We start from the raw sequence: 122773 nt of genomic DNA, 5'->3' as shown, positions 1-122773 counted from the left end.
TGTTTGAATGATGCATGCGTCGTGGCGCAAGCTACTTATAGGGGGTGAATTCCCTGACGCTGACGTCAAGATCACCAGCCAATCAGGATTGGCGTAATGAGATTGATGCTTCTGTTTGCTCCGCGATGAGGCGCATCCCATAGTGAGACATCGAACGGAGTGTTATGAATGAGAACAAGTATTTCCAAGGCACACCTTTATATGATCATTATAGTTATATAAAATAAGAGAATAACAGAATAACAGGTATGAAATCATTCCAACTCATACTACAGTTTAAAAAGGGAGTGATTTGTAAAATATGCATAAAGAAAAAGTAAATCTGTTCAGTTCTGTTTCACATGGGTGTTGTTGAGATGTATCTATAGATTTAGTCCCTAATGTTGCTCTCAAAGTGCACCAGATTGATGCTTTTAACTTCAACATTTAAAACAAAATCTTCCCGGGGGAGCATGCCCCCGGACCCCCCCTAGAGGAGGTTAGGTATCCCCCGCCCGCCCATACCCCTCGTCAAATTGTCCCACCCACATTGAGGATACTTCCTACACCCATGCCTGAGACACAGTTTCGTGACTATTGTTGTGTTTTGCCCCCACGGGCAGGGGCATGGGGTTTAACAGGTTTTAAAGTATCCAATGTGTTAGTGATTTTTGATGTATTTTCCTTTAGAATGGCAGGAAATTAGTATTCAAATTTGTATTGAATTTTTGGTCCCCCCCAATGTTGACCCCATGAATACGGCCCTGGATTCACGCATGCGCAATGCGTACGTGCTACTTGGCCGTCGGCTGAAGTCTTTGCGCTGTGTTCCAGTGCGACTGTTTAGCCAAGACGCAGGAGACGTGAGGCGACACAACAGTCGGGTCTGTCGGGACGTGTTCTTTGGTGTCAGTTTGGTGTGTAGCGGCCTTAACAGACAGAGAATCAGCACTTTTGAAACAGGGCTGAAACAGAGGGGATGCTACAATGCATGATCTGTTTGGTATTTTGAGCCAAACACTTCAGAGACATGTTTTGTATATATCTGATACCTATAATATATTGATGTAAAACAGTATAATAGGGGACCTTTAAAGCCATCAGAAGAAAGTAGGTATCTGTTCCATCTGCAGTTTATTATGTGACTGATGTAGTATATGAGTTACAATTACGAACGACACATATCCACTGGTTAAATGTTGTGCAACAATTTGCTGCTAAAATAACCATAACAGACTAACATGTTAACAGCTCACACAGTCCCTTTAAAAGTTGTGGGTCAAATAATACCTGAAGGCTACCATCCATTCACACCAACCTTCACCGGTGTCATGCATCCAAAGCACCAGGTAACCACGGCAACGGCTGAGTGCGTCATCTTTTTTGAATGTCCGACCAAAGTTCTGCCTGGAGATCTGCAGCTTTAAATACAATACAGGTAGAAATGTGTCAGTGAAGAACAACAGGATGTCATAGAGAGTGTTCAGGTTCAGCTGCAATTAACACTATATATTGTGGAGGAAAGATGATGAACACAGGCTCTGCGCAAAGACACTACTCTCAGCTGCTGATTCTGAGATCAGACAGGACAGACAACTCTACAGTATCTGAAACATTACCCATCATTTATTAACCTTTAACTGTTTACCGTGCTCTTATATTATTCCCACTTAAGTTGTTTATTATTAGCAATGGCCCCAATGGCATTGACCGGTTCACGCAGTCTTCAAAGTAACCAAGCAACCTAAATTAATTTGTAATTTGTCTGTCCAATGACCTTGCTCCCTTTCATGTCATGTGATACCCTTGCGTGACGAGCGAACCGTTTAATCAACCTGTACTGTACTGTACTGTAGCTAGCAGCAGCAAGTTTGGTAGCATTATAAAAAATGTAATAGCTTGCATTTATAATGTACAGCAGGGGTGCCCAACCTTTTTTTAACCGAGAGCTACTTTTAAAGTTGCCAGTCTGCCGAGATCTACCAGTCCAAATAGAGAGGCGTAGTTACTGACAGCCTACTACCAGGTGAATACACACTTCTACTTGTATAAAACTGACCTTTGTACGATGAATACTTCATAAAATACTGCAGATCCTTTATCTTACCTCTTTCTAATCTACACACATACAAGTATTTTAACTGAAGTTACACAACAGTGATGTTGATACGGAGTTGGAGTTTATTCACACGTCACATACTACAGTGGGTAATGTTTTCAAGAAACATTGAACAGTGCTGCCACATATGACACAGGGAAAAAAGAAAAGACTCTGAACCCTTTCATTGCTATTATATAAAAATAGTGTTGCTACAAAAGTATAAATTAGGCTTACTAATAAGACAACTCAGATCTGAAGCTACACAGGAATCTGTTGCCAAAGTGCAATAAAAAAGACAAAATTAATAGAATCAAACCCTTTTTTTGTTGCATTTTAGTAGAGTATAAAAATAAATGCCTTTTAAAATAGGATGCAAGCAACACTAGTTTCTTAACCTGAATTGATAATAGACTATAATCAATTTAAACAGAACAGATCTTAATGTTTGCATTCTTATACCATTTTGTACAATAATTGTAATGAATAAGTTCAAACAAACAACAACTTACAGCTGATTAATAACGGTATCTAACTTGAGTTTTGATTATATCAAAAACCTGTTGAAATGCTACTGTTATTTTTACTGTCCCCCAAAAGCGCGTCGGCAGCCTCCAGGAAAGCTTCTTTCACAACTTCGCCGTCTTTGAAAGACTTCATGTGTTTCGCAAGAACGTGCCTGACTCGATAAGATGCTCTGGTAGCAGCCTTGCTCTTGTTGTTGGGCCTGGTGAAAATGGACTGCTGTGCATTTAGCTGTCCTTTCAGGTCCCTCCCCTTTTGGGAGCGTAGGGCAGAATTAGGAGGGAATTCCGTCTCTTAGCGTTTGTGCACTGTTTTGAAATGCCGCTCCTAAATTACCCTTCTTCGATAAAGCCACGCTCGCATTGCAGATGAGACAGATGGACTTTGAATTGGAATAGATACACAAATAATCATCCTCCCACTCGGAGTGAAAATTATATATTTTGGGGTTTTTTGCTTCTGCCATAATTGCGGTCTTGTGTGTGTGCGGACTGTCACTCCTGTTGATACGGACAACGTCAGCGAAATAGTGCCCACTGCTCACCAGCCACGCCCCGACACACGCTGGCCAATCACAAAGCTTTGATGCGTTCAAGTGCATTATTCTGGCACGGGAAGATTATGTTATAGGACATTAACGATAAAACAGAATGTTGTTGTTCTATTTTTAGACACATCTCGCGATCGACTGGGAATCTCCCCGCGATCGACCGGTCGATCGCGATCGACTGGTTGGGCACCCCTGATGTACAGCAAACCAAAGCACAAGAGCAGCGCTCAAAAGAGAAAGGACAAGAGAGAACAAGGATATGTAACAGCTAAACTGACAAAATTAGACCGTTTTTTTTTTCATACATCGTCCTCGAAATAGAGCGCTAACGTTAGCAATGTTGACGTGCAGCGGCAGCCGGAGCCGGAGGCTATCGATAGCTCACCTGCCTCACCACCATCATTGCCATCTAGTTCCACAAGTGAAGCTGTATCCGTGGCCGTGGCTGTGCAACCTTCTTCTCCAGCCAGCCAGGAGGAGAGGCTGGATTTGGCTGTGCCCGGCGGTGGTCCAACAGTTCCCCCAAGGGCCGTTGTCAGGCTGTGGTGGTCTGAGGCCAGGGCAGGCTGTTGTTTGATTCTTCTGAGTGGTTGTGTATGTCCGTGCGTGTGTGAGCGCATCAGCGTGCACTTATGTTTGGGGCGATTGGGGGGGGGGGGGCAAACAATATTTGCACCGGGGCCAATCACAACCTTGTTACGCCACTGACTGGGCCCCGAATGCAGTAAACCAATTCGTACTTGAAATGGTATTATCTTAATTACCAACTCTATTCCACAGAAACAACTTGCATTTAAATTAATTTACGGTTAAAAGGCTCTAATTAGAAGATAATAGCCCCAGATAACTCAAAGCAGAGACAGCTAATGCTGGTTTTATGTGTGTTTTCTACTTCACGTCACAACATGCCTAGCCAAAAACCAGGGGCGGCGCCAGGGGGGAGCTAGGGGGTGCTGAAGCACCCCGCAGGATTGCCAAAGCACCCCCTAAGCACCCCCAAGAAATATGTGTTTTTTTTTTTTTCCAAAAATTATTATTATTATTTTTATTAAATTAAATTTGAAATATTATTGATTACATCAATGCATATGTGAAACAAACACATTTTTGACCAAAAACATAAAGCCAACACAGGTGATATGATTAGGCCAATGGCCAGCACCCATTCGATTTTTGACCTACCCATAGACTAAATTACTTTGTGACACTTGGGTGACTTCCTGTTAGCTAGAGCGCCAAATGATTTGCTAACAGCAAAGTGAAACATTGATCGTTTTTAATCCTTAAACGTCCACGTGTGGACACTCAATCAAAACCAACTGAAAGCGAGAGGGATTCTGCACATAATAGGCCTCGTGAGTACAAGTAGCTTACTTCTGGGTCTCTGTGTTTCATTCAAGCCCTGCTCTGTGTGTGTGTGTGTGTGGCACGAGCCATTTTGTGTGCGTGCGTGCGCGAGCGAGCGAGAGAGCTCGCCTCGCGCACCAGTGGGTATCTACCGGAGATCGTTGTGGTTGTCACTACCCGATCTGCAGCTCTGCCCGATCTGCAGTGCGCATGTGCGAGATAGTCCGCCATATTGGACAACTCCGGACGGCAACTCAAATAGGACAACATTGACACAGTGGCTTTTGGCAAAGCTAAAAAGGAAAACTCGAGAGGGATGAGTTATTGTTATTACAACGTGACTTCACTATTATTTAACAACTATTTTTATTGGGTTTGTTTATTTGGGGTTAAGTACATTGTCAGAATAAGTGAGAAATGGATTTAACTTCTGTTAGACAGCTATCATACTGAATACATATTTACTGTGAATGTGTGCAAAAACGTATGGCATATAGCTGTCTAACAGAAGTTAAATTCATTTCTCACTTATTCTGACAATGTACTTAACCCCAAATAAAAGAACCCCATAAAAAGAGTTGTTAAATAATAGTGAAGTCACGTTGTAATAACAATAACTCATCTCTCTCTCGTTTTATTTTTGAGCTTTGCTAAAAGCCACTGTGTCAAGTGTCCATCTTGGGTTGCCGTCCGGAGTTGTCCAATATGGTGGACCATCTCGCACATGCGCACTGCAGATCGGGCAGAGCTGCAGATCGGGTAGTGACAGTGGTTAGCATCTGGTGCTAGCTAGCCAAGCTAACGGATATAAGGAGCTTTTTCAACAACAAGGTGGAGGGAGAACTCTCTCCTGTCAGACGGAGAGTCTCAGGTAACCTCAGCTCAGGTGAAGTAAAGGACTCTCTCAGTGTTTAGATGGTTAACTTTAGTCTAGTTATCTCAGTGGGTCTCAAACGGTTTGTTTTAAAAGGGGAGTGATTTGTAAAATATCTATAAAGAAAAAGTAAATCTGTTGACAGTTCTGTTTCGTATGGGTATTGAGAGATGTATCCATAGATCTCTTAATGTTGCTCTCAAAGTGCACCAGATTGATGCTTTTAACTTCAATATTTTAAAACAAATCTTCCCAGGGGAGCATGCCCCCGGACCCCCCTAGAGGAAGTGAGGACCCTCCTAGAGGAGGTGAGGTCCGCTCTCCACTTGTAAAAATAGCACTTTACCCCTGCCTATATGCCGTGAGCTGATTATCGAGCCTTCATTGTAACAGTCGCGGGTGCACTGTGTGTGTGTGTGTGTGTGTGTGTGTGTGTGTGTGTGTGTGTGTGTGTGTGTGTGTGTGTGTATGTGTATGTGCGTGGTGTGTGTGTGTGTGTGTGCGTGTGTGTGTGTGTGTGTGTGTGTGTGTGTGTGTGTGTGTGTGTGTGTGTGTGTGTGTGTGTGTGTGTGTGTGTGTGTGTGTGTGTGTGTGTGTGTGTGTGTGTGTGTGTGTGTGTGTGTGTGTGTGGGGAGTGTTGCAGTAGACAATTCAACTGTAGCGCTGGTGCATTAATGGGAAACCCTAAATGTTTGAGCACCCTCTATGAAACGTCAAGCTACCCCACAGCACCCCCTAGAGGAAATCTCTGGCGCCGCCACTGCCAAAAACATCAACAAACTGTTACAATGTTGAAATGGGTTGTAGGGCATACGACTTGTTTAAGATTGTTTGGGATACGGTTGCTCGAATAACAATAAGTCTAATAAAATGTGTATTTGTTTATTTATTTAAACGTTGTGTTTTACCAGCATAAAGCGCGCAGCAGGCAGCTTCTCACTGGAGGGTTTTATTTTGGAAAATCGTCCCGGCAGTCTTTTTCTCCGGCTGTTTTCTGTGCTCATAATGGAGCAGATTGGATTGCTGGCAGATGAGGGCGCTTCACCGCCATTTGAAACACACACACACACACACACACTGGCTCTGTCTGAGCTACGTAGCGCGCGTGCACCGAAAGTAGGCAGAGGATGAACTGAGCGGCAGATAAGACCTATTTTCAAACCGAAAAAGGACACAGATCCGCTTATTTAATGATTGGGTGATGTGAAAATCTCGATCGGAGGGATCTTACTCGGTCGAGCAGGCTGCAGTGAAGAAGCAGGACTTTCCGTGCCTGTTGGTGTTCACGCTGGCCATCAAATGACCAAGTTGTGAAAAGTCGATCTGCGCTGTCTTTGCAGTTCTTCAGCTTGAGACTTCGAAATAAGTAAGTGCGTTTGTGTTTTAAAGCGTGTTGTGCATATTTTTTTTTGCGTTTATCCATGTCTCCAAAACCCCATGTGTGGCTGCTTCTACGACGACTCGGGAAAACTTTGGTGAAATTGCATTACATTTGTTTACATTTCACTGTTGCGCATTGCAGAATCTTTTTTGAAACAATCAAAATCAGATTTTGTGTGTTTGGCTCATTGTTTGATGTAGTGACAGAAACTACGAGACCTTATACAATTCCGCTGCAACTTTTCATGAAGTAATAAATACGGGTTTAAACGGCATGGACTACTGAGAAATATCACATTCTAATGGAGAAATAGGAATATCTGATTGGTTAACATTTCAATATGAAATGGGCTCATGGGAAAAGTGATCAATACAAGAAATGATGAAGTGTAAACTGAACCCAAAAACATTGTTTAGCCAGATGTTTCCTCATTGTTGACACAGCCTGATATTGATCCATCACACAGCGTCGAAATCAGTCTGGCACATACTCGCTTCAGTGACTAGGATATGCATGTATTACTGAATATGCATGTAAGAGCAGTGCAACTATGGGAGATAATACGTTTTTATTATTTTTACATGTGGCTATAAATTCTTAAATTACGACATGTTGAAGATAAGTTGCCAGAGTTCATGATGCCTTTCAATTGTTATATGTTTTTATCAGCTGTCATAAACCGTAAGGAATTTAATCTACAATGTCCAAACAAACATGTATAACAGATGTCTTTTATCATTTGTTTTATTTTGAAGGAATTGGAGGATGGTTAGATTTAATGACTTAAAAAATACATGATACAAATATATAATGCCAAACAACATGACAACATTCACAATACTTATTCAGTGTATGCCAACCAGTAGCAGTATTTGCACAGGTTAGCTTTCTTTTTTCTTTTTCAATCTGTGTTTTCTTGTCACGTCATCATCATTTATCAATCTTTAAAGCTTTTCATTCCAGCTTCTTCTCAGTGTGTTTGCTTTTTTTTTTCTATGATTGGCTGACTGTTGTACTGACTACAGGAGAACACCTCTGCTCTTATAATGAGAAAGCACACCTCACTGTGAGGAGATGCAATGTGCAAACTTAGCCACTACAGAAGGCCTACATGAGAAAACAACACACTCTCACTCCATAATCGTCCAGGAGCGACGTTTGGTCAGGGTCCCGTGGCGTGCAGTTGTGACGCTCCTAGGCTCCTTCAGCTTCATAAAGGGACGCAAATAGCTTTCAACTGATTGCAATGTATTCCCATCTGCGGCGGGATTTGACGCTCATGGAAGCACGACATTCGTTTGTGTCGGCTGCCCTTAAAGGCAATGTGAGCGTCCATTCCCATTGGATAACGGAGAATTGTACACCCGGAAGTAAGTATTCCCCTTACTGTCGATTGATTTTACAGTGATATCTGCACTACTCATCGACTAAAAAAACCAACAGATTATCCTTGTTAATTACACAACATTGATTGGTTTAAATTGTGTGCAATGCTTTTGTATTTTTCCCCTTCGATTCGGAGAAACAAATATTTTTTCGGAGTAAAGGATGGCAGAAGACACTACACGAATCCCCAGCTATCGTTTAGGACTACACCATGTGCTCTGTTTGACAAACCCCGTGATTAGTTCTCAAGCTCTGTGATTGGTTGACCTCCAACTGCATTCCATCTGAAAAAAAACGTTTCGTAAAAGATAAAATCATACTTTATTCAGCAGTGCTTGCTTTACTCTTTTAAAGTCATCACATGAATGCATTGTAATAAATGGTTCGGCTGCATTAAATATATTACACATCTGTCGTAGTTCTTTATTTTTATTTATCTACAGAGATCGGGCTCAGAATAGACCGGAAACTATTCTTTTACCGTTCAGTTTGAATTTCAATATATAAATAAAGTTAGTAATATTTTGTTTTGATATTATTGTTTTTTATTAACTACTAGACCGCTGGGTCATGTTAAGACCATCTTTTATGTGTTGCTGTGGGTTTTTTCCATCGCTTTTGTGTTACAAATATCAAAACAATAACTAAATATATCCGTCGTAAACTAAACCAGAAACAGCAGTATATTTTATTTTGTAAACTTTACAGCTTTTTAACCCAAACCACCTACTGGTTAAAGCACGTTATTACACGTTTAGAGTAATGCAATGCAGGTAGATTGTGTTGCTTTTTAATGACTGTTTAAAATGCCTTTTTCTTAATGTATTTTATTATTATTAACTACTTGTTACTTGTTGCTAGGGACGCTGCTATCGATATTATTTCTGTTATGTTGTGTAACTGTTTAATGGTGTTATCTTTATTGCTTCCCCGTCAATGTATAGTGTTGGTCCACAGCGCAAACGTATTAGTTTAACAAAATCCGCATCTGAAATTGTGGAATAGATAGCCTACATTATTTTCCCCTGTGCAATTCTCCATTTACTCAACAATAACACATAATTATCCTTGTGTTTATTTATTTGTTTGATTAATAAACACAAGTTGGAGTCCGTCAGGACCGATGGTCGGAGCAGCTCATTTGCTTTAGAGAATATTACACCGGGAAGTAAGTATTCTCTCTGCTTCGCTTGACAAACCCTGTGATAGTCCTCAAGCTCTGTGATTGGAGAGTGTGCTCCGAGGGTTACGCCGAGTGTCGAACAGCACTTGAAATGGGATGGAACCACGGCAGACTGTCCAAAACTGGATTTGAACGGGTCCACCGCGTCCCCCCCCACCCCGTCCCCAGAACTACACATGCTGGCTATTGTGTTTCGCAACATGTTCTCTATATGGCACGTCTCTACTGGGAGTTGTAGTTTTAAAAGACGTTTTCGTATTTCCCATAATAAGAAGTTGCCAGTATTAAACTGTACATCCCTGGAGGTTTAGGGGATAGGAAACACTCAAATTTAAAACATATAATTAATAAATGGGTGAAAATTACCTGTGCCCATAATGGGCAGCATTAATATATATATACCCACATGCCAGCTAAGGTCAGAAGAGCTTTATTTAACAGCTGGTCTTATGTCTGTGACCCCTCCTGTTGTTCATTGAAAACATTACATTACATTACATTAATTGATAAGCCTGAAACATGCACTTGTCAAGGTTCAGAGGCAAATGTTGCAATTATAGCAGTAGCCATCGATCAGCTTAAGATAAGATATACTTTATTGATCCCAAGTTGGAAACATTTGCGTTACATCAGCATGTGTAACAGTTGTAAATATGCAGTGGTGTTTATTTGTAAATCATTTAGTATTATCACACAAATTCTGTGTTTTATATTTAACAATTCTGTGTTCTTTATTTATTGATTGTTCAATACCTGACAAGGCCGGAGATGAAATATCTACATACATCTTATAAGAGTATAATACATATGTATAATATCAGTTAAAATAAGTGCTTCAACATAGTTAACATTGCTGGAGGTATGCACAAATATTGATAGATGTCTTGTAATGCACTATTGAGGAACCTGCGACCCAAGTTTTTCATTCAATGCATAACTACACCGTTTGTGAATATGATATGTCAATAAACCTTAGAAAATCTTGAAAGGGATGTGCAAAATAGTCATTATATACAGTCTTTAATTAACTATTAGTAGAGAATAACGAGTAATGAATATACTTTATAGGGATCCTATTAATATCTAATAATAAAAATAATGAAATTCAATAACATGCTTTAACCACTAGGTGTCCCTTTATATCAGCTGTGCACCTTTATGGTGTAAATACAGCCTATCTACCAATTGGATCAAATATAAAAGTCAGCCGAATTAGTGTTGATACTGCAAGGAGACGTATTGTGTGAAAATAAATGTAAGATGTTGTTTAATTGCTGATATATTTATGATCCACGTCACGTTTTCAGTGTTGGCGGCAGTTCCTCATGTTTGTCTAGAAGTCTTCTCATCAGGGCTCTATAAATAGAGAACTACGGCAGATATGTAATATTTAATGCAGCCGAACCGTGTATTACAATGCCGTTATGTGATAACTTTCAAAGAGAAAAGCAAGCACACTCGGAATAAAGTATTATTATTATTTTTTTAAATGTTTTTGGTCTGTTTCCGGTATTTGTTAATGACGATGTGCTGTGAGATGTGAGACTGGAATTGCACGGGGGAAAATAACGTATCTTTAGATGCGGATTTTGTTAAACTAATACGTTTGCGCTGTGGACCAACACTATACATTGACGGAGAAGGGGGTAGCAATAAAGATAACACCATTAAACAGTTACACAACATAACAGAAATAATATCGATAGCAGCGTCCCTAGCAACCACCTTGGTAACAATGAAAACGTTCTATGGACGCAATTTCCTGAAGTAATCTTCGTAATCTAAAGATCATGTACATCCACTGTACACATTATCTGAAATAACAACTCATATTTCTCGCATCAAATGACATCAAAACGCATTTTAATGGCCAAACTAACTTTAAAATAGGCATTTTCCACCGAGAATAAAACGAAGTTCGGCCATTTTTTTTTTCTGCAGGGAGAAATGTAAAGATCACGTGACATAGACGCCAGCCATTAGAATGAATGGTGAACAAAAACGGGGTTTGTCAACAGAGCACATGAGGCGCATTCACACTGCGGTACTTTTCCCACAAAGGTTCGTGTGAACTTAGTTCATGTGAACTCTTTTATCGCGTTCACACCAAAAAGAGCCGGTATTAAAATTAGTTCATGTGAACCTTTTTACCCCCTCGAAAGTCATTAGGCGCATTCACACTGCGGTACTTTTCCCACAAAGGTTCATGTGAACTTAGTTCATGTGAACTCTTTTATCGCGTTCACACCAAAAGAGCCGGTACTAAAATGAGTTCATGTGAACCTTTTTACCCCCTCGAAAGTCCCTGCTAGAGAGCAGGGACTTTCGAGCGGCTCTTTTGTGAGAAAAGAGCTATATTTCTGATTGGCTGGAAGGATTGCAAACCACGCCCCGTAAAACTCCCAAAAAGTTTTGTGAAGCCGCCATTTTATTATCCTCGCATTAGCATTATTAGCATTAGCATTACCCCAGCGCAGAAACGCAGAGAGACTAACTTATGGCAACACAAAATAAAACATGGGAGCGGTGGAGATGAGGAGGTGTCGGCGTTCTGGCGATTTACTCGGAAGGCTTCAGTAGAAGCTGCTGGGAGTCCCAGCAGCTTCTACTGAAGCCAGTCCCTAACTCCGGGGACTTCCGGCCGGGGACTTTGGGCAGCAGTTTACGCCGTGAAGTGGTGTGCGGCCTGCCAGTAAACCCAAAGCAGAAGAAGAACAAGTGACGTCAGCGGCTTCATTTGCCTAATCCACCCAAGCCCCCAGGAAGTGCGCCGGACTCAGATGAAAATATTCGTGCTGGCCAAACGGCGGTACTACACTTCCGTTTGGTTGCCAGGCCCGGAAACACTTTTTCCCATTGACTTACATGGGGAAAGAGTGGTCTGTAAATCGTTGGATAATTTTTTTTAAACTAAATAAACTACCCAGTATGAACACTTGTATAGCCCTTATTAAAAACATTCGTTCCTCAAGTTGTAATAATGTCCTAATAACGTTATTCTGAGAGTTATTTCCCTCTGCATTATGAACGCGCATCTAACCCACGGGACCGCGCCGCCCGGCACGTTCATGTTACGTGGCTCGACCAATCAGAGCACAATGTGCTCATAGGAAGGGTGCTGGAGCCAGGCTCTGGCTGGAGCTATTGGAGCTACAACGTTAAAGCCGTTAAAGGCAGAGAGTGAAATTCAGTGAATACAATACACGTAGTTTACAGAGATGCTGTTTGAAAAACCAATGTGAGTTGCGTTTATCTTTACCCATGGATGCACAATAAGAACGGACCCATATCGTCTTACTGCCATCCCACGGAGCTGTAATAATGGATATATTGCACATGTTTGCTATAATTCATTATTATACTACTTGGGCTGTATGATTAAATCGTGTACCATAAATGTTGTATTAAATAAAGTTAATATTACTTATTATAATATATATATATATACAGTGCAATAATAATTTCATGCTAAATGAAGCTCTGTTGCTTGGATATCACTAGATCCTGTTACAGCGTAATATAAGTACATAACGATTGATGTACATTAGCATAATGACTAGCTAGCCGCTAGCTGCTAACTGCCGCCTCGTTAATATCAAATCCATCTTAATAACAAATCATTACCATGCTGTCATGAACGCGCGGTGCTGTTACGTGTACGCAAATTGACGTGCTTGACGTGAACGAGCATTTTGGTTAAAGTTGCGCATGCGCTATGAGCGCACATACGGGTACTTCTCAGGCATGCCGGGTAATCTGTGACGTTTCGCTCTCTCAAAAGTTGTGCCATTTTATCATCATGCGCTAATGAGCAACTCTCATAGGAATGAAAGAGGCCCCGCCTCCCACGCTGTATCCAGTTCTTATTATACATCCATGAATCCACCCCCAGGGACTTTTTCCAGTGTGAACGCGATCTGTATTTAGTTCATGCGAACTAAAGAGTTCACATGAACTAAGTTCACATGAACCTTTGTGGGAAAAGTACCGCAGTGTGAATGCGCCTATGGTGTAGTCCTAAACGATAGCTGGGGATTCTGGGTAGTGTAGTGTCTTCTGCCATCCTTTACTCCGAAAAAATATTTGTTTCTCCGAATCGAAGGGGAAAAATACAAAAGCATTGCACACAATTTAAACCAATCAATGTTGTGTAATTAACAAGGATAATCTGGTGTTTTTTAGTCGATGAGTAGTGCAGATATCACTGTAAAATCAATCGACAGTAAGGGGAATACTTACTTCCGGGTGTACAATTCTCCGTTATCCAATGGGAATGGACGCTCACATTGCCTTTAAGGGCAGCCGACACAAACGAATGCCGTGCTTCCATGAGCGTCAAATCCCGCCGCAGATGGGAATACATTGCAATCAGTTGAAAGCTATTTGCGTCCCTTTATGTAGCTGAAGGAGCCTAGGAGCGTCACAACTGCACGCCACGGGACCCTGACCAAATGTCGCTCCTGGACGATTATGGAGTGAGAGTGTGTTGGAGAAAACGTATATTCCTCCATTAAGGCTCTCTGCAATTTAAGCAAATCAGATTTTGTTAAAAATGTTGTGTTTTTTTCTAGTTCAATTTCCAGTTCAGTTTTCCAGAAAGGTAGTTAAATCCTTTTAAAAAATATTTCTTTGCACAAAATCATGTATCTTAACGCTGTATATTTAGTACGTCCACTCTGTATGGGGTTAGTTTAGAGGCCAATTCTAAAAAGAACAACCTCTGACACTGTCACATTTCTGCATATTAAAAACCCTTTTTCTTCAAGATCACAAAGTTTAATAATTTTCACATGGATAAAGCTGAGCCATTAATAATGTGATTTATTATTGCAACTGTTGGAAAGTATGTAATTATGCAGAGAAACAGCATGATGAGAGAGCCATTAAAGTGTCCACCAGGTAGCTGAGGTACGAGATGTGTTAATAGATGAGGCGAGGAGTTTTAAGAGACGTTAGTTCCATCAATTTCTGTCTCAGTCATCGCTGCACTCCCACATACAACATTAAGTACTGCTGTTATGTTCTTTATCCTTTGACAGCCCAGCAGCACTCTGGAAACCATTCGATTTTACACACATCCATGTTTCTTCAGTAAAGTGCATGGTTGTCAGGATGTGTGTGTGTATCTGACATGAGGAACAACCAGATTTGGTGAATATTAAAGATGTACATGCTGCACGTTTATACTTAGTCCTCGTCCAAAGCAACAAGTGGGTTGATGGAAACTTTTCATTATTCTTTTACATAGGATTGAACTTCAAACCCTGCAATGAATGTAAGCTCTTTTATTAAAACCAAACCCAGATTAGTTCACTCCAGACTGTCAATTCGGATTATTAGTATGAATGAATTATCTACAAAATGAGCAACAATGGTAACCAGTTCTTTACTAATATATATCATGCAGCAGCAACAGATGAAAAAGCCAGATATGGGGGCAAAATTGTACATGACAGCTATTACTTTGAATGTCCAGGACCTAGACAAACCAATGCATGCCCATGCATGCACACACAGCAAGGAATGCTACAAAGGAGACATTTTCCACACAACATTTTTTGAATCTGTGCAGCACAAATCTTTTTCTGTTTCTGCTGGACTGAAACTCTGTGCATGCACTTCTTTTCACTTCATCGCCCTGACACACACACACACACACACACACACACACACACACACACACACACACACACACACACACACACACACACACACACACACACACACACACACACACACACACACACACACACACACACACACACACACACCAACAGTGTAGTATTAGGGTATGCAGATGTGTGTCCTGATCTGCTTCCAGCACAGACTCTCTTCATGCCAGTGTGCTGACTCTGAGTTTTCCACTCTCTCTTATGAAATAAGAGTAGGAGACATTAGAGCCATCGAGTTGCCAGATCTGAATGCCTGAGAGCTCACACAGACACGCATGCACACAGGTTAAACATGCAGCCTCCTGTTGCTGTACCTGTATACCCTCTCTACAAACACATTTAAACAGACTCTACTGGATTTATGTTTACTTTTAAGTGTGTTTGTTTCAAAGAAAAAGATTTGTGGTGATTAAGTAAAGCAGAAAATCTATTTGCATGATTGTTGTGTAATTATGGAGTAGTGGACCTTGAACAACTGTGTGTACTCACAAACATGATTTTTTTGAAATCATGATGATGTAGCAGTGTCATTATTTTGTTCACAATATTATTTAAAACATGTATAGTGGTTGTAATACAGCCCTGAAGTATACCCTTACATTATAGACTGTCTTTTATGTTTTGCACACATTTTGCCCAAAGTGCTTGTTCCCCTCTGCAGTTTTCAAGCTATTAAAGATGTGTTGTGTAGGATCACACTTGCGCTTTATTTATGGGCTTTACTCCATGATTGCATTTTGACTTTAGATTGCCTTGGCTGTATTTTGGCTGGCTTCCCTTGAGAAATCAGACCCATCAAAAGAAAAAAAGGAGTTGACAGTGAGAGAGCGGAAGATCATGATAGGACTTGTTACATTCACAATAATGCACACAAAGAATACAGAAGACCGCATAATCTTTATTCAAAACATTTGATTAACGGTTCATGTTAGTGCACACAACCTTTTCCCTACACCCATATTATCAAAAATGTTTTATATTCACCTACAATTTAAAACAAATAGGTTTTTATGTATTTAATCAAACTTATAAAGAACTTACCAGCCTACCAATATGCATCTTTAGTATGCACATGTCTCCCTCCTTTTACATTTACATGAAATAATTTGAATCATAAATGTTTACATGTTGTCTTTGCTTTCTAATGTTTTGTCGATATGTCCCGTAGTGCATTGTTCTGCAGTGAGGATATCATTGCAACGTTTCTTTTACGTTGGAGAACTTTAATCTTTGAAGTCACGCAGTTTATAGGACTAGACTAGGACTAGGACTAGATGCCAATTGCAATGTCTTTGTTAGAATTGTATTTTAAGTGTCTGCTTCTTCCTGAAACAAAAAAAAGTCTTGTTCTTACCTACAGTGACATGTCACTACTCACCTCTGCCAGCTCTGTGTGTGTGTGTGTGTGTGTGTGTGTGTGTGTGTGTGTGTGTGTGTGTGTGTGTGTGTGTGTGTGTGTGTGTGTGTGTGTGTGTGTGTGTGTGTGTGTGTGTGTGTGTGTGTGTGTGTGTGTGTGTGTGTGTGTGTGTGTGTGTGTGTGTGTGTGTGTGTGTGTGTGTGTGTGGTGTGTGTGTGTGTGTGTGTGTGTGTGGTGTGTGTGTGTGTGTGTGTGTGTGTGTGTGTGTGTGTGTGTGTGTGTGTGTGTGTGTGTGTGTGTGTGTGTGTGTGTAGTGTGTGTGTGTGTGTGTGGTGTGTGTGTGTGTGTGTGTGTGTGTGTGTGTGTGTGGTGTGTGTGTGTGTGGTGTGTGTGTGTGTGTTGTGTGTGTGTGTGTGTGTGTGTGTGTGTGTGTGTGTGTGTGTGTGTGTGTGTGTGTGTGTGTGTGTGTGTGTGTGTGTGTGTGTGTGTGTCACAGGCATGGGCTCATCCCATTTAGGATGCGACCTCATTGTTCTCTGTGCATTTATGTTTGTGCACGGATGTATGTATTGGTATAATCCTGTTAATGAATGTATGATGTCATTGTTTCCATGCCTACTAACCAAGAACGCTGTGACACTCTTCAATACTCCTCGTACATCTTCCAACAGTATCCCAGACAAGAATATCCAAACGTTTGTGTACTTCAGTATTGAAACTGTACTTAAAGGTTGGGTAGGTAATTTTGGAGAAACCAGCTCGAGTGCGCTAGAATTTGAAAATACACAGCTGGAAAAAATCTGCCACTTCCTTACAGAGCCCCTCCTCCAACACACACGAACGCGCACATGACCAATGAGGGCACGAGATAAGTTTGTGCACAGATGCAAGGCTGACAGGCAGGTAAGCCATCCAGTTATTTTAGCCGGGCCGGCTAAAATGATTGGTCGTGCTTTTTACAGTACTACGGCTTCCACAGATGACATTTTGTTATGGATTTTTTGTCAAAGCACTTAAGATATTCATTGCTGTCGGGATGTTAAGAGCATTCCATGGAATATAACAAAAAGTGTATCTCGAGCCGGTTTCTCAAACTTACCTACCCCACCTTTAAGAAATATGTCCTTCATTTTTGTCCATGGACATACTGTATTTTAGAGTGGATTTTATCACACAGTCCAATAACAAATTTAGAAATGTAATTATTTGGCTACAAATCTGTATTGCCTTACATGCATCAGAGCACACTTGTTTCTGATTATGTCTTCATAAATTTGATTTATTTTAAAGGTGGGGTAGGTAAGTTTGAGAAACCGGCTCGAGATACACTTTTTGTTATTCCATGGAATGCTCTTAACATCCTGATAGCAATGAATATCTTTCTAATGATATCTTAAGTGCTTTGACAAAAAATCCATAAAAAAATGTCATCTGTGGAAGCCGTAGTACTATAAAAAGCACGACCAATCATTTTAGCCGGCTCGGCTAAAGTAACTGGATGGCCTACCTGCCTGTCAGCCTTCCATCTGTGCACAAACTTATCTCGTGCCCTCATTGGTCATGTGCGCGTTCGTGTGCGTTGGAGGAGGGGCTCTGTAAGGAAGTGGCAGATTTTTTCCGGCTGTGTATTTTCAAATTCTAGCGCACTCGAGCTGGTTTCTCCAAAATGATCCTACCCCACCTTTAACATAACCAGCTCTTCACATTTTTCAAACTGCCATGTCCTGCAATGAACCCGGCCCCCAGAGAACTGCTGCCTTAGCAAACTAGATAAAAGAAAGTCTGTTTCTAAAAACCTCACCCCTTTCCACACTGAACTTTTACCTACATCGCCCCATCTATATAGAAAATAAGTAAATGTTTACTATACGAGTAGTGCCCACTAGGTGCCTTGCAGAAAGACTGTGAATGTGTGACAAATACAGAATAAATACACAGCTTTCTGCTTTTTCTTTGGAGGATACTCAAACTTTCTAAACTTGGGCTTGCAACATAGCTATGTGTGTTTGCTTTTCTTCTTTTGCTATAATAGACAAACACAGACATCGTGTGACCTATTGCCCCATAACCTTTCATTTCCCTTGGCTTTACCCTCACACCATCACCCCATGTACTCCTAACCTCCTCCTAACATCCTTTTCCTCCTGCTCTTCGTCGTCCTTTTTGAACAAACACAGATGATCAATAGAGATTTAAGGGAACATGGGAGAGGCATGGTGCTGGCAGTGCGGTGCCAAGCCGTGTGTGTGTGTGTGTGTGTGTTTTAGGGCAGAGGTAGTGGGAGGAAGGTTGACTACAACGGCCTTAAATGTTTACCAAGGGACCCCAGGAGGCCTGCTGAGCCTCCCTATTTTCTGATTGGCTTAGTCGGCCTTCCCCGCAAGTCTAAGAGCCTGTAATTGGCTGGAATGGGGGAGAAACGTGCACGAGATGGAGATGAAGCACCAGCCATGCCAGGTCTTTCACAGACGCTTTCACATGAGAGGGGGGAGACTAATGTTAGGATTACCATGAGGCCACATGTTGTAGAAGAGCGACTTTTAAATGACTTACTGGACTGATTAAAGAATGTTACTCTTTGAATGTTACTTTATCCTGGTTTTAGAATGAAGAATTATCTAACCCAAAGGCAGAGGGAGGGTTTGAGATGATATGAAGACAAACTTAGGCAATATGTGGAAAATTAGACGACATTGATTTTAAATGGAGCATTTTGAAACGCACATGCACACACACAGACACATTGACTGAACATTTATATTTGTATGTAGATGATATATAGAATATTGTATAGATTTTGATGTACTGACTGAAACTACGGGAAACAATCCTGCATTTCGCTTATATTCAGATAGATGTATTTTATGTTTTTTTTGTAGTTTCATTTAATTCAGATTTATCTGCATAACGCATAACTTATCTGCAATAAATCTAATCCAGAGTATATCTAATGATGCTGTTCCTACTATAAATAAGTGCCAGTGTTTGCACTCTATCCCAGTTTGTCAGTGTTGAAGATTTGCCTGGAGTGGCTAAAAAGTAAATTGTATTTCGAAGTTCTATATATTGTTTTCCCGTAAGTAAAACCTAGAAGAATTTGATATGTTGTAGTTATATGGCTTTACGATTCTCTGTCAACAGACTACACCAGAACTGGGGGGAATTCTGGCAGCGTTGCCCTGAGAAACATAGCCTCCACGTTTAGAGTTGCTGTCTGCCCAGCGAAGTTGTGGAGACGCAGCTCTAAATAGCCAAGGGTGCGGACAGAAAGTTTGGCCTATTTTTAGGGGTTGGACATGACTGGTAGAACTTGTCCGCCAACACCAACTTATTGACAAGGAAGAGTTTTTCACAGTTTTCTGTATAGGCCATATACTAAGAAAATACTTGAAACCTTATTTGATTAAAGTATGACAGCTTGGATGAAAAATGCAGTTTCAACATTTCTATGTAAAAGGTTTTGTTGGGAAGTTCAAGTCAGGTTTAAAGAGGGGGAGTACATTGCAGGGTAAATGTTTCTGTGTTGGTGTGTTACAAACAAGTAGTCTGATGGTGGGAAACCAAAAGTCACACCAACGACTTCTTATTTAATGCATAATTTAGGTTGTTATGGATTTCAAAAGCTTAAAGCTGCTATAATCTAAAACAAATATACAATGGATCAAATGAATCTGTGTTAAGTTGTTGCTTGTGGTGATGACACAGTTGGTTATTACATGACTGTAGTTTCCTTCAGGGATCATTTAGCAGCTAAAGATGTCAATATTTCCCTCAGGAAGCAGTAAAGACCAAATGAAATTGAATATTGGACTTATCGTGTGTTAGGGAACATGACTCCAAATGAATGTTAATGTTGCCTCATATCTGCTGGCTGCGTGCACAACAAATTGTTTGCTAACAATTTCCCCATATCAAATCATGGGTTATGTGTCAGTCTGCGTTTGATGCTTGTTTCTGCTGTCCCAACGTTGCCATAAAAACAATGCAGGTTTAATATTAACACGTTTGAATGTAATCGTATGCAGTTTGATTAATCCCTGTTGGTAAGGGTGTGTAATAGAAATGTTGTGTAAGAACATTCTGGCAAAAGCTTCCGGGAGTAGCAGTCAGGATGATTAATGGTTTAAGTACCCTAGTATTTGTTGGTATTAGTTGGTGTCATGAGTGCTTACATAACTTCTTCTCAAATTGTAAGTGATGTGTGCTGCAGTTGTTTGTAAATCTGCGTTAGATCTACTGTAAGTCTGTATAAAATCATGGCACATTTTAAGAAATCATTTCCAATGTGTTTAACAGAGAGGAGGAATGTTTTATAAAAATGTAAAATAAGCAGTGACTTTTTATCAATGAGATTACTCAAACAGACAAGCATCACATAAACAGAAACATACTCAATGCTTTCAACTTAAAAATGCTGTGCAGTGACAACCTGGCATAGTAATTAATGATGCCCTATCCCGTGTAAGGTTTCACAAACACCAGCTGAAAATAAATGGCATCCACGATTTGTGCAGGGAGAAAGAAAGGAAGGCAGAGTAGTGAGGGAAGGAGGGTTCTTCACATGGGCATGTCATAATGGAGTTCAACTGATAATTATAATAACTGTGTCTCTGTCTCTCTCCAGCATCATGGCGTTCTCTTCCTACTCCTCCAATCTCCTGCTTATTCTCCTAATGTCCTCCCTTGGTTGGCTATCCAGTCCAGGATCTGCATTTCTCACTGACCGGGAACGTCTGACATCATCAGGTAGGTTGCTAGTGTTTCTGTCAGGACTAAAAAACATAAACATATCACTTTTCCGTTTGTTAACCAACTCGTTAAACATTAACAAATGTAATTCAGGTTTTGCAAGCACCACTCTGTTGACACTTGTTATCATGTCTTATGTCAGACATCAAATGCTTTATGCTGTGTTTGCTCAGATATACGTGGAAAGGTTCAGTGTTGAGGAAACGCCGCACTTTCCTGGTTTGGCTTGTCAAACAGGCTTATGATCAATAGAGCCAGGGTAAATATAAGGTTGGCACTTCATTGTCAAAGTCCAGGGACGGGACGACGCAGGATAATCTGAAATAATAAGTTGAAAGAATGATGTGGCTGACAAAGGCCAAACTTAAATTCCACCACAGAAATATAGGTGGCCAAGATGGCAGTCTTTTACCTCAATTGATGATCATAAAGTAGCCTCTAATGGTTGAGGTGAATGTAGCTTGGGTAAAAATGTGCAGACCTGCAAGCCAAGAAGAGTCCTTGTTTATTTTAAGTCTACCTATGCTAGAACATCACATGTTTACAGAATTCATCACAGCAAAGATACAGCAACTCCCAAGAATGGATCAATCCTGCTGTTGACTTTGTCAAAACATGTCTCTCAACCTTTTTGAAAAGATTATGTTGCTGTCTGGCTGCTTGCTTCTGCATTCCTGGGAGTGATAACACTTTGAGTTGAAAACCAACTATATTCTCGTTCTATAGTTCTTTCTTTCCAACTCAAACGCTACAAAATTAAGTTTTGGATTTGTTTCTCTTTCTGTGAAGTTGAGACATTGTACAATATGGCTTACCCCGTGCCCTTGTGACCTTGATTCAGAATCATACATACAATAGTGATAAAACTATACATTTTATTGTCATGTCTACATTATTATCTGTAAAAGTAATGATACATGTGCATTCTGTTCATGGTACTGCAAACATTTGGCAACACAATGAAAGTAGTCCTTGACTGTAGATGTTGGCAAGTTGCTGGTGCATCTGCTCATTGCCAAAGTGAGCCAGAAAACATTAGACAGTGACCTGAGAATGTTCATCTCTGCCTGTCTGGCCTCTGCAGCACCTGTTGACAGAATGTAAAGCTTGCATGTTACCTGGAGACACACTGGGGGAGTTCTGGCTCGGATGGAGGCCCTATATCCACTTGGATTTACTGGTTACCTTCTCATGTACTCGGCACATGTAAATTATTTCTCTGTACCCTCCATTTGTTTTTGTGCTGCATGCGTTTATGTTCTTAAAACATAAAATATGTTTGCATATTTAGTTTTAAGGTAGTATCATTCAATGAGATTAGACAATTTATCTACCTTTTTTTTATGCAGCATAAACAAAATTCTTAATGGACTTGACCTTTTTTAAATTTAGCATTTCAGGTTTAGGGAATATATACACAGGATTATACAAATTGACTGTTGATATCAGAATGTGAAAAGAGACCCATCTTTACTGGTGATGACTGACGAGTAGTAGCGTGGAGCAAGTTGTCATTTTGCTATTTGTTTTCATATTTTCACTGCAGGACAATAAACCCCTTTGTCAGACAAATAGCTTGGCCCTTCATTAGGTCTGTTTTTATTTTTCAATGTGGATTTAGTGAAATCCAGCTGGAAATATTACCACCGGCATCCACTGCAATGCCATCTCATCATCATCTCTTCTCTTGCCAAGTGAAGACCAAGTCCACACGCTTCTGGTTCTCTGTTTATTGGTTGGAGAAAATGCTGACATAATTGTCAGCTATGTGTTGTACCATGGACTCAGATTTAATGCATTTTTTTCTGGTGCCTATCCACAGTTTTTGTAAATGCATTGATCTGGGATTTACCAATTATCATTTGCTGTGAACATATTGTTCTTTCTGCTCTGCTGCTTTTCCAAAGTACAAATAATACTTGTGCCAGTGCTGGTACCAAAGCAGCCAAAAGAAAAATCAATAGTCATGATTAAGGCCATGTTGGTATTCTGACTGCAGAGTAATGACTCTAATTGTTTTTTGGACGTGTATTTTACATTCTTGGTTATTTCTTACAGGTTTGGTTTTGAAAAACAGGCAGAGGAGTAAGGAAAGGTTTTTTTTTGGTGTAGCTGTGTGAGCTAAAACCATCGGAACCAGATTGTCCTGATAAGATACTCCCATCCACATGTAATGACATGGAAAACTAGAGCATCAAGTACATGATTTGTGTAAAAAAAAAGGCACCCACTTATAGCGATATATTATAGAAATATTTTGACAATATTTACACACAAAAGGCTGATTTGAACAGCTACTCCATTACATTTCATGCACTGATGAAAAACAAATGGGTTTGTCTGAACTCTACTGTAAATTCACAAGTAATATCTCACAAAGTTGTGAGCTCCTCCTCTTTGCCCCTGGGTATTTTGACTTTGTATTTGTTCAGTCTGTAGCAAATGTCTTTATCTCTGTGCGTTGACATTACCTTTTATGATAAGCTTTCAGACAGCTGATAGCCAGGTGAGGTTTTGTCTGGTCCCCCTCCTTTCGATCGTTAAAACGATGTCTTCCTCAACAACCGTTAAAACATCTGTACACACAAAGCAGCCCCTGATAGCATGAGCAAACACACACAGCCTGTTCTTTTCTCAAGTTTACCGCTGCATTAACTCCAGTCCTGACACCTTCTTTCTACACTTGAAAACGGTCTATATTTGACCTTTAACTCACTGCTCTTTCTCTTGGAGACGTCTAGTAGGTTGCAGTAATGATACTGTTGAGTAGGTGAGTGACCCTCATCTTCATTGTGCTTTTCTGTTTTTTAAAACCATTTTTTTATTTCACTTGAGGCCCTTATCGAACCTTCTTAATAGGCTGAGGGTTATAGTGTTTCTTCAGCAATTGTATGTCTCTGTTGTAGAGCCAGCCACATAACAAGCCAAGAGAAGACGTTTGGAGATGCTCTCTGTATTTAAAGGCTTACCAAAGTGATTATAGCCAGTGGAAGTTGTTCATCTCTATCTGTCCTCATTCACTCATTTTCTTTTCTTCCCCACAACCTTTCCATAAGGACTTCCTTCTGAGGCCCATAGCTTGATCATGTTAGGCGAGGCTGTGTTCTTGGCCACAGAGGCTGTAACTAACCAGTGGTTAAAGTGCACTTTAACTGGCTTGGACACACAATATACAGTTTCATCTATCTGCTTCAAAGAAAAGCAGTGGGGGTTTTACTCCAAGAAGTGAAGTCGAGGCCTAGTTTTGAATTTGACACACTTTTTAAAAATAGACACATTTAACTAATTCAGCAGGACCGCAATGAGTGATGGAAGTGAGTGGAGCAGAGGCTAACTTATGATCTTATCTTGCAGCTTAACTTCTGATGTCAGTTTCGCCACTCTAACTTGTAAAAAATGGTTACCGGGCATGTTACTCATTTGTGTAGCATGTCTCTACCACCTCAATGTGATGCCACACAGTTGCTGGTTGAATTTAACATGTTGCTTTGTTGAATGTGAAAACTTCCGACACCCGGCTAAAGTGCAGAGGTTAGCAGGGTGCAATATATATATATATATGTATGTATATGATATATACATCTCTCTCTCTCTCTCTCTCTCTCTCTCTCTCTCTCTCTCTCTCTCTCTCTCTCTCTCTCTCTCTCTCTCTCTCTCTCTCTATTTATATATATCTATTTATATATATATATCTATTCATATATATATATATTCATATATATATATATATGTATATATTCATATATATTCATATATATGAATATATATATATATATATATTCATATATATATATATATATTCATATATATGAATATGAATATATATGAATATATATATGAATATATGAATATATATGAATATATGAATATCTAATATATATATCTATATGCCTATCTCCTCCTATATGTCTCTTCTGCTCTATCTATGCTCTCTCTTCTCTATTCTCTGTCTCTCTCTGCATATATCTATATCTATCTGTCTCTATATCATCTGTCTGTCTCTCTCTATATCTCTCTCTCTATCTGTCTCCTCTCTGCCTCGCTCTCTCTCTCTGTCTCTATCTCCTCTCTCTATCTCCGCCTCTCTCTCTCTGTCTCTCTCTCTCTCTCTCCCTCTCTCTCTCTCTGTCTCTCTCTCTCTCTCTCTCTCTGCCTCTGTCTCTCTCTCTGTGTCTCTCTCTCCCTCTGTCTCTCTCTCTCTCTCTCTGTCTCTCTCTCTCTCTCTCTCTCTGCCTCTGTCTCTCTCTGTCTGTGTCTCTCTCTCTATTGTCTGTATCTCTCTCTCTCTCCTCGCCTATGTCTGCTGTTGTGTGTCTCTCCCTCTCCTCTGCTCTGTCTCTCTGTCCCTGTGTGTCCTCTCTCTCTCTCTGTCTGTCTCTCTCTCTCTCTCTCTCTGTATCGTCTCTCTATACTGTATCTATCTCATATGTACTATATCTTATCTATATATATAATATCTCTGAATATGTCTACTCTATATATTCTATCTATTCAATATCATATATGTAGAGAGAGAGAGAGAGAGAACACGAACCTGCTCATTTTATATTACTCTCACTTGGATGTAATATGACATCAAGCCAATACTGTGGGCTATAATGGCATTACAGGAGATTAACATCATTAGTTCAGGCTATTAAATCGCTGGGATAAGAAAAAGCTGGCTGGGTCACTGCGTGGTTAAACCCTTCAGATTATTTTTGTTAGACTTCAAAGTCATGAACACTGGTGGGAATCATGAGGATCAGGTGGAGCAAAAAGTTGTCACTCTGTAGTCCAAATCATTAAGAGGGCAGAAAAAAGCCATATGTTCTGTTGTGCAACTGAGAGGAAAGGCCAAGCTTATTCAAGGAATAGGACAATGGAACTTTGATATTCTTTGTCGGATTTTCTTTTGAAGTAAGATGTCAAGTAAGTTCAGTTTGTGTGGAACTGTGTGTGCATGTTAGCAGTTATTTATATAGCCTGTTTACATTCCCTTGTTTGTATCCTGTTGCAGCCTCTCACCTTTCTCCCCCTCTCTTCTGGCCCACTTCTCGCCCTGCTCTCTCGAGTGCCACATGGCCTTGACTCAACATTTAACCTCTACTCTTAAGTTCAGTTGGAGGGTTACATTTGTTTTTAAGTATTGGTGCATTATGGAATAATTCCATGGAATAGACAAACACCGCTGTCTTCTGCGGACCAATTAACATAATCGTCTTGTGTGTGTTGCAGAATAGTCCATGTGGGTATGTAGATGGGCTGTGGTGCATCAGTGCAGGGAGCAGACTGAAAGACACTTTTACTGTTAGTTTGGCCTGCCAATGTCTCCATCTGGTTAACAGAAATACACAGACAGAATGTGGTTCATCTGGCCCAATGGGCAGAAGTCGCTGCTGTACCAATCAGTATTACCAAATAAGTTTACTTGACTGTTAAAAGTTATTGCCTCTTGCCTACTATTGACTTAATAAATGCCATCTCTGAAAACATTATATTTGTGCCAAAAAACAAAACATTTGCACTTTGTCGTTTAATCTATTAAAAAGCACTTTCTGTTAGGGTTGAATTTAAACTTTGAGACAGCAATTCTGCTTTGAGTGTAATTGTGTTTACACTGTCAGTCAAGAGCAGAGTACAAGCTGTTTGTCGAGCGAGGACAACAGGTTCTACTGTTCAGCAGCCATGTGTTTGTTCTCTTCAAGCAAGCAATTTAGACAACGATATGGTAATCCCACCATTAAGAGGCACTCAAGGTCCACGTATGTCTAGTGGTTTTGTGTTCCATTTTTTGTTTTGTGCGCTTTAAAACATTTTTTATTAAACAGATAAAAACAATACCTAAAAGCGACTCCCTAACTGTTCATACAGTCCCAATATATTAGATCATGTCTTCTGTTTGTTAAATGCTTTGAAAATCAATTTGTAACAAAGTGCTTTACAAATAGGGATACCAACCATACATTTAGCTGCATTTTGCACAAATTGTAGGAAAGGTTGTTACAAAAGTTACACAATGTATCGAGTTGCTGTTGTTAGATCAAGAATTTCCTACCAAAGGAGGTTGGGCTGGCCTTATTGTAGATGCTATAAAATGTTAACAAAAAACTTTATGTCTTTTATAATTGAATGTTAATTACCTGCCATGCCTCGGCTGGTAATTTGGTTTCAGGGCCTAACTCCCCTTATAACCAGTTATCACACCCAGATTCCCAGTGTGTAGTCAAATGTTGCGCTGCAGTGTAGAAATGTTTTGATACATATTGGTAAAGAATATGTATTTTAAGTATAATTTCCATAGCAGTTTTCAATGATTTTGCTGCTGTTTGTGGCATTTATCAATATTACGTTACCATTGACTGTTAGCAGGCTCAATGTCGAGTCAAGGCAACATAATAAAGGAGACGGTAGCCGAAGTAATCAAAAAAAGAATTTAATTAATAATTACCACCATGGTTGAACAAAGGAAATATAAAGTAATGACAGACAAGAACACATACTGCACAGACAGGATCAGCACCAGACAAAGGGGAAGGCAGAATACTTATACATGAGGTAATGACGAGACAAGACACACCTGGGTTAATTACAAATGGGTACACCTGGAGGGGAAACGATAAGGACTACAAAACCATAACAGGAAACTACAGCTAGACATGACACATCACACTAGGAGCCCCTGATCAGGGCACAAACACATAACAATCAATATAATTGTAAGGGACCAAAAATTGAGCCCTGAGGGACGCCAAACACAATTATAGCTGCAACAGATAATAAATCACCTACAGAGACTGTATAATTTCTCTAGCAGAACCAGTTTAAGACAGACTGCCTTGTATCAATCCGGAGTACCCTACAACCAAAACAATTGATGTGCATGGTTATGTATAAAGCTGATCATCTTTAATTGACTTTATGCTCAGACTGTAAAAACATTATGTTTTCATCAAAGGAAATGTATCATTGCCATATTCCTCTCTGTTCCTCCTGCTTACGCCACGTCTCATTTTCCTCTCAGCAGCCTTCTGAAGCGTTACTAACCTCAACACTGGTTTAAATTGGCAAATGAGCTGGAAAGGGTTGTAATTCAAAGCATCATAGCCTCATTTTCCACCCACTCCTCATGAAAGTTGGGAATTTCACAAAGCCGGAACACCTTTCACAAAGGCTTTTTAGTGCTGCTTGCTTGCTGGCCCAAGGGCTGGGAGAGAGTGCTTTATTTAGGCTTTTAGTGGATTTTAAACCTTAATGGCTAAAGCTTGCATTGAGCTGGATAAGTGGTTTCCTAGCTCCTCTGTATGGACTAAGAAAAACAGGACATGAAGCTAAAAGCTGTTTATCAGTCTCAGCTGTACACAGCCCACAAGGATCGACAGCCAGGATGAGCACACACAAAATTAGGCTTCTTCTTCTAGCCAAAGGCTTTTAACTGCTGATTGTCATACTGATATTCTGTACAAACTGTGAAGACCACTGAGACAAATGTAACATTTGTGATATTGGGCTATATAAATAAACATTGATTGATTGATTGATCATTTAATGGCAGCTGGCAGGTAAAGGCAATATTTAGCTTCCAATGACTGAAACTGGTTATAAGGGGAGTTAGGCCCTGAAACCAAATTACCAGCCGAGGCATGGCAGGTAATTCACAATAATCTTCCAAGACATTGCCCTGTGGCTTGTGAGCCAGTTACAACTTGAACAGTTCCACTTTATTTGTAATTTTACAGTAATGTCTTAATAAGGCTTAGCATATCAGTGGAGAAAAGTAAGAGAAGTAGTAGGTAAAGTAAGCTAATAAGAGTGTGAGAGAGAGACACTGTGAGTATGTTGGGAATTGTAGTCTCTACTGGTGTTGCTACTCAAGCTTTCACCTCTACCACTCTTCAGACTAGTCTACAATCCACAGCCATGTTGAAAAACGCGAGCAACTTTTACTTTTTTTAAAAATGACTTTACCTCCTGACCTTTTCCAGCAGGGCCCACATTCTTTATCCAGAGTTTAACTTGCTTTCAGGTCTTTTCCAGCCAGAATAGAACAGCAGCTGTGAGGTGACATCAAAGCGTTTCTTATTGTTTAAAACAATTCAAATAGTTACATTTGCAATTGGAAATTGTTAGATTTAAATAACCAAATGATGAAAGCATCAATATTGATGAATAACACTGTATATGACTAATTAATTCATATTAGAAATGTCAGATTGTGATTGACATTATGCCTGACCTTGAGACATATTTGAAGTTTGATTTTACTTTTTATGTTATCTCTCCTGCTGTCGTTTTAAGCTCTCCTTGCATTCAGAAAGCTCTTTGATGCTAGTAGCTGGAATTTGTTGGATGGGGGAGGGTGGCCAAGTTGAAATAGCAAAGCTCTGGTAACCACGACAGTGTGCAAAAGATGAAGGGAGGGAAGCAATGTGGAGAGCTGAAGGCATAACGCCGTAGTAATTTTGTGAATTATGATGTGACACTCGTCAATGAGAAAGAAAATAAATTCTTTGTTAATAAATTATGCAGTCTGGCTTGCCTGGGGTTGTGCTTGTAAGGGTGTTGTTGTGGTGTCTGCGGATAATAACACAACTGACCAGTAGTGTAGTATTTCATCTTTTTTTTTAAGATGTGGAGATTTTTCTTCTTTTAATTAACTGGAGAAACTATAACATTGCCCCTCTGCATTTGCTCCAGTCTGTCTTTAATTCCTTGCCTTGTGTTGTGAAGCATGTTTATGGTCTGAGCCTGGTCTGTGATTTATGCTGCAGCCAGTGCTGGAAGAGAGGGAGTAGAGCAGAAATCAATGATACCTTCAGTTTCTTATTTATGGTTGCACCAAACCCTGGGACTCTCAGCTGAATGAGAAACTGGCCTCTGGTGGGAGAGGGAGGTAGCTGTGGCTCAGTGATGAGGAGTGACAGGGTGCCGAGTGAAAGGTGGAAAGGGCCGAGTCAGGGCCTCGGGGTGCGGCAGAGGGGAAATTATATAAATTGTGCGTGAATAGATCTAAGGGGTTGTGAAGGAGCAGTGCATTTAATTTAATGTAATGTGTATTATACCCCTTTCAACACCTTTGGTTTACCACTCACATATTTAAAGATAGCAGAAATGTTTTTAGAGGATATAGGATGCAGACTACAAGTATGGCTCAACCCCCTCCAGCAGAAAGTGTCATTCCCTCTGCACATTGCGTGGCTTTTATCAGGGTTGGGTTTTTTTCCTCATTGGTGACTCGCTGCTACAAATGGGACAAAACCTCTGTCAATGAAATATGTAATGCATTGTAACTGACAAACACTCAGAACAAGGTTTGGCACAATGTCTGTAGAACTCAACCTGAACGTTGTATTGACCATCTGTCAGTCCTTCAAGGGTGGGAGGTAAACTTGAGGTGTTATTTTAGGGTTGTCATTTTTCATTTCAGTGTTTCCTCACTCTTATGTTAAGGTTGGGATTGAATTGCAGCTAACTAGGGGGGATAAAGGGTGTTTTGTTTGTATTCATTCTAGTTTGAGTGATGTCAATTAAGGTGCTTTATCAGCCTCATGCAATCTGTGTGTTCCCTCTCTTTACTTTTCTTTGTCCTTGTCTTTCAGCTATCGTTGAACCTTATATCACAGAGTGCATATCGAGTAACCAAGAGACATTCAGATGTTGGTGGAGTCAAGGCGATTTCCACAATCTCTCCTCCCCTGGAGCACTTAAAATCTTCTACCATAAGAAAGCGTGAGTTTGATGGCCAGAGTACCATAGTTAACAGAAGAACAATTAAATAGTAATTTTTAATGTGGCTAACTTTATGTATCTTTGTATGCATATGTGAGACCTATTTATAAAAAAAATTTATTTTCAAAAGAGTTCAGAAAATTAATTTCTTCCTTTGACTTTTCTCTTTTTCCCTCAGATTTGGACCTCATTGGAAAGAGTGTCCAGAGTACATTTATCCTAACAGGGAGTGTTTCTTCGATAGAAACCACACATCCATTTGGACCCTCTACTGCGTGCAGCTGCGCAGCCAAAACAACATCACCTATTTCAATGAGTGTTTTAATGTGGAGAATATCGGTTAGTAACAGACATTTGTACATACATCAAGATTTTTGCAATTTATCAAATTAATTATGGGCATTTTGCATTGCACTCATTGTGGTATATGGTCAAGCTTAATTTAGTTCCTCAACATATAGGGGAAGCTGTTCTGAAAACAGTACAGATTGCTGTGTTGTTGGATAGCCGAAATGTGGTGTTTCTAAGATGAAAGACTTTACACAATGCTTCAAAGAAATGGCACGTGCTGCTGCATATCACCTAATCCAGCAAATGTCACATGCTTGTCAAGTGACAGATAAACATTATTTACACAACATATGGTTTGATGTCTGACCGGGACTGTGAAAGATACTGCAGGATGATGTACTATCAAATGGCACATGTCCGTGAAAAATTTTGTTTATTACCTTTCCCAATGTGCGGAAATTATCAGCATGTTTTAATCGATAACATTTAGATGTTGTCTTCCACTGAAGCAAAGCTGCAATTGATGGTTGGCCTGTCCTTTCACACAGCACTGTGTGTGTGTGTCCACAATCACTTATTTCAACAGCTACCATTTTGAGTGCTATATATATATTTGCTGCATATATATATAGATATATATATATATATATATATATATATATATATAGCAGAAGGTCATTCTGAATCTTTTTGGTAAACCCTCAGACAAAAATGTCTCGTTTGACCTAGTTATCGCTTTGTATTGGGCAACTTTCCATTGAATTTACTAATAATAAAAAAATAAAAAATCTTGTTCTCAATCGTCATGAAATTTAGGTTGGATCCTTTTAATTTGAATTACTTTGTGGCTTTACCTCTAGTTCCATATACGAGACCGTCTTGAGTTTTTAATCCCGACAACTGCTAAGGCAAAAAAGATCATAGATGTTCATCTTTTTATCTTATTGAACACTGCAGTACTGTGGAGTATAAAAAAAGGTATTGTTTTCATTTGAACAATTCATTCATGAATGTTAAACCATTGAGAACCAGTTAGTTTGTTTGTTGCAATTTTAACTTGCATTGACTCTGCTAGCACATAAACATATATATATATATATATATATAGACAGTGTAGGTGACCTCTACTATAAACTGTATATTTTTAAATCAATTTCTATAAATCACATCTTTTTTATTCTGAACTTTTGCTCTTTTCCTGGCAGTACGCCCTGACCCGCCAATTTCTCTAAACTGGACCCTGCTGAATGTAAGTCCCTCGGGGCTTAGTTATGATGTCATGGTCAACTGGGAATCCCCACCCTCTGCAGACATCAAGACGGGCTGGATGCGCATTGAGTACGAGATTCAGTACAGAGAGAAAAATAGCACCGAATGGGAAGCAGTAAGTATTTTCTTTACTCTTAAATTCTCTCTCTTCTATTTCTTAGAAACACACAGACAAAATTGCATGTTTAGAGACATGTAAACACATATTCAAAATAAAAAAAAGACCTGCATGCACATGCATAAGCTGAAACAAATGCAAACACTCATGCACCCTCTTTAAATTAGATTGTAGGTAGGCTAGTGTCCTGTTTCCTTTCCCCTCCCCCATGAACACTTCTAAAATGTAGTGGAAGCCAGAGCAAGGCCCTCTGGGAAAACACAGCCTCTCTGTAGGAAGTGAAGGGAGGGATCTGTAGGTCAGAGGCCATGGGACCATGTACAGGCACATATTCATTAACGCCCTGCCAGTCCAGCAAATGTAGACTTGGAAACCGTTTTTAAGCCCTCTATCATAACAGTATGTCCTCGTTCTAATGTGTCGAAAATGTCAACAATTGCCCCTTTGGAGAGGGCTCTATTACATTGACAAAAAATAAACATTGCCCTCTTGTCTATGAAAGAGAGTTAAATCCTTTTTCTCATAAATTAAGTATCACTTAATTTTTCACTTTTAATTAATTATTTGTATATATATATTCTCTCTCTCTCCTTTTCCCATATTCCAGTTGGAGATGCAGCCGCACACCAAGCAGACAATCTTCGGTCTGCACATAGGAAAAGAATACCAAGTGCACATCCGCTGCAGGATGCTTGCCTTCATTAGGTTTGGGGAGTTCAGCGACTCCATCTTCATTCAAGTGACTGAGATTTCCACCAAAGGTTAGATCAGCTATCAATAATTTGGTTTATTGTGATAAAATAAATATGGCCAGGTACTTCGTTCAGTTTGGACGGAAAGGGTGCATATCCTCAAATCACAAGGAACATGGTAGCTGTGGTGGTGATGACAATGATGAAAAGGGCTCCTGTTAATGTTGTCTTGTAGATTCTACTTTCCCGCTCACACTGGTTCTTGTTTTCGGCGTTGTGGGCGTCCTCATCCTCATCATGCTAATTGTCGTCTCTCAGCAGCACAGGTAGGAATATACTCTCTCACTCTTTCATTCATGTACAACAATAGTGTCCAACATATACAACACCAACTGAGATTGTGGGACACACACAAACACACACACTAAGACTGACGTGTGAACAGATTATTTTCATTATGTGTTCCTTCGCTGACTGCCTTTACAGATTTATGATGATTCTGTTGCCCCCTGTTCCTGCACCCAAAATTAAAGGCATCGATCCAGAGCTGTTAAAGGTACATTTATGTCTTTTGTTGTTATTCTTCCATGCCTCTGATGAAAAATGTACGCTGATATGTACGTAAAATTGCAGAACTTGAGATGCCAAAGATGCTGTAATTCAAAACAGTGTCACCATTTCATAGTTTATCCACCAGAGAGAGCAGAGAGCATGGCCAAGATTACATTTGAACTTCAAAACATCCTATTTTGTACATATCTTCTATCAGATTCATGTTATGTATTTATTTTACAAACCAAATATCAACATATAACTCTCCTATATAAGGTCCTATGTCATGGCCAATTGTTATTGATTATAATTCCATTGTTGAGGTCCATTTGGGTATGGTCACGTCACTGTACCCAGGAAGAAAAAGAGAAATCTCCAACGAGGCGTTCTGGGGCAGCATAGACAGGTATTTTCTGTGTTAGAGTTTTACTCGCTACAGGGTGTACTTTGAGGGTTTGTGACCAGTACTCAAGTTGTAAAAAAAAATCAGGGGGGATGGTGGATTTTATCATATGGGGACATAATTTGTGCTGATAACCCGCCGAGGGTAACCTACCAGCATAAAGATAATTACTCCTAAAACAACATACATGTTATGGATGTTCAGATACTCCTTTCATTGCTCTTGACCAAGTCACCTCAGAATTAGAGTAGAATAACATTTAGGGTCAAATGCAGAGGACAATTAGGGCAAAATATTTTTTTCACTTTAATTTAAAGGGGGGGAAGGGAATACAAAAATGTGGTTATAATGAAGTATATGGTACAAATCTTGTAGGTTAACAGTCCCTCATTTATTATTCAGATGGATCAACTGATTATACTAATAATAAAGTCAAAATAGTTTTTAGAATATTGAATTATAGTGTATTTTTTCAAAAAAGCAGTTACTGGTACGATCAAAACTGGTATCTAAAGGGTTACATTTGTATCGTAATTAATTAAATCATTATGTAAATTCTTCATGACATTTTTTAGGAACAGGGCATTAAGTGCAAATTGAATTTGTTTACGAAATATGAAAATATATTAAAAGATTATACAGATAATACAAAATAGGACCAATGTTGTCAATGGCTGCCTACTCCACTCTCCCCCATCTCATAGAAGTTTCCAAAGATTTTCATAATCATGTTTTTTGGTCTCAATTGTTCTGGCTCTTGCTTTCGGATTGTTAGCTAAGCAATGGCTTTGAAGCCAAGTCTTGACGTATACCTCAGGTCTGAACTTGTTCAGTGGAGGGCCAACACACTTGATGAAAAGCAACCTGACATGCTTTTTACCTCTAGGGAGCTTCTAGTTGTGGTTAAAATGTGCATCTGACTAAATCCATGTTCACACTCAGCTGTGGAGATGACCAGAGTGTTCACTGCTTGAAGGAGGGGTTTCAGCTCTTCTGGTGCTGGTGGTATCATTTCATCAACAGTTTTGAGTCTTACCAGCTAGCTAACACGAGAGAAAAACGTAGCTAAACTCCAAACTAAGTTGTTATTGCTGCTTATGTCCATAGTTTCCACCTTTGGTGACTAAAGTAGTGAGTAATGACTAAGATTACTGACACTTGACTTAACGGAAATGTTATTTTTAGTATTTTTAAATATGAAGTCCCTCAGATCGCGTTGTCCTCCTGGTTGCTTGGCCATTGTGATGACCGTTACCTGCACTTCTGGCATCGATCAAACAGGCGCATCACGGCGCTCTGGCGCCCTCTAGGGCACTCGCATAGTATAGCGTCAGTGACTCGGTAAAAATGTAATTGCGTGTGTGCGTGCTCCCTCGCTCACAGTATTTTACTCAAAATGCGCACAATTAATGTTGAAATAGCAGTAATACCAGTGCCACGTTAATTGATAAAATTACATAAGGGATGGAAAGGGGGGATGGCAGTTTTTGAAGGGGGATGATTTTGACCGTTTTTATTTCAGGGGGGATGCCATCCCCCCTCAACTCGAGTACTGTTTGTGACTCTGCAGACCGTTTACATGCAGAAAAACCTTCATAACACACAAGGGGACGGGTAATAACCGGAAAAGCATGACATGGGACCTTTAAATCCAATACCTGTCAGGCCCTAATACATATATTATACATGCTATTGTACTACTGTATCGTACAAAAAATGAAGTGCTAACAAAAGATTAACCATCAATAATTCACGGTAGCCAAGATGTAAACAATTTTTAAATTACATTTCAATTGTTATTTTGATTAAAAACAGAAACTCTTGGGCGTTCATTTGGCTATGGCATGTTAAGCCTCGTAATCATCACACCACCCACTGTCCCTCTCCAAATCACTGCATGTTTAACATCTTTGTCCGCGATTAAATGAAAGTAGAAATATCCATAAGCAAACAGGCACCCTTGTTTTGTGTACGTAAACACAGGCACCACAGAGGGATAATACAATGTGAAGAGGGTCTTGGTTCAGCATTTTGTTGTGGGTGTATTATTGTCAGATGATGTGGGATGCCTTTAACAGGCAGCCTGTGTGCTCTTTACAAAACAACCTTGCCCCCAGACCACAGAAAAAAAAGTCCTGATGGGAATAAACACAGTTATAATGCTGCTATTTCATGCTCAGATAAAGATGAAACACAAAGCATGTTGTGTTTGCAGATGATACTTTAACACAGTAACATGTCATAATATCACAGTGCTGTGCATAGAACCGGAATAGGTAGGACTTCTACCAAAACATGACTTTCTGCATCCAAACACTAACAAACAAATGTGTGCACAAGCAGAAAGGGAAGCTGGACGAGCTGAATTTCATCCTGAGTGGTGGAGGTATGGGTGGCCTGCCCACTTATGCACAAGATTTCTACCAAGATGAGCCATGGGTGGAGTTCATTGAGGTGGATGCTGAGGATGCAGATACTGGAGAGAAGGAGGAGAACCAGGGCTCAGACACCCAGAGGCTCCTGGGCCTGTGTCACCCTGCCAGCCACCACATGCACACAGGCTGCTCCAATGGCGTCAGGTACTGCACACACTCTGCTGTAAATGCTGTGTTTACATGCTTTCAGATGGCTTTACAAATGTACATCTTATCTCCGTTTCCACCTTTTCCCCTTGCCTCTAGCTTCCCTGATGATGACTCAGGCCGGGCCAGCTGTTATGACCCAGATCTACCTGAACAAGACCCCCTAATGTTGATGGCCACCCTTCTGTCAGGCCAAACCGAGGACGAAGAAACCTCATTCAATGTTGTAGAAAGAGCCCCAGCCCCGGAGAGAGGCGAAAGGCCCCTTGTCCAAACCCAAACTGGAGGGCCCCAGACTTGGGTCAACACAGACTTTTATGCGCAAGTCAGTAATGTAATGCCCTCCGGGGGTGTGGTACTGTCTCCTGGCCAGCAACTCAGAATCCAGGAGAGCACATCAGCCACAGAGGAGGAAACGCAGAAGAAGGGGAAAAGCAGCGAGGACACTGAGGACAAAAGGCAGAAGGAGCTGCAGTTTCAGATGCTGATGGTGGATCCTGAAGGCAGTGGCTACACCACAGAGAGCATCGCAAGACAAATAAGCACTCCCCCCGCCCCCCCCATGCCTGGCGAGGGTTATCAAACCATACAGCCTCAGCCGGTGGAGACCAAACCTGCAGCCATGGCAGAGGATAATCAATCGCCTTACATTCTTCCTGACTCTTCCCAATCCCAGTTCTTTGCCCCTGTTGCAGACTACACAGTGGTACAGGAGGTGGACAATCAACACAGTCTCCTCCTCAAACCCCCCGCCCGCCAGTCTCCCCCTCCCTGCATGCCACAGCACCCCCTCAAGGCCCTACCTGCCATGCCCATGGGGTACATCACCCCAGACCTTCTAGGAAACCTGGCACCATGATATGTCAATGCCATTGGGCCTTTTAAGAGTAAGGTTGATCGAGCAGTCAAAAAAGCGGGTTTCTACCTAATTCTGTCTGGAAACCAAATATTTCACTGCACACATTGTGAGAGAGAGTGTACAGGTTTTTGTTTTTTAAAGGTTGCTTAAAGGGAGACATGGAAAGCTACCAAGCTGTAATCTTGACTCTTATACATCTGCTACATCATTTAATTTGATGCAGAGATAAGTTAACACGACAAACCGAATTGACAGCTTGTTCTATTTGTAGAGATCCATGCCTAAGACATACACAGATAATAGGCTGAGACTGATTGTAATGAGTCACAAAGCATTAGCTTACTGCTCAACTACCTGGGATCACATCACATCGCTGGCTAATCGCGTTGAGAGCAATGCCGTCAGTTTATGATTTATCGGAGGAAGACAAGCACATTCTAGGCATGTATTTTCACACTACACCAACGAGAAAGAGGCCTCTTGCTGGCAGAGATATAATGCTGCTAAATGCGGCTTTTTTGTATTCATAAATACTTACTTTCTTATCTCATCACGTCATCTTATTATGAGGAAAATCATCCCTAAAAACAGTCCAAAACACTACTATGCAGTTACCTTGCATTCCTAACATGTATTTAAAAGTATGCTTTTCATATATTTCAAATAATACTTGGCCAAACATAGATGATATGATGTCAGGTATGTTTCTCTATTTTTCTAAAGCCACAATAGAGTTTAATATAAGAAATACTTTAAAAATATATATATACAGTACATGTGTGCCAACACAAGTTACAAGTTGTTGTGATAAACAATTGTATCTCTATTTGTTTGTTGGGGATAATGAAAGGCAATCTGGCAATGAAGGAAACCATTAATTGATGTAGAAGTAGTGGTGACAAATAAAGGGAATACAACATTTTATTCATTCCCAGACTGAATGTCAAAGTCCCAGCGTGGAATAGTTTATTCAATTTTATCTGGACATGGATACTCGGAACAGGACACCAACAGCGCTGAACAGAATCGTTTTTAAGCAGGAGGAAGGATTTATTCAAAATTATTAAACGCTGTAAACAATGCTGTAGTAAATTGAGCACCACCAAGTGCCTTGCTCAAGGGCACTTTGAAATACAGGGGAGGGTTCACACTCAGACAGCCGTTCTGAGAAACATGATATTGCATTTCATTCTGCGGCAGCCAAGTCTCACCTTTTGAACCAGCACTCACTCATTATTACCTTAACTAAAACGTTAATGAGCAAGCTTCCTACTTGGGAGTTGTATTCTTCTCATGTTGCATTGTTATTGCAGAGACAGCAACTGGGACTAGTTGAGAGGCTGTGGAAGTATGTAATAGCCGTAATCAGCTAATATCGTATACATATTACCTGCCAAGCTGTGCCTGTTATTGGCTTGCCATTTCTGTGCTTAGCAGTGCATAAGTAGTTTGGATGTGTGCATTCATGTGTTGCATGGCAAGTGCTGTTATGTATAGGTGAATTGGTATAAATCCACTCTGTGCACAAATTCACCAATAAAAAACGACACATGCATGAACACAGTAACGTGCATGCATACACACTATATCAATACTTTTGCCTTAATCGTTATGTAATGTTGCCTTCCTGACATACTCATATACATAAAAATGACGAGCTGAAAATGGTCGGTTAAAATTATTTTCTGAGGCCACTAAAACCGTAATTTGCACATGTCCAATTATTCTCAATTTCCAAACCAAAAATGATGATCAGGGCTATAATTCTGCAAGACTAAGAGTTCCAATTTCTGGTTGGAAAAAGTGAGAATTATAGATGTAAATATTTCTCGGGGGAACGTGAATCATTTGTTTGTGATTCCTAGTCATGTTGCCTCGTACTTTTTGTCAGAAAAAACAAATGTAGGTCAAAAACAAGGGCATCTATTGCTAAATCATGTATTAAGTAACATTAGCTTGTAGTGTAAACTGGCCCTTTAATCTATTGAAAATGTGAACTTTTTATAATGGCCTGTGTCTGTGAGAGGGTAGTAGAGGAAACCTATTGTCAAAGTTGTATGCTCCTCATATATGTTCATCCTATAACTTCTTTCAAAAAGATTGACAATATACCTATGACAAACACAGCAGCATAGCATAATGTATACAATAAGCTTTCTAATAGAGGTTCTCTATGGCAACACAATGAATGTTCATTACAGCGAGTCTATTGTTATTGTATAGCATCAGGGCAGCCTCCAAATGAGCACATCACAACAGAACATACTTCAGCGTGCAAAGGAAACACATCCTGCCTTTGAGTGACATTATTTTCGGAATCATCCTTGAGATAAGCAGGCAAAGCAGTCTGAATAGGTATTTTGTATCAGACAATCTCATAATGAAGAGAAAGAAAAGCAAGAGCCATCCAATTACATATTTTTGTCTCAACTGTGAATATTATCGACATTTGTCTTTCGTTCCCTCTGTCGGTCTCTCGGAGCTCGGTGTTCTGCTGTTGCTGCCTTTAGTGCTGATGATACCAGCAAGTCATTGCTGTTGCAAAAATGTCTTAATATATTTACTAGTGCTGTAAATTTACAAGTATATCTTTTTTATGTCATTGATGTTACTAATCATAATATATTGCAGCTCGGTACATGTATTTTTCCTGCTTTTAGCCTTACGTTGGTTGGGAAGGGATTATTCAAGAGAGCAACGATGTCTGTACTGTGTGAATGTTTGGTGAGAAAGACAGAGGATGATACTGAAACCGGTCTCTTGTTTGGGAGCAACGGGAAGATAGTATTTGCTTTAGTTAATTGTTCAGTTAACAGCAGTAACGCTATATCAGTTTTGCCCCAAGTAAATATGTTATACAGTCACTAATGATGCTCATCTAACTTTGACAGTGTTCACACAGCCATCCAAAGATCCCCTTAATGCCCTCTGTGTATATGAAGGAAGAACGGTTAAAGGGAAAAGCACTGTTTTAGTTTTACCGTGGTGATGTGTGCAAACTGGAATGCAATTACGATATCAAGGAAAATCTGTAAAAACAAAATGTTTGATCACCGAGTGTTTTTTAAAGGTTACAGTGAGGAAGATGAATCTGCAGGTGCTTTATATGTTCAGGCTTACTGTACTGGTGTTTACCACATTGTGTCTGCAATATCTTTCTTTTCTTTTTTTGCCAGTTCACAATAAGCTTATTCTTAATGTAGTGTAAAGGTTTGCAACTCTCATTTCAAGCTTATAAATGTTAAAGACACTTTACAGCAAGCACTTTGTACACACACACACATATATAAATATATATATATATCCTGTTTAAAATAGTACTCAGATGTTTGTATTTTGGACTAAATCAAGTATATGAATAGCCTTTTATTTTAAAATAGCATTATTATTTTTATTTAGCACAATGATCAGACAATTTTAATATTGTTAAGCTTCAGTTTTGTCCTACAGATTTGATGTTTATGGGACATATTTTACACTACCAGATTCATGGAATGATGTACTGTAATGGAGTATTTAATGTTTCCGATTGGATTATGGATACATAAAGCAGATAGATGTAGTATTTTATGAAGTCGTATACAAATATAGGCAACGTGAAATGGTTCAACTGTAACTCTTACAGTTCTCTTACTATGTGATTTGAGTGATTTCATCATTAAAAAGTCAATTTGAAGGTGCTACAATGTTTTATAATGATGTGTTTTGATATCCATCTTTTTTGCTTTGCACAGGCTCAAGGTTGGCTTTTGTCGATCTGTTAAGCCTGTAAGTAATCTTGAGCTGGAATTTGTGCTGGTTGTATCTTCTTCTTTTTTTTTTTATCACAGAGCGTCTCGCTTGACATTTTTCAGATTGTTGGGAAAATAGTTTAATTCTTGACCTAAGTAAAGCATCAGACTTTATTCAGTGGCTCCACTCGATATTACTTTCCATGTGTTATTTATCTATCTGCGAGACCTTAGATCCTCCCACCACCTAATCTGACCACGGTGGAGGGGCAGCATGAGTAATGTGTGCACTGTTATTCTCTGACATGTGTCACGACTTGTCAAACTGGAGATATTCGAACTATTCTACTTGTCAGAATCAGAAACAGCTGCATTGCAGATGCATTTCATAGCATATGTAGAAAACTGAACACCATGATTCGTCATTTTACTTTAGCTTCATAATCGATAGGACTTTGCCCCCCCCGTCCATCCAACCCCCGACTTTGGAGCCACTGTCTTTATCTGTAAGCTGCTGTTTTACTGAAGGCCAAAATGTGTTGATCTTGATGAGCCTTTCTGGTGTTGTATGTGTGATCGATGAGCCTTCAAAAATATACACAATAAATGTATAGACAGCCTCTAAATCAAATTGTGCATGTTTTTTTTTTTTGTAATAAGTTGTCCAAAGAAATAAAATAAAGCATTTCAATGTTACGTTTTACATTTCTAATTATGCATTCAAAATATTTTTGAATGTGTTTTTGAAAACACCCCTTAAAATGTCCCCGGTATTATATTTGGCCAATCATTAATTATCAGTGTTGGTAAAGCAAAAGTAAATGAAACAAATTAGATTTTCTCTTAGATTCCAAAATCATGTTACTGGTTGTAATTTACAACATAATGTTATCAAGGATTCAATTTAAAATGTTACACTCCAAACTCTATTTAAAAAAACCTCCTTAACTCAATGCCAACTGTGTCATTAAAAGTACACGAGCAGCATGCACAGCAAAGGTCAGCTCAGATCAGCACTCAGTGGAGGAAGAGGATGTTAATGAAGAAAATATACAGACCAATGTGGATGGCAAATTATATTTGTGTGTCTGTGAGAGAAGAATAAGCGTTTTATGCATGCATGTGTGGTGATGGTAGGGTGGACAATGTGTACTTGTTTGTGAGCAACACAGGGCCACTGTGTGAGTGAGTCCATAAGTGTGATTCTCTCTCTCTCTGCCTCTGCCTCTGCCTCTGCCTCTGCCTCTCTCTCTCTCTCTGCCTCTCTCTCTCTCTCTCTCTGCCTCTCTCTGCCTGCTGCTGGAGTAAGTGGAGAGGAAATGGCTGCAGAAACAGTTGTGCATCGGAGGAAAGCATATTGGACAATTAAGACAGAGGCTGAGTATTGCCCTGCTCTGTGTGGGGCTGATTGAATCAGAGACAGACACTCACAGCTCTTCGTCTCAGGACATTGCAGGTAATTACCCATAAGTCACTGTTCCCCTGTATTGGATCTTCAGCCCAATTACGCCCACACAGTTAGTCCACCTCGGCTTCATTTATTACCTCTGGATGCTTGTTGACCTTTTCAGACACACAGTCAGACAGGCAATTCAGATACATTACACAGAGGACAGGGTGTTTCACCTTAAGACCTGAAGACATGTTCACAGGCTGCAAGCTGTATGCTGATACCATTATATAAGTGTTGCAAAATGAGGTTAAGATGCTTCTCTTGTTGGTGGCACATTAGAAAAAAAACACAAACAAATAATACCACAACAACAAACCAATTGGACCATTTCATTTGAAAAGAAAAAGATCTTGTGTTTTCCACTGCTACATACTTTGGATGATATCATCAAAACTAAAAATGCATCAGCAATCTACAATTAGTGTATGCATATATGTCACATACAAGATATACAGTTAAGGAACTAAAGATAAGACCACATCTGGCAAACTGGATTTTGTCTTTCATTTTCCATTTGAAATGACTTCCACTTAACTGAAATCATTTTCTGAAATGATGAGCCCACTCTCTTACCCTGTGGACTACTTGTGCTGCACCAGACATGTGACATAAGCGTGCATGCACAAATCAGGATACCTTGAACCACCAGAAAGTCAATAGCATTTGTTTGCACATGTTTACAGAGGAAAATGGAGACATAAAGCCAATATTAAAAATCTAGAACAGTCAATTAAAATTGATGTAACTTAAGTAAATGCTTTAAACTCAAAGTATACTTGTGTTAAAAACCTTCTTGGTGGAGTGTTCAAAGAAGTTGGTAAACCCACAGTATATGAGCCCATTTGCTCTTTAAACTCAGCTGGTTTATTGTGCAGACCTTCATCGCCATCTGCTGACAAATACTATAAAAGACAGTTTAAAAGCAATCTTTATGTAAATCTTAAAAATGTATTCATGAAGACAATTAATCTAGTTAAAAACAATAAGGGGGGCAAAGACTTAAGATCTGTTCATTAGTCTTAAATGGCATGCTCTTACTGTAGATCATGATTCTGCAAGTATTGCAGGTAATAGATCCCTCTGCTTTGTTGAAGTCACATGTGTCCATGCTCCTCAGACATGTGCAGGATAGTTGTCAAATACCACCCAGAGGCACTCCCCCCAGACCTTATGTCTTACACAGCAAATGTTAAAGTCTGTCTGTTAAATGTATACCTTCACTGCTGACTATTATGTTTATCTTTGACAAGAACAGACACACACGCTCTAACAGTAACTCAACAATCTTTATTCAGCGCTCAGTTTCCATGCTTGACAGTCTTAACATAATACAGTTCTCCGTGCAAGCATCAAGTTTTCAAGGTTACTGTTATCTTCCCAAAAAAACCATCATTAAGTACAGAGTGTATTCCAACAGTCATGGCTTCACTCTCATTTTCCCTCTACCCTTTTCTAAACAATAGTCTTGTTTTTTTGTTTTTTAATGTGCGCTATTTGCAACTTACAGTAGCCTACTTAGCAAGTCTAGAAAATGCGAGGAAACTCAGGAATGCCATCTAAAAAATTGTTGCATTTTGTGGTAAAAAGCCACAGCTGATATATAGTGTAAGGCTTGCATACAAAAAGAAAAGCATTCATGGTAATTACTGCTGATGTATTTGCTCAAGAACAATGATTAATAGTTGACTTTTTAGACTTGGTTCAAAATGTTTTTTAAGGATTAATGTGGCGTAAACTATAATCTTTTTACTGATTCTTGGTGATTACCTAATTTGCAGAATGTGATGTCAATTGTCATTTTTAGAATTTGCAGATTGTATCAATTTCTTCTGGGTTGTTAAACACATTTTGATTCTGAACTTTAAAATGTTCAAAGGGTTTATCATGTCCCTGAACTACCTTCTCCTCCCTCTCCTGCCTGACTTCATACAGACACCACTAGAGCATAGTTTCTGCGCCTGGTTTCATAACGGAAGGAGAGAGCAAAATGGAGAAGGTCGTTTATAAACATGAAAAACACACTATCCTGGAAAAGGACGAGAGCAACCCACCTACAGACATGCAGTGGCAGGTGAAACATGGCATATATGCTTAATGCAAAATCAAATGATTTGCATATTTATTGCCAATTGTAATTTATATTATCTTTTTTAAGTGTGATGTTGGACTCATGTTTATCTATCCCAAATGCATTCTATGAGGGATTGCTCGTTCCTCTCCCAGGGTAATACTTGTTGGTAAAGAGAGCGCTTGGCCCCGGTGTTTCTAGCTAGTTTTAAAATGAGGCTGATTTCTGAGGCAGCCTACAGCTGCTCTCATCCTCAGATCACACCTGGGGGTCAGGCTCATTGGGTTGGCTGAGGCTGCTGTCAGTCAGCAGGAGGCGGGCGTCACTGTCAGGTCTCCCTAACATTATTGACTGCATCGCCTATCAGTCCGTGTCACTGTCAGGAGGCGGGCAACGCCTCGTCACAGTGTCACAGACTGACTGGCTGCTCACTTCCTGCTTCACCAAACAGCCTGCGTCAGTGTCAGCATCAGCTGGCCTTAGGAGAGGCTTCATTGTCAGAGCCTGCTGTCGACTGTCAGCTGTGCTTTGACTTTCACCTAGCATTCTCTGCTACTCAGGGCCTGACAAAGGCCACATGTGCCTGCTGTGCCATCTGCTGCTCATTCACTGCTTGCTGGCCTAAATCTAAACGATCTTGCCTTTGTGAATCCCCACCAAGTTGCTCATGCCCCTGTTGTCTAACACCTTGCTGATCAGCTCCATCATGGTGTTGACCATGGCTGTGAGCATGGCCATGGTGATGTCCATGATGGTGAGCATGCCCAGTGTCTCCCTCTACGGCTGGGGCAGTGTCAGGCTGTGTGTCTGCATTCCCCTTGCACTTCTCTGCTGTCTCAGTGCTCTGTGGAGAGGTAGGGAGAAGAGAAAATAGATCCAAAGGGATTTCAGTAAATGTTCTTATCTTTGATTGAATGTGTTCCAACATGCTTATTGAGGACTTGTATAATGTATTGTTTGTTTTATTGTATTCTTGCACTTATGTTTGGTTAATACCTCATATCTGCAGTCGCCACATATGCGTTTGCAGTAGGTGTCTTTGATCGCACTATCAACATGTCCTTGTCCGATGATGGAGTATGGAAGAGAAATGTGGTGGGTGAGACGGCCACACCTGATGGATAAGGGATAGAAAAAGACATGGTAAGAAAGAATTGATTTCCTTTGTGGATTGTGAATGAACTAACCACTACAGGTAACAAACCTGTCATAAATGAGAAAGTCGTCCTTCTCCCCGCCCAGTGCCTGCCAGACACCAGGCTGTTGCTCGTCCTGCTTGTAGAGTGTGATGTTCTCTGACAGTCTCTGCTCCAGCATGGTGTGCAGGCGCTGTGCTTGCTCCCCCTGTTGGTTAACCACCATGTACACAACGTCCTTCAGACCCTGACTCTCCAGCTTCTGGCGCAGGCCGTCCATTCTGCTCAGATGAGATAAATCATAGTTTAGAATGAATGTGTTAATCAAGCTCACCTGGATACTTTGCTTAACAAACAAGCATGAACATGATACACTTCTTTGACAGTTATCTTTTTCACAGTTGCATAAGAAAGTCTGGGCCAGCTGTACCTTGCTGCCAACTTGGCAAGCTTTTCAAAATGAGCCATAACATTTAATTGTGGCTGTTAAATATCTAATAACATTAAAGAAACACTTAATGAATAACCACATAGTGTGTGAATGTCATGCTTTGTCACATTTAGGGCTCTAGTTGCGATGAAATGTAAACTGGGTTTTTTCTTGAAAGACAGAAGTGCATAACAACAGGTTGAGGTGCAAATTGGTTAACACACAGTGGGTGCATACCTGGAAGCCTGCACCAAGCAGAATAATCAGCTGGCCTGTAAAAGAGCCACCACCGTCACATGGCCCATCGCCCCCTGCATTGGCTCCTGCTCCCCTATCTTCCAGGCTGGAGGCAGCTGACAGCGAGGCCCTCCCCCATCGCTCTCTGCTCCGCCCCCATGGAGCAGGCAGAGAGTGATGAGCAGGCTGAGGCACACCCTCATCCCTGTGGTGCCTCCCAAATCTGCTGAGCACAGAGAAAGGGGATAGTTGTGAGGAGATGGAGGGAGGAGTTAGGGAAATAGTGAAATAAGGGAAAAGGGGGGGTGGGACATCAGATATTGGTCAATCTTTGTTTGTGATAGGATTGTACAAAAGTTCACTAAAGGTTATCTATTGTACATTCTCCAAATCCTCCAACGATAATTCTAAAATGACTGTATATAACTAAATAACTATAGCAGAGTTTGTATGGAAAAATAGAACGAACCAGCACACAAGCAGGAATAATGCTTGAGTGTTGAAAGCATAAAGCTTAACATTTCTGCAATGTATTATCTGCGATGTATTACAACATGCATAACATGAAATATAACATACAGTAGGATATGGTTCAAACTGCATTCAAAATAAGAACATTTATAAACGATATTTTTAGCAATAATAATAGGTCCTGTCTCATATAACCATTTAATAATCACAGCTGTAAATGAAATGTAATGACTTTGGTCACTTACCCTTAGTTTAAAAAGTTCCCTTCTCTCTGCTCGATTCTGCGTTGCTGCAACTCCCTGAACAAAACAAGTCTCTTCCTCCACTTCTCCCCCCTTTTATACCCTGCCTGTTGTTTTCCTATCTGGGGGTAGGACAAAGTTCAGCCCCAGCTGCCTGCTGATGCAAACACTTTTCTTGAGTTAAAAAAGTCACAGTGCATACAAATCCTTTTTGACAGTGTACAAAGAGTTATTCAGTGTAGAATATTTTACAATAACTGGCAGTTTGACAAATTCCTTCAAGAGGATAGTATTTCGAGAAGAGTTGCCTCTCATACTGCTGGTTAAGATATGGCAGCCGTGTAGATAGTGCATGTATTTGCATTGTGAATGAACTGGTTTTACATTGTGTTATTTATATTAAAAAGTTTAGGAGTCTTCATGAACATAGAAGAACATTGTGCAATTCTGTTTTTCACTAACAGCACAGAGAGGGGGAAGTGAAAAAGGACAGGGGGTGGGACTCTAGTCAGTTGTGGGAAGGGTCCACAAGAAACACAGCCAGACAATATACACAAGTGCGTGATTAAAGCATTCTGGAGTAAAGTATCCTTCAGTTTGGTACACGGACAGTAGAAGCAGGACAATATTAGTATGTATTGAGTGTACTGAAAATGGGAGCTCATGTATACAAATAATATAGTTTAGGGTAAAATAAAAAGTATTATATATAGAAAAAAAGAATTAAGCTGAGCAAGCAAGTAGGGAAAATATGTGTATGAACATCATACATCAGGGATTTGGGAGGGCCAAAGAATGACAAAAGACAGCAGCTTCCTTAAAAAAAAGTATTCAAATGTTTCCTAATGCATAGCTTCAGTTGCTCTACCAAAATATTCTGGAGACACATTTTATTCCTGTTAAAATGTATTAACAAGTTATTGGTTAGGAAGAAATTATTGCATAATACCACTGCATTAAAGGGACAGTTCATCTGCAGAACAGTATATAAAATAGCTGTAAACAGCCAGTCCAATCTTGCAGGTCAGTTGTCTCTCTGCAGATAAAGGTCATGCTGTTATAAGATTGCTAAGGTCAGTTTTAAACTAGGCCAACAAATGTAATGTTAAACAATAAATAAAATGTTTTTAAACATGTTTTAATGCAAGCCATTGTGGTGAACAGTACAGGGAATGGACAACATTAAAAGTGCAAGCTGCACAATAGGACAGAAGTAAATAAAATAACCCTGTAATATGTGCTACATTGCAGCTTGTTGTTAGGGTGTATACAATTGTTGGTTTTTCTTCATGATGTTCTTTTGGGATGTATGCATGCAGTGTTGTTGGGGTTCAGGGTCATAGTTCCATCACCCTCTACAAGGTTCTCTAATTCTTCCATTTAAATATAAGAGATAGCGATATACATGAATAGAATAGTTAATTTTCTGCTGCTTGTGCTGATTTCAGAAGTTCTGCCAGAATCATGTGAGTCAAACCCTGTATCAAACAATGTTAGTAGTATTCCTTTAACATTTGGGGCTGCAATTTGCAGCCGGAATACACAAAAAGCATTACATACAACATGGGGGACGCACAACAGAAATCCCTGAGGTAGAAGTTAAATTTGAAGATCTACAAGGTCACAAAACAGATATGAACGAAGGTCAAATTTGGTGCAGCAGAACACAGAAAATTATGGTATCAGTGTCTTATGCCAGGAGTGAGGTCTAGCATCCATCAGCCAACCTCATTTACAGTGTCTGGCACTGTGACACTTTTTCTTGAACAGGTCACACTGACCTGCATATCAGTAAGTTTCAAGAGATCTGAATGGATAGTAATGATGCACACAAACTTAAGATAACACATGTGTTATCTAGTGTGACGCCCCCGTGGGGACATCATCGAGTCTCTCTGCCATTGCAATCTGGTGAGGCTCTCTAACCTCTGCCTCTCACCTGCAGGTCCTCAGCTAACCAAATTCAGCTCATAGGCTGGTGTGCTGAGGTATTTAAATGCTGGCCGTCTCCATAGCCAGACTTTGGTTTGGTTGGTTTATCTCTTGCTTTGTTTGCACTTTACAACCAGTGGCGGCGCCAGAGATTTTCTCTAGGGGGTGCTGTGGGGTAGCTTGACGTTTCATAGAGGGTGCTCAGGGTTTCCCATTAATGCACCAGCGCTACAGTTGAATTTTCTACTGCAACACTCCCCACACACACACACACACACACACACACAGTGTACCCGCGACTGTTACAATGAAGGCTCGGTAATCAGCTCACGGCATATAGGTGTGGGTTAAAGTGCTATTTTTACAAGTGGGGAGTGGACCTCACCTCCTCTAGGAGGGTCCTCACCTCCTCTAGTGGGGCTCCCCCGGGAAGATTTTTTTTTAAAATATTGAAGTTAAAAGCATCAATCTGGTGCACTTTGAGAGCCAAAATGAAGAGATCTATGGATATACAGTATCTCTCAACATACATATGAAACATAACTGTAAACAGATTTTCTATTTCTTTATAGATATTTTACAAATCACTCCCCTTTTAAAACAAACCGTTTGAGACCCACTGAGATAACTAGACTAAAGTTAACTAAACACTGAGAGTCCTTTACTTCACCTGAGCTGAGGTTATCTGAGACTCTCAATCTGACAGGAGAGAGTTCTCCCTCCACCTTGTTGTTGAAAAAGCTCCTTATATGCGTTAGCTTGGCTAGCTAGCACCATATGCTAACCACAACGATCTCCGGTAGATACCCACCGGTGCGCGAGCTCTCTCTCTCGCTCGCTTGCGCACGCACACAAAATGGCTCGTGCCACACACACACACACACACACACACACACACACACACACACACACACACACACACACACACACACACACACACACACACACACACACACACACACACACACACACACACAGAGCAGAGCTTGAATGAAACAGACCCAGAAGTAAGCTACTTGTACTCACGAGGCCTATTATGTGCAGAATCCCTCTCGCTTTTAGGTGGTTTTGATTGAGTGTCCACACGTGGACGTTTAAGGACTAAAAAACGATCAATGTGTCACTTTGCTGTTAGCAAATCATTTGGGGCTCCAGCTAACAGGAAGTCAATCAAGTGTCACAAAGTAATTTAGCCGATAGGTAGGTCAAAAATCGAATGGGTGCTGGCCATTGGCCTAATCATATCACCTGTGTTGGCTTTATGTTTTTGGTCAAACATTTATTTGTTTCACATTTGCATTGATGTAATCAATAATTTTTCTAATTTAATAAAAATAATAATAATTTTCGAAAAAAAAACATATTTCTTGGGGGTGCTTAGGGGGTGCTTTGGCAATCCTGGGGGGTGCTTCAGCACCCCCTAGCTCCCCCCTGGTGCCGTCCCTGTTTACAACACTCACTCACACTCACACCTTCTTCAAACATGCGCTGCACACACCACTGACTCTATTGTTTATCACACTTCATTGGTACATTATTAATTTGGTTATTTAATTTGGTTAATAAAGTATTGTTTTAAACGCAAATTGTGTTGTCTCCCTTTTTGTTGTGACTGCCTGAGCCAGGTCATGACAAATGGGGTGTCAAACTCAAGGCCCCGGGGGCCAAATCCGGCCCGTGACTTCATTTGCTGTGGCCCACAAGAGCTTGCAAATAATATTATATGTTTATTATACGGTTACATGCCGATTTACAGAAGCACGTTGCCCATAAACTACATGTCCCACAATGCATCTCAAATTTGCCTTTTTTTCTCAGAATTTTAATATTTTTCTTCAAAATATTCATTTTTTTCTTAGAATTTGCCTTTTTCTCAGAATGTTTTTTCAAAATGTCTCATTTATCTTATTTAAATTTTATTTTGACTTTTTTTCCGGAATTTGGCTTTTCTTTTTAAAACATTTTGTCAAATGCTCACTGAAGAGACTTGCAATTATTTGCTCTAGACCTCTGCTTTCAGACGTAGTTAATTATGAAGTTATTAGCCTATCCGATAATAATCCAATTCAGAGGCAATAATGTAATACATTATTTTTATATGAAATATTTATATATGTATTTTTATATAGTCTTATATATAAAACTGGCCCTTTGAGTGCAACCATGCTAATGTGGCCCGAGATGAAATTGAGTTTGACACCCCTGATTTAAGCTACGTAAGTATTAGATTGTTTGGTTATTTTTTAGTGTTTCAATAAGCGGGTCCAACTAGTTGTTGGATGTGACTGTGCTTTGTAGAATATGTATATTCAATGTTGATAAGTAAATTGTTTGCACAAGCTTCAGTGGTAATTTATCAGAACTTAGCTTTAGTCTGAGTGCTGACCCTGTCCATAACATTTTGATGGCAAATGAGAACAGGAAATAGGAACATGCCTCTTCTTTAGTTATATTTTAAGCAAGACCTTTTTTATTTTCTTTTTTTCTTATAACATGGTTTGGTCTCAAGTAACCATCTCAATGCAGATTTGACCCTGCTTATACAGCACTGATACATAAACTGTGTCATACATTGCAATATACATTAACCTAGTAGCCTACAACATAAGCATACTTAATAATAGTAACTTTATGTAACAACAGGCTCTAACATTTAAGGTCATTGTGGGGTTATTTTGAAGCATTGTCATTCTTCTTAATATTGAATCAGTAGATGATACATGTGCCATTTAATACACCTGAATACACTTGCATTATTTGGTAGTTAGTTTGCTAAAAGTTGATAAAGAAGCTAGAAAAGCTAGTCGTCACTCACCGCCGTCACTAGGCAACGCTTTTCCGCGTCCTTGAATTCGCAATGGCTTCTGGGAATCCGAGGCTCTACGGTTGAAGAACGACCGCCCTTTTTGGAGCAACGAGAGAAGAACAGTGCTACATGAGTCGAGGGAAATATTATCGCAAAACAACTTTCTGAAGCAGCGTAACCATACTGCAGGTATGCATATCGCTGGTTTGTAGGGTGCATTTTGTTCCACGGAGGTTATAATTAAGAAATCTGTCCGGGAAAAGTGTATTTTAATGCGCGGTTTGATGACGTAATGTTGATTGTCAAACGCGAAATGGCGAGCGTGCTAAGAGGCCCGTTACCTGCGACACTCTGGGCTTGTACCATGTTTATATCCTTCATGTTCCGGTATCTAAACGAGTACACGGGGCTATCCAGGCCTGGAGTGCTGGGCTTTGGTTGTCTATGCCTCGAGTTTGGTAAATTCTTTGTGTTGTGCTTCTGTGGGATAGGAGTGTATGTTAGCAAGTTAAGCTAATGTCGAGCTGAACTAGCAAAGTTGTTAGCCAAATGAACACCCATGTGTGGGGTTATTGGTTGAAATATGTGCCCGTCTTCTTGTGTGACAGGAAAGGGTTAGCTCTTAAAATTAGACAGGGGTTACTTGTTTTATTTCACAAGGTGATTATCAGTTATCGGCTGGCGTAACGTTATACCAGCTTGTGATGTGGTTCTAATGGGCCCATACTTTGACTTCCTCTGTGCAATGTTGTTGCCATGTAGAGCCTTTATTAAGATTTGAACCTCAGATGATTTCCCCTCTGTCTGCTGCGCTCTAAAACAGACAATTCAGCGATGCTTTGACCAAAATGTTAAATGCGTTCATTTTACATGTTATGTTATCTTTTTCTTTTTTTTCGAAATGTTGGCAAACTTGCAGAGCTTTTAACACATGTGCGTCACTGACTGCTCACAAGCTTCTGCTCAAATCCCTGTGTTTTTGTGTTGTCTCCTTCAGTGTTTAATAGTATTCACACTTACACAACTCGTGACTTTGTTATTATTCTAAAATGACCTGTAAAGAGACATGTCAGGTCGATTCCTTGTTGCCTGCAATGTAAGATAGACACAAACTGAGTAAGATAAGAGATGTGGGGTTGTGCAAGTGCAATGTGGGAATATGAATGAAGGGGCAGCACTTTTCTAACTGTGTTTATATTTGAACAATGTGGGGTTCAATTGACTGCAGTGCAGTGGTTAATCAGAGGTTACACACTCAGATCTCATGTCATGTCAGTGAGGTCATGACACACTATTTTATTTACTATTTATTGGAGGTTTGATCATGATGTAAAACCCATGAATGAAAACTAATTTATGGAGCCAGAAAATACAGCCCTAAATATTAAATACAATTTATTTTTATTTTAGGGTTTGTTTATCATCATTTAATTACACCAAATGTGATCTTATGCGTTTTAAAATGCTTGAATCTCTTGTCTTTTGTCCTTAGAAGAATTGAAAACAATTATTAAAAATTGATCTAGGAAGCCAGGTCAATCAAAGTACATTGTAAGGTGTGTGTGTGAGATGTTCGGTTTAGCTAATAGCTGTGTTAATAATTGTATGTCCATCTTCCTCCATTCTGCATAGAAAAGGATAAGGTCAATAATGGCGGCTGAGGTGGAGGTGGAGCTGGAGGGCGATGAGTACCCAGCACATTACAAAGTCATGATGGACAAACTTAATGAACAACGGCAGCTAGACCAGTTCACGGACATTACCTTGATTGTGGATGGTAAGTAGGCATATATACAGTATATACTGTATTACATTACATTACATTGCATTTAGCTGACACTTTTATCCAAAGCGACTTACAATAAGTGCGTTCGACCAACAAAATACAAACTTGAAGAAAACAGAATCATATAAGTACATCAGGTTTCATAGAGCCAAACATTTCAAGTGCTACTCAACTGGCTTTAGATAAGCCAGTCCTTTATTAGTATATAAGTGCTTCGTTAATAATTCTATCGCTCGAAGTGGAGTCGAAAGAGATGAGTTTTCAGTTTGCGCCGGAAGATGTGCAAGCTATCTGCCGTCCTGATGTCAATGGGGAGCTCATTCCACCATCTTGGAGCCAGGATAGCAAACCCACGTGTTTTCGCCGATGGGAACTTGGGTCCCCCTCGCAGCGAGGGTGCAGCGAGTCGTTTGGCTGATGCAGAGCGTAGTGCACGCGCTGGGGTGTACGGTTTAACCATGTCCTGGATGTAGGAAGGGCCAGATCCATTCGCAGCATGGTAAGCAAGTACCAGTGTCTTGAAGTGGATTCTAGCAGTTACCGGAAGCCAGTGAAGGGAGCGGAGGAGCGGAGTGGTGTGGGAGAATTGTAGGAAGGTTGAAGACCAGACGAGCCGCTGCATTCTGGATGAGCTGCAGAGGTCGGATGGCACATGCAGGTAGACCAGCCAGGAGGGAGTTGCAGTAGTCTAGGCGTGAGATGACGAGAGCCTGGACCAGAACCTGAGTCGCTTTCTGGGTCAGCTGGGGACGTATCTTCCTGATGTTGTAAAGCGTGTATCTGCAGCAACGGGTTGTAGCAGCGATGTTTGCAGTGAAGGACAGGTTGTTATCTAGGGTCACACCCAGATTCCTTGCAGTCTGAGTCTGTATATAATAGTTCATCTTTATGATTAAATCCTGAGCAATGTATTATATATGCATGTCTCTTGTCTTTTACAGGACATCATTTCAGAGCCCACAAAGCAGTGTTGGCAGCATGCAGTCAGTTTTTCCATAAATTCTTTCAGGATTTTACCCAAGAGCCACTGGTGGAGATAGAAGGTATTATGTGTTTTAATCAAATACAAGTAGTCCAATATATGTTACTGTGTTTGTTAGTATGTTATAAATAACAGCTTTAACTCACGAGTGCTGCTGTGTCTTACTCTGACAGGAGTGAGTAACACAGCCTTTCGCCAACTGATGGAGTTCACTTACACAGCAACATTAGTTGTAGTTGGAGAGGAGGATGCCTTTGACGTCTGGAAGGCTGCAGAATACCTCCAGATGCAGGAGGCCATCAAAGCGCTCAACAATAAGTGAGTCCCACATGCAAACATTTTACTTATCACTACAGATAAGGCTTGCATTATTGTCACTATTAGAATTCAAAATATTGAATTCACAAATTCAGTGGTGAAAGATTTGAGGAGCTAGAAAATAATCGTTCTCTGGCCTTCTTTGTATAAACATTGTTACCTCTCACCAAGAGCTTCTCTGCTTCTGTAGGATACATGAAAATCCATCGCTGACGGCAAAGAGCAAAGGCAAAAAGAGGAAAATAGCTGAGACATCCAATGTGATTACAGAAACCCTCCCTTCAGTGGAAGGGGAACAGGTCAGTAACTTTGTGCTGGTCACACTCATGGAGATGTCATTCCTTGCAAAGCAGTGGACAATAGGATCAGCTGAAATATCAGTGCAATTTTCCACCACTAAGATTTGTTCTTGTTGGTACATCTATTTATTGTATGAAGTAAACACAAGTGGTCCTTACTGTGTCCATGCATTGGACTGTAATGACTGAATGCTGTCTGTTCTCCAGGTGGAGATTGAGGTAATAGGGGAAGGGGCCATCGAAGTGGAGGAGACTGGACTGGAGGAGGTGGTGGATGCAGCGAGGAATGCTCAGGCGTCAGATGACTCTGCTTTGGCCCTTCTGGCTGACATAACCAGCAAGTATCAACAAGGGGAACCTGCGCTACATATCATTAGGAAGGGAGGAATAGAGGAGGTTTGTTGATTTTTAATTGTACAGAGCTTAATATAAGCTGAGTTTCATGTTCTTATGGTACATTAACTGGTAAACTATGTAAAGATGGCATTAGATTTGAAAGGATGAACCCTACCTTCTCTATGTTTGTGCTTGGCAGGAGGTTGTGTATCAGGAGGAAACAGTGACTGCCTCAAAAGTGTTGGAGAATGTCGAGGTCGTAGAAGTCCAGATTTCCCAAGTGGACAACATGTTTCGCTGCAACAAGTGTGATCGAAGCTTCAAGTTATACTACCACCTGAAACAGCACTTGAAAACACACCTGGGCTCGCTGGAAAAAACCCACGTGTGCGACCACTGCGGGAAAGCCTACACGCGAGAAGGCGCCTTGAAGCAGCACATCAACACGTTTCATTTTGATGCAGAAGAGCTGTCTCAAAACCAGAAACCCCAGAAGAAAGTACATGTTTGTGAATACTGTAAAAAGCACTTTGACCACTTCGGCCACTTTAAGGAGCACTTGCGGAAGCACACTGGTAAGAATGGAAATAAAGCTGGTTATGTTCAGTTCAAATTTAAATGAGTACAATCTATAATAATGCATTGTTAATGTTTTATACATCAAGCATTGACATACATGTTTGGCTTTATATGTCCTATCTGTAGGTGAAAAACCTTACGAGTGTCCAGCTTGCCATGAGCGATTTGCAAGGAACAGCACACTGAAGTGCCATATGGCAGCCTGTCAGGATGGGGCCGGAGCCAAGAAGGGACGCAAGAAACTCTACGAATGCCAGGTACAATTTGTTCAGTATCAAGGCCATCAAGTGCTGACCTGCCAGTGCGGCGTCTATAGTAGGAAACAAAAATGTCCCGCTTCTTTAACATTGTATGTATTTATTTATTTACTTAATAATAGTTTGTAACCCGGATGTGAGAGGACGCTGGCGTCGGTTGCTCGCCGCTTCTCTGTCTGGATTTTTTCTACTCTTTCCTCAACATTTCTTAGCAGCTTTTTGGCTGACCAGTCCGGTTAAGATATATGTCAATCTTCCACTGCCTGGATCACTGAGATGTGTGAAAGTGTCCGTGTTTTCCTACCTGAAAACACCGGCTCCGTTTCGCCGCTCCACCTGCTCTCCTTCTGATCCTCCCGGCTTCACCTGCCTAGCTCCTCCAACGCTGCCTCCACCCCATTCCCGGACTTTTCAAAACGTGTCCTGCCTTTGGCTGGCCTGGACCCCTCTTCTGTGGACTACCTGGAGCTAGCTGCCTGCATCTCTGCAGTCATCAAGCTGCAGGATACCCGCTAGCTGCTAATGCTAGCGGCTGCCCGGCTCACCTGTACACTCAACGCTCCGTCTCTCCTGCCTGGCATGGCATTGAGGTACTCCGCTGCGAGACTTCTACAACTCAACAGCCATTCCACACCGTTATGCATCTCTGCCATCAAAAACCACAAACTTTTAAAACGAACCAGATACATCCATAGAGGCTCCGGTGGCAAGTTTGTTTACTTTCACACAGGTCACTCCATCCCCGTACTCTGGTCAGCTGAGCGCACACCCACCTTTCGACTACGTCATCACAACCCCTGTCTGCAAGCCCTGGCAATGACACCTGAGTCAATCCTTACCACACAAAGAAATATGAAGCTCACTCTGTTTAATATCCGGTCCCTCAACAATAAAAGCCACATTCTCAACGAATTCATTCTGGACAATAAACTGGACTTTCTCTGTCTGACAGAAACCTGGCAACAACCTCTGGATTATCTCTCACTCAACCTCACTACACCCAATGGATACTCATACATAAATAAGCCACGCTCGGAGGGCCGAGGTGGTGGAATTGCCGTAATACACCGACAGGACATTAAAACCAGCCTCATCCCCATCTCATCTGCTCCTTCATTTGAACACCTGAACACCTGGCTTTTAAACTCTCTGGTTACACACAGTCAGTCCTGGCAGTTGTCTACCGCCCTCCCAAACCAAACCCATCATTCCTCTCTGATTTCTCTGAATTTCTGACCCAGCTCTGTTCTTTCTCCACCTCAGTCCTCCTACTTGGTGATTTCAACATCCACATGGACTCCACTGACTCTACAATAACTACAGACTTCATGGACATGCTTAACTGCTTCAACCTCATTCAACATGTCAACTTTCCGACCCATAACCGTGGCCACATTCTGGATCTTGTTTGCTCGACTGGACTAAACCTTCACCATCTGTCTGGCTCAGACCTCTTCCTCTCCGACCACTTAGCCATCACCATGACCATCAACATTCCCACCCCACCACCAAAGCAAAAACGCAAAATCAACTTCCGTAAATTAAGCTGTGTTTCAGCTACCTCGCTCTCATCCTCCCTCTCTGAAAAAATATCCACCACTCCCTTTGTGGACCTCCATAGCCCCTCTGATCTCACTGACTACTACAACAACATTCTGTCCTCCTGCCTTGACCAACTTGCACCCATAAAAACCAAAACAGTTTCCTTCACCCACTCTGCTCCCTGGTTCACCCCTAAACTCCGTCTGATGAAAACCCGTGCCCGGCAACTTGAATGACTCCGCAATAAAACAGGTCTCACAATTCATTCTCAAACCTACAAGGACCACCTACAGCAATATAAAGATGCCCTCTCCCATGCCCGCACCACCTACTACTCTCAGTTAATCCACTCTGGCTCCGGCAACCCCAAAACACTCTTCTCCACAATAAACAAACTCCTCAGCCCCCTGGACACGACCACTCAGTCATTCACAGTAGACAAATGCAGCTCTTTTCTCACATTTTTTCAAAGCAAAATAGACAACATTTACAGCAGCTTAACCACTACCACACCAGCTCTCCCTCAAGCCACCTGCCCCCCCCCCCCTTATCCTGCCAACCCCTGTCCCAGTTCTCCCCTGTCTCCCCTACTGACCTCTCTGATCTCCTCACAGGAATGAAAACTGCCACCTGCACCCTGGACCCCATTCCCCTCCAGCTTTGTTAAGGCCTGCCTTCCTACTCTCTCTTCACTCATCACTACAGCAATCAACTCCTCCCTGTCTTCTGGCACCGTCCCACCGTCCCTCAAAATAGCTGCTATCACCCCTATTCTGAAAAAACCCGGACTAAACCCTGACAACCCTAATAACTTCAGACCAATCTCGAACCTACCCTTTCTGTCAAAAGTTCTGGAACGTGCTGTAGCGTCACAACTTAAGCATCATCTTTCTGCTAATAACCTCTATGAAACTTTTCAATCCGGATTCCGCTCAAACCACAGTACCGAAACTGCACTCCTCAAAATTACAAATGACCTTCTCCTCTCCTCCGATGCTGGTAACCTCAACATCCTCATCCTCCTTGACCTCAGCGCTGCCTTCGACACCATCAATCACTCCATCCTCCTCACCTGTCTTGAAACCACCTTCAACATCACCGGCACTGCCCTCTCTTGGTTCACCTCATACCTCTCTGACAGAAACCAGTTCATCTACATCAATAACTGCAAATCCCCCACCGCTCCTCTCCCCCAAGGTGTCCCTCAAGGTTCAGTTCTCGGCCCCCTCCTCTTCATCCTTTACCTGCTTCCCCTTGGTCACATAATCCGCCGTCATGGACTTCAATTCCACTGTTTTGCCGACGACATCCAGCTTCTCATCTCCACCAAGTCCATCTCCACTGCTACCCACTCCATCCTGACAAACTGCATCACTGAAATAAAATCCTGGCTCCAACTTAACTTCCTGAAACTCAACTGCGATAAATCTGAAATAATAATCATTGGACAAAACAAGCTCACCACACCTATCCATAACTTCACCCTCAACATAGACGGCTTCCCAGTTCAAACCTCCCCTCACATCCGGAACCTAGGCATCATATTTGACCAAACCCTCTCCTACAACAAATACATCAAACAGATCACAAAGACAGCCTTCTTCCATCTCAAAAACATCGCCCGTCTACGTCCATCCCTCTCTCCCACTGCTGCCGAAACCCTCATCCACGGCTTCATCACCTCCCGTCTAGATTATTGCAACAGCCTCCTCTACGGTTCACCTGCAAAAATCCTCAAAAAACTTCAATATATCCAGAACTCCGCCGCCCGTCTACTCACCCACACCCGAATCCGTGAACACATTACACCCGTCCTCATCAAGCTCCACTGGCTCCCCATCCCCCAGAGAATTCAGTACAAGATCCTCCTGATGACATACAAAGCCCTCCATAACCTGGCCCCATCCTACCTGACTGACCTCCTCCACAGACACACTCCCACTCGCTCCCTCCGCTCTCCTACTGCCAACCTCCTGTCCCTCCCCACCCGGACCAACCTCAAGTCCTGGGGCGACAGAGCCTTCTCTGTTGCTGCACCCACCCTCTGGAACTCACTACCCCAATCCATCAGAGATTCTTCCTCCCTCACAGCATTCAAAACATCACTCAAAACCCACCTGTTCAACACTGCATTCAACCACTGACCACCCCCCTCCCCCCTATTTTCTGTTTTGTTTATCTCTTTTTGTATTTCTTTATCTATTATTTATTTTTTTTTTTTTTTCTCTTGTCTTTATTTTTCTTAACTCTCTGTCAAAGCGTCTTTGAGTTTCATGAAAAGTGCTATAAAAGTCCCATGTATTATTATTATTATTATTATTATTACTTCACAAATACATAACACCCAGACATTCTGTGATATGATAAAGTCATAATTGGTGTAATGAAGTTGACACTGTTTTGTCATGGACTGAATTAAGGGGGAATTGATAAACGTAAATGTCATGCCTATTTTTTATACCAAAAAACAACAATAACGATATTAGCTATATTGTGATGATATTGTAGGCTTTACATCAGGTTGATTATGGCTGAAAGCGATTGCAGTCGTCTTTTATCCGGAAGGTTGTGAGTTCGATCCCAGCCCAGTACGATCAACACGTTGATTTATCTTTTACCAAGATACTTAACCCCTAGTTGCTCCTGAGCTATGAATGTGTGAGAATGTTAGCTTCCCTGAGCAAAAATGGCACATTGCTCTTTATAATCGTGACATGTATGTAAAGAGCTTTGAGGAGTCGTCAAGATTGTATAAGTACTTTCCATTTTCGATTTACTATTGCTGTTTCAACAAAATATTTTCACAATGAGATTTTTGTTAAATATATCATCAGTAATGTGAATGTAATGACTAAATGGGCAAGGTAAATTATATATAAACAGCTAGAGCTCTGGTATGTTCAAAACTTGACATCACATTACTGTTATGAAACAGAAACGACAATGATAAGACATATCCAAATGTAAGATAATATCTAGTCTCCTATCAATACAAATATCATATTTAATTATATTGCCCAGCCCTATATCTGACTATTAATGTTATTAATAAACTTGGTCCTTCTGGCCGTTGTGCTTTACAGGTGATTTTTTGCGGCCTCATTTGCCTCAGAGCTTAAAACAGTTATAATAATAATTATAATTATACAATTATTAGTTAAAAAAAATGGTTTTACTTGTTTGACAAATCAAGACATCTAATGACTTTTTTTCTCCATCATCAGGTCTGCAGCAGTGTATTCAACAGATGGGACGAGTTCAAGGACCATCTTGTGAGCCACACAGGCGACAAGCCAAACCACTGCACCATGTGTGACCTGTGGTTTACCCACCCCAAAGAACTAAAGACCCACCTCAAACACGTGCACTCCATTGAGGACGACAAATCAATAGAAGAAGTAGTCATCACCGACTCTGTCGCCGCACTCGCCATTGCAACCCAGAGCATAGAAGGGACGGAAACTGTCCTGCTGGATGACGGGATCCAGGTGGAACACGTCACAGTGGAGCCTGTGGACGTGATGGAGATGGAGGAGACTACGACAATGTTGGTGGAGGACGGAGGGGTGACGGAGATGTGTGAGGAGGACGTGGAAAGATTAAAGCAGGCCGGGGTGCAAATCCAGGTGGTGCATATGACCACAACTGAAGTGGATGGGCAGCAGGTGGTGAACTCTCAGGTGGAGGTAGAGGTGGAGGGTGAAATGGTGAGCGTTGAAGCAGAACAAGCAGGGGAGGCATGAGAATGTGGACAGGACAGTGTTTTAAAAGACCTGCAGGACACACTTTGAGTGCTGAACGACTTTCCTTTAGCTGACTTGTTTTCCATAAAGGACGCTACATGTGGGATACAGCATGTCACCCCCACAACAGCTCTCACTCTTTTAACACAGACTTATGAAACAAGTGATTGGGATGTATCCTTTCCTTGCTAATGATCCTTTATCTATTTTAAAGCGGCTTGCCATAATTTCACATATTCTTGACTCTTCAGTTCAGTGCTTCTGAAATTAATTCAGATGACTTTTTTTTTTACCTCAAATGTATAATGTTCTTCTAGTTTGGATCACTTGCCAAGACAATTTGACATGGAATGAAACGTTTTTGTTGCATGTTTGGTACTGATATTCCTCAGTGTTAACGCTACAGGTTTGTTTAAGCTTATTTTTCTACTGACTTGATGTTTTTGTAGTAAAATTCATATGGAATAAAATTGGTTTCCGGAATGGGCTACACGTCTATACATGTCATCTATTGACTGAGATTCATCTTTAATCAACTCGGTGAAGAAAAAGATACATTAAGAAATGCTGTTGAGTTTATTTGTATTCATAAACTCTTAATATTATTATTATACCGTCAAATTGTATTTTTCCCAATCCTTAACCCTGCTAGATGTATTGATGGAAAACTGCTTTGTTTAGCCCAGTGGCGTAACCGGGGCCCAGAGCCGGCCAGGGGCTTTTTGGGGCCCCAATGGCATTGACCAGTTCACGCAGTCTTCAAAGTAACCAAGCAACCTAAATTAATTTGTAATTTGTCTGTCCAATGACCTTGTTCCCTTTCATGTCATGTGATACCTTGCGTGACGAGCAAACCGCTTAATCAACCTGTACTGTACTGTATAGCAGCAGCAAGTTCGGCAGCATTATACAAATTGAATAGCTTGCATTTATAATGTACAGCAAACCAAAGCACAAGAGCGGCGTTCAAAAGAGAAAGGACAAGAGAGAACAATGAGATGTAACAGCTAAACTGACAAAATTAGACCGTTTTTTTGGTCATACATCGTCCTCGAAATCGAGCGCTAACGTAAGCAATGTTGACGTGCAACGGGAGCCGGAGGCTAACGATAGCTCACCTGACTCACGACCATCATTGCCATCTAGCTCCACAAGTGAAGCCGTGGCTGTGCAACCTTCTTCTCCAGCCAGCCAGGAGGAGAGGCTGGATTTAGCTGTGCCCGGTGGTGGTCCAACAGTTCCCCCAAGGGCCCCAACCGATAGGGGACTCTATGGCGCTATTGAGACCCCTGACGCCAAGATCAAAAGCTATATTATAGCAACCGGCCCATTCCCCAGAGACAAACATCAAGGAAACAGGTGTAATCCTCTTCTTAGTTCGCTGTGCCGTTGTCAGGCTGAGGTGGTTTGAGGCCAGGGCGGGCTGTTGTTGATAGCCTATACATGTGGCGCTTCTGAGTGCCCCCCCCCCAAACAATATTTGCACCGGGGCCAATCACAACCTTGTTACGCCACTGGTTTAGCCCTTATATCCTAATTTCACAAGGTGACTGATTGTATGCCGGTGTTGTGTCTATAGGTATATAGCTTGTTTCCACTGCCCCCAAGTGGAGAGAAGTATTAATGTAGTTTTGAGAAAGTTGGTGTAATGCACACCAGTACCAAACTCATAAACCTTACTGTAGCACCATACATATTGATAAGAAGTTTGTTTGAGAAAGGTTTATTTTTGTTATCTTCTGAACAGTTTGTCTGCCAGTCTTGTCAATAGGCTTCATCAATTTGAACGATTAATGAAGAATCCCAGAAATTAGAATATTGAATTTTACAAATATTAAAATGAACAGGCTGTATTATATGGAATTGTATACGAACTCTATCAAACTACAATTATCTTCAAGATAACAGGCCTGACAGCTGGTTAGATGGTTTAACCTGAGTGACATCAACTGACGTAGATGTAGATAAAGACCTGGGAGAGAAACTAGATTGGATGGGGTACTAATAAAGGAGTAGCACTTGAAATGTGTTTGCTCTATGAAACCTGATGTACTTTTATGATTCTGTTTTCTTCAAGTTGTATTTTGTTGGACGAACGCACTTATTGTAAGTCGCTTTGGATAAAAGCGTCAGCTAAATGCAATGTAATGTAATGGGTAATAGCTAGGGATCATCACCTTTTTCCGAATTAAAAGAAAGTCACATCCACGATAACATTCAGGTTGAGACATGGACACCTCTTATTAAGGCCTCCTGCTGGTCCCCTAACCGCACCTTGAACCTTTGCTGTACTAATAGGCTGGCAGGTAACGCACAGGTTAGGTTACCTGCATCCTGCCGCCGCGTGCTGCTCTGGACAGCTCCTGTGGTTCTGAACTGAAGTGATCCTGCGCCTCGAGCTGTAAGTCTAGCCTCTGATTGGATAAAATATGCACGGTGGCCCACTCAGCTCGCCGCTTATTGGTCGTTTCAGCTGCCAGTCAAAGGGATTTCCTCCACAACAGACTGAAGCAGGGAGCAGCTGCTGCAGAACCAGTGCACTGTGTCACCGGGCACCGGAGGAAGATGATTTTACAGCGAGGTCCGTAAAGCTTGTCGCCACGGGCCCAGTAAAGATATCCACCAAAGTAAGACTGGTTCACACATTTTACCTCCTTTGTGTTTATGTGCTGATAGGATTAGAGAGCAATGCGCCGGCTCAGGGATGGCCTGCTGCGAGGAGGTGTTAACTGTTGACTGTCATTGAATACCCAGACAAATAACTTTATTACTGTTATAAGTGTTATTTAGTCGTAAGGTCTGCGTTTTGAAGTTTTTCGCCCATGAATATATAATTACACTAGCACATCACAGACCAAATATGTGGTGAGTCAGCAGTAGCCTAGATGGAGGTTGAAGGGCTCGTATCGTATGAATCAATAACATTTGTCATCATGTTCTTACTTTTTAGTTATATATAAATAATATTGTGCAATGTTTAGATTCGTTGAATTCAATATGTCACTTCCGAATAGCGATCACAATGCATCACCTGTCAGTTACGCAAGCGCGTGACACAATCCCACGCGCAATGTAAGATATCAAACTTTGGAAAACCACTGTGACTAACTGGTAGACAAACACACGATGTGCATGTAGCAAGGCAAATAATGGAGGAGGTTGTCTCGTGCACCTGTTGCACTATATGCATAAAGACGGATAAATATAATAACCATTATTCATAATAGCTCTAGTTGTTATTATGATAGATCCTAATGATATTTCGACTGAAGGGAATTTAATTATTGTCTTTTTGGAATACAGTAGAAAAAAAGATGAAAAGATTTACGAAATTCAAAGAATACTTTTCAAATTATTCCAATATCTGCCTTTGAAGAAATGAAACAGCCTATAAGTGGAACTGTTATTCACATAAATGACTTATTTATTTTAAGTCGCTGTGCTTGCTGATTGCAAAAGGACGAGAAAGATAGGAGACCTTAGCATTACTCAGCTTCCAGAATTGGATGTCACAATTGCATAACATGTCAAACTGAGACATCAGAAAGCTCCAAATTCTGTCAAAACTTAGTAATGTTTTCCACTCATTGTAGACCTGGATTAGAAGCTATCCCTTTTTTAGGGTGTGTTTACATCCGCCTTAATAACATTTGTTCTTGATTTGTATTCTTTTGATGGTCAATCAGTCAGAGCACATGAAACATTGTCCTTTATGTGTGTTTTCTTTGATGCAAACCTCTTTGAAGCGCTGACAGCGAATACAATGCAAAATCGGATGTGTGAAGAACGAATAAATAATAACTGACCAAATATTGGATTTGAATGATGTATTATGTTATTGGAATACAGTGTCATAGAAACGTTGTTTAGGCCTCAGAGACCTCTCTCTCTCTCTCTCTCTCTCTCTCTCTCTCTCTCTCTCTCTCTCTCTCTCTCTCTTCTCTCTCTCTCCCTCTCTCTTTCTCTTTGAGATAGACAGGCAAGTAGCTGTAAGGTATTATCTAGTACAGATTCTGTCATGTAAGGTTAAAAATAGTACGTTTTTCCCCAACTTCAGTGGTAAATAGTCATGCAACATAAAGAGATACATGTAAAGCAAAATATTTCTGAAAACAGTATTGAATGAGTTTTGTCCAACTTGTGTATTGCATTAATTCAGTTGACCATTGGTTATTGATGGTGAAATCAAGTCAGGTAAACCACATGCTTTAGTTTAAGTGTGTGTGTGTGTGTGTGTGTGTGTGTGTGTGTGTGTGTGTGTGTGTGTGTGTGTGTGTGTGTGTGTGTGTGTGTGTGTGTGTGTGTGTGTGTGTGTGTGTGTGTGTGTGTGTGTGTGTGTGTGTGTGTGTGTGTGTGTGTGTGTGTGTGTGTGTGTGTGTGTGTGTGTGTGTGTGTGTGTGTGTGTGTGTGTGTGTGTGTGTGTGTGTGTGTGTGTGTGTGTGTGTGTGTGTGTGGAATGTGAAGTGTTTTCCCCATGGATTCCAGAGAGGACTGCCTCTCTGTTCCTAGGGCCCGTAGTCTTCATTGTCACAGTTCTTTCACTGCTGAGCCCTTTATTCTTGTCAGCCGTGCGTCTCAATCAACACACTGGGCTGCTTTGTTTGAGAGAGCTCACTGTCTGTGTGTATGCACTTGTGTGTGCGTTTACATGAGTGTGCATGCAAAGTGTGTGTATATATGTGTGTATGTGCTCGTCTTTGTGCTTGAATGCATAGCTGCAGTGAAAGAGACAATGCCGATCAAGCACAAGCGAAATAAGAGAGGGACGTCAAGTGAATGGGAGGAAAAGTAAGGGTTTTTTGTACAGCCAAAACAGAGAGGATGAACTCTTTTAACTGATGTTTGGCAGCTTGTGTTGTCAGGTGTAATTCTTATCCACAGCTGCTTTGGTTGGCCTCTTGTGTTTTCCGTTGTTGGAGTGTGAGGAGGCTGCTTATGCTATATGTGTGTTCAAAAGCCGAGTGCACCAGGTAATCCCTTCTCTTGAGGAATCCCAAGACAAATGACTGGCTGTCTGGTGCGTCGGCAACAATGCTTGGCAAAGCTAATAGTGTTTGATGGTAAAGGGCTAGCCATTTGCTGACCTGTTTTAGATAAGCACTACCAATTGAGTTAGCTTCTAAATAGTACATCCAACAAAGTCTCGTACATCTGTCTGTCAAAGTGCAGAGGACAACATTCATCCTTTTTTTATGCCAACCAGCGGCAGGCTAAACAAGGTCTCTCCACAGCAACGTCTCCCAGCCCCTCTTGGGATCCTGAGGCGCTAACAAGACAGATAACATATAACATTTCTGCAGCTTGATCTGGGAATACCCCGGTGTCTCCTTGGACTTGCCTGGAAATCCTCAAAAATAGGCCTATCTCTAAAAGTAACGAATCAGTTCTTTTTTTTTAAATATTTTCTTTACATACAGTATGGTTAAAATGACCAGAACTACTAACTGTATCTCAGCTCTAGCTCAATCCAACAGGTTAGTTACCATATCATTATAAGGTCATTGTTGCTCTCTTGTGCTTTTTCTATGTGTGTGTCTAGGTGTATGTATAAATCCATCACTCTGCATGCATTCATAATTAACACGGGTACTTTGAGGCTCAATGCAGCATTGTATAACTGTGAACATGGCCCTATGTGCTCTCTTTCTTGACACTCAGTGCCAGGTAATGCCTAATGCTCAGCATGAAAAAAGACAAACAAACACACACTCAGTGTCACCAAGCAACCAGGTAGTTCTGTTATCCAGTGGAAACAAAGCACAAAGCAATCCGGGTAACTATTTCTCGTCTATAGACCCTCTGTGGAGAAAATGTGATTGAACCATAGAATATAACAATAGTATTAAGACAGAACTATTACCGTGTTAATTTGACTTGTTAATTTGTTCTTAGTTGTTGTTAACTCACCATCTTGGACTGCTGTTGACTTTAGGCTGTTGTTTTCCTTTTGCCTGTTTATAGAATATGGGGATTTACAAATAGAAATATGAAGCAATAAAATCCAGCAATCGTCAATGCCTCTCTACCATCCATGCAACAGAGATGCATTTGGTTGTTAAGCCTCACCTTTCTGCGACTTTCTCAAAGTCAGTTGATATGGAATTTAGGTGCGCTCACAGTGTGAACACAGACTTTAAAGTAGTCGGTTTGCCCTGCAGCTCTTCATCTAACAACTCACCGTGGCTGCTGCTTCATGACTCTTTGTTATTTTTCAAACTTTCTTTTTGCCATGGCTAAATCACTTTTGTGTTTCGTAGTTTGGAAATAGATGGTGAAAAAAATATATGTATTTATATGAATATTTCAAGAATATTACTTGAAAATGCTATTCTCTATATAAAGTATATTATGACTGAAAAAAGTACAATAATTGCAGGATGTGCAGCAGCAAACAGGAGTCGTTTGAAATTGTACTTGCTATATTCTAAGACATATTTATAACTCCTTATTATTTTAGTAGACTATAAATACATATTTATCTACAATAAAAGAAAAATACCATTTTCCGATGGAGATTTTGTCCACAAACCCTTCTTGCGCTTCTCTCATAATTGATGTGTTTCTATCATGCAAGGTTGTCCCTTTAGTCTTTTTGTTTATGTATACAAAAGGCTGGTATTCAGGGCTCGTTGCTTTGTGCTGTAAAGTGGATGCCTCTCTTCTCTTAGCAAGTCCTTTTAGTCTGCCTGAGATCAATGCTTCGATATTCATGACACGATGGTAGCAAGGTGTTTGAAGGCTGGGAGATTGTTACATTTCACAAAAGAGAAATGCTTTGATTTCCTTGTGAGGCTTTAAAATAGATTGATTCATCTTAATATAGAGACAGACGAGAGAGAGCACCTTCCAAAGAACCATGTTACACCAGGTTAAGCCTTACTACTATTGCCTTTGTTATCCATATTCATCAAATTGTTGAATGATCAATGTATTTATTGATTATGTTGACACATCTAAAAGTTATGAATATTGCCAGGCAGTGTTATCCTTTCATTTAATGCAATAATGAAAAGCTAATCTGTCATTTTTTAACTGAGACTGTGGCAATATTCGGTTTATATGAAGGCCATAGATTGCACTGTTACTGTTTGTATACATGCCATTCACTGTGGTATTTAAATCCAGGTGTCAGGTTGATTCAGGTTATTCTATTAACTTGGTCTGTGATTTCAGATGTCATTAGAGATTATATATATTTATGCACAATTAGGGTTCACCTTAATCTCAGATTCCCTATGTCTTTTTCTTCTCTTGGGACTTTGTTAGACTTTTATGATTTGAGCAGCATGCAATTATCACCTAGTTATAATCTAGTACACCCCGTATACTTTATCACACACACACTAGGGCTGCTCAATTAATCGTATTTTAATCGCAATTACGATTATGGCTTGCAACGATTACGAAAACAACGTAATCAAAATAAAATGATTATTTTTTTATTATTATTATTACTGTTTTCTTTTCTTTTTTTAAATACATTTTTTTTGTATTGGTTTTTCAGTTGAATTATACTTAAAGTTCAGGGTAATCATCTGTTAAAAACATACTGTTCAAATGTTTTTTCTCCAATAAATTGATGTTTTCAAAGTAAATGGATAATTGTTTTTTAATAATCGTGATATCAATTATTGACCTAAATAATCGAGATTATGATTTTTGCCATAATCGAGCAGCCCTAACACACACGCACGCGAACACATGGGATAACAGTAATCTCTCATGCTCTCCATTACAATTAGAAAAGGTATTTTATTGGAAAGTGATAAAGATATGTGATTTGTTTGGATTAACATTCATGGAAACCTAACATAGATTACATTTGTTTTACCATCTCTCTTTATTCCAGGTTGTCTCACTTCACGCGCCATGGCTGCACCCTGACACTATCATCTGTTCAACCTCTTTCCACCACCCCCCCCCCCCCCATCAAGCTCCTCTGCCCTCCTCCTCAACCTGTGGCCTATTTATACCCTGGAGACTGAAAGAGCCCATTACAGCTCTGTGGACCTCTTCAGGAAGACAAAACTGAGAGCATGAATCCCATCTCTGTTTGATTTGAAGGTTCAGCATCGTTTTTTCAACAACTTTACGTGAGGAACACAAGATAGGACTAACGGAATTTCTTCGTGAAGAGGACAGTTTTGCAGCTGAAGCAGATTTGGGAAATTCTGGATGCAGCATGTTCTCGCGTACACAGACTGGAAGTTCTGCACTATTTTGTTGAGATACAGGAAACCAGCATTCATAACATTGTTTTTTTTACTCAGTTGTCAAAAAAGCTATGAGCTTTGGTCAATGACACTGAAATACTTTTTCTCTCAAAATGGCTCACATCTGAAGGTAAGTCTGAGTTTTTGTCCCATTTGAATTTGCTCTATATCAATGTTTAAATTAGATCTATAATAATTATATTAATAATAATAATCTAATATGGTCAGACAAGAAAAGTAGAACATTTTGTAGTTGGCTTTATAAAAATGTTTGATCCTGGAAGCTTAAGAGTGTAGTTAGTTTATAAGGGTGCAGGCAATTGAATAATTTAGGAAAATCAATCATCGTGCACAGGGCATGCAAATATATTTTTAAACTTGTTTCTTATTGGGCATCCAGTCCTCCACCACCCCCAGCCATGAGCTAAGCCAACGCCACCCTGGGCGTCCCTTGCAGGATGACTGCTGTCTGCCCCTCGGAGAGCAGCCCAGAGGGGGCTGAAGCTGGGGCTGGGACAGCAGGCTCAAGGGGGCGCGGGCCAGCAGGCACAGCTGGGAGCATCTCAGTCTCTGGGGCAGAGACTGCAGAGTCTAATGGAGACTCTGTCGGAGGTTCAGTTGGAGGTACAGCTGTGGTCCCTGGGGGCCAGAGGTACAGCCGCTGGAGCCGCCAGGACAGCTCCGACATCAACACAGATGACGAAGGAGCTACTGTCCGCCGCCTCACTCCTCTGGAGAGGCTGAATCTGGACATGTGCCAGGACGACAGGTAGGCTTCAAGGGGTGATGATATTATCTATTTGCTTATCCCTTACTTTATCCGGTGTGGAAATGTTCCCTGTGGTGGCTCAACTGTAGTATATCACAAAGAATATATTCTGTGATTCAATCTGGTCACAGGGTGGTCCGTGAGCTAACAGTGGGAAGGAGAATCGGCTTCTACAAAATTCGAGGGGAGATCGGCTGTGGAAATTTTTCCCATGTCAAGTTAGGAATCCATGCCCTCACCAAAGGTGAGAAAGTACAAGACATGAGTTTTATGCCGCTACTAAAAGATCTGCGCTTGTGTACAGGAAAGAATCTAGAGCGGCAATCATACTGAATATAATCAAGGCTCAGTGATGGAAGGTATACAGTTTGAATGAATAGCCATTGCTAAAGCTTGGAACACATCCATAATTAAGGAAACCTTAGGTAACCTCCCATTTGCTCTGGCTTTTTATTAGATTTAAGTGGTAATTTGGCTGATGAGTGGTTTCCATCAGTAGGCTGCAACACTAATAAGTGTGTCCTTTTGTAGCAATTTACTAACAAGGTGATGTGTGCCTGGCCAGGGGGCTGATTCAGCCACGAGACAGACTGCCTGCTGCCCTTGAACAGATGGATTGATTAGAGATCTCTTGTTTCCTTAGCGACGGCTAAAATTGATGCATGCCTCATCAAAGGCCAGAGAGAGGGAGGAAAATGAGTGTGTAGCTCTGTTTTTGATTTCTATCTTTTTAGGGTTATATGTAGTGTACTATGTGCCTGTCTGTGACATGCTATGTGTGCATGTGGATATAAGTGGTATCATTTAGTCTTCCAAAAACAATATGAGCTGCGATGCATTTTGAATGCTCCCTTTGAAAGCTATGTCACAGCTGAAAGGGAGCCTAATACCAGTCTGAATAATGCATACTGATGCACAATTAGATATCTTAACACCATTTTGCCACTTAAAACCTTTTCTGTATTTAGTTACCTGAGCTCTATTTAACTTCTCTTTATAAATTATTTAACAGAATACAGTGAAGACATCAGTTGTTTGAATTTGATATATGTTACGTATTTTGATCTTTATTGGCTGTAAAATGTTATCTCTGTGTCTGTAACTGTAAAATATCAATCTTGAAATGTGCACTATATATTCCTCCCCTCACATTTTAAAGGTGATAAGTCAAGTTGTGTTCTTTCAGCACAATGTAGCTAACACAGCCTTCAGTGTTGCCCTCATATTTCATCTTCACTCTGACTCTTTATACTTTGTGCTCAGACCTGAAGTCAGACCAGATGTATTTCTTTAATTGCAAAATCAAATTTACTTTTAACAAAACAAAGAATGTGAAATTACATCATCAAGAAAATTGGTTTCTAAGTACAGCTAATCCTCCATCAAATGATCTAGAGAGCATCAGGCTTGGTCTCTTGATGGGCAATTCTGTGTTTGCTTGTCACAGGCTCCCATTTTCTACCCTCTATCTCTTTACTTAACATGTGTAATGTAAATGGCCCTGAAATTGCGGATCATTTTAGCAATAATAGACACATGGGGGAAATGATATCTTGTTTTTTACAAAATCTTCCAAATATTAAATGTTCAGTTTAAATGAAATGCAACATTTGAGTATTGCCCTGCATGCTTCTAAATGATCTGAAAGCACTGGGCTAGCATAAATGGTCCTTTATTCAGATGGATTTCCTTAAAGATTACAGACATCTTTTAGGGTGCCTAATGTGGATGTTTTTCAGCTCATATGTCATGTGTTATAATCCTTGTTGCCATCTTGATATGCTCACACTTGGTCTAATTATTACAATATAAAAAATGACACCCAGTTGTATGTATCATGGGATGATATTTCCTTTTGATCTCTCCCAGTCCAATTACAATCTTCTTATTTTTCTTTTTTGGGGAGCCTGCAATTTATCCAAATTCAATTGGTTCTGGGCACAGTATCCAGGCTTTTGACATTCAGTAGACAATAGTTGGGCTGTAACTTTACTTACTTTCTGTATTTTTATGCTGTTTTGTTTGTTTTATTGCTTTTATTGTTGTGTTTTATTTATAACAATCTGTGTGATCTTTATCAATAACTGTGATTACATTTGAAACTGCATAAAGTGCTGTATAATTCAAGTTTTTTCAAATGTGTATTCTCCCATGACATTACTAGACAAAGTGGCCATAAAGATCCTAGATAAAACAAAGCTGGATCAGAAGACTCAGCGACTTCTGTCCAGAGAGATCTCTAGCATGGAGAAACTTCACCATCCCAACATCATACGCCTCTATGAGGTTTGACTCCCCTATTGATTTATAGACAAACTTAAGCTGGTCCCAAAGGGGATTACACAACTACATCCGGCCAGACATCTGATATACTTAAGTAATGCACTCTGACTTTCCTGTCATCCTTTTTCTTTTTTAGGTGGTGGAGACGTTGTCACGGTTACACCTGGTGATGGAGTATGCAGGGGGAGGGGAGCTCTACGCAAAGATTACGACAGAGGGGAAACTCTCTGACACCGAAAGCAAGATTGTTTTCTCTCAGATCCTCTCTGCTGTCAAACACATGGTCAGTACATATAGGTTTATATTGAGCAGGTTTAAGTAAAATAATTAAAAAAATTCAATCTGAATGCAACCTATTTTGAGTCTTTAAGTCAAATAACTGTGATGGTGACCATTAAGAGACTAGATATTTTTAAGACTAGCTACTTATACTTATACTTCACTAAAAAGTAAATTGTTGGCGCATGTTCACTGGTATCTCCAAATGTCCACATCAGACTTGAAGTGACAGTAGATGGCACATAATGCAGTTTCTCCCTGTTCTCTCTCAGCATGAAAACAACATCATCCACAGGGACCTGAAAGCAGAAAATGTTTTCTACACCAGCAGCTCCTGTGTCAAGGTGGGGGACTTTGGCTTTAGCACGCTGAGCCCCCGCAGTGAGACCCTCAACACATTCTGCGGCTCTCCTCCTTACGCTGCGCCGGAGCTCTTTCGGGATGAGCACTACGTCGGCATCTTTGTAGACATCTGGGCTTTGGGGGTGATGCTGTTCTTTATGGTGACATGCACCATGCCGTTCAGGGCAGACACTGTGCCCAAACTGAAGCGGTGCATCCTGGAGGGTGCCTACATCCTGCCCTCCTGGGTACCAGAGGCCTGCCAGCGGCTGATCAGGGGAATCCTCCAACCCATACCATCTGACCGCTGTACAGTGGAGCAGATGATTGGCTGTGAATGGCTGCTCCCAGTGGACTTCCCACGTGCCATGGAGCCCTTCAAACTAGACCCATCCTACCTAGCAGAAAGTGATCCATCTGAACTAGTAGAGGAAGAGAAAGAGGTGAAAGCAGCACTGGAAACATTGGGAATCAGCTCGGAGCATATCCTCAACAACCAAGGAAAAGACTGCAGGAGCTCCATCACAGGGATCTATAGGATCCTGCTGCACCGTGCTCACAGGAAAAGGGCTGTTGTGAGCATGCCTGTGGTCCCACAGGTAGTCAGACCAAAAAAACAGAGTAAAAAGGAACGGCTAAAAGTGTATCGTAGTCTAGGGCACACATCTAAGCTCTGTGTGATTCTGTGACAAAATGTTCTGCTTTGCTCTGGAAATAATTTCACTTCATATACTGAGATGAGGATGCATGGATTTGATTAGAAATGCAAAACAAAGGTGCTTTTCAGTCCAGCAGTTTAACTTGCACCCTTACTCAGCTCCTAAACAAAACTGCATTTATTCCTAGAGTATCTTTCTTCTAGTAAGTAATATTAGTCTCTGTGAGAATGTTGCTGTTGATGAATCATGAGTGTATCCTTTTTCACAAGGACCTACTCATGAGAGATGGAAATGTTATGAAATACATTTACAAATTCATATTATGATGATTAGAGAGCTTCTTTGGTAATGCTTTTCATTGAGGTCCTTGAAATAAGCATTACCTATTAGATACAAATTCCTTTATAAGATGCATATTAACATTAGCTAATAAGGATATATGAATGTTTGTAGCAATATTAACACGTTTAATGTTCGGTTATAAGACATTGTTCTTTCTCAAGTTTGGCAAAAAGTGTTTTTTGTTATTAAGCACATTGCTAAATGCTAATGAGGGCAAAATAAAGTATGCTGAATAAATGTGTTTTATTAACACTCATAGTGGTATTTAACACATGATAATTTCAAAAAGCATTTTATAAGGTCCAACAGGGGCCTTATGACCTACGAATGCTTATTACAAGGACCTTCAAATTAAGCATTCCCACAACTTTGCATTGAGACATGGAGGCTAGATATGTATAGCCCACATCCATTCAATGCTTAGTGCTGGAACACCAATAAACCCTATGAGACATGAATGTAGCATACATCTTAATAAAAAAGATAGAAATCCACAACATAATGCTGAGGTGATGAAGTGGTGAAACATGCATGAAATATAATGTCTATAATATTTATTTGCACTTTTTTCTGCGATGCCTTACTTTTTCTATCATGTTATGAAATCACATGACCCTCAGCCAGACTGACTTCATTATACTCTTTAATGTTTGTGGTGATAGGAAGAGAGATTTCTTGAGAGAGACAAGAGATATCACTTAAACACCATCACCAAAATGATTGGTTGCTCATGTAGAAAAAAACATCTTTGTATTTGACATAGACAATTTTGGTATGAGTTCCAGTTATTCATTTTTAAGTTATCAGATGTCTGATTTTCATGCCATGTTTCAAATAAAATGAATACATAAAAACACATTGAAATGCATTTGTCTTTTTTATGATTAATGATGCGTTTTTATTTGTGTGTGTACCCTTTATAATTTAACAGAAAAGGTGCCTTCACTGTTTTTGTGCAAGGAATACTTTTTTCTCAGCATCTAGCTTTTTTGTAGTGTTTACAGCAACATAAAGACTCTTAAGAGGTAGTGTTGGGAAAGCTGCATCATAATAATTATATAATATATGGATAATATTTAAGGAAAACCTTCCCCTTATTTGGCCTACTGCCATGTATGTGTATGCCATAGGCTGCAGTCTATGCCGTATTGAATGCAGAAAGCAAGACGAGCATGAGTACAGTACTTGTAGGCTGCTCTACTACACTTCCCAGAATCACCCAAGAAGCCCACGTACTCATATCCGCCTTTACGTGGTGACGCAATTTTTGCCTCGTTGGAAGGTAGTTTCAGAGGAATCGCTGTGACTGTATACTGTGGCAGTGAAGACACGCTGAGTGTGAAACCAAAAGACTCCCGGACGCTATCACTCGAATGGTATTTGGTCTCCTGTCATCGAACGGTACGAACATTTATGTTTACATCAACTGTATTTAATGTTTTTCAGAGTGTTTAATGTCACGAAGGACCACGCCCTCTTTGTAAGATAATGACAGAATTATTGAGCTAACACCTATGGCTAACACTAGCTGGCTGGTGGATGTTGGCCTAAAGACATTTTCTCCTTTACTGCAATTGGAGTAAATAATGCAGTCCTTTTTTAATGTTTATGAATTGTATTGTTCACTGTAACGTTAACCAGCTCATAACGTATATTTAAATGGCTATGCTGCAGGACAATGCTCTTATTTTGCAATACAACAAAGACACCATGCATCCGGACTGCATTCCCTTTTCTTATAAGATAACGTTATATCGGCAAGCACTACATCATATACAATTATTTTCCTGGAATACACTTAATACCATTACATGTTTTTGTTTTGAAACTTGATATTGTATTCTGAGATCTCGTGACAAAGGCATGTGTGGGCGGGGCTCAAAATATAATGAGATCATGATGGGAGCGTGGCAATGATGCAATATGAAACTGTTTACATGGCACTTTAGTATACGTGTTATTAACTCAGTGACGTGGACTCCTAACCTGTCACACCTTAGACACCACCTTAAAACCTGTCAAGGCTGGTGAGCTCCTTACAGTGGAAACAGTATCCACATGTAGATCAGCTGGGGGCAGACACACAAAGTACAGTGGAAGCTTGGCGTACCATCACTCTACTTTTCTGTTGTCCTGTGAATTATCATTGTAATAATATCATACGTTATAAAGCAGGGTGATTTTAATAAGAGGATATACCACTATAAAAACATTTGATTTAACACTTTGCATTACGCTCTGAATTGTTATGATTTTTCTGTTACTTTCTTTCTGACTTCTATATGACATTCAGTCATATTTGAGTTATGTTATAGTAATACTCCTATGATAATTAAGAATTCAGTTTACGTTAATTTAACAAATTAATAAATAAACGAAAGATCTAAAACACAGAAAAGCATCAACAAGCAGTTATTTTTGCAACATAAGTCTCTTAAAGATGATGTTTTTGATAAATCGACATGGATCAATTTGCAAATATTTTTGTTCCATCCAATTCTTTTTTCTCAGCATCTAGCATTTTTGTCGTGGTTACAGCAAAATACAGACTCTTATGGGATAGTGTTGGGAAAGCTTAATTGTATCTAAACATTGATGCCGTTTTTAATAAATATTACTATGTATTACTAATGCTGTGGTCCATATGCTGCTGTGTTGCTACAGATGTCATCGGTCACTGAGGAGCTTCCAGACATGGATGGAGCAGACCTGTTCGGGCTGCTGTTCCACAATGAAGGGAATGGATCTACTGAGCCCCTCTTTCCTGATGGGAATGAGATCATTGAATCCTGGCTGTCAGAGCAGAGTGTAAGACTTCATTCACATTAAACATATTAATGTTACAATTATTCCATGGTTAGATTGCCATCCAACACAATATTGAACCATATTGTTCCTCTTTGGATGACTAAATATCTTAAAGGTAACTGTTTTGTTCCCCCAGATACTGACAGGAATGGACACTGAAGACTTTCTGTCCAGCTTGTTAGATGGAGAAGACAACATGGGTGCCATCGGTCCCTCTCACTCTCCCTTGGGCAGCGATAGCGGTATTTCCGATGACAGCAGCACTGTGGTTGGAAACAACAACCCTCTGGGATGCTCGAGTCCTCAGGGCAGCGACAGTGACGTGGTGCCCAGTCCCTGCTACTCCCAGGCTAGCCCCGAGCACTCGGACCCTGCCCTGGCCCCCGGAGAGCTGCAGGCAGAGGTGCTGTCAGTCCAGGCCGATCACAGCTACTCTCTGCTGCAGAGCGATGGCAGGGACATGGACGCCCTGCAGAGTGTGAGGGCAGAGCAGCCCGATACAGATGTCTTCATTGATCTGGGTATGTTTAGATAGGATAAGATAAGAAGTACTTTATTGATCTCAAATTGGGAATTTCACACGATTGTTTGCGTTGCAGCAGCATAAAAAACACCAAAACAAGGCATTGCACATAAGTAGAAATTAAAGAGTAGAAATAAACAATACTAGAATTTAAACATCTCAAAATTCTATTAAAACAGTGTTAAAAAGTAGAAAGATATAGAGTAGGCCGTGAAGATGAAAACATCTAGAAACGTTGACAATGAAACACTATTGAAAGGCTTTAGACACAATATAAAGCAGGATATTATTTACATTAAAAGTGTAGGGAATGGAATATTAAATGAAATGAAATGTAAAATGTACAGTGTGTCCAAAGAGAAGTTATGGAGCAGTGAGTTCTCTGCCAGCCAGAGGAGATTTGTTATACAGAGTTATTGCAGTAGGCAGGAATGTTTTCCTGTTTAGCACAGAAACAGTCTGATTCTGGCTTTATCTATCATTTGTGTAGGCTTAAGTATATTCATATTTGTAACTTATACACCTGACCCGTTGATACATCTCTACAAAACACATGTATTTAGTGCACATTCAGTGTGAGGGAAGCTGCGTACATAATAGACGCATGGCAGCACTTACTTGCAGAGCTGGTCAGCATGCCACATTATGTTTATTTTGAATGTATTTCTCTTGTGTCAGACGACTTGGTGAGTGAGGCAATGGAGGAAGATGACGAGGAGGAGGACATCACAGACGATCTGCCCTGCACTTTGTCCATAGAGGACTCCACTCAGGATTCCACTCAAGACAATGACATGGACCGGGTCAGTTCCCCCTACTTTTCCTTATTTTGATGTTTTTTGAAGTGATCTTTACAAAGAAGACAGACAGTTTCAGTTTGGTATGCATGATTTATATCTTTGAAATGATTGGTGAGCTATTTTTGGCATATTGTTAGTCGCACCTGGCGCATCAGGTTGCAGAGTCACATGTGTCACCAGCAAGTGAAATATTCGTAACCCTTCAAGCTTCATTCAAGTCCTTACTGTGTTACTGTGATGAGAACAAGTCAAGTAAAATGACATTCTGATTACATTCTTTTTATCTAGTAGGTTGCCAGCTTTGCACACATTTTATCACCCAGTTGTGTTTCAAAAACAAAACTATTCTCAATATGTCGAAAAATCTATATTAATATATTGAATATTTACAAACAAAAGTTATGAATACCAAGTCGAGCCATTTATCAATGTTAGTCAAGAAAGTATAAAGTCTTTACATTTGAAAATTGAGTCAAGTATTGTGATTTGACTCCACATCTATCATTTTATACAGGTCATTAAATGTTTCTATTTTCTCCCTTTAGTTCCAGTTTAAAGAGATTGTGCTTACTGAGGAAGAGAAGCGGCTTCTGGGAAAAGAGGGAGCAACTATTCCCTCGCACATGCCTCTCACAAAGGTAATTCACTTCTGTGAATGTTTTTCTACTTGAGCTAATTGGCAGCATAGCAATCTGCCCTAGATAAGAACATCTGCGACATGTTGTAAATGTTTGTTTAATTAGGAACTTAATCAAACAACAGACTGCTGATACATTTAATAGTGTTGTTAATCTGTTTGGCAATTATAGTACACTAAAACAGTTTTGATTTGTATTTATTAGCCATGTAAATATTGGTCTTATATCTCCATGTAGTGGCTATTTAGTGTTTTTTTCAGTTTGGTCCAGCTGCGACACAGCTGCTCAAGGCTGTTGAAATATACCTCGCAATCTGTCATGTCAGCATTGTGGTGAAAGCCTTCTTTGTGTGTAACAGGCAGAGGAGAGGACCTTGAAGAGGGTCAGGAGGAAGATCCGCAACAAGCAGTCTGCTCAGGAGAGCCGCAAGAAGAAGAAGGTGTATGTGGACGGACTGGAAAACAGGTGAGATGTTAGGCCTGAAGGGCTATCAATGGAAAGGAATGATACCTTTAATTGCTTCATCATAGAAATACAGACATTTTGAAACTAGGTCATGTTCTGCACTTATGCCTATACAAATATAATTTTCATTCTAAATAGTTGCCTATTCATTTGATGTCAATCAACTAATTGATTAAACAACTCATTTTTGCATCCTGCAGTTAATAGACTTTGTTCTAATAACACAGGTAAACATAAATGGGGAATATAGGTGGAGACCTTACACTGCAGAATAACTGTTCCCTGTGAATAATAGTTGTGCTGGCAGGGATTTATTAAATGTCTTAACTTTTGGTTTGTCAAATACTCTGTGTGCTTGGATAAATATACTAACTACTGAATACATTTCTACTACAGGGTTGCCATGTGTACCGCACACAACTTGGAACTGCAGAAGAAAGTCCAAATGCTTCATAAACAGAACATGTAAGAACTCTGAACTATTGCTTCGGCATTTATATGCAATACCATGTGTCTATAAAGTTCTTTCAAATCTGCTGTTGGGTAAATGTGTCCTCTTTGTTCTTCCAGCTCCTTGATAGAGCAACTGAGGAAGCTGCAGTCGATGGTGAAGATGTCCACAATGAAAGCCAGCACAACCAGCACCTGTGTTATGGTAAATGCATTGATTACCTCCTTCTCTCCTGATTGCTTATCCTGTATAAAGTGTCAAGTTGTTTTTCATGCTGCAGTTTTTTCTTCTCTCCTTGTGTTTGTCCTCCAGGTGTTCCTGCTTTCTTTCTGTCTCATCATCTTCCCGTCAGTCAATCCATTTGGAGGAAAATCAGAACAGAAGGAACTCTACACACCCTCCCTCAGTAAGTTACCTCGAAAGAAAAAACGATGTCTTTAATGATATTTCAACCTTTCCTTGTCATGTTTTTAGATACACAGAATGTGTTGATTTATTCATTCAGATGTAATTCAGTGTGTGCCAGCAGACTGCAGAAGAATAGAATATTGATTTACATTGGAAATCAAGTGCATATCTGAGTCAGCATAGTAAAGAAAGGGGGAAAACAGGCAGTTTTGTGCACACTATATGCAAAGTTATGGGAGTGTATTCGTTGAAACCACAGTCTGTAAGGTGTTTTTTAATTATGTTTAAGTAAATGTCTTCCATGACCACTTGCCCGTATAGTGCTGTTTAATTTCTGTTTATCTATGGCGTGCCTGTGACTTCCTGAGTTTCTTTGTTGGCTCAGCTTTGCTCCTTTGTTATTGCAGTCATGTCCCGGACCCTGCGCTCCCTGCCAGCAGAGAGCACAGACGCCATGTCCTTCCTCGAGCCTGAAGACGAGGAGCTCCTCTTAGTGCCCCAAGCAGAGGTGGACAACGTTAAAGCCATCTTTGCTGGAGGTCAAAAGAATCACACCCCCGACTACCAAAGGGTGGAGCAGCCTGACTCGGAAACAGGATTTAACAGCAACTCCTCGGCAGACTTCCCCGGCCCGGCTCAGGCTGCAGAGATGAAGCAGGGGCCCGCTGGAGGGGTGGGGGCCTTACAGGAAGGGTCTATCGATGCCAATGTTGCGTATGAAGTCACAGGTTCCAAGGATAACTGGATAGAGCGGAACCCCCCGTCTGTCATACTACAGCAGCACCGCTCAGATGAGATGTAGACACATAACCAGCAGAGGGAGCCATATTCCTAATGTACCAGAGGGAAGCTTACTAAATGAAAAAGGGAACATACTAGTAATTATCAAGATAAAGGATCAGGTTGCCTGTCCCTACTTTTCCCCTATAACAGCCTTCTCATGTTCTACTGTACCTTTTAGCACTTTGTTGGGATTTTCTTGTTCTTGGGCAAAAAGAACTGGGGAGAGATCGCCATATTTCAGGAGTCTAAAGTACCTAAAAAGTAGGACCTTGCAGCAGTAAACATGCTTACCTTGCTGGAGGCCACATGCAACTTCAGAAGCACTGAGGGCTAATTTTATTGCACAAAATGGTGCTAAAAATGTGTTGGCACCTCCGTAGAAAACGTTATAAAGAACTTGCAGTATATTACTTCTAGAGAAGTATTACTTGAAGGCATTATTGTTTATCACCAACTCGAAGGGAGAGCTTGGTTGGCAACAGCAAATCTAAATATTGTACTCTCATAGTAAATTATTGTGAAAATAATTAGTGTTACAGTTTGTACTGCAAACTGTCCAGAAATATCCATTGCCTATTAGAATTTAAGCTGCTTGATTCTCATAAAGTGGTTGATTGACCACCGTCACGCTTAAGCCATTGCAGGACATTTGGCCATTTAGTAGACTTGTAAAGTTTTTTTAGTATTTCCCTTGTAACAAGGGTATCCATGCTGATTTACATTTCGGAATGCTTAGTTTTATGTTGTACAGTTAAGAAAAAATTATGTTTGCAAAATATAAAACAAGACAATAAACCCCTAGACTTTGTCATTGTTAGCCAACCCCACTCTACTCCTTCAACCTTCTCTTGTTCAACTTGATGGGACAGTTCTTACCTTTCTAAACATGTCTGAAATACCTTAGCACTGTGTACACACAGTAGGGGGTTTGATATAGCTCGGTAAACCGTGTTGCAGTAAAATGTACTCAAAATTGTAATGACCTGTTTTGTCAGTGAGGCATTTTTGTCATTTCTTTGTGTACTTAAGTTTCTGTGAGTAATACAGGAAATCTAAATGGTGTTGGAACTGCTTTTTGTTATAATCGACAGTCAATGAGATTTTAAATGTTGATCGTGTTGAACAAATGCACTGACATTTGCCGTAGTCCAAGAATAAAATGTAAATATGCTTGAATAATTGTAGCTCTTCTGAACATTTGAACTCTTTATGTATAAGACATGTCTGGACATCTATAATATTAATAAACCTTTTATATATCAGAATTACACAGATGTTGTCTTGATACCTGTTATTGACTAACAAAAAGATGAATACCTGTCTACATTAATTGTTCAACTTCAGGAGATTATTGACCACACAATATCTACTTTGTAATTAAATGAGACATTATAAGACACATTTGGCTATACCGAGTAGATACACTTACTATTCCAGTATTTACCTGAGAGGTGTGTAAATGACGATCTGAGAACATGTTTAAAATTATGTTCTCAGATCATCATGATCTCAGAAAGTCTTCTTCAATAGCTCTACAGTTTAATGTAAGCAAGCTTTTCCCAGACAAGTAGTGCTCAGCTGTTTCTAATATACCCTGTTTTGGGGATTTTCACAGCCAGCCTGGGATCTCCCCCATCTTTTTGATTTGAAAACACTTAAAGTCACAACATTCCAACTGGATTAATGTAATATTTTTTTATTAATACCATATAACTAAATGAACCTATATTTATAACAAAGGAATATTTTTCTATGTGAGGCATTTTCAAGTCTTAGCCTATTCATTACATTATATCACTATCACTCAAACATTTGCATTTATTTTTGTATTCCCCTTTTCACATGCACCATGTCTGGCAAACAGTTTTTGTCTGACTTTAGAAGCAACCTCAGCTGTCGGGGAATGACAACAAATAGGGGAATGGTTGGTGACTCACAAGTGTGAGGTTGTAGTCATGAGCTCATTGAACATGTTGAGACTAGTGGAGAAGTATTGAAATGTAAGGGAAAGGTCACTCGCTGAAAGCCCAGCAGGTGGCAATGTCAGTCCAGATGTGTGACACTGGGGCTCTGCTTCATGCAGGTCAGCAGCAACATAGATGGTGTTGGTGAGGTTAAAAGTCATCCTGTTATCATGTACCCTTAATTTGCATTCTTAGAAATGTCAGAGTGGTAGCTCATTTACCAAGAAACGTGTAAAGTAAACAACTTCAACAGAGTAGAACATTCTGTAATAGGGGCTCACTGTCTAGTCCTGATAATGTGTGGTATTGATGTATATTAACTAAATTACTGAAGCCTACACTTAAATTAGGTTGACACTATAGGAGACGTAATTTTCACTTTAAGACAGCCACGCGGCGTGTCAACATGCATGGCATCTGTCTGAAAAGCGAGTGATGTTGAATGTAAACACAGTCTCTGATAAACTGGCCTGAAAACACTACTGGCTACGGCACGTGGCGCTTTTCGGGAAGGGCCCACGCGCATCTGTCGGGCATCTGCCGCAGGACACTGAAAGGAGTGGGGTAATAAAGAGTGTGGGGCACACGCAATACGCACGCACACAAACACATGACATCCCCCCCAACCTCATAAAGGATCGGGGGCAGGTGGAGGACGTGATCACTGTTGTAACACAAAGTCTCCTTTTCTCTCCGTGGAGAAACGACACGCGTCGAGTCAGACTGGCAATTAAAGCTTCCTTTTCAAGGAGTGAACAAAGTGGCGTGTGCCGGCCACAAGCTGTTTGGTCACTCCTCCAAATACACTCCATCGAGACATCTTGACCTATCTGGGTCAGGACAGTTCTGTAATTCCCGGGTTGATAAAGTGCACCACACAGTGCAGGTGCAGCAGCATCGACACGCGTTTATTAAGGGAAAGTCTAGACTTCAGGGAAAGTTTGGACGGGCTATTTATAACCCAATAGTGATTCCTCGAGTTGGGAAAGTCCTTAAAAGATTATTCCAGAGTTTATCATGGGATGGGTGCATTTCACATCCGATGCCCCTTTTACCTACTTTCGTTTCACTATTCAATTACACTGTCACCTGTATTCTGATATTGGTCTGCTTTGCCCACTGTTTTTATAACTGCAATCATTTGGTAGCTACAACGTTTATATAACCCAAAAACACAAGGCAGCTTCCTGGTATTCAGTGAAGTGGTAAACAACATGTGGAATACATTTATGAAACTATACTTTCATAATCATAATAAAAAACAATCCCCTTATACAAATGCAAAATAATTGGATGCTAGAAGAAAACACTTTATTCTTCAAATTAAATATGAATGCAGTATACATGTTGATCATAGTCATGCCACAATACTTGAATAATGTGTTATGTGATTTGTTGACCAATTTAAGCCACAGGGAGTTCAAGCTTTATTGTGTCACTATCTGTCTCTTAAAGTCCACCCTAAACAGGACTTTAAGTTTTTGTTCACTGTGGTGATGTTGGATGTTGACAAGGCAAGCAGGAATCGGTGGTGGGTGGGGGGCATTTCTAGAAAGACTGTAATCTTGCCCCACGTGGGGTTATCAACAAGCTCCGCGTAATACCCGGGGACTTTTGCTTTCCTACCCGGCTGCTCTGAGCCAATGGCAGGAGGCATGAGCGGAAGAGACCGCCCTTTGCCGAGAAACTACGCTGCTCTGCTATAAAGCCACTCACCGCCTGTGTCGAACTCAGAATAACACGAGACAACACAGAGAACTACACGAGCTATCTTTTCACTTACGCACTTGGATTATAACTATGACACTGGAAGAGATCCGCGGACAAGAGAACACAATGGAAAGCGCAGATAGGTAAATATTTTACACATGGATACGACATTATTTCAGTTGATGGGTTAATGGTTTTAATTGCTGTTTTCTAAAATGTGACCGGTGTTCTGATGGTGTATGTTTTTCTTTGTCAAGGGTGCAAAGTGCAGGCGCAGCACTGGAAGAGCTGCTGGTCGCTGCAAAGAAGCAGGACTACCTGACTGTTGGAGTTTACGAGTCTGCTAAAATCATGAATGTGTAAGTATTGCAATCCGTGAAATGTTTAACTGCGATTGTCTTTTCTAAAAAAAAAATTAAGCTTACGCATGAAAGAATGTTTTCTAACCAGCGTCCTTGTCTTCTCCACAGTGACCCAGACTGCGTGGCATTCTGCGTCCTTGCCACCGATGAGGAGTACGAGTGTGACATTGCTCTGCAGATCCACTTCACCCTCATCCAGGCTTTCTGCTTTGACAACGACATCAACGTTGTGCGCGTGAATGACATCGAGCGCCTGGCTGACCTCGTGAGCACAGATGAAACCGGCGAGCCCAAGGACGCGCACTGCATTCTTGTCACGGTACGTTCCCGGGTGCACCCACTCAGCCTGCAGACAGTGAATCATGCATGCTTCACTCCTCTGTCTGGAGATTCTTTACATGCTGCCAAGTCACTGCACGCATGCTTATGTCTGTCTCATGTCTGACTCTAAATATCTATTGTTTTATATTTCAGAGCCCCAGTGCAAACCCATGGAAGGACCCTGCTCTGGACAAGCTGGGTCTGTTCTGTGAGGAGAGTCGCAGTGTCTACGACTGGGTGCCCACCATCACTCTCCCAGAGCGCTGAAGTGACTTTCCACTAACAATGCTTCACATGATGATGAAGATTATGAAAAGAAAGTCAAGGAGGTGAGCCTCAGTTGGGGGTGTCAAGCCTTTCTGCCTCACATGTCTGGATTAAGAGGCTGTGGCTGTAACCTCTCTGCAAGAGCACAACCTTCCAGTGCATCCTGGGTTGGCATGTTGGCTCTGGATGACCCTGAGGAAGGGCTCAAGTTCAGGGGTCAAGTGTGGACTGGCTAAGGTGAATGTGGAGTGGACAGAAAGTTTGATGGACACTGAGGAGGATATGGAATGTACCTCGTAGTGCATGACTATATGACCCAGTTGCTGCCCTAGATAAAAGGGAGTGGGGAACTGAGTGGTGGAGGTCACAAAGACTTTGCAAGAAGTGGACTTGTGAAATTGCAGATGCTGGACTGAAACTGGACTGAAGGGGAACAGGAAAGATTCTGGTTCTGGTTCTGAAGAAGGCGTCTGAACATGTTTAAGTGGACTATACTTTTCTTTTTCCAGCACAGCTATAAGGAAGTTCTTGGAATAAGCAGACTTGCCTGCGAATCCTGATTTAAGCTGTGTCTGAACCTGTGACACATTTTCATGGACTATTATTCTTGCTTAAAAATATGCAGACAAATATGCAATATTGTTCAAATTGTACTCTCTTTTTCATGTTTTGTGAATAAACATTTGTAATGAAACTCTCTTGTCAGAAAAGTTTTTTCTCCTTTGCATTAGGTTTTTGGCACTCGCCAAACCTTTGGTTAGCTAAGATGCAGCAGAGTGTAAGAAGTTACAAAAGACTGCACATTTATAGAAGTATCAGGAAGTGTTGCATGACATCAGTAACTTGGTAAAAGAGAAGAAGGAAATAGTGAAAATGTGGTTGGCTGATGGTAAGTCAGAGAGATTCAATGGAGAGATACAGGTGAATAGATAAATTACAACATAATGACGCTTGTGACATGCACCCTTTCCTGGCAGTGACCTTAAACTGCACGTAGAGCAGCTGCCTTATACAACAGCTTGCACAATCGCTGCAGCCAGAGTGTAACCGAGGCTGGGGAGCCTTCAGGAGAAAGCTTTATTTTACTTTCTGTGCAACTGAGGTTAGAGAGGTTTGTGTGTCAGTTTAGTTATGGTTTTGTGCATCCAAGTGGAAATGTGGAACTATATGATGAAAACAATCTCATTGTTTAGTGTTGCTAAAACTTTAAATATCAGGGATTCACAGTAAAAAATCTACAATATTGCAAACACTGGGATTTCATGACATTCAGGAGGATAAATCCCTGCTATAAAATTCATTCAAACCATTAGGCAACATGCATAGGGAAAGTTATGCTTTCTGTTTTCCTATTGACACTTGCACACATAACCATGTGCAATCGCACATTAGAAAATGGACTGAAATTCAAACTGTAGCAGAATGAGGGTCAGCGAGATCATCAGTGGCAGGTAAGGGGAAGTGTGTGAGCGCTGCGGTCGCCTCTGAGCTGAGGCTGACGGTAAAAGGCGGCCCACATCAAAGAGATAGACTTCTGAGGAACTCAACTCGCTTTTTCTTGGTAGCCCCTCGGCCTGCAGCCAATTGCTGGTCATACTTTGCATATGTGCACGTATGAACACACAGGTACACATGCATGCTCACAAACAAACACACACACACACACACACACACACACGCACACACACACACACACACACGCACACACACACACACACACACACACACACACACACACACACACACACACACACACACACACACACACACACACACACAAGCAAAGGAGGCAGTATTTCCCTGCTTAGCCTGTTTACAGATAATTGCTCATTGTTCTAAGAACAGAGGAAGCTTTACTCAGACACAATTACAAAAAAACAATTGAAAGGAAGCAATAAAGGGACTTTCCTTGTGCGCTAATATGGGCACTGGTAGGCAAATGGGAGACCTAGGTAAATGACTATAAACCAAAACTGGTCATTTTCCTACATGCACAGTCAAAACTGTAACTAGATTGGGAATAACCTTATGAGTACTAAAGACCAATGTGTCTTGTGATGACTATTTGTCTGTGGGTTGGGACACCTTTCTAATGTTCAGAAACAACAATGGAATTAAAATACATCTTTTTTATTAGCATGTTTCCAAAAGCACCCAAGATATTCCTGGATTTCTGTCTATACAGGTCAGTGTTCTTCAGGCAGCCTTTCTTTGTTTTCTGCCATGACAAAAAGCATACAAATAACAAAAGCAGTGGCAATCTTGACCTGTTTTCCCTGAAAAAAGCAATATGTAATGCCCTATAAGACACATTTTCTAAAGAATATAAATGTTGACTATTTTAATATATGCACCAAGTAAAAATAAATGTTGCTGGCTATATGGTAGTTACAATTAACGACGATTTTAATTGTTGACTAAATCCTTGACCTACTTTGGATAAAACATTGATAGTCTTTGCGATGGATCAGATTCTTCTTTGTGCTCTCGAAAACCTTGTTTGTCCATGTCTGCATCACTCAGGCCGCTCATCTGATATTTAAAACCTCAGTTTTGTCACAGACACCAACTCAAGCAAGCCATATGCAAGCCATAAAAACAACAACATGCCTGTTTTTGTATGCAATGTTCCGTTTGGTGACAGGTGTATGTGGGTCAGTAGAGAACAACAACAAAGAATTCAGCCGACTGTAAAAGTGTTCCCTGCTGCTGCTGCTGCTGCTGCTGCTGCTGCTGCTGCTGCTGCTGCTGCTGCTGCTGCTGCTGCTGCTGCTGCTGCTGCTGCTGCTATTTATATGGAGTTAACAAACATATTTCCCCCGTGTTGGCTCTGGTGCCAAAGCCTGGAGCAACAGTCCAGACTTTCGAGGCAGCCGCCTGTCTGCGAGGTCTGAGCCAGGAGAGATCCAGAGCTATGGTAGACTGAAAGGGAGGGAGCAGACAGATGTGTGAGAATCATTAGTACTTTCAACTGTGGATCAAAAAAAATGGTAAACATAAATCAGCAGTTAACTACTGAATTCTATCCAGACTGTTCTGTTTTGTTTTTTCTCATTGGAAGTGGTGATAACCATGCACTTTCCACAATGATACAATTTACTTCCATTCATTAAAAACACACTGTAAAAATTGGGTAACAGTTCTGAGACGAAAACATGGATTGCAACCAAACCAACCAACATGTGTTTCGACCCATCAATCTCAATAGCCATGCCTTTAGCATTCTCTGCTTTACAATCTATTTTATTCTAAAAATAAACATATGTACAAAATAAACATTATGCAGAATCGAAGAAGCTTGAGACCAGCTATTGACACCATAAACCCATTAGGAAGATGTTTACTGAGGTAAACATCAAGTGAGAAGTTTACATTTCCCCCTAAAAACTCATATATGTACAATCAGGCTTTTTTTGTGCAGAGTGGAGTTGCCACCTTTCATATGTCTGCTTAAACCATACACCAATTCTAAGAAAGACATGATTAACAGGCCATTATGAGCATCATTATTTATTAGCTGGGACATGCTTTCTTCTTGGAGTCAAGCGACAAGATTCCAGGTGCTTGCTAAAGACACATCAGAGTGGTATCAAACGTCTCATCAAACACTCAGAAAGAATGTGAATACGCTTTTTTCCCCCAATGCATGGCTATTCCTAATGTGTATTGCAGAGCCAAATTAGTTAGAGATTAAAAAAGTCCAACAATGAATCTTACAGTCAAAACTGTTTTCAACTGAGCACTGCTTTCATCCCATTCGAAATCAGAGTTAGGTTTTTCTCACTAGGATTTTCAAGCTTATTTTCAAAAAGTTAACCAAAAGTCCTAAAACACATTCTGCATGTAGATGCATGAGAGGGGAAACAAAATGCACAATGATATTTTAATATTTTAGATATTTATTTAAATTACAAAATGTGTCCTGTTGTGTTATAATAGCACATCATCGTTGCTGTTTGACTACTTTGTTTGACTACTGATGAAATGTTACAGTATGTGTTTCCATATTGGGATATGTTTCCCAGACTTGTGGTTTAACAGCAAATGCTAAATGCTTCAGAGGGACTCTGGTAGAGTGATACTGGGCCCTTCCCAGAGCCATTACTTTCATGGGGAACTGTGGTCCTTTCCTACCATTCCCTTCTCCATCTCACTTACAGTAACCACAGCAAAATGAGATTACAGGATGAGCTGGCAGGCAGCACCCCTCTCACCCCACCCAGCTCTGAGCCTCTCTCTCTCTCTCTCTCTCTCTCTATTGCGGGACCAGATTGGTACCATGGGCTCATGGTCCAGCTGGCTCTGGCAGGCAGAGGAGAGAGAGGGATAGATGGATGGATGGCTGGTATCGGGTGTCTCTAATCTAAGTATGTGTCACTCAGTGGAGAAAAGAGCTGCACCCTAGCTGTTTCTACTCCTGCTGTGGCTCCACTTACAGTGAGGTCACGCCTCAGAGGCAGCGTGGTGCGCCAGCACAATATGCAACCTTCTGAAGATCTGACATTCACAGTGTGGGGAATTTCTCATCACTGCGTTAGCCGAGGTGATTTCAGTTCAACAACATGTGCACTCACTGAGTGAGTGCAGGTTGTTGGAAATCACTACCAGGCTCTCAGTATGACCTGACACAGGTGGTTTCTGAGTTTGTGGTTGCGGTAGGGCTGAGGTAGCTGTTCAATTTTGAAGCGTACACATGTAAACACACACACCTGGGCACCTGGGATGACCACACCACACTGAGAAGGATGAGATCAGATGATCCAAACCGTTCTAAAGAAAATGATTGCGGTTGTCTTTCTACAGAGCCTATAATCAAAGTAAAACAGCTGTGTGTGAGCCAAGGGGAGGGTGACCAGGTTACAAACACACACACAGGAACACACACACACACACACACACACACACACACACACACACACACACACACACACACACACACACACACACACACACAGAAACACCTGACCTACACTTAAATATCCACTGTGTGCTCTGGGGGGTAGAGTGACACACACAGTCATTGCTGATTAGGTCATGGCACACATTTAACTGCTGTTAATGTGAAATGCTACTCTTAGTTCGTTGGTTAAAACAATGACACAATCATCTTAAATATATCAGATGGACAGAGTTTTAAATTTGAAAAAATAATCCCGCAGTTTTTGTGCATGGTATAATCATTTAGGTGTTTGTTTTCAAATTGATACATCTGCAAAAATTGCCCTGGAATTGCATCATGGTGTTTGTTCAGTACAGCAACAGAATGGATTGACTGGATAAAATGTGTCATCTATGAGTGCAATGTCTATATTATTAGCATTAAGAAGATTATGTGTGTGTCGCCCTCAATGCCTTTTTTTGGCATAAAGCGGTCACTGGGTTTATAAAAAAATATACTGTATAAGCCATGATAGCAGCGACCTTACATAAACCTCTGCAGCTAAACTTAGATCACATGGTCAAAGTGCCAGGATTCTTATTTGATCCCGCCTCATGGTATTTCACAAGTGAACACCATCACAACAATTGCTAAAAACAAGAAACTCTCTGAGATGAGTAAACAAGAAACCCTCTTGAGCGAATCAAGAAGATGACCCAGGTCAATAGGGAGGGATCTGATGCCAAATGCATTGATCAAAAGGGCTGGGGCTTTAGACGTGCCTCTTTACATAAGCTGCATTGAGGTGAGTGTAAAAGGCAAAGGCTATTTCAGGATAACAGCTCAGAGAGTCTCAGAGCCTCACCTAGTTTGCTCTAACACAATGAAGAAGAAGTAGAAAATGAAAACAGTGAATGCGCCAAATGTGTCAAATAACTTAAAAATAAAACCTTCACATTTGTTATCACTCATTACAAACTATGGTATTTAATGAATTCAAGCATGTATTTCTCACTTATGCTTTTCTCTTTCATCTCATGGCTGCCTCTACATTCTGTTCATATGCTGGTTTACTGTGGCTGCCAGTCTGGCTGAGGTGGGGCAACGCTAAGTGATTTGCCAAATATGGGGAGCAGCCTGTAACCTCTGCGGGGTTGACACATTACTAACATAGCTGAGCTTATCCGCCCAGAAGCACATGTACTCAAAGCCATGCTAGGAATCCCCTCCCAAAGCCCACAATCCTCAAGTGTGGAGCAGCAGGGCGGAAGGCATGACCATAAAAGTGCAGCCTGGAGAAGGGGAGATGGATACTGCTGACGGAGAGACATACAAATAAAATGTTTGACAGTTGCATGCTATTTGCTCATTTGATCATGCAGTCTATGCTTTGCCCTGGCATTCAGACAGAGAGGGCAGACAGGGTGACCAGGTTGATTCTAGGAGAGATAGAAACAAGCATAATAAGAAGAGATAGACACATTTCACGCATTGAGTACATTCCAAATTCCATCACACTGATGTGTACCACAGAGTATAGGCTAAACAAAGTAATAGCTGAAATAGCAACACTCATACTTACTCGCGGGGATTGTTTAATTCCAGCGCAATGTTGGAGCAGACACACATAGAAAAGATAGAAACAGGAAGACATTTTCCTTTGCGTATTAGCTGTCACATCTTGAATGAACAGTGTGTGCAACCACAAAACAAAGATAGTTGAAGAAAAAAAATAAACCACAAATATACAAGATGCAGGCTATGTTAACAGGAGTTCATAGTGTTCTGGAACAGACAGTCAAAAGGTGTCAAGACAGCATGACATTTTTTTACAGAGAGGTTGAGAGAAGAAGAGAGAGCGGAGAGAGAGAAAGCGCAGAGTAAACAGAGTGATTGCCAGACTCGATGTTCTCAGTACACATGCTAATGAGAAACCTGGAGAGAGGCTGAGCAGCCAGGGACACGGCCTGCAATGACACAGGGGGAACATTAGAAAGAGAGTGGAAGAGAGAGATGAGAGGAAACAATGTCCGGAGATGTGACGGGAAGGGATAGAGCAGAGAGAGAGAGAGAGAGAAGTAAAGTAAAGGCCATAGGATCCCTGACAGAGGCCTTGTTTGCTTGTGCTGTGCCGTCACTCTACTGCAGGTCAGGGTTATTAGAGGAATGATGATGCAGCATGACAGCCACCTGCTTATGCACAAACAAGTTGACTCTCTTTGACTACTTTCAAATACTCTCAAACTGAACACACACATACACAAAATATACGTCCGAACGATAACAAAGGCATCTGATAACCTTGGTGATAGGGTTAAAGTTTGAATTGACCACAACATGTTTTCAGTTTTCCTCTATGCGTGTGGGGCCAACATTTTTTCTTAGTGAAAAACGTGATCCTTGAACCACTAAGGTGTTGCATAACGTCAGACCTGGACTGACCAAGTTCTTAGCAACATATCATATATTTTGATGCCTTTACTCAAACAACAGCCTCGCTGACAGTTAAAAAACAAGCAGCAGCTGGCTGCATTTTTGCTTTTTGCCCTAACTGCCAGCAGCAAAGAGGAACAACTATGTTCGGTACAGCTGATTGTACATTGATCATGCATCAAAAACAATGAGCTAGAGTCATGAGCACAAGTACTGAGAAGAGTCTGAGTCCTTTTTCATACGTGAACATTTTAAAGTCTGCACACCCTAGGACCATGTGTAGAATTTCAATCTGAAATTCTTCCCAGAGGATGATATGAGAGTGCAATTAGAATTTGCACAGGGTACAAAAGGAGAGAGACATGTTTTCAAAGACTTTTCAAGGGAGTGATGCAATTGCCCCACATCCTTGCACCTCCTTTTTTTCTTTTCGTAGCAACATACCATACTTAACCCAGTAACACATGGGTGCATGGCAACAGTGGTTGAATGCATCCCGCCTCCTCTTCCACTGTCCTGTCGCTGTACCTCTACATTTCCCTTTCATCATAAAGCGGACACCTTTGCAATATAACCAAGCCCCCTGTTTGTGTGGGTGTTTTGTCATAGATGAAAACAAAAATAAGCTCTTTTGTTTTTGCCGGTGTTACTTAATCTGTAGAGATGGAGGAACAGGCAGAGAGAGAGCAGGAGAGGGGGGAAGGGGCTGTGTTGCAAGGCTCGAGTACCGGCCAATCAGAATGCAGGATTAGCTATATGCAGGCATAAACAGGAGTTGTTGCTGTTGGTAACAGAAATCTGATTGGTTGTTGGGAGTTCTTGCTCAATGGGATAGGTGTCTCAGTGTGTGTGTATTTTGATCACTGTTATGGATGTGTTTATCAGCTGTTATGTTATTTAATAACCTTGTTATTCTCCCCTATTATTTTTTCACTTACAGAGGAGGACTTTGTCCGTGGCTGAGGCCATACCGTAGTAATGTTATGTACCACGGAGAGCTAGATCCCCCCTGAACTTTGGTTACCTTTAGCTGCAGAGGAAAGGACATATTGCACTATCTTGGCTGCAGTAAACACTCAAAAAGGCTGGACGTCCCGTAAAATGTGAAATGTGGGGGAGAGATTTGACGCTGTAGGACAGGTCGTTGACCCTTAATTTGTACATAATGCACCTGTTTTTCCCACACTGATGTTAGACTGTTGTTTTTCTAGCAGCACAGTTTGGTTACTTAATAAAAATACAAATGTATATAGTTTAACATACATTATCATTGCTTGAAACAGGCAATTAATCATAGCCTACATATAAACAAGTTGTAAGGTATGCATATCCAAAAAATGAAGAGACAAGATGAAAACAAATCAAAATTTGGGCAGAAATCTGACAAATATGCAGACCATAGAGATGCAGACCCTGTATTAAAAGCTCCCAGTGTTTCTTTTGTTTGTGCAATGTTTTGATCTACCAAACACTTTTCCAGGCATTGCCAAATAGAGGACTGTGGCTGTAAACTTTCAGGACATCACATTAGCAATAGCCTTAAGGCAGCAGAAAAACATGTAATCCTATAGGTCAGCCTCAGTGTGCCCGCACATAGAATCAGCTTCTGTTTACCAGAATCACACGGAGACACACGGCTGCACATGCCGGGTTTGTTTACATGCGATTCCTTCCTGAAGGGGCGGAGCCACAGTCCCACTGCCAATGTTGCTTTGGAAACAGTGCTTGTACAGCAGCCAATGGAAAGGCAGGGATTATGACATGTGTGTTTATGTGTGTGAAATAATCAAACAGTGCTATCTATCAGGCAGCGTGTTGACAGGGGGATATTTTTTAATCAGCTCACTCAAGGAAGAAAACACATTGGGCCATAATACCAGGATCAAACAAACACACGTCGCTAAACCAATTATATATCAGCAGTCTAATATATGACGGGTCATGAGGAGTTTATGTGTGCATCTGCCTGTGTGTTCTTTGTTTGTGTTAGAGTCTGGTTTGTTTGTGATACATGCTGAATATACTCCTTAAGATTTCTCTCATTGTTGTTATTGTGTAACAACTATTTTCAGAATGTTGATTTTATAACCTAAGGTGTTGTGTAAAAAAGCAGTAATGTGTGTTTGTTGACGAGAAACTGTCCCAATAAAAAGAGTATCCTTGGTGTGTGCTTTTTGTTTGCACATGGGCGAGGGTACATTTGGCCATGCCTATGTTTTGTAATACAGCTGTTTTTGTTATAACTTATGACAGATGTTGATTAATGGTCCTGTCCCCTGTTTAGACTTCCTTTACCGTCAGGATCTAGTTGTTTTCCAGTTAACACCCACTTTACCCCTTTGAACACACACAGAAAACACAAGCTCCGCTATCTAACCAATTAAAAATGTGGTAAGCTATTGTCAGAAGACAAACACAATTCAAAACATTGTTAAATATTTTCAGAGGTGTAAAGATTGAAAGGTGTGTACATGTGGTCTGTGTTTTTGTGTGTTTTTTCTTATTGTGTGTGTGACTGAAACACGTTATACAGTAAGAGTCATGTGCTACCTGCCACAGGATGCAGCTGCAGCAAGTAAACAGCTGCTTCAGAATTGTATGTGAGAGTGTGTTTTGCAGTTTATTTCCTACAAACAGTGGTGTCTTTGTCATCTCTGTCTTTCCTTTGTTGGCTCTGTCTTAAATCCTCGATCAGCTCTTCAGCTGAACGTGCCCTTAGGGCAGGAAAGAGGTAATCTAATCAGTAATCCTGGATGTTTTGTTTTTTGTTTTTTTTGTCCAGAGCCTGTGAACGCAATCCCGTTTGCTTAATCACATCATCAGCAAAATGGAGAGGCAAATATAACACTGGATTGATGGAGGAATAGTGTATTTGGCAATAGCCCCCTGATGAGCAGGAGAGTCAGCTTCTTGCTTAAGACCTATTCAGCTATGTGAGTGGCGGCTGACAGAGAGATTGAACTCAGGTATAGTTTGTTGGAGAAAGGCAAACGTGGAATAAAACGTCATACCATAAAGCATGGACCTTGAAAAAGTCATAGTGAAACTATTGGGAAACAAAGAAAGGGGCTAGCCAAACACAACACTCCTCAACTCTACCCAGCAACTACTGTACACTGACTCCGACAACAAACAAACACAGGCATACACATGTGCTCACAGACATGGACAGGGTTGATAGGAGAGTACTCTCTCTCGGTTTGTCTGTCAATAAGGGTCTGTAGTTTTTGTCAGCTTGCATGAATGGTTGAGGCTGATCTTGTTTATCAGAAATGTGTCTGTTGCATTCCTGCATGAACTATATGCGAGGAGGAGGAAGTTTTGCATCTGCTGTTTGTCTTTAATAAATAATGTGTTATTTTACAGTATCTTGTACTGTGTGCAGTGTGTGTTTGTATGGGTGTTCATACATGGGGGCTCCGTGTGGGCAAGCTTTATTCACAACCCCCGAGCAAGCCACACTCTCACTGACGTCTGACTTGGAAAGTGACAAAGACAGACTTTGTTGCCTCTGTGGGCGAACCGAAAGAACCCAGTCTTTGAGCGTCCGCTTTGAATTGCATACGCGGCTTGGTGGGTGTATGAGCGTCAGGGAACTTTAATTCCTACAGCAAATGATCAAATCCATTGCCTGATTTAAGACGATGATTCTAATATGAAGATCCTTTCTTTCCTTTGTCTTTCTTTTCACTATCATCAACACACTTTAAATGAACAATACCCCCCACACAATCTACAGCAGAGTTTGCCATTTCAGTCCCACCTGCCACCTCCCCCCCATTGTGTCATCCTCCACCTATGAAGGTAATTCCTACTATATGTCTTGTGTTGTGTGCCGTTTCAGCACACAGCATTCGTGCCACACTATGTCCTTTCAGCTCTCCCATCCCTCTATGTTAGCAAAGCCAGACATGAGTTGTCTCTTATTCAAATACAAATCCCCTTTGTTGGCGTAGATTCAGAAGCAGTGAATGTCTCTTCAAACACACCATAAATGCACGCACACACAAGTCCCCGAGGGCTTGCTTCCTTTGATCTGGATCTTACTCAGCCATAGACAGCGCAGCAGGTGTGAGGCAGCCGTCAGGTGTGCGTGTAGAACAAGCGTTTGTATATGTGTCATCAGCCATATGGCCTTTTAGTTGCTAAACACACACCTCACCCACCTCATGATCGCAAATCAGCCTCCATACACACTCTCTTTCACGCTGTTTCCAAAGCAGCTGCAGTATTTAGAAAATACTCTGGCTGGTGAGCGTGCAACCAAGGGCAAATCACAGCAATGTCTTGGCTGGTGCTCTGCCAATCAGACGGCTGAGGCTGAATGCAATAACCAGCTGAGCCAATCGGAGATAAAGAGAGGATATAACCAATAGCAGCAGGAGCCAGAAACTGAAGCAGTTAGAGATAGAGATGAACCAATGAGAACCTGCAGATTGAATCCATTGATGTGTTGTTTTGCTCTCCTCAGAACTATTCTTAAGTCAAACATACAAGATCTTAATGCCCTTGCTTTGTAATCCTAACTTTATGGCCCAATAATACATAGGATACTCCAAACATACAATACATGTGTATGTTGCAGAACAAATCCTTCCAGTCTTTCTTTTATTTATGTAAACCTGAACAAAGACACAGGCTTCTTGCAGATGTTGCAAGATGATGAAATGACAGAACCTGGCAGAGCAAGCAGTATGTCTCTGTTTTTCCTGCTTTTGACGGGTTGTGTTTACTGTTCTTTATAACTGTTTATATACACATGCTCTTTTGTTTGTTTTTGTGTTTGCATCTCTTCTGAATGGGTGTCTGTGTGTTTGTCCCAGGTCACCCTAAACTCTCCGACTTCATGGACAATAAAACCAAGAGGCGTGTCATCGACACACGTGCTGCCAACTGTTGCTGAGACACAAAGCGAACATAAAAACCACTTTACTGACTGTGAGGGCCCCCTTCTCGCGTCCATGGCACACTCCGAAATCATGAGCCGGACACACAAACACACCCCTTTCCTGACTCCATTGTCCCAAATGAATGAGTGGATGAGTGTGTGTGTGTGTGTGTGTGTGTGTGTGTGTGTGTGTGTGTGTGTGTGTGTGTGTGTGTGTGTGTGTGTGTGTGTGTGTGTGTGTGTGTGAGGACAGCTGGCTCTCTGGCTCCATCAGTAGCAGCTGCCCCAGCCTCGGGCCCTCAGGGTGGAACAGTGCAGATTAGAGGTAGGCTGGGGTGTGCGTGGGGGGGGGGGGGGGGGTACTGGGCCACACGTCCCCTCAATGAATGGAGAAGACCTCTAACCTTCTTTGTCCCATACCCTGTGTCATCATTTTTGTTTTAGCATCTTTTTTTTTACATTTCCTATAACCTCCCAAGAACACATGTATTCCAAAAAAAGAAAAATAGGATAGAATGTAAGGTAATTTTAAGTAAGATGGAAAGACAAAGAGATAAAGGAGAAGACAGGCGGTGAAAGTATTTGGCGACAGTCAGACCAAAGACTAGACAGTGGGATGGAGACAGCGACAGACATGGAGAGTTTTGGGTCCCCGATGGGTGCTGAGTGGGGGCCAGCTATGGTGGCTTAGTGACAGCTGTTAGTCCTGCCTATAGGATATCTGAGCCAGGCCCTTTCAAACATACAAGGCTGTGATGAAGAATGGAGGGGCCACTTTTTTGCAGAGTGTGTGTGCAAATGGAAAACACAGAACTTTTGAAATTAATGAGTTTGGATTTGTGCCAAGGCATGAAGACTGGCACACTTCACCCAAAGGTTCCTGCCAATAAAAAGAGCATTCTGGCTAGACTGATGGGAGGGAGGGAGGGAGGGAGACAAGCTTCACACCTAAAGAGTCGTTTATAGCCCTGTTTTCAACAATGTTGATTTATTGCAACACAATGGCATCCGCACGACAGAGCCACAGTTTGTTGACACAAAGAAGTAATTCAGAGTTCCACAACAACTTGCTATGTATATTGCAACAAGGGGGACTCGTGCAAATATGTTAACCAAAAGCACCATTCTGGTGTTATCCAGCCTTTACCTTGAGACAGCATGAAAAGCAAACAAAACTGAAGGTTAAATGCCTTTAAGCATTTGTTATATGTTTGCAAAATCCAGGTAATGAAGATAAATGATGGAAAATGGATCAATAAGGTGGAATATTACCTGAGAGATAGTATATAACACAATATAAATTGCTTTATGAGACATCCTGACCTTCATAGAGAGTTGGGCAAAGTCTGACTTCATGCTTTGTTTAAGTGCTTTTACAGATGCTAATGCAACATTGACTCCCATCTGACTATTGGATCTAGATTCTCTTAACACCCTTAACACTTCTATCCTTCTTTTCATTTTCTCTTACTCCTCCTTGTCCCATCTAACATCCTCCACACACACTGCAAACCCAATGACCCTTGTTGCCAAGGCAACATGTCAGTCTGATCCAGAGTGACAGCTCTATTGAGGTTGTCATTGTCTACAATTGTCTCCAATGACAACCAAATGCTTAATTAGGGTGAGGGATGCACCAGAAATTAGAACGACGGTTGATTCAATTACAGAGCCTTTGTCAGCCCTTTGTTCATTGTCATTAGCCGTAACGGATAAGTTGTGTCAAAACATAAATCAAATAGAGAACAATAATAATTGTTTCAATTTGAAAATGTGTTACATCAGTGTATTTGATCCCGCATGGGCAGGGAGTTCAGGAAAATGATTGCATGTAAATGCTGCATTCAGGGGATGCCAGAGAATGTGTGATATCAACAGCAGCAACTGTCTGAGATGTCTGAGCGGATCTGGAGTTTTTCTGTGAGCATTGAGCCAATCAGCTGGATCAGCAGGACATTTCTGGCAGAGGAGAAACAAGATCTGGGATCATATGCACCGCTAAATATACAGGGAGTTAAGATTTACATCGCAACATCTAATTTTGAGTCACAATAAAGACCTGCATTTTTGGAAAATTCTGTGAATTTTTCTTTTGTAGTATAACATTTTGTACAGTATGAACAAAACACACAGTGATCACATTTTCATAAATACATGGCTGAAGTCCAGGTCATGAACCTTTTGCTGCTGAGTCTTCACATGACAGTTTACCATGCACTTAAGGTTTAACAAGGTTGGATCTTGAATCTTGAGGCTGTGGCACAGTGGCTAGTGTGCTGGACTTCGAATCAGGGGGTAGCAAGTTCAAGTCCCACTGCATTCAGCATATCGTTGTGTCCCTGGGCAAGACACTTCACCCCAAATTGCTCCTGTGGGGATTGCCCACAGTACTGAATGTATGAAAGTCGCTTTGGATAAAAGCGTCTAACAAATGGACATGTAATGTAATGAATAGAGCATGATTCAAAACAGCTGCATCCATTGCATTAATCTCAGTAAACACATTAGTAAGTGATGGAGGTTAATTCAACGCTCATCTGTCAGGAAAACGTCTGCGTATTTGGCAGATATAATCAGAAACCTTTCAGCAGGTAATTACAAAGTCAACAGAACACGGCATGTATTAATGTGCTTATTTATGCTTTTATGCACTCAGCTACATTTAAGGAAGTGCACTATCTGAAAAAGATAAATAAAAAAGATGTTTAGATGTGACAGCTTCAGTCACCTTGACCTGGATGAAAGTTAGAAGTGTAATTTCATTTTGCTGTGGTGCATGAATAATCGCATTCAAATAAAAACTTGGAATCATACCTCTATGCAATCTCACATGACTATCCTGCTGTATTTAAGTCAGCAGGTTCATGGGATCCATTCAAAGGGCAAACATCTATTGTTTCTCAAGTAGGTTAAGTGTTTTGTATTTGTTGGAATTTAATGTAATTTAAATGTTCCCATTTTGTTTGATCATATAATGGTATTCTTCTATTGCAACAATGTAAAGAATGTCAATGTTAAAACTTTTACTGAACCCTTTTAATGAACATCCAAATCATTCTGCGGTTCACCATTCTCAATTAGCAGCTGCAAATATGTATGGGATTCTTTTGTTTTAGGGACAATGAATCACTCTCTTGATAGAGATATGACAAACCCTTAAGCTGTCACTAAACATCCTTCAGCGTTCTGATGAAAAGCTTCCCACTGCAGACCCCAGTAATGCCCCATTTAGCCTAATTGAATATTAAGTGCACTTCTCAACTTCACTTTATTATTTTACAGCAGCAGGTTGCTGTGCAATGGAAAAGTGGAGCAGAATATCAAGCAATCATTGAATTCCCCTTTGCTACCCATGTCATCCCCTCTGTCTCCCCCTTTCAAATCTATCGCTATAATAAAGAAATAATAATAATTATTAACATTATCCTTCAAACTACACCCTGTGTACATATCAAACACACTCACACACACACACACACACACACACACACACACACACACACACACACACACACACACACACACACACACACACACACACACACACACACACACACACACACACACACACACAGACACACACACACACACACACACACACACACACGCACACACACACACACACACACACCTGTTCTCAAAAAAATAAAAGGCATGCTTCAGGTGTTTTGTATGCAAACATACACATATGGATGTGGTGTCCTGCAGTGCGCATGCGTAAACAGCATACTGTATACTGTGAGGAGTAATATTGTCATTTTGCTTTCTTATCTCCTCTGTTTGCACTTACAACAACACACGCTGCATGGCTGATAACGATCTGTCTACCTCGCTATCTAACTCTGTACCTGCAGCTACCTGTCTGCCCCTCTGGTTTACTGCCGACCCAGCATACGCCTATCTGTCTGCAACTGCTAACGCCCTGATTTAGCTTGACAATTGTACCAGGACCCCATCCCTGTATTTACAGCAACACACAGAGTTATTGCAAGTGGCAGAGGGGGGCCTGTCTTACCTGTTTACGACCAAGCCATCCATCCACCATCAGTTATTTGTGTACCTGACTGTATGCTGACTGGCTGATCTAATCAGCATGATCCAACTGTCTCACTTCTGAACACGTAATGACATCATGGGTGGAAAAGTACTTTGAGGGTAAAGGTGTTTACAATGGTGTGTATGTGCATGTGAGAGCACTTGAAAGCACAATATCATCATTTAAATTTGGCATTTGCAAACAATCTGATCACTTACAGATTGCGTAAATACATGGATAATTTATTCGTTGTCATATCTACCTGGAGTTGAATATTCTCATGTTACATGATAGTGTGCAACTTTGACGACATCCCACTAGTCCTGAAAAGTTTACACTTTTTTCCTTTACATTTCTTATGTAAGCACTTCAAGTGTACAGCTGTTTTGTTAAGCAAAAAGGTGACGCACAAGGCATAGACAGACACCATGGAGCACACACACAAGCACACAAGGATGCACAAACTCAACCTTGACCCGCACACAAGTTTACAGGGGCTTGAGGCAGAAATTGAGTAATACAACTTTTTATTGTAAGTCTGCTGCAACAAAGAAAAGTGCATGTGCCTAATGGAGGTCCTCAACCCAAATCTTGTGAATAAATATACATGCAGGATATTATTTTGTATCCACTCGTCGCTCTCCTACGCACCTGTCTCATCAATAGAGGTCCAAAGTGTCTTTTTTTTCAGCTATAGAAAGAGGAAAAATAGGTTCTGCATTTAAAGAAAGAGAACTTTTCATCATTATATGATGTAATAATGCACACCCATTTGCTTTGAGAATATTTCTGAATCTCACAATTCTATTAAATGAATTCATTTCTCAATGAAAAGATTATAGAATGCGTCATAGGTCAGTGAGTTCAGTTCCACCTTTGGTGGGTGGTTTTTCCCCACTCCCAAAAAGCAATACTTCATTTTAATGTACCTGTTTTTAGCATGTGTGCAGCACAGTACACATGCACACGTGACAGGTAAGTTAATGCAGGATTCAACACCATCCTCCTAAACTCCAGAGCTGGCTTCTTCAGTTCAGGTATGGAGTGTTTTGTTTACTCTGCCATATCTAAGAAACACTCAGTATTTCTCAGATAGTGTTCGGGTTAGGGTGTGAAACTGGATTCCGCATTGGCACACTCTCACACCCAAGTAACAGTACACTCAACCAGTCCAAGCCAGACCCTGAGCCCCATGGCGGAAACTGAAACAGAGGAGAGAAGAGGTGAAAGATCAGCCTCGCACTCCTCTGTGACATGAGGCTGTCCGGGCAGACGCCCTAATCCTCAACCCAGGGGGGGATTCCAGTGGCCTTTCCATGGGTTAGCTACCTCTGCTTCGGGGAAGAAGTCGAGTGTTGAAGAGAAGAGAGAAGGTGAGATGTTAAATACCTGTGTGAAATGTGTTCTTTCGCAGAAAATAGAGATAGGCTTGAATGTTGAAGTGTGTATGTGTTTGATGTCAGGAAAAGGCACATTGAGGTGAGTTCCAGAGAGATCAGAGGAGAGGCTGGAAAGTCCAAGCTGACTCACCACACTGTCACCTTCACAGAAAGCAGAGACCCTGCAGCAGGGGGAGAAAGAGAAAGAGAAAGAGAAAGAAAGACAGACAGACAGACAGTAAAAAGTCAGATGCCGTCTGACATGCCAGCTGAGGTATAGTTAGTTGTGTTCATGTTTGCTGCCAACTCTCAATCCTGTCTGCTGCTGGGAGCAGCCACACTGCAAGAGCTTTTTTTGTTTTGCAGAAGAGTGTAAGAAGTTTGAGGCTTTGAAGTCTGAAAGACAGAGAGAAAAAAAGATCTTAAGGTGAACAAGTCCTTTGATAATGTGTCAGGGAGTTTTGGTCTTTGTTAAAATGATGAGTGAGTTAAAATAACTTTAGTGATCTGGTGTCATCTCCCTCTACAGCGGTAGCATACAATGCTTTTGTCTGAACTCAGCCCTGTCATTGAATCACTTTTTGGATATAGATTAGTTGATGCATTTGAGCTTTGGAAGATCTTCTCTGAGTGAAAAGACAACAAAGAGATAGAGAGTAATCCCTTATCAAATGATACATTTACTGGAGGATTAATCACATTAGAAAGGCAGATAAGCTTAACATCCCTAAATACCCCTCTACAGCACAAAGCAAAGTAATCTTGACACTGCTGTTGGAACACCATCACACATTAAGGGCTTCCTGTGACTGGCAGAGAGTTAAAGACATTGCATATTATTATTTCATGATTTGTCTTTGTGTTGCCTCAGCTTTAACCTAAACCACGCCATGTCCAAATATAAACACATTAAAGCCAGACAACTTACTGAAGTGGGATTTTTATTGCTCTGGCTAATGCAGAGTAACTTTGATGTGATCGTCAGTGTTGAACCCAAACTAAATCTAATGTGAGCCAGACATCCCGTTAGTCAGCAGAGCAGAACTTACCTACATCCTGTTCTCCTACACGGGCCAGGTCTTTTAAAGAGAGCCAAAAGCACACAATTATGATTTACAGCAGGGAAACATGGTACAGTATGGTTCTCTAAAACTAGGACGAAACAATTAGCCAAAAATGTGTTGGGTTTAGTAAGTCGGACTTAAACACTATAGGGCTTGGCCACGACATCATTTTGTTGCTATACTGTTAAAACCATATAGGCCTATCTCCAAAAATGCAAGTGGGCTAGATTTTTTTACATTTCTCAATTGAAATGCTCTTTCAAAGCTTATATCAATATTTCATATTACATTGTTTGTCTGAAAAATAAACAGAAGGGCGTGGAGCAACAAGAAGGAATGAAGTTGTACAAGAGAAGTTAAATATTGGTAGTTTGTGAAGGTGTTCAGAAGTTGCAGCATCTCCTGAACAAATGTTACTCATGTGTTCTGTGACCATCAGAGGGCCGGTTAAAGAAAACTGCATCAAACATAGCAAATTGCCATAAATGCTGCTTTTTTCTCCTTTGTTTACCTCCTTACTGGCACCATGTTTGTTTGAAGTGGCTGCCAGACCTGACTGTAAACTGGACTGAGAAGAAGGATCCAGTGGAAGTTGATTCCAGCTGAGTACATACAGTGAAGCCTGCAACCAGCTGCAGAGTGAGTAATGTGCTGAGAAATAGCAGACGGAAGTTAAAACTGCACAGTAGCTCCTTAGATTCTCTCTGCATCTGACCTTACCTCCCCATATTAACTGAATATGCTTCTTAACCGGCTAAGTATCATATTGTGCATGCCCTCCCACACAGGATAATGAACTTGAGGAAGTAGAGGTGGTAAGAGTTAAGAGGAGAGGATTTATTTGTTAATGCAGAGGAAAAATCTTCTGTGCAACTTTGTTCTTCTCATTTCCTGTAAACCGCACTGCCCCACAGAGGATACGATTACTTTCCTAGTAGCACTCATGTCTCTCACTTTCCCAGCAGTACTCTATGTCTCCTTTCTCCAGCTGCAGAACAACAAAAGTGTTACTGTCCAATAAAAAACCTTGTATGTTCAATTGTTGTGTAATTTATTTAATAATTTGCTGCTTTGTTTTCTTTACAAGGTCTGACTCTGCAGTGTGATAATGCATTGTAACTTTTCTCACATTTTGTATAAAAAAACACATATTTGAAGACATTTCATTTAATAGTAGCAACATACAATATGTAGAGATAAAGTAGAGTTTGGAAACATTCATTTTTGTTTACTTTCCAGGAATCCTCCGAATGCACCTCTGAATCATAACCGCAAAAAAAATTCCCTGCTGTCAGTGTGGTACCTCGGAAAGACCAATCATTCTAACACATTTACTCAGGCTGCACATTCAGAACAGTATATTTAGAGAGATAAATAAAATAGTAGTCATACTGAACAATATATTCTTTAAAACGTATGAGTTTACTTGTCTCTGCAATGTAGTGCTATCCATCCTCCCTGTCCTCCTCCCCCACCCCCATCAGCTCGTGCCTCTCTGTGCTGTGTCCCTGGAGGACCTATATACTGTGTGGCAGCAGTCAGTGGTAAAGTTTCATAAACACAGACACACTTTGGGTGACAGATTTCCACTTTACTCCTTCTCTCTTTCCCTGACATGTCCAGACACATGTGGCTAATCAGCAGAAAGGATAGATGGGTAAGTGGACGGTTGAATAGCTACAGCATATGAATGGAGATGCAAGTTTAAGGTCTAAGAGGGGACATTTTTACAGTCCCCCCCTCCCTTCTTATCAAGTCTTACAAGCCACCGCAGCTGTCCCACAAGCATAACATCTTAAAATCCTCACTGGACAGGTAGTGCCACATGTGCGGAATTAAAAGGCTCTTGGTGAGCCCAGTCTCGAGTTACCAGCTGCACGCGACAGCTGCCTGAAAAAAAGATCTGGTTTCTGGTGGTTTTTGTACAGTTGGTGATAGATGTGCAGCAAACAGCAGGGATTGTTAACCCCCTCCCCAGCCCTCCTAGTGAGTAGAGAACAGTTTGACTGTCAGGGACAGAAGGAGCATTATCTAACCTCCATGAACCCAGTTATAATCTCTTCAGAGGACACAAATGTGGCACAAAAAGACAAAGATAAGGTATTGTGTATGTTCTGGTTAGTTAAACAAATAAAAATAGAGCCAACACGTTTGTATTTCTTTATATATTTCACATGCATTATTATATTTTGAGATGTATGTGTTTTTCTCTGTTTCACAATGGATTGATTATCATCATTATAGGTACGTTTTTTTCCGTATTGCAGTCATTTGTGTCTGCTATGAACAGAACCACACACACATAGCTTAATCTTCATTCCTTCTCTTCAAGACAGACTGAGTGTCTGCACAGGGTGTACGTTTTCTTTAACAACAAGCAAGTTGGAGTATGCATGAAGAATAGGCTCTTGTCTCAGAATACAGTGCTGGATGTGAGATAATGGCTGATTCTTATGTGGAGATGGCAAGCTGTAAACGCTTATAGGAGAACTCTGATGTGTGATGCTGTGTGACTGCTGTACTGTATACCTATCTCTGAAGAAAGACCTATCTGTACGCTCCGTATCTCCTGTTTACTGTTTAGGGAGATTACAGATCATACCAAAAGAATATGAGGTCATGTTTCTACTTATGAATTGAACATTATTCTCTGAGATTTATCTGAGGTCTGAATGATTGTATGTGGAGTAGTTTTTATAAAGGGTTGACAGCCAGTATTTATATCGTCAAACTATGAATTACAAACGCAGGCTTACGTAATAAATCAAACTGAACTTTACAAGATTGAAAATATGTGTTTAAGACTTTATCATCCAAACGAGTGTGTTATCATGGTGTGAATTATTTTCTGTCACGTACAAGTGACAAAAGCTGGATAAGGGTACATTGAATATTGTATTTATTTCACTTTGAAGTTAATTCAAGGATGTTTAATGTTGTGCTGATTTGCCTGCATGTCTCTTCTTTATTGCAGCCAGGGCTAATGGTTTTTCCGCTTAGTCCTGGTTCTCCTGTGGACCAGAACCTGTGAAGAGAGAAGGGGAATGAGACGGCAGGAAACCAACTAGTGACTAAATGCTCAGGGCATGTGCTTATCGTACCACTCTGTATCGTACCATTTTCAATCCATTTAGGGTTAATATTGCTAATCACAAGAGCCTTGAAAAACTATTTTATGTTCATGGCGTCATCTCTATACAAAATCTAAAATGAATACAGTATCTTAAGTTTGCTAACAGGTCAGTCGTTGTGTGTGGTATGGGGTTGATTTGTATTAAACCTGAGAGAAAAGTATTTCTGTGTGGATTCCTTCAGGACATCTTATCTGTGGTTTGATTGATTGATTGAAAAGTTTATTAACAGCTTGTATATTGGGTACAGTACAGTACAGCTCAAAACATACAATTGTTAAGGGGATGCAGACCAGAGAAAGACTTTCGTCTTTCGTTGTTTACATCAGGGTCCCCCAAATGCTTCCATAACATGTTGGAACATGTTAACATGAAATTACCAGGGGCTGTCCTCCCTTTGTCACATCAAACCACTGCTTTTTGTATGTGTATTTGATCTGGGTTATCTTATATTCCATAATAGTGTCCTTATATACACCTGGCAGGTGATTGTTATTAACTATCTGCTGGATAACAGGTCACCAGCAGTGTAGGTCTGGGGCCTCATTTATAAAGGGATATACGCTCAAAAAATGGCGTACGCCAGTTTCTACGCAATGTTTGCGATTTATAAAATACTAACTTGACGGGAAAACGTGCGGTCCTCCCTTTATATATACAGTCTATGGGTCCTCCACGCAAACTCTACCCCATGCGTACGCACTAAGCACAAAAACGGGAGAGACGAGAAACCGCGACACCGTTGGAAGAAGGAAGAATGGAGAGAAATATGTGGAAATAATACCATAAACAAAATGTTACCTCTCATTTATCATATATGAAGAATTCATTTTCAAACATTGATTAAAGCCAATCTTAAAATGATTAAACAAACGCCTGTTTGCGACTCCTCAGTGCACACAAAAACATAACTTGGAGAAATAAATAAATACGGATATGTTATTTAAAACCACCTCGAATATGTTGTGTTAATGTTATGAAATGTTTTCTCATAAATGATGCGGTTTTGCATAAGACTTGATAAGTCGCTCATAAAACACAGGAGGTATGGAAACTAAGAACACCATATGTGGTCAATTGTACAGCTAATATAACGCAACACATTAGTTGTATTTCCTTTAACTGGTGGATATAGAGTTGCTGCAGTGGAGACGCTGAGCACAGCTGGGACACAAACCACCAGATCCAGTCGTCATGACTCCACTCCGGAGGGATTCCCCGATCATTTCTTACAGTCTCTCATCAAGGGGGGGTCTCCTGTCCCCGGTACAAACACACTGCCTGAGGAAGGCTATGTGTATTTGTTTTGTCATGAACCTTTTTCGGACCACTTATTTATTTATTTTGGTGACGATCCGACCTCCATGCTGCTACTCTGGTTCAAACTGCATCCACCAAACCATATGATTTATCTCGACCTCCCCAAAATAACCACAATCTGACACGGTGTGAGATGTCTTTTTTAGCTGTTCTGTCGTCATTTCCTGCTATCTTCTTCATAAAGTCAGTCAAAATGAATGAATGGGCGTTTCTTTGACTATTTATAGGCAAATATGGGCGTTACGTGAAGCCCGCAAAAGCTGCACCGCATTTCAAGTCGATTGTGATTTATAAAGGGAAACCGGCGTAGGATGTCCTGTACGCACTTTCTTCGCCGGTACGCAATGTTTGGTGAATCGGAAAATGTCGGAACATTTATGTACCTATTTTTTGGATTTCTACTACGTAAGCAACCTTCCCACGTGAATCCTACGCACGGTGTTATAAATGAGGCCCCTGGTGACTACAACGTTAATGTGCGGCACATGTTTTCTTGTTGCCTGTTCACAGTGTACCATTGACAGAGTGATCCAGGGTTGTGTAACTTTATTGGAGCACAGGGACATGTCATGCTGTTTGTGTGGCAGAGTGCTGCAACCTCTGTCTGTGCATGCTCTCCCATATGGAGGCACAGAGAATACATCTGACCTGTCGCACGGCATCTGCAACAGGGCTCCATTGTTGCATGTAATGCCTTAACCAATAAAAAGAATAACAAGAAGGGCATACGTAGAGTTTAAATGCACACTATAGGGGGGGGGGCATAGATGTAACACACACATACAAAAACATACAGGCATAACTACATCTGCTGGTTGGCTATTTCATTTTTTATCTTAGCGATAGCCAAACCTTGCCTCTGTTATTCTATATTTACAAACAAAGTAATCATCTAAAATATGATGGTGTTGATTTTGTATGCAGCAAGTGTTACATGTCACACACATTCATAAACAATGCATATCTTGTTATCTTGGCCTTTGCATTGCAGCAGTTGCAATGCAAAGGCCAAGATAAATGTTTTCTAGCTGACTTAATCCTCCCGTCGGATCAGAGTGGCTAATACTGTGGCGTCAGTTTATACACTGACTGTTACTCTGCGTCATTTTGTAGAATGTGAGCCATTGCAATTACCTTACTTTGTATTTCCATCATCTCAAGGCAAGCCTTAACTTTGTGCCATACAACCTCAAAGGATCCATGTTTTCAATAGTAGGTATGCTTCACTTGTTGGACAAATTCTCTGGGTCTTTTTTGGCTTGTTGGTTTATTTGTTTGCTTGTTTTAATGTTTATCGCAGGACTGCAAATAGAATGTAGGGCAAAACAATCTGTCTCCAAGTAAATATCACTGCAGATTCAGGCCAACAATTGTCCTGGTCCGGTCATAAGTTGAGAAAAAACTAAGAAAAATGAGCACCCACACACCTGACCATGTTCTTGGGTTTTTCCACAGTTGTCCTTTGGCATACCTGCAACACTGGGTTGAACAAAATAGCACAGGAAATCATTACAATGTGTATTCTGAGCATTTTAAATGAATGTTTGAATATGACTACTTACACAAGCATGGTACAGATTATCATGAAGTAATGTAATTGTGTCAACAAAACTGTTTTTGGTGTTGTAATGAATAAATCAAACCTGCATGCAAACATCAGCTCCAGAACTTCATCTGTATTTGTGGATAGACGTCTGTTTTAAGATCTGATTCACAAACACCTGCTGACTGATGTTGATTCCGAGTGGGGAAAGCCTCATGAAAATATCACATGATTAACTCTTATTACACAATGTTGGTGTTCCCTTGTGTATCTCTAGTCATAGTAAGAAATGCATTTATTAAAAGTTGTGGAAAAATGAGAGTGCATTTAATTAAATGGATGGCAAAGCAAGAATCTGTGAATGAATTAGGCTTGGTAAACATAGAACTCTGAAGGGAGCAAACAGGAACATGTAACAGGTACATGTGAGTCATGAGTGCCTGAAATACTCAGTTGATTTCTGTGTTTCGGCTCTGAATACAGGGAGTGTGTCGTCTCTATTATTTCCTGTGCTTTTTGATTAGAAGCTATAAAAGAATAGTAGCTTTCTTTAGTGACGTTCTTCTTTTTTTGCTGCTTGTGACCAAGGGTCATGGATGAATTTCTGCCTCATAACAGAGTTTGAATGTGTGTCATTTCTCTCAGCTTAAGTTAATTATTGTCAAAAAGTCAGCACATGTCATTTATAAATAAACCATCATCAAAGCCACTGGAATTAGTTTTACTTCCCCGGGTGCCGAGAGTATATGTTGAGGTACCATATTTTGATAAACCAATATTAATTTGATCCAAATAATTAGCTTCTATCATATGATCATACATACTATAATTATAATCTTTTATTTTTTTAATACACATTCAATTCAAAGACATTAACAAGGCATCACTATCTTTCTCTGGGTAAGTAAAAAGACATTAAACATCATAACATTTTGAAATCAGTGACTAAACTAACCAACATACTATGGGCAATAAATGTAGACGTTTTTCTCCATTTACACATCATAGAACACATATCTTGAAACAAACAAACTTCCAGCTAACTTTTTCTACCTGTGCTATTACTCCTACCTCATCCCCCTGTAAACCTCCCACTGCCCTCCTCCTATCCTTTGTAGAGACCACTGCCCACTTCAAGGTGCCTCATCTAGCTGTCATAGCACTGAACCACACAGTCAGATCCACAGGACAGCTCAGCCTCTCAGTGACTTTCAGCAGAAACCTGTGAGCAACATGACTGTTTGCTCTTATTAGTCTTGAATGCAATTGTTGGGTAACTATGAAGACGCTGCAAAGACATCAATATTGTGTTAATTGTGTATGAATCCTCTTCAGCAGGCCTTTGGTTTACTGCGAAGATGTAGAAGAGAATAAAAACAGTGGGGGAGGAAGGAGAGTAGGAGAGAGTTGGCAGAAATGTGAGAACCTTGCAAGCAAAGAAACCCTGTATGTATGAAGGGTGTTTTTTTTCTTACCTCCTACAAACATTAAACTGTGAACAAGGCCTACTCCTCCTTCTTCACAGCCTTGAAATGAGACCAGCCCTGAGTTCAGAGTATCCGTTCTCTGACGTAGAAAGAGCCAAAACAGGGCAGCTGAAACTGATGAAAGTTTATGCTGTTCCACCGCTAATCAAGACCTTCAACAGCTGATTATCCAAAAGAACACAGGCAGCAGCTCTGTGGGGCCCACACAGGGACACTGGCTCCAACTCAGCTGGAAGAATGTGCACGATAAAGTCAAACACAAACTGATGCATCATTAGCAGCCATGCAACACACACACACACACACATATACACACACACACACACACACACACACACACACACACACACACACACACACACACACACACACACACACACACACACAAACACACACACACACACACACACACAACACACACACACACACAACACACACACACACACACACACACACACACACACACACACACACACACACACACACACACACAAAGGGGGGTCTGCCTCTGGCCTTCAGTGGGGGTGTTCCTTGTACAGATGTGTTTGATGTTCTCTATTGCCTTTTGTTGCATCAGCACAAGGCCATCTTTGTGTGGCTGATGCACAATGCTGCATGGTACCAGCTGAAGTCTGGACTAGAATCAGCCGTGTATCTCTGTCCACAGGCCGATGCAGGGCGATGTAATCTGGGTCACTCGAGGAGATTAATGTAGGCGACTTTAGGACGCAGATACTGATTCTGACACCTTCCACAGAGCAGACCGGCTGTCAGTGATAACACCTGCTAATGAGCATGTGGGTGTTTACTTCAGAATTGTCTGCACAGTGACATGCGTGTATGCTTTACATAAGCATAGAGTGTTATGGATGTATCACTCAGGAGAGAAAAGGGGTTTCAGCAATAAAGTTGTGATATTTTTTAGAAATGCGTCAAACAGGTCATTATATTGTGAGATATTAGGAATATTTGACATTTTCCTCACAATTGTATGCTCAACAACCTTTACCCCAACTAATGAAGCTTTATTATAGTAATCCTAAATTGCCTGGATGGCCCCAGCACTCAGTACAGTATTATTGTACTGACATGACCTAACCCGAACTCTCCCTGTAGTTGTTCTGATAAACATACAATGGTGTTTCTCTCTAATGCAGCTGTCAACTAATCATTTCATGAAGAAGTGCTCTAATCTTAACACTTTATTTGTCTACACATTAAAGGAAATGAATGACAGTTTGAGAGGCAACCATTGGAAACTGAATGGAGTCACTGTATAAAGCCAAAATATCATCTTGAGAATAATAACCTGTAAAATCTTGTGTTTTTAACTCTTTCTTATGGATAAATACAAAACCACCAGACACATGGACGGTTTCATTCCTCAGGCTCTAAGATTATTTAAAACCTGAGCTTGCATTATTTTCATTGTTGTATTTACTTTTCTATGACTTGTAAATTGCACTGTTGAGGAACCTGCAAACTAAGTTGTTCATACATTACATAACTACACCGTAGTTTTGTATATGTTATGGCAATAAACCTTTGAATCTTTAATCTTTCAATTGAAACAAAATGCATTGTTTTTATTAATGGCATTCATAGATGCTGTTAGCCAGAGTTATTTTAACCTTTTGGATGGAGCCAGGCTAACAGTGTTGTGCTGCTTCCAATCCTAACGCTAAACTAAAGGCATACATTCATTTTTACCAGTCTAACAATGGGCATAATAGCACATTTTAATCTTATTAAAAATAAACTTTAAGCAGTTTAGTTTCAATTTAGTCTCCCATGGCCAGAACAATATAGACAGAGCTGTTTTCGGCATTGTCAAAAAGTTTATTTAATGTATTAATGTGTACATGTAATGCAGCCATACTTAAAGCATATTTCAAAAGGCTAATCCCCATTACAGCCGCCACATGCTATACTTTGGAGAAAACATTGTTTACACATCACACATGGTTATTATAATATATATTTTTTAACACACTGCACTTAGTCATAATCCACCTGCACTTCTCTGCATAGTCACACAATCCTTTAATAAATGCAGCCCCCTAAAGGGCACAGTGTTACCATGTGGATGTCAACAACACAACGGCTACATCAAAGGCCTCATGCTAGAATACAGTACATCCCTGAAAACAAAAACAGAGCAATGCATCCAGATACACATGTTTACATATTGACACATACGCAATCTCAGGGGATCAGTGCTCTCTTAAATCCCCCTGGGATGTTTTTCACAGCAAGAGCCCTCAGCTGAGCGTGCCCCTGAGGATTTAAATGTGTGTATTTATGAGTTCCGAAAACAGAGAGAAGTGTGTGTTTGAAGCGATTAGTTTAGTGTACATTACTATTCATAAATGTCCTTAAATTCAGCTTGTCCTTTTACAGTAACTCTGACCCACTCTTACTCAAGACTCCTTTAAGTTTTAATAAAGGAAAGGGATACTCAAGAACAATGAACCCCCTTCCTCTGTGGCTATTTAAACTTTCAAAGGTTTTAATGTCATATACACAGCTAAATTGTGTAATGAAAAACTTGGTCACAGGTTCCTCAAACAATGCAATATACATATACAAGGCACGTTTATTTATATAGCACCTTTCAACACAAGGCAATTCAAGGTGCTTTAAAACAAATGTTGTTTTACAAGACATAAAACAAATGTAAAAAACCTCCAATACTAATAGTTTTGTGACACAACTGCTACTTTTGCTTTGCCTTTTTATTATCTGTTATTCCTCATCTACTCCATGTTTTATCCATCTCTGCATCCCCAGGAATATGGTATTAATATATAACAGAAGGAATTGTAAATGTATGTACTAATCTGACACTGAGGGATTACATACTTGCTCTTTGAGGGGGAGTTACCATTTATAGATAAGCATATGGAAACAACAGATCATGCCATGGTAAACATCCAGCAACAGAACAATAGGCTTGCTTTAGTTTCTTTTTGTCCCTGCACACAGTTCTCTTTTTAACTAACAACTGTAACATTTAGGAAAATCAGCCTGAGTGAGGAATCAAATAGTGGAACCGATGGCTTTGAATTAGATGTTGTTTTATCCTCCAGATATTCCTTTGTCTTCTTAAATCTTCCCTGTTGGAAACGAGGTTGGGTTGTAATACCGGCTGAACTACCTCATTGTTTTCAAATTGTAATCTCTTGTTGAACCAAAGAGGAGGAGATAATGAATGAATGCAGATTAACACATGCAGCAGTTTAAAGTTAACGATGCCGACCAAACGCAAACCTGTGGCAAGCGAGTAAGATGTTGTCTCTCTTTAGCTTTTATTATTATATACATTTTAACAAAAAAAATGAAAAATGAAATACAAATATATTAGGACATACTTAAAGATTTGGTAGTGTCTATACAAGGAACTGGAATATGTATTGAGATTATGTACCTAAGTAAAAGTAGCAGTACCACCTTGTATTAATACTCCATTCAATTAAATGTTAAAGTAAAGCTACTGAATACGTATAGTAGAAATGTAGAAAGTATAGTAAAAGTACTCACTTTGCAAAATAATGTTCATGGTGAGTGATATAATATTATAAACTTTATTATTTAATTATTGTAACTTATACATCAGCGTATGTCTATAAATATACTGTGGTAGTTTTAAATGTAAAAAGTAATTTGTTAGTATAGCTTTCAACTAAATGTTTTGGAATAAGTATCAGAGGTGGGAGAAGTACTCAGATATTGTACTTGAGTAAAAGTAGAAGTACCAGAGGAATACTCTGTTACAAGTAAAAGTCCTGCAATCAAAATGTTACTGAAGTCGAAGTACAAAAGTAATAGCATCAAAATATACTTAAAGTACCAAAAGTAAAAGTAGTCATTCTGCAGATTGGTCCATTTCAGAATAATATATATATATTATATGATTTGCTTATAATGATTGATCATTAAAGTGTACTTCAGTAAATGTACTTAGTTACTTCACACCTCTGGTAAGTATAAAGTAATACAATGTAAAATGCAATACAGGTACTTGTATAACCCTTTGGTGATAGTTCCTTTCCACTGCAGCCCAAATGTCTATTCAACTACAATATCTGATGCAGGTGATCATAGCCGTCAACAACTTTTGAATTGTATTCTTCAAACAGCCAACACAGGTTCTATTGAAGTACAGAGGGTTTTACTCCACTTCAGTGAAATGCAGACCTACTGTAATGGGCTTTTTGGGTGGTTTGATGTTCAGCAGCAGGTTTTCCCAACATCACACACTTGTGTCTGCAGCTGCTGCTGTAAGCATTTAGTGTGCACCAAGAGATGGCCCCATGGGGATTCCCTCAGTGCCCTCTCTCTCTCTTTGCATGTGTGCAGTGTAAAATGAATGGCATCAGTGGTATGCATCCTCGACCCAAAAGCCTGACGTCTGCAGCGTTGAGTTTAACATAACATTCCTGTGAAGACTCCTCCATAATCAAAAAGCTTGTGGGGGGAGTGAGAGAAGCAACTTGTGCACTGAACAGACCATAATGAACACCAAGGCCTTTGAAACACATCAGATTAACAAGGCCATATTTTCAGATTTTCTTGAAGAGATCCTGACTTGCTAAAGTGGAATAACAGAAATCTGTTTATGAGTGTGTGTAAACATGTATGTGTAGTTATTACAAAGCAGGTGGGATGAGAAATGTTATCCAATTTCATGCAGGGTTATACAGTTTGCAGTAACTCCAGCTACACTTATCTTGTTCTAATACGTTTTTGGTCATAGCAGTAAAGCCCCTTTACAGTTAATCTCCTTAACTATGAGGACTGAAACATTTCTGTGAATCACAGGCTCACTGTGTACTGGGTCATTTTGAGTGTGTATGTGTGTGTTTCTGCTCTATGCCCGTGCTCCCACTCACAGTAATGAGCCTCACAACAGCTTGTTCTGAATTACAGATGAGTTAGTGTGCTGCCAGCCCTCTGGGTGTCTTCTTCAGGGTGTCGTGTTTGAATAACACTGACCAGGCAATTAATCCAAGAACTAACCATCCAATAAGTAGCTCATTATCTATGTTAACACACACCCTGGAGGATAAACGTGGGGGAATGTGATCATGTGAGCATAGCTTTGTGAGTTTAGGTGAGAAAAGGTAACTTGTTGAATGCATTTTAATTCCACATTCAGTATTTTAGCTTTTTTCATGATGTCTATACTGTGTGAATCTTCGTTCTAAAGCATATTTATTGTCTTTATCACTGACAGGAGTTCATAAGATATTTTTAACTTCTAATAAGAATGCTGTCACCACCTTTAAATTACTTTGAAATGACCTCCTCTCCTCGCAATTATATGGGAAGACTTGCTGCCTGTGCACAAAGCGTACGCACAGAGCAGGATTGAGACACTTTGAAAGACTTTATTTATGTATTATTTATTACAGAAAAGAACATGATAGACAAAGATAAGAATGTCCTGATTGTGTCCCATCCTGTCCTAGACTTAACAACTTAATTATGTGATTAACAATTAAACTATTTATTTGCATTTATGGTTTGCTTGAATTTGGTAATTTGTATTAACAAGGTGGAAGCTATCCTCTTTGTTAGCTCACCCCAGGAGTTCTGAGGAAATAGCCATTTATTCTCTAACCCCCCATCTTCCTGGTTACACCCACTTCCTGTGTTTACCTGGGTGCGGGTCCCGTGATCATTGTTGGAAAGGTGTCACTCATGCTGTAATACTGGCTCAATGGGCGGGGTTGACGAGAAGGTAAAGGTAGTCTTTAACGCAGCCTGTGATCCCTAAGCAACCCAATGGCTTCTGTAAAAACATTTAGCAAATCATACACAGTGGCTGCTAATTATCCTGCAAACGTGTTGAAGGAGTGGCTGATGCTTTGTGCTCCATCTTCATTATCCACAGTGGGCTAAAGCTCTTGTTTGCTCTGCTGTAACTCAACTTTGTTCAGCTCATGTCAGGTTTCTAAGCTAGACTTTGCTCTCCTGATGGCTGTTACTGTTCACTGATAATTGTGCCTAAGTGAAACATCTGTTTTTCTGTTTTCTAACACTAGAACAAAGAAAACCTTTCAAATGTCCTGACTAGCAACATGAACACGTCAGTGTGTCCACCCGCACTACACAGAGCATGTGATATACGCAGGGGCACCTAATTGCTCCAGCAGGTGGTTATCTCTCTTGGTTTGACCCATGACCCGCATGTTCAGCTGTGGTTGGTCACAGCGCCTGATAGTGAACCATCAATCAGGGTGAAGCAGGAAGTGGTACCATTATGTCTTATCAGCTTGAACACGGGGGACCCCAGAAACACTGTTGGTGGGTTTTGAGAATGTCCAACCCAAACACTAACTATGGGGGATTTTACAATGTGTGCATTTCTGTTTTTGTTCACTTTCATATGTTTTTGTGCGTATGTTAAACAGCCGTACACCAGTGCATGATGACAATGTGCTGGATTAGCATCAGGTATTTTTACTGATTGTAAGGGCCAGGCATTAGAAGAAAAATATGAAAGGTGAAATACGTATTTATTTTTAATTATGAGTATGAAGCCACAGTTTGAGAATAAAGTTAAAATGGAGAGAATTATCATACAGATTTTGAGAATAAATCAAGTAACAGTACTTGCGTTGGCTGATATAATGAAAGAAAGAATTTAACACATTGTATCAAAATAGGACATTATGATTAGAGTAAGTGAAAAAAGTTGTTCTTGAAGCATGAGGAACAAATTATCCCAGAAAGTCTTCTTTTTCTTCTGACCTAAATCTACACAGTAAGCTAAGTTGTGGACATAAACATAAGGTGCTTTTCACGTATTATACTACTTGCTCAACATTCAGCCATCCACGCTATCTACAGAATGTGTTTATGAGGACAGCTGTGTCCCTCTCTGTGCCTCTGACAGATGCATGCAGATTCTTGCAGCTGTGCTCTCACCTGTTGGCTGAGAGTTAATGAGACGTGAGATGTCACCAGCCGAACGGCAACAAAAAAGGGGGGCCTTTTAGGGTGCAGCCACAATATGCTGGATGGCTATGGCACACAAAGAGGAGCATACATGCTGCTTAACACACCGACCTGGTTTAACTGTAGATATACAATATGTTACTTCTAGGAATATGTAATCTCTTGACCCTTGCAACACTTTAAGATGAAAGGATAGACTGAATAGTCTTGCAGTGAACGTAACCCTTATATGTTGAATTGACTGCTATTATTGTATTAAAGAGAGGAAATATGTGGATGTATAGCGTATGCAGAAAGCAACATATCCTATTGACCTAACTTATTGCAGGTTTTTTACCGGTTTCTGCCTGGATAACATTTACTTTGATTTAGCTTTCCTGCCAATAGTCTTTGTCAAACAGATCATGAGTTTCTCTGCATGTTACAAAGCAGCTAATGACAACCTTTGTTCTACAAAACAACTCACCCCATCTAGCCTCACTCTCTGCTTTTCTCAGTCTTTCATTTTTCTTTTTTCACCCTGTGTTTGGAGTGCACACAGGTTCACACCCCAAGGCTACATGACTGTGGCATATGGAAAGCACAAAAGTAGAACCACTGTAAAGAAGAGATTGAAAGAATGAAGATTAAAAGAAGCAAACAAGGTACATATATCGTGGTAAGTATGAACCAAGAGGAAAAGGAGAAGAAAAGAAGAAAGAAAAAACTTTGAGGGATGAAAAGAGACAGTGTTTGATGTGGTTTAGACTGGGGCTGATGCCACTGCACCAAGTGAACTCACACTGATGTTAAAGTGTGCTTAAAGCCTAAGTTTGTAATATAATGGATGTCTCTCCATGTCAGACTCAATAGCTCATTGGCATGTTTGTCTCATTGGCCTCATTGCATGAACATTTTGTCTCTTTACGTGCAGTACTTCAAACAGGTGCAGGTGATCACATTTAGACAAGCAGTACTTAGAAAGGTCAAATGAACCAAGATCAATGCCTTGCAACAACAAAACTGTTGTTATTTAATATAACTCTAAACAAGAGAAAATGCCTTCTCATTATCCAACGCTTACCCGTCTGAAAACATTAAAGAGAGCGGTTCTTTAGATCTTTACCTTAGCCTTAGATGTCAAAGAGTAAGTGCTATGCTTTGCACAGGGCAGGACAGAAGAACATATTACTTGGTTAAGTGTGACTGTTTATTTCTAAAACACTTTTGGGACAATTGATTCACACAGATGCTGAATGATAGAGTTCTCACTTTCACAGTGTCCTGTCCTTGTCTAGCTTAGCCACCACCCACACATCCATGTACACACACACACACTCTGTGTAAAGAGGCCATACGGTTGTTTTGACACTGGTCAGAAGGACAATGTTAGGAACATCTGGAGGTTGCTAATCACTTGTGTGGACGTCACCCCCTGAAATCCCCTGGACACGCATTAACCCTCGAAACCCTTCAAAAATATGCTTTAATGAGCAATAATGCCACCACAATGTCAGTCCCACCTTATGTATCTTAATCCTGGCTTCTGTGTTTGTCACGGCCTGTGTGTTGTGTGTGTGTGTGTGTGTGTGTGTGTGTGTGTGTGTGTGTGTGTGTGTGTGTGTGTGTGTGTGTGTGTGTGTGTGTGTGTGTGTGTGTGTGTGTGTGTGTGTGTGTGTGTGTGTGTGATTAATGAGTTCAAAGGAGCCAGTATATGGGTACCCTGATCTGGGTACCCATATACTGGCTCCTTTGAACTCATTAATCAAGGATTGCAATGGGCAGGGGGGGATAGGGGGGGAATAAAAGCACACAAAACATACAGGATTGAACAGGATTATTCCTGAGCGGTTGTTAAAAAGTATTAATTTAGTGCCTCTTCAAAAGATCACATTTGGTCAAAAAGATCACAAGCAGCATAGCCTTGAGCTGGAAACAAAGAGGTGGGGATGGAGAACTGAGCTTGCATATCACTGCTGAGGGTGATAAAGGGAGAGGGTTTTAGGGAATACTACAAAGGCCAATAGGAAGGGGAGTTTGGTTGTGAGGCAGAGTGGGGAAAGGTTTCATACAGCAATATTTGTCTTCTAGTCTTCTGTGATCAGAGAAAGAGGCATACACAGGGTATTTAATAACATATCAACAGGTACAGTTATCACCATTTGAAATCCCCTGTGTCTATAAATGGCACGGTCCTGGGAATTCCTTTTTATCCAGATTTTGTTAAACTTACACAAGTGTAGGAATTGTTTAGAAAGATTCCCCTTACGTATCTCTTCCCAAAGCACATTTACACCTTGGCTGTAGCTGTATTTCCTGCTGAACTAAAATGTCAGGTGTACATTGTTTTCAAGTCTTTCTTTTCTGCAAAGTCATTATGACAGCATGCAACAATAATGCCACTTAGTCTCCCCGAGCTCCTAACCCCTGTAATCTTAGCAATGCTGAGAGAGGCTCAGTTCTGTAATAACAGCAGTCTTACCCCTATTGTTCACACTTTACTCTGTCTATTTTTAGAGCAGCGGCTCTTTTTTTAGCCACAACGACACAAATAGTTGCCTGTATTGTGTTTTTAGCAAAAGGTTAGTGATGTCACAAATGAGGTAGAGTGGCTGTGAGTAAGTACACAGACCTGCTTATTGAGGGTATTTTTAGAAACAGGGAATCCAGTGAACTGATGTGTTCACTGTACACAACTTAAGTACTATAATATAAAAATGCACTTTAAATGCTTTGAAATATTTAGACCTAATCCAATGCATTTGTGAAGGAAGTATTGTAGACATTCTGTTGGTAATTAATACAAGCTGATTAAAATAAATGTGGTGAAATACAGTATATTGGAAGGCATGGGAAAAAGGAATTTTCCCTATTGAATATTATCGAGTTGATTTAGCCGGGGCCAGAAGTGCATCTCACCAGTTAAAAGCCTTATCAATGCATTTTACTTACCGGTACTCTCACTGACAGGTCAGGAATTCAACTAAACTACTCCGAGGCTATTACTCAGGGCGGTGGTGGTGAAGTCTATAGGGCAACTGGAAGGTCACCAGTTCAAGTCCCAGAAAGACCAAGTGCTACCGAGGTGTCCCTGAGCAAGGCACCGTTCCCTACACTGCTCCCCGGGCGCCGTACATAATGGCAGCCCACTGCTCCTAACACTAGGATGGGTCAAATGCAGAGACCCTTTCCCCTCTGTGGGACTAATAAAGGTATTCTGATTCTGATTCCGAAGCAAAACCACGAATGTATTAGTACACAGATTAAGTAATAACATTCGAGGGCTTTATGCAAGAATATTAATCACATGCAAATAAACGTGGAGTCATATCAGTGTATGTCTCATTTTGTACCACGACTA

General features: G+C 40.6%; 6 protein-coding genes across 11 annotated transcripts; 5 read left to right on the top strand and 1 right to left on the bottom strand.

The window, feature by feature from the left end:
- Positions 1-6424: 6424 nt before the first annotated feature.
- On the top strand, positions 6425-42002 carry ghra (growth hormone receptor a). Its single transcript, XM_034234924.1, has 10 exons — positions 6425-6739; positions 20977-21098; positions 30680-30809; positions 30988-31148; positions 32306-32484; positions 33095-33248; positions 33415-33505; positions 33666-33735; positions 36478-36713; positions 36816-42002. The coding sequence occupies exons 2-10, from the start codon at positions 20981-20983 to the stop codon at positions 37573-37575; spliced, it is 1899 nt and encodes a 632-aa protein (XP_034090815.1). The 5' UTR covers positions 6425-6739; positions 20977-20980; the 3' UTR covers positions 37576-42002.
- A 2024-nt stretch (positions 42003-44026) lies between these two features.
- Positions 44027-47503, bottom strand: selenop (selenoprotein P). 3 transcript variants are annotated; one of them, XM_034234966.1, is made up of 5 exons: positions 47347-47503; positions 46631-46853; positions 46032-46244; positions 45824-45941; positions 44027-45671 (listed from the first exon to the last, which is right to left on the bottom strand). In XM_034234966.1, the coding sequence occupies exons 2-5, from the start codon at positions 46831-46833 to the stop codon at positions 45081-45083; spliced, it is 1125 nt and encodes a 374-aa protein (XP_034090857.1). In that variant the 5' UTR covers positions 46834-46853; positions 47347-47503; the 3' UTR covers positions 44027-45080. The 3 variants fall into 3 exon arrangements, with proteins under 3 accessions (XP_034090857.1, XP_034090858.1, XP_034090859.1); XM_034234967.1 differs by having other exon boundaries at positions 46631-46856; positions 47347-47482; XM_034234968.1 differs by having other exon boundaries at positions 45105-45671.
- Positions 47504-52137: 4634 nt separating this feature from the next.
- On the top strand, positions 52138-62411 carry znf131 (zinc finger protein 131). Of its 4 annotated transcripts, none has more exons than XM_034234998.1 (9): positions 52138-52270; positions 53714-53858; positions 54809-54910; positions 55023-55167; positions 55358-55466; positions 55674-55862; positions 56002-56377; positions 56508-56638; positions 61405-62411. In XM_034234998.1, the coding sequence occupies exons 2-9, from the start codon at positions 53732-53734 to the stop codon at positions 61921-61923; spliced, it is 1698 nt and encodes a 565-aa protein (XP_034090889.1). In that variant the 5' UTR covers positions 52138-52270; positions 53714-53731; the 3' UTR covers positions 61924-62411. The 4 variants fall into 4 exon arrangements, with proteins under 4 accessions (XP_034090889.1, XP_034090891.1, XP_034090890.1 ...); XM_034235000.1 differs by having other exon boundaries at positions 52166-52270; positions 53719-53858; XM_034234999.1 differs by lacking the exon at positions 52138-52270 and adding an exon at positions 52399-52539.
- Positions 62412-64416: 2005 nt separating this feature from the next.
- On the top strand, positions 64417-75574 carry nim1k (NIM1 serine/threonine protein kinase). Its single transcript, XM_034234969.1, has 7 exons — positions 64417-64550; positions 69773-70266; positions 70537-70905; positions 71037-71149; positions 73070-73191; positions 73325-73471; positions 73740-75574. Exons 3-7 carry the CDS (start codon positions 70595-70597, stop codon positions 74496-74498), a joined length of 1452 nt encoding a protein of 483 aa, XP_034090860.1. The 5' UTR covers positions 64417-64550; positions 69773-70266; positions 70537-70594; the 3' UTR covers positions 74499-75574.
- Positions 75575-76070: 496 nt separating this feature from the next.
- creb3l3l (cAMP responsive element binding protein 3-like 3 like) lies at positions 76071-82956 on the top strand. Its single transcript, XM_034235004.1, has 10 exons — positions 76071-76211; positions 77475-77618; positions 77755-78139; positions 78820-78944; positions 79487-79579; positions 79938-80044; positions 80441-80509; positions 80615-80699; positions 80808-80901; positions 81311-82956. Exons 2-10 carry the CDS (start codon positions 77475-77477, stop codon positions 81703-81705), a joined length of 1497 nt encoding a protein of 498 aa, XP_034090895.1. The 5' UTR covers positions 76071-76211; the 3' UTR covers positions 81706-82956.
- Positions 82957-85387: 2431 nt separating this feature from the next.
- On the top strand, positions 85388-87004 carry gadd45ga (growth arrest and DNA-damage-inducible, gamma a). Its single transcript, XM_034234955.1, has 4 exons — positions 85388-85503; positions 85618-85719; positions 85831-86041; positions 86197-87004. The coding sequence occupies exons 1-4, from the start codon at positions 85451-85453 to the stop codon at positions 86308-86310; spliced, it is 480 nt and encodes a 159-aa protein (XP_034090846.1). The 5' UTR covers positions 85388-85450; the 3' UTR covers positions 86311-87004.
- The last annotated feature ends 35769 nt before the right edge of the window (positions 87005-122773 follow it).

This window comes from Gymnodraco acuticeps, unplaced genomic scaffold (genome assembly GCF_902827175.1).
Source record: "Gymnodraco acuticeps unplaced genomic scaffold, fGymAcu1.1, whole genome shotgun sequence".
NCBI lineage: Eukaryota > Metazoa > Chordata > Actinopteri > Perciformes > Bathydraconidae > Gymnodraco > Gymnodraco acuticeps.
This window is presented reverse-complemented; position numbering and strand designations above follow the sequence as displayed.

Coding starts and splice junctions, on each gene's coding strand:
- ghra (XM_034234924.1), top strand. CDS start 20,981: ATGGCGTTCTCTTCCTACTCCTCCAATCTCCTGCTTATTCTCCTAATG. Junction 32,485..33,094: donor ATAGCACCGAATGGGAAGCA/GTAAGTATTTTC, acceptor CCCATATTCCAG/TTGGAGATGCAGCCGCACAC. Junction 33,249..33,414: donor GACTGAGATTTCCACCAAAG/GTTAGATCAGCT, acceptor GTTGTCTTGTAG/ATTCTACTTTCCCGCTCACA.
- znf131 (XM_034234997.1), top strand. Junction 54,911..55,022: donor GCCACTGGTGGAGATAGAAG/GTATTATGTGTT, acceptor TTACTCTGACAG/GAGTGAGTAACACAGCCTTT. Junction 56,639..61,404: donor AGAAACTCTACGAATGCCAG/GTACAATTTGTT, acceptor CTCCATCATCAG/GTCTGCAGCAGTGTATTCAA.
- nim1k (XM_034234969.1), top strand. CDS start 70,595: ATGACTGCTGTCTGCCCCTCGGAGAGCAGCCCAGAGGGGGCTGAAGCT. Junction 71,150..73,069: donor AATCCATGCCCTCACCAAAG/GTGAGAAAGTAC, acceptor TGACATTACTAG/ACAAAGTGGCCATAAAGATC. Junction 73,472..73,739: donor TCTCTGCTGTCAAACACATG/GTCAGTACATAT, acceptor GTTCTCTCTCAG/CATGAAAACAACATCATCCA.
- creb3l3l (XM_034235004.1), top strand. CDS start 77,475: ATGTCATCGGTCACTGAGGAGCTTCCAGACATGGATGGAGCAGACCTG. Junction 78,945..79,486: donor AAGACAATGACATGGACCGG/GTCAGTTCCCCC, acceptor TTCTCCCTTTAG/TTCCAGTTTAAAGAGATTGT. Junction 79,580..79,937: donor CGCACATGCCTCTCACAAAG/GTAATTCACTTC, acceptor TGTGTGTAACAG/GCAGAGGAGAGGACCTTGAA.
- gadd45ga (XM_034234955.1), top strand. CDS start 85,451: ATGACACTGGAAGAGATCCGCGGACAAGAGAACACAATGGAAAGCGCA. Junction 85,504..85,617: donor ACAATGGAAAGCGCAGATAG/GTAAATATTTTA, acceptor TTCTTTGTCAAG/GGTGCAAAGTGCAGGCGCAG. Junction 86,042..86,196: donor CGCACTGCATTCTTGTCACG/GTACGTTCCCGG, acceptor TTTATATTTCAG/AGCCCCAGTGCAAACCCATG.